This window comes from Thamnophis sirtalis, unplaced genomic scaffold (genome assembly GCF_051295495.1).
Source record: "Thamnophis sirtalis isolate CommonGarterSnake01/CBP01778 unplaced genomic scaffold, rThaSir2_p1.2 scaffold_1, whole genome shotgun sequence".
NCBI classification, from domain to species: domain Eukaryota; kingdom Metazoa; phylum Chordata; class Lepidosauria; order Squamata; family Natricidae; genus Thamnophis; species Thamnophis sirtalis.
In genome coordinates, this window is record NW_028261381.1 from 160443131 (window position 1) to 160586069 (window position 142939).

The 142939-nt window shown below is 41.9% G+C and overlaps 6 protein-coding genes and 2 long non-coding RNA genes across 13 annotated transcripts in view; 4 read left to right on the forward strand and 4 right to left on the reverse strand.

Annotated features, from left to right (window-relative positions):
- Nucleotides 1–841: 841 nt before the first annotated feature.
- LOC148049796 (uncharacterized) lies at nucleotides 842–12960 on the forward strand. Its single transcript, XR_015698475.1, has 2 exons — nucleotides 842–1149; nucleotides 12369–12960. It is a non-coding gene; the product is annotated as an uncharacterized LOC148049796 (long non-coding RNA).
- On the reverse strand, nucleotides 12734–33149 carry CYB561 (cytochrome b561). Of its 5 annotated transcripts, none has more exons than XM_087729252.1 (6): nucleotides 32798–33149; nucleotides 24581–24818; nucleotides 22625–22723; nucleotides 21450–21553; nucleotides 16678–16835; nucleotides 12734–14605 (listed from the first exon to the last, which is right to left on the reverse strand). In XM_087729252.1, exons 2-6 carry the CDS (start codon nucleotides 24786–24788, stop codon nucleotides 14410–14412), a joined length of 765 nt encoding a protein of 254 aa, XP_087585378.1. In that variant the 5' UTR covers nucleotides 24789–24818; nucleotides 32798–33149; the 3' UTR covers nucleotides 12734–14409. The 5 variants fall into 5 exon arrangements, with proteins under 5 accessions (XP_087585378.1, XP_087585389.1, XP_087585372.1 ...); XM_087729263.1 differs by having other exon boundaries at nucleotides 32793–33124; XM_087729246.1 differs by lacking the exon at nucleotides 32798–33149 and adding an exon at nucleotides 31981–32123.
- Nucleotides 33150–42109: 8960 nt separating this feature from the next.
- ZNF511 (zinc finger protein 511) lies at nucleotides 42110–47892 on the reverse strand. Its single transcript, XM_087729283.1, has 6 exons — nucleotides 47786–47892; nucleotides 47467–47540; nucleotides 46014–46215; nucleotides 44945–45069; nucleotides 43670–43861; nucleotides 42110–42429 (listed from the first exon to the last, which is right to left on the reverse strand). The coding sequence occupies exons 1-6, from the start codon at nucleotides 47870–47872 to the stop codon at nucleotides 42360–42362; spliced, it is 750 nt and encodes a 249-aa protein (XP_087585409.1). The 5' UTR covers nucleotides 47873–47892; the 3' UTR covers nucleotides 42110–42359.
- A 70-nt stretch (nucleotides 47893–47962) lies between these two features.
- TUBGCP2 (tubulin gamma complex component 2) lies at nucleotides 47963–68682 on the forward strand. The gene is made up of 17 exons (XM_087729276.1): nucleotides 47963–48243; nucleotides 50070–50198; nucleotides 51304–51492; nucleotides 52601–52760; nucleotides 53078–53285; nucleotides 53416–53615; nucleotides 54691–54880; nucleotides 55164–55309; nucleotides 55815–55995; nucleotides 56136–56316; nucleotides 56933–57105; nucleotides 57723–57851; nucleotides 59109–59229; nucleotides 60159–60302; nucleotides 61484–61612; nucleotides 67544–67707; nucleotides 68033–68682. Exons 1-17 carry the CDS (start codon nucleotides 48091–48093, stop codon nucleotides 68142–68144), a joined length of 2709 nt encoding a protein of 902 aa, XP_087585402.1. The 5' UTR covers nucleotides 47963–48090; the 3' UTR covers nucleotides 68145–68682.
- A 3031-nt stretch (nucleotides 68683–71713) lies between these two features.
- On the reverse strand, nucleotides 71714–83613 carry LOC106551055 (erlin-1). Its single transcript, XM_087729305.1, has 11 exons — nucleotides 83367–83613; nucleotides 81361–81442; nucleotides 80091–80137; nucleotides 79599–79660; nucleotides 76920–77045; nucleotides 74943–75016; nucleotides 74513–74571; nucleotides 74141–74232; nucleotides 73499–73588; nucleotides 72931–73010; nucleotides 71714–72728 (listed from the first exon to the last, which is right to left on the reverse strand). Exons 1-11 carry the CDS (start codon nucleotides 83513–83515, stop codon nucleotides 72546–72548), a joined length of 1044 nt encoding a protein of 347 aa, XP_087585431.1. The 5' UTR covers nucleotides 83516–83613; the 3' UTR covers nucleotides 71714–72545.
- A 75-nt stretch (nucleotides 83614–83688) lies between these two features.
- Nucleotides 83689–98891, forward strand: CWF19L1 (CWF19 like cell cycle control factor 1). 2 transcript variants are annotated; one of them, XM_087729292.1, is made up of 14 exons: nucleotides 83689–83740; nucleotides 84347–84431; nucleotides 85660–85738; nucleotides 86682–86783; nucleotides 88067–88281; nucleotides 89136–89254; nucleotides 90198–90282; nucleotides 91118–91258; nucleotides 91838–91949; nucleotides 92481–92560; nucleotides 94475–94684; nucleotides 95198–95317; nucleotides 96103–96200; nucleotides 96714–98891. In XM_087729292.1, exons 1-14 carry the CDS (start codon nucleotides 83715–83717, stop codon nucleotides 96856–96858), a joined length of 1617 nt encoding a protein of 538 aa, XP_087585418.1. In that variant the 5' UTR covers nucleotides 83689–83714; the 3' UTR covers nucleotides 96859–98891. The 2 variants fall into 2 exon arrangements, with proteins under 2 accessions (XP_087585418.1, XP_087585422.1); XM_087729296.1 differs by lacking the exon at nucleotides 94475–94684.
- A 12975-nt stretch (nucleotides 98892–111866) lies between these two features.
- Nucleotides 111867–134233, forward strand: LOC106554665 (cytochrome P450 2H1). Its single transcript, XM_087729314.1, has 9 exons — nucleotides 111867–112111; nucleotides 114373–114535; nucleotides 122581–122727; nucleotides 123648–123808; nucleotides 126254–126430; nucleotides 129694–129835; nucleotides 130755–130942; nucleotides 133411–133552; nucleotides 133859–134233. Exons 1-9 carry the CDS (start codon nucleotides 111935–111937, stop codon nucleotides 134038–134040), a joined length of 1479 nt encoding a protein of 492 aa, XP_087585440.1. The 5' UTR covers nucleotides 111867–111934; the 3' UTR covers nucleotides 134041–134233.
- Nucleotides 134234–142813: 8580 nt separating this feature from the next.
- The window catches only part of LOC148049797 (uncharacterized), a 1817-nt gene continuing 1691 nt past the window's right edge, over nucleotides 142814–142939 (reverse strand). Inside the window, exon 2 of the long non-coding RNA XR_015698482.1 lies at nucleotides 142814–142939. This exon is cut by the window's right edge and continues 117 nt beyond it. This is a non-coding gene — a long non-coding RNA (uncharacterized LOC148049797).

The window sequence follows — 142939 nt, forward strand, 5'->3', positions numbered from 1 at the left end:
GGAGCAAATCCTAGATGTACATCCACATTGCAGAGATTGAATTCTGTGTCTCTGATCTGAACCAAAGAGAACCACAACCTAGGATTAAGAAGAAATTTCCTGACAGTGAGAACCATTAGTGAAACGGATTGCCTTCGGAAGTTGTGGGTGCTCCATCACTGGAGGTTTTTAAGGAAAGGCTGGACAGCTATTTATCTGGTGTGATATAGGTTCTCCTGCTTGGGCAATGTTGGAAGAAATGTCCTTCCGGGTTCAGTTCCAAGTGGGGGAAAAGATACTGGATTCATGGAAGTTGCTTGGAAAGAAGGTTTATTGATGGTGGACAGGACCACATGATTTGAGGACCTGGGGGGAAAGGGAAGAGATGCCGAGAGTGCCCTGGTTTTATGCCCTCTCTCGACTTTTGAATTTGACCTTGTATTCTGATTGGTTGTCAGACTCCCATGGGGCCATGCAAGGGCAACTCTGTAGGCTGTCCTCAGTCCCAAGCTTGGTTGACTCTTGCTGGGTGATGACCTAATGAAAGGGCTTTGGGATTCCTATTATGGCTCTGCCTGAAAGAGGCAGATCTTTGTTATGTAGAATACACTGGCTCAGGCCTTAATGGCCCATTGACAAAGGTGGGAAGACTGAGTTTGTGCCTCGTTTTTAGGGGAAATATTCTGCCCTTTTAATATTTCCTAAAATATTTAATTTTTCTAGGAGAGGGGTGGGTGCTAACTTCCTAGAGCAGGGGGTTGGATTAGAAGACCTTCAAGATCCCTTCCAACTCTGTTATTCTGTTCTGTGCTATGCTGTGCCTGTGTTCTACTTTCTGCATTCTGTATTCTGATTTAACGCTGTTGTACCTAAGACCCTTTGGCAGTCTAACAAGTATTTGCAACCAGATAAGCCCCCAGAGGCGTCCCCTGAATCAAAATGCATACAGAATTGACAAAAGCCAAGTATTTTTATTTTTATTTTTAATAAGGAAAACCGGAAGAGACATTTGGCTAAGTTTCTTATAAACATCAACTCCCTTCCTCCCTTGAGGTTAATTAGAAAGAGAAGAACTTACTAAAAGCTTTTCCTTTAGAGCAGAGGTCTCAAACTTGTGGCTCGTTGTATGCATGACAACCGTATAATTTTCTACAACCTGAAAGAAGTACTGTAAGTGCTGATCTTCAAAAATACATTTATATTGCTCACCAAGCCTGATAGTGGTGTTCTGGTTAATGAAAAATGTTGTTAGCGAAGTGAGCAAAGTGAAATGGCTATGGGATCATAGAATGATAGAATCATAGAGCTGGGAGGAACCTGAGAATTTTTCCAGTCCAACCTACTGCCCAAAGCAGGAGTCCTTATACCACCCTAGATAACAATTGTCCAATCTTTACTTGAAAACCTCCATCAATGGACCACCCACAACTCCAGGAGGAAAGTTGTTCCATTGATTAATTGTTCTCACTGTCGGAAAATTCCCCTTTATTTCCAGGTTGGATCTCCCGCTGACGATATTCCATTAATTGGTTGCCATGTTGTAGAAAAGATGTGGAGACTCTAGAAAGAGTGCAGAGAAGAACAGCAAAGATGATTAGGGGACTGGAGGCTAAAACATATGGAGAATGGTTGCAGGAACTGGGTATGTCTAGCTTAATGAAAAGAAGGACTAAGGGTGACATGATAGCAGCCTTTCAATATCTAAGGGGTTGCCACAAAGAAGAGGGGGTCTTCTTCTCCAAAGCACCAGAAGGCTAGACAAGAAACAATGGGTGGAAACTAATCAATAAGAGAAGCAACCTAGAACTAAGAAGAAATTTCCTGACAGTTAGAACAATTAATCAGTGGAACGACTGGAGAGAAGAGTCTAGACAGAGTGCAGAGAAGAGCAGCAAAGATGATTAGGGGACTGAAGGCTAAAATATATGAAGAAGGGTTGCAGGAAATGGATATGTCTTGTGTAATGAAAAGAAGGACTAAAGGGGAGTTAAAGTACAAGCGAAGGGACGATGCTAAAGTTAGTTATTTTAGTGTATGATTGCTAAATGTTTATACCCTGTATTTGCTCTGTGAGGTTGTGGGAGGGAGGGGGGAGGGGATGTGGGATTGGGGGGGAGGGAGGGAAGGGGAAAGGCATATAATTGTAAAACTTATTAAAACTTTTAATTTAAAAAAAGGACGACTAAGGGTGACATGATAGCAGTCTTCCGATATCTAAGGGGCTGCCACAAAGAGGACAGGAGTCAACCTATTCTCCAAAGCACCTGAGGGTAGAACAACAAGCAATGGATGAAACTAATCAAGGAGAGAAGCAACCTAAAACTAAGGAGAAATTTCCTAACAGATAGAACAATTAATTAGTGGAATGACTTGCCTCCAGAAGTTGTGGATGCTCCAACACTGGAAGTTTTTAACAGATTGGATAACCATTTGTCTAGAACAGTGTTTTTCAACCTTTTTTGTGCAAAGGCACACTTTTTTCATGAAAAAAATCACGAGGCACACCACCATTAGAAAATGTTAAAAAAATTAACTCTGTGCCTATATCGACTATATATAAAGTAATTCTAGGCCCTAGAAGACAGAAAGGAGGACCCAAGCAGTGGGGGGGGAGGGGAGGGTCCCCTGCCCGGTCAGCTTGGAAGGATCTTTCCCTGCCCAGTGAAGGTTGAAGGGGCTGCAGGAAGGGCCAAAGTGACATCCACGAAGCTGATCACTCCAATCAGGGAAGGGGAGCGGCACCTTTGTCCCATCCTGAGAAAGCCCCTGGCAACCCGGGCTGCCTCTGGGTTCCCCTCCTCCAGGGAAGGGAGCATTGGTGACGGGCAGGCGGCTGCCCGGGGCAGTCTTGGAGAGCGAAGGTGAGGACCTCCTTTGTCCAAACGGGGATCTCTCTTCCGCTACCCACACCGCCAGTGGTCAGCCTCTACCCCCCCCCCCAGCCCGCTTCCCTCCCTTTCTTCGGGTCGGTAGTTGGCCGGCGTGGAGGAGAGAGCCAGCGGGGCGAGGAGACAGGAATCGCCTCCCCCGATGCGCCACGGAGTCCTGCCGACGAAAAGGTCGGCTGGCACGGGTCATCCTGCCGCTCATCCAGCCGAGAGCTGCCGGCGTCTGCTCCCTCTACCCGCCGAAGCCTAGTTGCTCGCCCTGCCCGGTAGGTGCCCGGCGCCTCCCGCTTGGCTTCGGAGCGGAGTCCTGGCGGGAAAGAGGGACTGGAGGGCGGGGGCAGGAACCGCTGCTTTCTGCGGGAGACGGCACCAACGACCCAACTCGCCGAGCACTGTAACTGGCCGGAGATGGGTGAGCAGGCGGGCGGTGGCAGCTTCATTTGTCCGCTGCCGGCCCGTAGCAAGCTTGTCTCCTGCCGCTTGTCTCCTGCGGGGGTGGCGCGACGTGGGGGCGTTTCTGCTCGGCCTCCTCCTGCGACTCCGCGGGCGAGGAAGAGGTCGGTGGCTGCTCCCTGGGGAGGCGCTTTCGGGGCCAGCCAGTCAGACCCACCGCTATGGGCGCACGCATGGGACGTCAGTGACGTCCCTGCGTGCGCTACCTCCCGGCGGTCCCCACGTTTTTAAAGTAAACGCAGAGCCGCAGGGACTTAATAGAGGCATCCCTGTGTCCCGAAAGCAACTTTCGGGATACAGAGATGTCCCGAGGCAAAAACACCCGGCGGGTGTTTTTCCCACGGCACACCTTACACTATGTCACGGCACACTAGTGTGCCGCGGCACAGTGGTTGAAAAACACTGGTCTAGAATGCTATAGGGTTTCCTGCCTGAGTAGGGGATTGGACTAGAGGACATCCAGGGTCCCTTCCAACTCTGTTATTCTATTATTCTGTAAATTGCTTCTTGTCCTGTCCTCAGGTGCCATGGAGAACAAATCAGCCCCTTTCTTCCCCATGGCAGCCCTTCAACTATTGGAAGACTGCTATCATGTCTCCCCCTCAGCCTTTTCTTTGCCAGGCTAAACATACCTAGTTCCTAGTTCCCTTGGCCTCACCATAGGATTTAGCCTGCAGACCCGTTACCATCTTTGTTGCTCTTCTCTTCCCTCTTTCTAGGGCCTCAGCACTATTGTGATGACGATGATGACGATGTTGTTGTTGTTAATCTTTGGTGAGATTCACAGCCTTTGGGGCTGGTTGGTAGCTCAACAGCTCGAGTCCTAACCAAGGACCTAGGAACTGTTAAGGTAACGTCGGAGGATATAAGCTGTTCCAAGTAGGGTGGTTTTTTTGTAGAGTAAGAATGTTCAAGTCCGATAAATTTAGAATTTCCAAATAGCGAGGTAGCCCTTTAGGTATTGCTCCAAGGGCTCCAATTACAATCGGGACAACACACGATTTCTTTTTCCACAGTCGCTCAACTTCAATTTGCAAGTCCCGGTACTTTGTGATTTTTTCTTACTGTTTATCTTCAATTCGTGCATCTCCAGGTATTGCAATGTCAATGAAGCATACTTTTTTTTCTTTTCAACTATTGTTATGTCAGGTGTGTTGTGGGCCAAGTGCCTGTCAGTCTGAATTCTGAAGTCCCACAAGATCTTGACTTTCTCATTTTCTAAAACCTTCTGAACCTGATGTTCCCAGTGGTTTTTGCTGTACTCAGATCCAAACTTTTGGCACAATTTCCAGTGAATGATCTTAGCAACACAGTCATGGCGTTGTAGGCATCACCCACAGATCAAGTGGCTGACTGTCTCGCCTTTCTCATTACAGGGGTGACATTTGCTGTTGGTGGTAACATGTTGAATTTTTGCCTTCATGCGATTTGTGGCTAAGGCTTGTTCTTGAGCTGCCAAAATAAAGCCTTCTGTTTCTTTTTTCAGTGCTCCTGATCATAACCAGTTCCAAGTTAGCTTTTGGTCAGCTTTGCCTTCAATACTTTTCAAGTATTGGAGCATATGCATAGCTTTGTTTTTCCAATTTTCAGCTCGCTTCTCAATTACTTCTTTCTTATATTCAGCTTTTGACTTAGTTCTCTTTAAAAGGCCTCCTTTATTTACTTCCTTAATCATTGGTTCTTCACTTTTCTGGATGTAATCATTCAAGCTGTGTTTTTCTTCTTCCGCAGTCCGTTTTACTTATAGGAGTCCTCGACCACCCTCTGCTCTTGGTAGATATAATCGGTCAATATCACTTTTAGGGTGCAAAGCATGATTCATTGTTATAAGCTTCCTTGTTTTTCTGTCCAAATTGTCCAACTCCATCTGAGTCCAGCCAATTATTCTTGCAGAGTATCGAATCACAGGTATAGCCCAGGTATTTATGGCTTTTATGATGTTTCCTCCATTCAATTTGGACTTTAACATCTTGTGAATTCATTGAATGTACTTGGCTGAAGTTAATTCCTTGACTTTATTATGCATTAAGTCAGAGGCCTCTAAAATCCCCAAGTACTTGTAGCCTTCTTCTGGTTTTACTGCCTTTATCATTTCTTCATTCTTAAGTTCTATTCCATCATTCTATGACCTTGCCTGCTTTGGTTGCCATTGTTGCACATTTGTCAATTCCAAACTGCATACCAATGTCTTGGCTAAATTCTTTTGTGCTTTCAATTAGTAAATTCAATTCAGCTTTTGTTTTACCAAACAGCTTCAAGTCATCCATGTACATCAAGTGCACTCCAGTTCTTCACTTTTCTTGACTGTCTTTGCATCATTTCTTTTGTTATTTTCACATCTTCCATTTTATGTACTTTAATAGAATCCTCAATCTGTTTGATCCATTTTGCATTTCTGTTGTGCTTGTTGTTTTCCCACAAATTCTTCCAGAATTATTATTGTACAATTGTATCACAGCGGCCAGTTGTTTCACCGGATTTGGCATTGATTACTAGTCGGGCCCCACTCAGGCCTAGTACGTCATAACGTATTTTCATAATATGCATGCAGAACCAAGCAGTGCGGCTTTTTGCATTTGACTGATGGTGATTTTGTCAATTTTTAACAGTTTTAAATGTAATTCCAGTGTTTTTGGAATAGTACCCAGTGTGCCAATTACCACTGCTGGTTTATTGTTGTTGTTGTTGTTGTTTTGTATCACAACTCTGTTCACAATTCTGTTTTGCAGGAAAGATTTATTGCTGTGGTTTTAATACAAAAACATGTTTTTGTTTAATGGCAAACAGATCCTTATCCTCATCACTAGAGACTTTTTTTAGGGGTTGATGAAAAAGCTTCAGTCTTGCAGCCCTAAGGGTAACAAACTAGTCCTAATTCGGCATGTGTGTTGATTTGACTTTGTGATTCATCTTAAAAGTCTTCCTTGGGAAAAATGAATAGGAAAACAGAGTCCTTTGTTTGCTGAAAGAAAGATTTTCCAGGGCTCAAGAAAGTCAATCATGCATACTTCACAGATCAGTTAATCAGTTCTTCTTTGAATCTTGATCTTATTATGGATGTACTCAAAGTTTTGCCCAATTCTTTTCACTGTTCTTTTTTCACGAAACTCCATTTTGGATGAGTTTGTCTATTGTTCCTTTGTTTATCCTTTCTCTCTGAATATAATTCTTCTTCTCTAAACCACCAAATCATCTGTGAATTTTAATACTATGGTGTGTTTTCTAAAATATAAAAGTATTTTAAACAAGGTTGTCACCTCAGGCAAAGTAGTAAATGTACCTGAACTCAAATTAAGGTGCATCATGCCCATAATATATGAGGCATAAAATCTCCTAAATACCTCTACCCATCCATAGGACTAAACATACAATGAAACAGAAGGAGAGTACTATGCTGTCCTTCCTTGATACCTAAAATATGCTGCCTATGGAAACTGCCTCCCTAGGCTTAATTGTAGGCCTGCCCATAGTTTAAACCAGGGGTGTAAAACTGGCGACCTGCAGGCCAGATGTGTCAGGCACAAGCCAGGGCCACATCAGCTCTGCAAAAGGGGGAAACATCACAATACGTCACGTGACGGCAATGTGACACCACAAGTTTGACACATGTGATCTAAACCAATGTTTCTCAACCAGCAATGTATGGACTTCAACTCCCAGAATTCCCCAACCAGCCTGACTGAATTTTCCAGATGTTATATTAAGGATTGGTTTGCTGTTTTAACTCATTAGAACTATTTTAAACCTGTACAATCATTTTTATTTTTTTCCTGTCTTGAGGGACAAGCTAAAATCCAGTGATATAATAAATGGCTTCATTTACATAGAATTATTATGGAGGAGAAACTTTCATCAACTTGAATAACCTAAATTGAATTAATAAATATGCATGAGTAAACTGTAAGATGAGGAATCAATACAATACAATACAATACAATACAATACAATACAATACAATACCAGAGTTGGAAGGGACCTTGGAGGTCTTCTAGTCCAACCCCCTGCCTAGGCAGGAAACCCTATACCATTTCGGACAGATGGCTATCCAACATCTTCTTAAAGACTTCCAGTGTTGGGGCATTCATAACTTCTGGAGGCAAGCTTTTCCACTGATTAATTGTTCTGTCAGGAAATTTCTCCTCAGTTCTAAGTTGCTTCTCTCCTTGATTAGTTTCCAACCATTGCTTCTTGTTCTACTCTCAGGTGCCTTGGAAAATAGTTTGACTCCCTCTTCTTTGTGGCAACCCCTGAGATATTGGAACACTGCTATCATGTCTCCCCTAGTCCTCCTTTCTATTAAACTAGACATACCCAATTCCTGCAACCATTCTTCATATGTTTTAGCCTCCAGTCCCCTAATCATCTTTCTTGCTCTTCTCTGCACTCTTTCTAGAGTCTCCACATCTTTTCTACATCAAGGTGACCAAAACTGAATGCAGTATTCCAAGTGTGGCCTTACCAAGGCATTATAAAGTGGTATTAACACTTCACGTGATCTTGATTCTATCCCTCTGTTTATGTAGCCTAGAACTGTGTTGGCTTTTTGGCAGCTGCTGCACACTGCTGGCTCATATTTAAATCATTTAAATATTTAAATAGGACTCCAAGATCCCTTTCACAGTTACTACTGTTGAGCAAGGTACCACCTATACTGTACCTGTGCATTTTGTTTTTATTGCCTAAATGTATACTCTTTTCACCATTGAATTTCATTTTATTAGATAGTGCCCAAGGTTCAAGTTTGTCAAGATCTTTCTGTATCTTTAGCCTATCTTCTGAAGTGTTGGCTATTCCTGCCAGTTTGGTATTATCTGCAAATTTGATGATTTCCCCATTTATTCCCTCATCCAAATTATTGATGAAGATGTTGAAGAGTACTGGGCCTAAAACAGAGCCTTGGGGTACTCCACTGCATACTTCCCTCCATGTAGATGTAGTTCCATTGAGGACTACACGTTGAGTGCGGTTGGACAGCCAGTTACAAATTCACCTGGTGGTGATGCTGTCTAACCCACATTCTTCTACTTTATCCAGTAGCAGGTTATGGTCTACCCTATCAAAGGCCTTACTGAAGTCCAAGTAAACTATATCGACGGTATTCCTCTGGTCCACTAATTTTCACTGCATTTTGTTCTGACGCAGGCTTCCTTAAAAAGCAAGAACTGGCAAAACCCATTTTATTTACACAACTATGAATTCCTTTCATCACAGTCAGCAAGGCTCAGCAAACAGTCCTTCACAGAGATGTTTATCAACACGAACCTTATCCCATTTGGAGAGCTGCCAAATAACCCACTTCCAAATGCAGGACAAGGCAAAACTTGGCACAGAGTCTCTTATAGTCACAAACAGAACTTTCCACTCTTGAAACGACCGAATGAACAAATTGTTTCCTGCAAAAGCCCACTCCCCAAGGTGTGGTTTTACTCCTGTCAACCCTGCTTCTTAGATGTTCTTGTCTTCTGGCAGCTCTGTGCATGCACGCACTGGGAACAGGCTCCAGCTGTTCCTCTGCCTCATTGCTGTCTAGCTCCCTCTCTGCCTCTGACGTAGAGCCCTCGTCTGAGCTTTCCTCGGCTCCCAGGACTGGCCCATGTTCCTCCCCAACCTCCTCACTGTCTGACTCTGCTGCCAGCTCTGCTGGCCACCGGCGGGCCACAACACATTTTGCACCGCTTAAAGCTTCCGTATATTCTTCAAGGGTAGCCCTGCACAGTATATTACAGTAGTCCAAACAGGAGGTGACTAGGGCATGAGTGACCATGAGCAGAGCCCCCAACACAGGCTAGGAAAGGGCGTAACTGGTTCACAATGCAAAGCTGTGCTAAGGTTCCCCTAGCCACTGCTGCCACCGCCTCTTTGAGCAAGAGTCATAAGCCACAGGGCAACCCCATCCAGCATCAAAAATGGCATAGTCCTAAAACCCACAGGCTCTCAATACAAGCTTGCTGGAGCTGTGGGGACTTAATTACTCTCGTGTGTGTGTGTGTGTGTGTGTGTGTGTGTGTGTGTGTGTGTGTGAGCGTTTGCTTGCACCTTTCCTTTGCCGCTTGTTTATTGCTTTAGTACTTCCTAGTAAAGTTTGCAAACTTCTGCATGTTTCTGATTGGTGGCCTGAGGCCGGACACCAACTTCCTGAATGGCCTTTCAGAAAGAGAGCTGCCAAGGCATTGCTCCTGAGAGCATCCAATAGAGTTGCATGTCACAGCAAGCAGGGAACCCCGGTCATCAACATGCAGCAGGGCTGCAGGAGAGATCCAACACCCCCATCACCCACAAAGATATTCAGTCTTACTATTTTTTCTTCCCTTTTTTTGTAAACTTTTCCCCCTCTTTTTTTGTTTTGTTGTTGCTGTGGTTAGGGTTGTGTTTTTGTTTTATTTCGTTTTGTTTGTTTTACTGTTTTAGATTTTATTTACTATGATAAAGCAATACATTTAATAATAATACTTTTAAAAAAGAATATGAAGTCCTCTGTTGCTGCTGGTGGGAAAAGGGCTAGCCTGGCCTGCCAATCAGGCAACACAGTTCAGCCAACAAGCCTTCTCCAAATAAAAGAATCTAGGGGAAGAGAAACATCTGTGTGCAAAAACAAATGCACCACATCGGCACAGAACAGAATAACAGAATTGAAAAAGTCCCTTGAGGTCTTCGAGCCCAACCTCCTGCTCGAGCAGAGGACGCTATACCATTTCAGACAAATCGTTGTCCAGTGTCTTCTTAAAAGCCTCCTGCAATGGAACACCCACAACTTTTGGAGACACTAATTAATTGTTCTCACAGCCAGGAAGTTTCTCCTTGTGGCAGGCCTGAAGATCCAATGCCCAAGATGGCTTCCAGGCCATCTTCATTACCGGTAGTTTCCATCCATTGCTTCTTGTTCTGCTTTCAGATGCTTTTGAGAACAGGTTGACTCACTTTGTGGCCGCCCCTTAGGTATTGGAAGACTGTTATCATGTCACCCCACTAATCCTTCTCTTTGTTAGACTAGACATACCCAGATCCTGCTATGTTTTAACCTCCAGTCCCCTAATCGTCTTTGTTGCGCTTCTCTGCTCTCTTTTTTGTATCATGGTGACCAAAACTGTATTTCAAGTGTTACCAAGGCATTATAAAACGGCACTAATATTGCACATGATCTTGATTCTATCCTTCTATTGATACAGCCTAGAACTGTGTTGGGTTTTTTGGCAGCTGCTGCACATGGCTGGCTCATATTTATGTGGTTGTCCACTAGGACTCCAAGATCCATCTCACAGTTACTGCTATTGGGCCACATAGCACCTATTTTATAACTGTGCATTTGTTTTTTCTTGCCTAAATATAGAACCTTACTTTTCTCACAACTGAATTTCATTCTGCTGGATAGCACCAAGCGGCCATCTCTATACCTTCTACCAGGTCCAGGGTTCAGCAAATGTGGCAGGCATAGCAAACATAGCCAATTCGCTCTATCCTCCTGGAACACAGCCCAAATGAGTCCAAATCCAGGTGCAGAAATCCAAAATCATTCCAGTCTCCATCCAGGTAGCTGCTGACTCCAGAGATTCCCCTAACAATCCACAAAATCCATTTTAAAAAAACAGCACACTACAAGGACAGAATTTCTAGGATTCCAACTCTCTGTGCCATTTTGCTTCTTTCCTGCACTTTAACACTTCCAAGTTGTAGGAAGTAGCAGCCACCCCACTCCTAGGAAAATGAGATATTTTAGGAAATATTAAAAGGGCAGAATATTTCCCCTAAAAGGGAGGCAGAAACTCAGCTCCCTCCCCCATCTTTGTTAATGGGCTATTAATGGGCCAGTCTACATAAGAAAAGGTGTATTTCCTTTAGGCAGAGCCCAGGGCTGGGTTTCAACCGGTTCGCACCGGTCCCTGCGATCCGGTTGGTCGCCGAACCCGGAAGTAAGTAACTTCCGGGAACGGCAAAGCCCCACCCCGCGCCCGCGCGCGCCCGCACACCCGCGCCCGCTCCTTACCCGGTTTTTTTGAATTTCGCGCTTTCCACGCATGCGCAGAACGCCTGCGCGATCCTCCAGGAGCAGCTGGAGCATCGCGCAGACGCTAATACGCATGCGCGCACCGCGTGCGTGCGCGAGGACGCCGCCGGCCTCGTTCCAACCGATCCGGTTGGAACGGGGCGAGAAACCCACCCCTGGCAGAGCCATAATAGGAATCCCAAAACCCTTTCATTCCATCATCACCCAGCAAGGTTCAACCATGCCTGGGACTCAGCTGTGATGGCAAACCTATGGCACACGTGCCAGAGGTGGCACGCAAAGCCCTCTCTGCTGGCATGCACGCCGCCGCCCCAAATCAGATCTCCATGGTATTTCTTAGGTGAGCTTCTGTTTCCCTGCAAACGACAGAACAGAAGCTCACAAAAGAAAAAGATCTTACCTCTTGCTGCGCTGCCAGTGTTGGGATGCCCTGCCTCCCACCAGCGAGCTGGTCTTCAGGTCTCTGCTGCGCACATCTGTGCATGCGCATGTTGGTGCATATCCATGCATGTGCATATTCAGGTGGATGCACACACCTTTAAGTTTGGGCATGTGCACGTGCAGTTTAGGCACTCGGTTCACCATCACTGGCCTACAGAGTTGTCCCTGCATGGCCCCATGAGAGTCTGACAACCAATCAGAATACAAGCTCAAATTCAAAAGCCCAGAGAGGGTATAAAACTCAGGCACTCTCAGCATCTCTTCCTTTTTTTTTTCCGTTCACCCAACGTCTTCAAGGCATGTGATCATGTCCACCATTAAAACCATCTTTCCAAACAGCCTCCATGTTTCCAGTGCCTTTTTCTCCACTCAGAACTGAACCCAGAAGGACATTTCCTCCAACCAAGTGTAAAAAGAAGATATATTTTTTCTTGAGGAAGGGGACCTTTGCAGCATTGCTGTTTTGCTCTATCCTCTATTTGAAGTTGTGACCCTAATTTGCATTTAGATGTAGTTAGCTGCTCAGGAAGGAAATGCTTTGTGTATCTTAAGATGAGCCCTGTATCCTGACCAGAATTCTGCTCTTTCTCTCCTCCTTCTATTAGGTAGAAATTACTGAAGAGTCTCTGGAAAGATTTCAAGGATGAACTTCTGAGCAGCTTTTGCTGCCTCCTTGTGGTGCTTTTTGATTTTGTATCTCTACAATACCTCTGGCCACCCTTGGGAGCTGTTGTCAGAAAAAGAGGCTTTTTCTAACTCACAACATTCAGCTATGGTCTTTAGTGAGGCCAGCCACACACCCGTGAGAAGGGCTGTGGCGTTTCAGGAGACAGTAAAGAGATTGTTGGGAAATGTCACATTTTTAGTATGACTTGTGGACCAGGTTTGGGTGTGGTTGGAGAATTTTGAAAACACAAAAGAAGACTAAACCACTTGGTTGAGTCATGTGAAATACAAACAAGAGTCAGGGTTTTTGTTCTTTTTTGCTGCAAATATTTATTGGAATCCAGCTTACGTGTCAAACACAAGCAAAACAATTCCAGAATAAGAGAAAGTTGTTTCGAGGCAATACATTGTTAAGTAAAAGTCGTTGCTTAAAGAAGTAGATCACTCTCCCCTTTGACTCTGTTAAACATTTGGAATCTGCCTTGTTAAGAAAAATCAATGAGTACTTGATAAAATGCGTAATTCCCAAGTAACACTTGGCATTTGTGAAGTGCCTTCATCCTTGTTAGCTAAGTATTCTTCTAGCTACATTATGAAAAATATTTGAGGTAAATATCTTTTTTCTTTTTACCATGGATGGACTGAATATCTCCATAATTGCCCAGAAAGAAAGTGGAGGCCTCCAATATTTCTTGAACAATCCTTCTGGTTTTTCAAAACTTTTCATCATTTAGAAAAGGCAGAGAAGAAAGACAGCTACACTGAAAAAGCTTTTCTCTCTGCTATCTTTAAAATCTCTTTCCCAAAATTCTCAGCCAATATTGGAAAAGTTAATTTATGATTATAAACTCAGTTTTACGGGAATTAATTGAATTGGCATTCCTTTCCTAAAAGAATCCCAAATCTACTACCTTTATATATATATCAAATGAAAGGCTTTTTGTCCACGCACATTGCAGAGAGATTATTTAACAGTAAGTGCAGAAGTCAACAAAGTCAAATCTGATAGTTCTCAAGGCAATGATGACAGAAAGAACAGGCATTTCAATTAAATATCTGCTGGCAGAAGAAAAATGGATGTTGAATTGCAAAAGAGACACTTCTGTTTTCTATCCTATCCCCTACTGAGTTTAATTTCTTCATGGAAACATGTGGAAAAACTATATGGATACTTATGACACTGAATGATCAATCTTCATTTGAAATTGTATTTGCTATTGATCTGTCAATGTTATAATTTCAGAAGCTGTTATCTTCCTAACATCTGATCCAATTGAGGTTGCCAACAATCCTCTAACAGCAACTAACACATGAGCCGGTGGCTCCTGGTCCATAAGCACCTTCTGAATTTCTTGCACTTTTCAGAAGCCCTCAAAATTACTACTGAAATTTAGCAGCAAATTGCCAAAGAAAAGAGAGGTGCTATTTTGTCCTATTAAATGCTGGTCAAAGACTGTAATAAAGATATTTGATTTCTGATGATTATCAGCAGGAAGGAAAACAAAATGTGTGCAAGATGATTGATAGGTTTATCATATTCCCCCAAATTAAATATACATACAAACCAGGATACATAAAATGAAGTCACCAAAATCCCAGTCTCACCTCCTTTTTACTGTGGCTTGGATACCTCAAAAGTGCAATCTCTGTCCTCCCAAAATTGCCCGTTCTTGATTTAATCCTATGGCCTAATAATACCCGGAATTCTTGTCGTGCTTTTATTCAACAGGGCACATGACAAATAATCTCCACTTGCACAAATGACTGACACAGTTCAGGGGCCACAAATCCTTTTCACTGTGCTACATTTATAGTAGCCTTTGAAGAAAACAGTGTGAACATATGAAACATGGTGCAATGGGAGTCATGAAACAAAAGGACTGCTTACATATGTGTAACAGTGGCAATTGCATGATGCTACGCGACAGGTCAGATACCACATAGAAACACAGCTCCTCAATGCAGATGGCACAGCAAGCCTCAGTGTGTACTTGTTGGACTTCCTTCTTCAGTGAGGTTTTTGAAATCCATGGACAATGCCAGCTCCTCAGCCAACGGGGGTCTCCGCCATTCTTCCCGGGTTAAGATGTAACCCACAACTGCCCCAAAAGCTATTATTAGGAGGCCCAAGGTGTTGGCAAGGATTCCTTCAGAGACAAAGAGGTTGTAGGTATCCCTGCAAAAGCAGAGGGACAATATTAAGGTTTTTCCATACTTCCACTCATTTTCCTCAATAAATCAATGAACAAGAGTTATTTTCCTTGACTCATTTGTTCAGTTGGGTTCTTTTTATCTAGTTGTACAACTTGTATGGAGAACAGATTAAATTCTGGGTCATATTTATGCAGAAATATTGAAAAGTCAAAAAGGTACACAATTTTTGAAGCAAGAATTTATATGTTGGGGTTGTTCACTTCACAGCTCACCCAGCCATTCTTTCATCCATTCATTCATTTTACAATGCTTATAAAACAGCTCCAAACATAATCAATTCTGACTCTTAAGGGTAGAAACTCTGTGTAAGGAAGAAGAATCAGGGAAGAAATGGAGCGAGGTGAAGGAAATGTTAGGACCAAAAAAATCACCATTTTGATTTCAATAATCATCATCTCTGTATCTCTGATACAAGTATTTGATCAAATGTAGTGCCATAAATCAAGAAAACATCATCAAAAGAGACCGGCAATAGCATTTCCCACCAGATGTGCTCCAGGTGTACTGGACTGCATAATAATTCCCAGGCAACATGGCACTTGGCTAGTTGGAAATAGTAGTTCCAACCGTATTGTAGTTCAAGAGACCTGAAGAATCCAAGATAATCAGGAAGTAAAAGTTAAGCAAGTAGACTAAAACAATAGCACGCATTTAGCAATTCTCAGGCCTCGGTACTATCACAGAAAAAGATGTTTGGAAGTTCAACAATTGTATAGAAAGAGATAACCCACTTAGAAAAAAAAAGCATAGTTTACATCAGGATGAAGGACAAACACCATGTAAAATATTTGCAAAAAAATACTGAGAACAGATCACAAATATTCTCACCCAGGTAGAGTCTTAAAGGTAAAGGTAAAGGTTCCCCTCACACATGTGCGATAGTTGTTCCCGATTCTAGGGAGAGGGGCTCATCTCCATTTCAAAGCCGAAGAGACAGCTCTGTCCAAAGACGTCTCCGTGTTCATGTGGCCGGCATGACAAGACGCCGAAGGCTCACAGAACGCTGTTACCTTCCCAACAAAGATGGCTTCTACATTTCTACTTGCATTTTTATATGCTTTTGAACTGCTAGGTTGGCAGAAGCTGGGACAAGTAATGGGAGCTAACTCCGTTACGTAGCTCTAGGGATTTGAATGGCCAAACTGCTGACCTTTCTGATCAACAAGCTCAGCGTCTTAGCCACTGAGCCACCGTGCCCCTAGGTATAGTCTACTCGTTCACATAACATTATGAGATGGTTAATAGATCTGTTAACTTGCTGAGTTTTTGGCTCCAACTTCATTAGCTAAATGTGCAAAAACTCAGTTAATGATTTCAGACAGGGAAGAATATTTGGGGGAAATATCATTAAGAATTTGGGAAAAGCTGAGCTTCTAAATGCTCCATTTTCAGTGCTGCACGCAAGTGCTTTAGGCACATGCGCACACAAAGCGCACACTCACTGAACCGGTTGTTAAACCGGCAGCATCCCACCATTGAGTATTATATATGTTCATTACCTTTTGAGTTATTTATGAGCCGAGGTGGCGCAGTGGTTAGAGTGCAGCACTGCAGGCTACTTCAGCTGACTGCAGTTCTGCAGTTCGGCTGTTCAAATCTCACTGGCTCAAGGTTGACTCAGCCTTCCATCCTTCCGAGGTGGGTAAAATGAGGACCTGGATTGTTATTGGGGGCAATATGCTGACTCTGTAAACCGCTTAGAGAGGGCTGAAAGCCCTATGAAGCGGTATATAAGTCTAACTGCTATTGCTAACTGCTATTATATGGACTTCTTTTAGCAACTTGTTGCTCATTACATATCTTGTAAAAACTCGAAACCCTCCATCTGTTCCTTTGATCAACTTCCCTATGGTTATCACCAATGCTTCTGCCAAAATTTATCTCATTACTTCTGTCAAATTTTCTCCCTTTTCTTCTTCTACTGCTATTGCTATTTATAAAAATAATAAAGGAAAGATAAAAATAATATTAATTTAAAAAACTGATCCAAACGTAAACACTGTGTAGGCATACATTAACAAAAGCATAACTTGCTTTATTTTGAAGAGTAGCTGTTCCAGAATACCCAACAGAGCAGTTGCAATGGAAAGGATGAGGAGGAAGGCTCCCAAAAAAACATGCTGTGGTTTATATCTACTGCGGACTGAGAACGATGCTCCAGGGAAGAGGAAGATGTAAAATCCAAACAGCCACTGAGGAAGGAAACAAAGCAGAATTCAAATATTACAAATGCTGCACATATAGCAGTTCAACTCTTCCACTGAACTTAGGCTTACTTTCTCTAGATCTTGACTAAAGTATCAAAAATATCACCAATCACAAAATAAAACCTTAATGATGGCAAGCCCTGTTAATTTCAATTTAGAGGTCCATATTACCCTACAATTTGAAAAATCTCTTTCTGTAAAAACTTAAAAGTAACCATGGATTGGATCAGATCTTAACTAAGGCTAGTCCTTGACTTATGACCACAATTGAGCCCAAAATTTCTCTTGTTTTAAGCGAGACAGTTACTAAGTGAATTTTGCCCCATTTTACCACCTTTCTTGCCACAGTTGTTACGAGAATCACTGCAGTTGTTAAGATAGTAACAACTGGTTGGTAAGTGAATCTGGTTGGTAAATGAATCCCATTGATTTTGCTCATAAAAAGGTCATAAAAGTAGATCACATGATTCCAGGACACTGCAACTATCATAAATATGAGCAGTTGCCAAGCATCCAAATGTTGATCACGTGGCAATGGGGATACTGCTACAGTTGTAAGTGTGAAAAATGATCATGTCACTTTTTTCAGTGCCATTGTGACTTTGGATGGTCACTAGACAAAAGGTTGTAAGTCTACCTGTAGTCCATCCTGCCATTTTTTCCCATGTTCTGGGGAAGGTCACAAATAAGACACAAGGGCAATAGCTTCTCCTACATTCTTCTGTTTTGTTAATGACCAGTTTATTAACCAATTTCATTGTATTTAAGTACAATGACAATAAAGATTATACTTATTGACCCTTCAATGGAATTAGTAGAAACCATCCAATACTGTATTATGTTTGTATCAGTCTAACCTTCTTTAGAAATCATTGAAGTCACCACTCTAACTTATTAGAGCTTCAAAACAACGTTGTTATGGAATAATATACAGCCTTGTAATCAAGCTTTTAGAACTCAAACGGAAATGCATTTAAAAAGCAGATTTAATTAGGAAAAAAAGCTAGCTATAAAATATAAGCACCCAACTGTTAACACTATTTAAGACCAAGTCAAGAAGGGGAAGATGTCCTTTGAAATGATGTGAAAGAAAAATATGTTCAGTCAACATAGAACATAGAATAAGAACCTAGATAAAAATTGCCAAATTATATTGCTCCTAATCCATCTGATCCGTGTCATGCTTCACTGTTTGTGTTTCCTAGCAGTACCAGATCCGAAAGAAAATTTAAAGTTTAAAGATGGCAAAGAAGAAATGAAATATACAATTTGTCTAGTCTGCTGGAGAATTTATTTCCAAGTGGAATTAAATAGAGGGGACAATTGGTATAAGAGCACATGGCCCAGACAGCAGGGACTAAGTCTCTTTGTTAAGGTGACAACACTGGTATCTTTCTTCCAGCAAGGCAGTGTGTTAAAAATTGCTAGTATATAGGCCCCAAAATATTTTGCAGGAAGACGATTGCAGAGCTGTTTAGCCAGGGCAAAAGGTTTACTTGGGTTTTCCATCAAAGGAAACTCCTAACATGATCTCTCTGCAAATCAATATCATTTACTGATTGGCAATTTCTTTCGCTTTGGGGGAAAACAAAGAATGCAGGGCTATTAGAAGTAGGTCAATATATTCTCTCTTTTCTTTCCTCCAAGTTCTTCTTGGAAGCTGAATCAAAAAATTTAAATGATGTCAGAGAGAACAGGACCTCAGAGATGAATATGTGGAGCAAATTCTGTATCTTGCACTACTATAAACGACATTATAACTCAAGTCTGCATACATGGAATGAGAATTTTTTTTGCTTCAACACACAATATTTTACTTTCATTTACTCTTAACACTTGGCATTGAATGGCCTATTCTTAAATTTTGGAGAGGGTGTTTCCAAGCTTACTTTACTATCTTTTTACCATCCTGAATAATTTAGTAACATGTTCACACTTGGTCACTATACTGCTCACTACATTTAGATCAGGGGTGTCAAACTCAAGGCTCCAGGGCTGGGGCCGGCCATGGGGTGCTTAAACCTGGCTCACAAGGCCAGCCTAGAAATAGCAAAGGACCAACCCACAGTGCCTCTGGCAGCCAAAACGAGGTGGGGGAACACACAACCCCCCTTGCCCCATTTTTGGGTCTTGATAGCCTCCTGCAACACTTTGCTGGCCAAAATAGGGTGCGGGGTGCACATCCCCCCATGCCCCATTTTGGCCAGCAAGTGTTGCAGGAGGCCGTCCAGCAGGGATGGGTTTCTCGCCCCGTTCCAACCGGTTCGGTTGGAACGAGGCCGGTGGCATCCTCGTGCACGTGTGCGGTGCACGCATGCGTACTAGTGTCTGCGCGACACTCCAGCTGCTCCTGGAGGATCGCGCAGGCGCTGTATGCGTCCTGCGCATGCGTGGAAGCGCAGAACTCGTCAAAACCGGGTAAGGACCGCGGGCGGGCGGGCGCGCCCTTCGCCATTCCCAGAAGTTACTTACTTCCGGGTTCGCCGACCAACCGGTTTGCAGGGACCGCCGCGAACCAGTTGAAACCCACCCCTGCCGTCCAGCCCAAAAAATGGGAAGGGGCATGGGCTATGCAGACCCCCTTTCGCCAGCAGGGTGCTACCGGAGGCGACTTTCCTGTCTTCTTCCCCCCCCCCACACCCCGGCCAGCCAGTGGAGAACTACAATGCTGATCTGGTCCTCAAAGAAATTCAGTTTGACACCCCTGATTTAGATTAAAAAGCACTGCTTCCACATGAGACTCCTATAGGAGCTCATTTGTGACAAGTGGTCAAGCTACTGCCACCCACTTAGGCAAAGCTGTTCCTAGTGGTCATACATCTTTTCTGAAGGAAAAAATATAAAATGCAGTTGAAGTTGATGTAAACTAGAAGTATGGCTCAGGTCACACACACCTTTTGTAGTGAATAAAGAATAAACACGTGATAAGGATCTTTCTAAATTTGATGAATGGGCAATAAAATAACAATGATCCTTAAGTGCAAAACCATAGAAAACTGAGAGAAAATACACGTAAAGACTTTGACAGATTGCATTAAGAAAAAAATATAACTCATTATAGTGCCGGAATGGCGAACCCGTGGCCCGCATGTCACAGATGGCACACGGAGCCATTTGTCAGGGCACGCAAGTTCAGCCTTTTTTAAAGCCATTTTTCGCCCTCCCCAGGCTCCAGAGGCTTTATAGGAGCCTGGAGAGGGCAAAAAGAACCTCCCCCCTCCCCGGAGGCCCACAGGAGGCTTCAGGAGCTTCCCTGAAGCCTCCGGAGTGCAAAAAAAACGGCCCTATGGGCAAACAGGAAGTTCGGGAATGGACTTCCGGTTTGCTCATAGGCTCGGTTTAAGCCCTCCGGAGGCTTCAGGGACCTTCGGGAGGCTTCCCTAAAGCCTCCGGAGGACTAAAAAGGACCCTACGAACAAACCGGAAGTCACTTTCAGTTTGCTCGTAGGGTGAGTTTAAACCCTCTCTACGAGCAAACCGGAAGTGACTTCCAGTTTGCTCGTAGGGTCGTTTTTTGCCCTTTGGAGGCTTCAAGGAAGCCTCCTGAAGGTCCCTGAAGCCTCCAGAAGGCATCCGGGGGGTGGGGGAGGCTGTTTTCGCCCTCTCCAGGCTCCTATAAAGCCTCTGGAGCCTGGGGAGGGCGAATAAAAGCATGGAAAATGGGGGGAGCACCTCTCATGAGTGCATGCGCACTGGGGGAGCGCATTGCATTATGTGTGCAGCACGCCCATGCATGACCACCCCTGCGCTCCCCCTCCCTTATGGCACAGGAGCAAAAAAAGGTTCACCATCGCTGTTATAGTGCAAGGTATGAAATTTGCTCTTACCATTCTTTCCTGAGGCTCTAGGCTTACTAAAGCTATTTGATAGCATGGAAGTCCCTTCGGGCAAAATATATTGACTTAAATATTTATACCTGAAGGTACACCAAGAGAAGTTCATTTCAAAGCCCTCTATTTGATGCTTCACCTCCTCAATACAACTTCCTTCTATGGTCCAGATTTCAAATAAAAATCTAAAAGAGGAGAGGACCCTCAGACCAGCTAGTCTACTTCTCTGCCTTCAAGCTTTTCATTAAGCAGATAGTCCCTAGGGCAGAAGGATGTTCTAAAAGGCATTTAGGTAACTCCAAGCATCCTTGCTCCACAAGCTCACCATTGTCAGCCTCTGCTTTGCTGCTGCTTTGGCTGCCATTGAAATGGGGAGGGGGGGCATGGTATTTGGGAAGGGAATCATTATGTGCTGGAGGAAGATTCTAGACGCTAGCCTGACCATCTCATTGCGCATGCGGAGGAAGGGAGTTTCCCGCCAAGGTTAACTGTCCAGCATTCCATCCTGGTGATGTTTTTTGAAGATATCCCCCACCTGATAGTTGGGTGAATTATAATTGGACTATGGACTGGGGTGCCAAGGGGAGGGGATTGAACTATACATGATATTCTTTGCTTTCGCGCCTAATTAACCAGATTCAGCTTTGCTTCGCTACTGTTCGTTTGTAATTAGTAAAAGTACACTTAGTTTCAAGCAAATGGAGTTGAGTGGTTTCTTTCCTGATTATTAAATAGCATCTGACAACCATGTGCAATTAGCCCACCTCACCTGTGCTAAGTAGAAGCCAAATGCAATGATGCCACACCAGCTGTGCAGGCTGTACATATCTGGAAAACCTTGATTCTTGTGGTGCTGGAAAACAGCAATCAGACCTAAAGGGAAAGAGGGCAGGCAAATTCCTTAGAAAACTCCCATTCTCTTGTAACGTACCACTATCTGCTCCATAATGTTGATACTACTCTAGGAATAGTTGAGAAATAGAAGAATAGCAGGCCCACCCTTCTCTGTGGCAACAAAAATGGCCCTTGGCTTTCCAAATCTTTCCAAGCCAGAAAATGTGTTCCAAAATCCCTTTCGTCTTTTGGTGACAATGGAGGACATCTTTCCCCAACTTACAGTAACTGGGGGCCAGGGATAGGAGAGGGATTTTCATTACAGCCTTTAAATAAAGACTAAAGGATGGGTTTGAGTTACACAGGAGGACCTCTTCCAACCAAGTGTGAAGAGAAAAATTCTAATAGAAACAGCAATTTGATTGTTGCCTAAAAGATCTAGGCATTTCTTCATTGGATATGTACAACTGGCTAGATAATCATCTATCCCAAAGGCTGTTATTTGGATTTCTGCACTGAGCAGAAGGCTGAACTCAGTAATGATCAACTTGAAGGAATTTTTAGCAGGGACCCTTTGTAGTGACATGGTTATCTGTCCCCTGTTAGCAGACTTTCCATCAAGTCAAATTCAACTCCTAGCAAATATGCATATATCTGTCCCTCTGTTTCCCTTGGTAATAATATTAAATAAATTCCCATTAGCTTTTTTAAAATTCCCAGGCAAAAGTGGCAAAAGAGACCTCTTTCTTTCCCCTTTTTTAACAATATAAGAATGGAGGACACACTACATACTAAAATATCAGTGCAAGCTGCAAACAAGCCACCAGTTGCATTGTTGTGAGAGGAAAATGGCAGGCAGGCACAGTCACACTTTGCTCCACCCCACCCCAACCATTCCAGTATAAATACACTTTAGATAGGTAAAGAAATGCTGCCCAATGGTTTATTCTTCAGGAGAGGCAGAAAATGTTGCATCTATGGCTTACTAAAGAATAACACTGAGATAGAAGCTCTCGAGTAATCTGTGAGCCTAAGATCAATAGGAACATCAGTGATGACCAGCTTAGAAAGTGTGACAGAAGGCTCCCAGCCAGGTTCATTGTGCCTTACCAACCAACGCAATGATAAGTGCAAAGAAATGGATCAGCCCGTGGAGGATCTTCGTGGATTTCTTGCTCTCATTCCTGAAGACACGGTAAACCAGAAGGGCTGGTGGATAAGAAGAGGAAATAGGAATGAGGTGGGTATCTGATCAGTTTCCCTCGCTTCCTCACTTTCTTGCCCGAATTGATTGCAGCCTTTGGGCTATTAAGCAAAAGCATTTCAACTGATCCAAGGACTTTCAGATGGCTATAATTTGATCTGCTTCGGGGGTTTTATTATTTGTTTTATGTCTTTATGCATATCAGTTTCATGGGCACAAATTAGAAGCGTGAGATTTGAATATTTTAAATAAATATATGCAGCCAAGAGGGAACTTAAGGCAGCGGTAGCTACGCAGCTCCCATTCTACAGGCTACCTGACTGATTTGAGAAAAGATGGATCATGGTTGTCAATGGCAACAGGAAGGAGGGGTGTAAACGCAGCAGGAGATCACCAGAGGAAGCATACCGGGGACTCCAAAGACTGAACACAGGTGCATTATTTTTCTGCGCATGCAGATTGAGGGTCTCTGTGCTCCAACTGCTAACGCTCTTTCTCTTGCCTTCCATTGCGAAGGCAATGCCTTCCTCTTGCTCCCTCTCCACAGATTAAACAATCGACACTGGAGTGCACGAAGAGCAGAAAAAAGTCTGCTTATCCCACGAGCATCAACAATGACCAAAATGTTCCTGGCAGTTTCCCAGTGTTTTTGTCCCTTGCTTGCTCCTGAATCATTAGAAGCTCTATGTCAAGTAGGCAAGTGAAAGGATTCTTAGCAATGCTATAAATGGAACACAATGCACCTGATGCTCTACCGCCTGTCCAAATATGGGCAAGCGTAATTTTCTTTTCAAAATGGCAAATGATTTGCAAGGAACTTCCCCCCCCCCACACCATCTGATCGGGGTTCTGGGTTCAGCTCCTTTTAGGATGTGCTCTATAGTAACTGATTCTCTAAAACGTACACACACACACACACACACACACACACACACACACACACACACACCAAAGGTGGGTTGCTCCCGATTTGGCCCGGTTCAGCCGAACCAGTAATGGAATTCAGGCCTGGGTCACAGAACTGGCAGTGACCCAGGCCTGCCACACCCCCGAACCAGTTCCCTGCATGTGCAGTTCACTGTAAATTGTGCTGTGCATGCACAAAGAACAATATTCTTTGATTCACAGAACAATTTACATTGAACAGCTCATGCGCACGCAACACGTCTGGTGCGTATACTCGCTTTGCTCACACGTGTGTGTATTGCATGTGGGTTGAGAACCGGTAGTAAAACTGGCAGCAAACCACATACACACACATACACACATTCACACAGAAACAAGTAGGTAAAATTTTGAAATACTGTATATACCAAGCTGTCAAAAGTTATAACTGGCTGCTAAGCCAAATCATAACTTGGGGGGGTCCCCAACTGGAAGGAGGGGAGATGCAGCTGGAAGGAGGGGAAACCTCCTGAACCTCTCTGAGCCCTTCTCATTTGTGGGAGAAGCCAAAAGGTCTCAGCCAGTTTACCCCCATTCCAAATTAGGACTCCAGCCACACCTAATTGTGTCTCTTCCCTCGGATGAGTATTTTGAGTATTTTTTTGAGTATTTATTAATACTTATAGGCCGCCCTTTTCCCTGAGGGGACTCAGGGCGGCTTACATAAAATGAAGGGAGGGGGGATACAGACAATAGACACAAACAATACATAAAAGTAAAATAGTAAGCAACATTCATTCATCATTTGGGTGGGGGCAATTATCTTTGTCCCCAGGCCTGACGGGCTAGCCAGGTCTTAAGGGCTGTGCGGAAGGTCTGGACGGTGGTTGACATGGGGATGACAAGCCTCATCCCCATGCCTTGCATGCGATAGCTTCTTGTCAAAGCAGACCCCTCATTTCTTTCAAAATTCTTACCATCTCCTTGAAGAAACACCATGCCGATGACCATGCACAGTGGGTGGACGTTAAACAGTAGTTGAGAGCTGTCCCAGGCAACGCCACCTCGATACTGTCCGATCCAGGCCGCCATCACCGTGATGACAGCAAGACCCAAGATCTGTGAGGCGGCCACGACATAGGTCAGTCCGATAGGGCTTGCAGGCCTGGCAGGAGTCTCATCCATCTTTGGGCGTTTTCCCAAATGACTCTTGAGCTGCCAAATTTGGAAAGAGAGAGGGAAGAAAATCAACACCCAAATATATTTTTTTTCTCCATCTTGTCCCATTACGGATTTTTCTTCCCTTTCCTGGATTAGGAGGCCAAATGGGGGAAAGAACACTGAGCAGCTGTTACCCCTATATCACTGAGACCTTTGGCAAGGGTGAATAAGATCCCTTCCTTCTTCACATCACCTTTTACCTTTATCTTTTATTGTCTGTACTGTAATTTGTTTGTTTGAGCCAACCAGAGTTACTGAGAGTTAGGTGGTATAAACACAGGTAGTTCTCGACTAACAATCGTAATTGAGCCCTAAATTTCTGTTGTTGAGTGAAACATAAGTGAATTTCGCCCCATTTTACGACTTTTCTTGCCACAGTGGTTAAGTGAATCATTGCAAGGGTTAAGTTAGTAACACAGTTGTTAAACAAACCACTCGAATAGCTTCAAGCTGAAGGCAAACAGTAGACAGGAGTACTTTAGCCCTCTGCAGTCTCTCTCAGGGTCAGCTGTTTGCTGGATAGTAATCAGATAAGGAGTTAGAAGAAATACATGAAAAGGGTAACAAAACAATAGCTTGGCATGCATTTAGTCCTCCAACATCAGGCTGAAAGCTGCTCTTTATAAAATTTATAAAACAATATTTTCCTAGGACACATATTTCAGACACTATAATGTTAATGTTATGTTCTTCGGGTTTTCTTAAAAGTAGCTTCTGTTAAAAGTCCTTAGTTCACCATTAAAATTTTAGTTATCTAGTTAACATCTTAGTTAAGAATCTGGCTTCCCCATTTGACTGTCGGAAGATCGCAAAATGTGATCGTGTTACCCCGTGACACTGCAACCATCATAGATATGAGTCAGTTGCCAAAAGCATCTGAATTTTGACCACATGCTCATGGGATGCCGCAGTGGTCATAAGTGTGAAAAAAAATAAGCCACTTGTTTCAGTGCCGTTCTAACTTCAAATGGCCATTAAATGAATTGTTGTAAGTCAAGGACTACCCATACAAGTTTAATAAAGTAGTATGGTTGGTAACACAGTCAGCCAGATTTTTAGGCTACATTTGGCATTTCTGTCCACCTACCAAGGCGTTCCCAAGAATCTGGGACAGGCAGATGTTATTGAATATTATTAAAGGTTATCGCAAGATGTAAACTGTTCAAAGTAAAGCCGCTTTTATCAATTGACTGATGTTGTCAATGCTTGTGGTGTTAAAGTGGTGCACCAGATAATACAGTTGTTGTTATGTTTTGTATTTCAAAACGGAGGCCAGGGAGGGAGGCCACGCGCGGCCCTCCCAAACTCAATTTTCGCTAACAGAAGCACCGTGAACCGGTCCTTCACTGTTTCCCAAGTGGGCCTGTGGTCCATATCTAAGCACCCCGCAGGCTGAATGCGGGCCGCAGGACTTGAGTTTGATACCTCTAGTCTAGAGGTTTAAGATGGAAGTGCATGGAATACAGTATTGTGGTTTGTTTGTTTTTTTCAGGAAAACTGATAGCCAGAAACAGCGGCCCACTTATTGAAGGTGGGGAGAAAAATATATTTGGAAAGAAACAGTGCATGAAAGAAGGGCTGATACTAAAAGATCTTTATCAGTAAACCACACAATTTCTAGTCAGAGACAGAGGTTTTATTGAATTAAAATACCTAACTAGATTAAGATAATTGGCTTAGTCTTGTTTCTGTTTCTGGCAAATGCCAGCTCCGTGCTGTGCAACATAACCTTCAGGGTGAAAGTGAAAAAAGATGTAAAGATTCAAACCTGGAAAAACAGTGACATTACTAAATCCAATTCATTAGTACCCAAATTGAGGGGACTGGCCTTCTTCACCACGATCTCACAAAATGTGCAATGGTGAAAGTGCTGGATCAGGAGCAGGAAGATTCGGGTTTAAGTCTACCATCAGCCAGGAAATATCATTGGTTGGTTCTAAGCTAGTCACTTGTAGCTCAACCAACATCACAGAACTGCTATTGCATGGAAAAGAAGAAGAAGAAGAAATGATGCATTCTGCTTTGAACTCTTGAATAAAAGGTGGGCTGTTAATCTCATAAAAGCATGAGTAAGATTAGGCAACAATTTTTTTACCCTGGGGGGGTAGATCTGCAAGTATAAGATGTCCAGGCATTATTATGAAACATAATACATTTACTAAAACCTAAAATGCTAAAAATGCTTGTGGCTATCTCCTTTTCTGTCTGTGGAGGTTGCTCTCATATTCAGTCTCCGTCCTTCCTTCCTTCCTTCCTCACTCACTCACTCCAAGCCCTTCCATCATTTTGTACATCTGAAGGGGGGAGAAAAGAAATGGGGAATAAGATTGTAAGATGCCCTATATACTGTATTTTTCACATAAGTTTCCCCCCCCCCAAAAAAAATGGGTGGAAATGTCTATGCATCTTATAGAGTGAATACTGTGATGGTGGGAGGGGGTTGGTCACTGCTGAGCAGCTGATTGTTGGTTGGATCAGCCTCTTAGAATACCGCGTATTGTAGATGATGGGGATTGCCGCTGCCACCTATCGCAGCTGCCTATCACTGCCACTGTTCGCTGCCGCCAGGGAACAATGAAGCAGCTGATTGGCAGTTGGATCAGTCTCTCAGAATACCACCAATCAGCTGTTCTAGGCAGTAGGGATCACCACTGCCGTTCGCCACAAATGGCGGCAGCAGCAATTGGTGATGGCGGCAAGCGGCGGTGATCAGTGACAAGCAGCGATGGCAAGTAGCAAGCGGCAGCGGTGATAGGCAGTTGCAATAGGTGGCAGCGGCAATCCCCATCATCTAAAACAGGTGGTATTCCAGGAGGCCGATCCAACCGACAATCAGCTGCTCAGCAGTGGAGGCTCCAGCATTCCCCAGTGGTGGCAACAGCTCAGCTCAGTTGACCGATGGTGGGTGCAGAGCCCTGACGAGCCACATGCTGGGGCTGCTGAAGCTGTTTGCTGTTTGCTGCAAGGATGCTAGCCAGATGAATACCGGATGGCTGCTGGGAGGCAGAAGCAGATTTTTTTTTCTTGTTTTCCTCCTCTAAAGCTAATATACATCTTATGGACCAGTGCATCTTATAGTGCGAAAAACACGATACGTATGTGAGCTGCAGTCACTACCAATGATATGAGATGCCCTTGTAAAGTTAACAAAACATTCACAGCAAGCTGAATTGGCCCACAGTGATGACAAAAAAGAAGAATCAGTCAGGAACCATGTGACCCAATAAACCAAATTGTTTCTATTCAGTGAGCCTGTCTCCAAAACAGTGTGGCTAGGAAGCTGACCTAGTGGGAAGGGATAAATAATTAGAAAGTCATCCAGATGGGTTTATCAAAAACAATCCAACATCATGCTGCAATTTACACTGGATCTGTTCTAATTTTGTCTTCTCTTTGAAATATAATAGCCCAGAGGTATACAAATTTAGGTTCTACTTTTGATCAGGGCTGCCCAGCAAGTTGCCAATGCTTGCTAAGAGCCCAATAAATGTTGATTTATCATCTGCATATTAATACATTTATGTTGTATCTTTAAAGAGATTTGATTGCTTTGAGCCAGCCAGATTTTGGCCACAATAGGGCTCTTCTACCTGCCAAACTTTTATGTCTAACCAAACTCAGCCTTCATCATGCCTACTCATTTCTTTATTGATTTAATTGTCTGTAAATTAAGACATCCAATGTATAACTTTACATGACTGATATGTAAAGATGGGTCACTTATTCCCTTCTCCGCTGGTACTCCCTTCCCTCATTATAGTAGTAAAGCATAAACAACAGAAAAGCAGGTTGAGCAAAGGAGTAGCTACATTGGGAAGGGAATAATGTCAGGGACAGGCAGAGTAGAAAAAAAATCCTGTTTAAATTTTATGGAAAACAGTTACATTCAACAGGCAAAGGACAGAGAAAGGAAAACTATTGTTTTTCCTTACACACATCTATCAACAAGAATTGAAAGAATAAAAAGCCTTCCGGAAAATGACATTTTTGTGCAATTTGCCTTGTCATGCTTCCCATCTACAGATCTGGCATTAATATGGTGACGCCGTAAGAGACAAAGCTGATTTATCAGCCCCTTTTTCATTGGAGAAGGCAATGAGATTTCCCCCCACTCCCCACTTTAAATACATGTATAAAGTCTGTTTCCAGTTTTTGGTGGCATTATTTGAAAGACACCAGGAATGGCTTAAAAATGGGTAATAATATATTATTCAAGAGGTGGCTACACTAGTCCAAACATACAACGAATACATAACCTTCCTCCTTACTTGATATAGAGAACCTGGATTTCCCACTCGCCTTTCCCTTTCCTATTTAATCTGCTCAACCCAGAGGAGAAACCAACCTAGAATTAAGAAGAAATTTCCTGACAATGTAGAACAGTCAGTGGAACGACTTGCCTCCAGAAGTTGTAGGTGCTGCAACACTGGAGGTTTTTCAGAAGAGATTAGACAAGGATTTGCTGTAAAAGGTACAGGGTCTCCTGCTTGAGAAGGGGTTTGGCTAGAAGATCTCCAAAGTCTCTTCCAACTCCTGTTATATATGTGAATATGGGGAGTGACCAGGACGGTAAAAGATACAAACCATGTGGTACTTTGGCTGCCCAATAAATTCCTCTCTGATGATTGCAAAACACATTTTTCACTTAGAATTGCGTTATGAAATCATATGGACAAAAGGAATTGATTCCTTCCTTCCTTTCTTCCTCTTTGCAGCTCTCTTCTTTCTTCTTTATCTTTCCTGACTTTTGTTTTTATTTGTATGTTATCTTATAACAAACTTTAATTTAAAAGAATACAAAATAAAATGAATTATACGGACAAATATAGAAAGTCCAGGGGAGATCACATATCCATAGCAGCGGTGCAGACGGGAAATTTAACCAAGAAATGGGAAAGATATATATGCAGACACAGAAAGAGTTCAACAGAAAACAGAAGGTAATATGAATCATTATCCCAATGGTATCCCATACTGGGTAGAAAACCACAATACGTTGCAAAGGTATGTCACTTACTCATTGAGTTAAAGGGATCTACTAAAAGTGGAGTGGAATATAGCCAGTAATCTTCTTGGATAATAAAAGAACAGGATGATATCTTGTTTTAAAAACCAAGAGAATCATCCCTAAAGACTAATATTACAAGTTGCAACATGATCAATAGCAACAAAATCAAAACCAAGCAGAGCAGGATGTACTGGGTTGTAGACGAAGAGTTAATAATATATTATTATTCCAAAACATTGCAGACTAAGTCCACCTCAATAAGCTTCTCTGGCTCTTGTCTATTTTTAAAATATATCACATTTATTTTTCTAAAACTGCAATTCCCTACTATATCATTTAGATACAGAAGAATCAACAGGTTTCTTCCTGTGCATTACTTCTCTATCCATTAGCAGTATAGAGGGGGGGAAATGCAGTAGACGGAAAAAAAATTCTTTTATTCAGGACCTTTTCCAGAGATGAGACAATAGAGATAACTGCTCCAAATTGACAAAGGTAGAAGACCCACTGAAATTTGCTATTTTAAAGAATCGATAGGATGAATACTTTTAAAAATATAATCTCAAGAGTTATTTCAAGCACCAACCTTCAGCCTCATCCTTATTAACACGTATGCCAGCAAGATTCAAATGGGCAACTGGTTTCCTTCATATTAAGCACAAAGAGTTGTTGCAACCCTGTAATAATTTTGGAAGCCTTAGAACAAAGGTAAGCAAGCAGAAATAGTAGCAGGAAGCTTTCTGGTAAATCCATGTTTTTTTTTATCTGGTTATATTGCCATTGGCCATCATTTTCATTGCCATGGCAATGCTTTTGCAGTCACAGGAGGTTTTTAAGGTTCCTATTTTGCTCATTAAGAATAGAAAGAACCTCGGTCCCTATTTGCCATTGATTTCACATCTTGCAAAAGAATGGAGAATTGCAATGGCAAGAGGTGCACTGAGAAGGAAATTAGGACTAGGGTCAGATTAATTTCCTAGGTTTCCCAAAGTCATTAAAAAGATTGATTTCTTATTGCTTCCACTCTACATGCCATCTTAGATTTTTTCAACCTGATCTTTATCGTCAAATGGGGGGGAAAATAAACATTGCAATATGCCAGGAAGAAAAATAAGCAAAAAAAAAGTCTCTATTCCATTTGCCCCACCTTCATTTTCAAAAGCAATATGTTTAAACATTAAGAAGACTTTAGGAGGTGAAGTGTCAACAATGCGCACTAGACTTTCTTGTTCACAAGCCAGAAATAAAACAAACAAAACTGAGATACTTGGTACCAGTTGTTTCAAATTTTGAATCTTTAATCACTTCCTTTAAACTCAGGCGAGACATCCATTCTCATTCATTCCCCTTTTGCAAATTCCTTTAACTTTTATACCAGAAATTACGTACGCTGCTGGACTACTATTGTCTTTCCTCACCAAAGAAACTATTCAATTGAGTCCCATAGATAGGATGCAGATTATAAAACACTTACTTTTTTACGCGATCTCAGTTCCAATTCCAGGTGGGGGGTGGGAAACACCTCCTCAGTGCCTAGCTGAAGATATCTTTTACCCAAGCAAATCAGAATTGAACTCTGTAGACAACCTTCCTCTTCCTTCACTGTGCTGATGACTCATACTAATCGCCCCTCCTGTCACTCCAGTTTCAGAAAGAGCACCTGGAGCAAAATTGATCATTAAACTCTACCACAGACAGACAGCAACTTGTAACCTTTTCTGGAGTGGGCAACCCAGAAGTGTACAGGTTTCTGTTCCTTGCTCATCCATTTCCTTTCTTCTGGTCTCCAAGCAGAATCTTATATTTGTCCTTTCTCCCAGCCAGCAATTTATGCTGAACTCAGTCAAGCATTTCAAATGGTTTTGTAGGAGAGAACCGTGACCAGGTAAGTTAAGGCTTCCATTCTTAAAACGTGGCAGCCTCAGTTAGCTGATCACAGCCACGAAAGTTTAGAATTCCACCTTTAGCTAACAGTGCACTTAATTTTTATCCACCCTTAGGAGGAAGGAAATGAGTAAAGGACAAAGGAACATACTTTTTTCCAAAATAACAAAGAAATCGAGTAAAAGGCCAAGCACAATCAGGGAGGGGAAAGCCCACAGGATAATTTAAGTTTCACTTACTGCTATTTGAACAGAGTTTCCTTACCTGGTTTTTAAAAAGTTGCTCTGCAACTTTATATATGCCAGCAACACAGCTGTCTTGTGATCAGATACCTCAGCTGTAATGTGCGTGATTTTCCTGTGCCTCCTTTCAGAAAAAAGGGTTTGCTTGTTTTTCAGAAGTTGTATAACTTATTTATGTTATTATTAAGCTTGTTAGTAGCGGTGTCTATGGTTAAGTTTTCCTAAGCAAGCGGGTGAGAAAGGCATCTCAAACAAGTACATAAAAATCAATGGTGTATTGTTTTTGTTTTGTTTTTTACTTTAAGTCCCGGCTCAACTTAGCATGACAGATTCATAATTGGCAAGCCTTAATTGTACACAAAAGATTTTTCTTCACTTTCAGGAAAATCTCTGTGAACTGCTGGCTTATACCCTTTCCACTCTTGGACTGGGCTAGACTCAAACATGTCAATCATCACGGATCACCCTGCTAACTACCAATCAGAGCTGAAATAAAGGAAACAACCACCTTGTTTCTCGTTTCTCAGCACAGATGGAGAACAAGAAAGCCAGCGAAGCGACCACATTGAGAAAAGAAAGGCATAATTGTGAAGTCCTTCTTTTATTCAGGATGGTTCTATCTCCCCCTTTTCAAGCTGGCATGCACAAGAGGGGTTTTTTTTTCCTTCTGCCTCCCTGGTTAGATTGTCACAACAACCCCGCAGGGTAGAACAAACAAGGAGGGCGTGGTTTTTAAATGACCAGGAAGACTGGAAAGACCCCAAGAGGTTTGCGGGTTGAGGGAAGGAGGCTCTCTCCCATCCAGTTATACCTGCCGAGCACGTGAGGACTCACCTCACCTGGAAGTGGCTTCAGCTCCCGCAGACCGCCAGCCAGCTGCACCTGTCGGCCCGCTGAGCACCCCCCCACCTCCGATTCCCAATAGTCTTCTCCAAAGCCGACCGATCCACCTTGCGTTTCCTGCGGATGGAGAGGAGGACAAAAGAGCCACGTTGCCACAGAAACCCCAGTAAATCGCGCTGTGCTGGGCGAGAGAGCCAGCAGGAGAGAGAGGGAGAGAGAGAGAGGCGAGGCGAGGCGGACGCAATTGGGAGGTTCCGGCCTGAAACAAGTGGCTCGCGGGACGCTCGCGCGTTTGGGCTCCTTAAGATCGCCCCGGGTGGCTTGACCGCCCCAACTCCCCAATCCTTTTGCTGTTGTTGTCGTTGTTATTGTTGTTGTTGTTGTGTAGCTTTCTAAGGGGCTTGGCTTGTTCTTTAGTATCAGAGCGACTAAGAATCAGCTGCCCCTTGGAAGATCGTGGGAACAAGATGGTGCTCTTCAGACGCAACATTTGTTGATGCATTTATACCGCGCCTTGTCTAAGGTGGTGGTGGTTGTTGTGCAATCGCTAACTCGGGTCCGACTCTTCGCGACTCCATGGGCCATACTAACTCCAGCCACACTCCTATCTTCCACAGTCTCCCTGAGTCTACCTAAACAGCAGCCCCCACCCCCCACCCCCCGACAATATCTAACCAGTCATATCTCTGGAGATTCTCAGTCATCCAGGTCACCTTGTCCCAAAGGATGATTTTTTCAAAAGGTGACTTCATTTGTTTGTTTGATTTGGTTTTCTGGCGTTTTTTTCCTTGCTCAAAGGCTTTCTGCTTCTTATCCAAGAAACATCTTCAAGAAAAAACGAAGTCCAGTCAGTCCAGTTTTGAAAAAAAGCACCTTTGGGAATATCTAGCCATCCCTTCTCCTTTTGCCTTCAATATTTCCCAATTTTAGGATCTTTTCCATGCACCTTTTGCATTTGGTGGTCAAAGTATTTGAGCTTCAGCTTCAGTATCTTCTTTCAAAGGATAGTCAAAGTTGATATTTTTTTTTAGCATTGATTTTTCTAAGGTATCTCCAGGAAAACACTTCCATTGCATTTGGTGGGTTGGGCTGAGAGAGACCAGATCCCAAATCATCGGGAGAGGTCTTTGGTGGCGTGACATCCCCCCCCCCCGACTTGAATTGAGGTGTTTCCAGGCCAGATGCTTAAAACCAAACCTCTCTTTTGCACATAGCTGTGTTTTAGAAAGGCCACCCTTTGGGACATCCAGATGTTGTGATGTCTAAAAGACATCTGATGGTTGGCATATTCTACTTTCCATGGGTGTTTCCATGGATGGTTCGCAAATTACACTTTCATAATACTCTGAAGAAATATTTCCTACTCCATAAAATTCTCATTGTATTCATGTTTGTTTCTGAAGTTGCCTCAAGCTGTTTTCCATGACATGCATAGCTACATTTAGTCTGAAAACTGTAGCGATTTATTCAATTTTCTCCGGTTTATACAACACATGGAATCAACCAACCAACAGAAGCAAACTTCAAACAACAGACTATAGTAGTTAATGGCCACTTTGTGTTGATGGAAGCCACATGGTTCGTCACGACACACATCATTTGCTACTCCTCTCCCCCTTGCAGAAGACTGTCAATATAGCCTCTGTATGGAAAGGTGCCTCTCTAGGACAGTACATTTTGACTTCTGCTACTTCCCGGGAGGTATAGCTAACATTCTGCATCTCTTTCCCTGCCCTTTAAAGCCATGTTGCTGTGCTTGAATGTTTTGTTCATCATCAACAGTCATTCACCAGACCTTAAGCACATGGCCAAAAACATGTTCACACAATATATTAAACCCTAAAGGTGGGTTATCACAATGCAGGTGTTGTGTTCATGTGGCACGAGATGCCTCACTAGTCCTTGGCTACATCAGATACATTTTTTAATGTAGAAAAAGCAAGCCCATGTCTGTGTGTGTGTGTGTGTGCCTGTGTGCATAAACTCCAAGGATTGAAGACTTGTATGTCAGCTGAAGCGGACAGCCAAACAGAAAATACAAGCCATTAAAAAGACTGTTGACTGAAGAGCAATAACTTCTATCGGAGATGCATTAGGCTACTTTGTCAGTGTGTGAAGATAACAGCCTGTCTTTTTGGTACCTTCGGGGTACTTAGAAATTGCATTATTTATGGGCAAAGCACTGTTTCTTCTACAAAGCAATAGGGAATAGGGGGGGAAAAGCCCTGCTGCTCTTTTTTGCCTTGTTTCTCTTTCCTCCAAACCTGTTAATTCGCTCTAGGCATGTTTTTTTCTTCTTCTTGGTTCACTTGTAAGCCTTCTTACAAGTGATTTCATTGTGTACAAATGCTTGTAACTCCCAGATACTCCATTGTATCTTGAAGATGGGCACCCCCTCAGCCATTTCACCCTAAGGCAGAAGAAAAAGCTGTTTGCATTGATTCACCTATAGGGAAATTTATCCTCCTCAACTTAGGAGAGAAAAAAATGAGAGAAATATAATTTGTGATGTTACCAAAAGTACATCTTTTACTCTGTTATATTTTAGCTTATTTCTCAAAGTTATTGGTGGCTTTACGTGGAGGAATAAAACACAGAATGTTTTCTTAAAATGGCTTCTTATTTAAAGATTCTAGGGTCCTGATGCTCATCTAGAAACAATTGTCTTGATGTTAAGTAATATGTACAGCAGCACACATCAAGTCACATTGATCTGTAGGAGTTTTTTTATCATTAAGTGCTGTACCTTATGATTCTTGACGAATGTATCTTGTCTTTTTATCTACATTGAGAGTATATGCACTAAAGACAAATTCCTTGTGTGTCCAATCACACTTGGCCAATGAATAATTCTATTTTTTTTATCCATGAACACCTCAGGATATGATGCTGAACCTATTTAGATGGGATCCACTTTAGTTAGAACACCACCACTACAGGATAAAGGGTTTCTTCAATAGGAAATGCTTTTTTCTTGGTTCCATGCGTTTCACAATCTGCTCAGGCCTTATCTAGTCACTATATGTTCTTGTAGCTTCCTGACTGGAGTGCTAGAATATGAGACTCCCCATGACGCATTTTAATTAGCTCAGTTGACGGTTCTGGTGCTTTTGAAGAGAAGGCAGCACTTGAAAGTAAGAAGGCCACAACTCTTTGAAAGCTATTTGATGGTGTACTCAGATGTCACCAGAACTGTGAATCAATGACAGACAATTTAAACCTATTTTGGGGTCTGGAAGTGAATTAAAATTGGGCATGAGCCGCGGTGGCGCAGTGGTTAGAGTTCAGTACTGCAGGCTACTCCAGCTCAGCTGACTGCTAGATGCATTCAGCAGTTCAAATCTCACCGGCTCGAGGTTGACACAGCCTTCCATCCTTCCGAGGTGGGTAAAATGAGGACCCAGATTGTTGGGAGCAATAGGCTGACTCTGTAAACCGCTTAGAGAGGGCTGTAGAAAGCACTACGAAGCGGTATGTAAGTCTAAGTGCTATTGCGTAAGGACCCCGCGAAAGCTTCTCATAAGCCTTAAAAACAAGTTGCCCAAATTCAGCAGCACAATCTCATAGTGCTGCATCACCTACAGCCCATGGACTGCCTATTCCTACTTATGATGGAAGAACTCAAAAAGTTCAAGCAACATCTCTTCAGTAACAGCTGCCAGTTTGCTTCTCTATAGTTATTACATAAAACAAAAGCTACGCACACCATATTGGGAAACGTGCTTCCACCATAGTGCTGCATGGTTTAGAAGGCCCTATCCAAACAGGGTTCCTGCATGCCAGTTATTAAGACAGGATCTTAATAAATTCACACTTTCCAATCTATCCTTTTCAGATGCGTAGTTCCATATTTATCATTCCATTGCCAAGCAAAATGTCATTTGCAGAAATACTTTTAATGTTCATATTTATCTTTATCACTTTTACATGTTTGTTTTTCCATATAAGAAGTTAAAATAAATATCCCAGGTTCCTTTCCTTACCATCCCATACACCTACTTTGTATTGTCACCACCCAATTTTTTATTTTATTTTCACCCTCCCTCCCTTCTTTCTTCCTTCCTCTTCTTCTTTCCTTTTCCTATTTCCCTTACCTCTCCCCTACCCCTCTTCCTCTTCCCCTCATACCCTCCCTCCTTCTTTCTATCCCTTCCCTCCTTTCCTCTTTCTTCCTTCTCTCCCCTTTCCTCTCCTCTCCTCTCCTCTTTTCTTCCTTTTCTTTTCTGTTGTCGTGCTTGTCTCTTTTCAGCTCTGAACTGGTGTATTTTCAGGATGGTATTCCCGCAAACCCTCTTATAATTTTATACTTATCCTTCCCCATTCCCTTTTCTTCATTATCATACCCTATTTTTTTCCTCAATATCTTATTCTTGAACATATATATTAATACTTTCCTTTCTATAACAATAGAACAATAACTATGTGAATGTATACCTATAACTATATATGAGAATAAAAATAAAAAACTTTTTATAAAAAAAATACATTTAAACAAATTTAATCAAGTATTTATTTATTTTATTTCATATATAGCAAATCAAGCATGTTTTTAGACCATATTAAACATTCTACTTTTCTTGCATTTTAGAATAGTGGGAATTTGGAATTATCTCTAGGCACCTAAAATTGTTTCTGCCTGCCTCCGAGATGAAACAAATGATCATAAATGATCGTTGCTTTTCTCTATTTCTACCTAAGACAAAATATTAAGGGATACAAACCTTTTAAAATCATAATATACCTGGACTTTGAGTATGTCAACAAGTGTGAAGATAACATAATCTAGTAAACACATCTTTTGATATTCAGATGTCTTCAGACAAAATCCGTCCCCATAGAAGGCTTGAATAAATTTAGTGGTAGAGATAAGGGAACTTCTCCCTTCTGAATGGTCAATACTAAATTATCAAAAACAATAGAGTGAGCAGTTCTCCTAACACAAAGATTTAAATAACAAACCCTCTGCAATAATCTGTAGTACAATTGGTGATGGAATTTGCCCCTAATTTTGAAGTTTCAAATGGGGCCCATTTTGACAGACGACCAGAATTCAAGGTGGCAAAATTGAATGGTTACAAAGAGTTCAAAATCTCATCATTCCAATAAATTGGCAAGTACAGTTCAGTATTGCAGAATGTAATGTTTAAAAATCCTTGATTTCTGATATGATTTGAACTGGGTGAATGAGCCAATGAAAACATTTACTCAGAACTGTGACCTTTTTGTAATAAATATTCTAATCTGTGTACTTAGAATAGAACAGCATACTTGGAAGGGACCTTGGAGGTCTTCTAGTTCAGGCAGGAAACCCTACACCACTTCAGACACATGGTTATCCAACATCTTAAAACGTCCAGTGTTGGAGCATTCACAACTTCTGGAGGCAAGTTGTTCCACTGTCAGGAAATTTCTCCTCAGTTCCAAGTTGCTTCTCTACTTGATTAGTTTCCACCCATTGCTTCTTGTTCTACCCTCAGGTGCCCTGGAGAATAGTTTGACTCCCTCTTCTTTGTGGCAATCCCTGAGATATTGAAACACTGCTATCATGTCTACCCTAGTCCTTCTTTTCATAAGACTAAATATACCCAATTCCAACAACTGTTCTTTATATGTTTTAGCCTCCACTCCCCCTGATCATCTTTGTTGCTCTTCTCTGCACTCTTTCTGGAGTCTCCACATCTTTTTTACATCGTGGCAACCAAAACTGAATGCAGCAGGCAAGGGGAAGAAGAGACAATGAGGCCAGGCAACAGGAAAGAAATATTTTTATGGTTTTTTTTATTCTTTGTTGACTGGTTTCTTCTTTGTTATTCTAATCTCTTTCTGTAAATTTTCTTTTTTTGTAACAAGCATAAACCATAGAACCCACTTCATCCTTACCATTACTGTCCTGCTGATATGCCAACTGTTTTTCAAAATCAAACACAATGGCAGTCATCAAGGCCAATTCTTGCGGTTCAAGGCAAGTAAGTAGCAATATAAATCAAAATTACAAAAACTTACAATGAAAAATACAAAATTTTACACCTCAGATGCCCTCTGGAACAGCTCCATTTTCAGCTGCTTCCATGAGTCAACCAGAGTTGGAGCCAAATTCCATGGAAGAACATTCAACCCAGGGATAGGAAATATGGTTGAGGCACTATTCTTGGTGGAGGTTTTAAAGGTCTGGATAGGGAGAAACAGACTCAATCCCACGAAGACAGAGTGGAAGAAGGTTTGGAAGCTGAGATGTGTTTAATTCAAGATGAGCTGCAGTCCCCCAGATCAAACTAGCTTGTAACCTGGAGGTGTTCTTAAGAGTCTACTTTGCATAATTCTGTCCAGCTGTCACAACTAGATTAGATCAAAAGACCCACTCACAGTTGCTCATGCCCAGATAATTTTTATTTGATTATTGCAACTCATACAATATGCAGCTGCCTTTGAAAACTACATCGGGGAGGGAAGGGGGGAGGCTCAACCAACTAAGGAGGCCTCCTAGTTTGCTAGAATGAGAGTTGCATTGGTTGCCAGTTGCCGTTCAAAGGTTCCACTTTTAACCTACTACTGGACTCATATGGTCTGGATTACTGCAAAATTGTCTTCTCCCTTTACTTCTGTCAGTAAAGCGAATCACTGCAGTTAAGTGAATCGTAGGGTCATTAAATGAATCAGGCTTGCTCCATTGACTTTGCTTGTTGGAAGTCAGTTGGGAAGATTGCAAATGGCGGTCACACAATCCCAGAATGCTACAACTATCCCAAATACACTCCGGTTGCCAAGTATCCAAATTCTGATCATGTGACCATGGAGATGCTGCAGCAGTTTTAAATATGACCAACTGTAAGACACTTTTTTTCCAGTGTCACTGTAAAAAGAACAGTTGTTAAATGGATGGTTGCAAGTTGAGGACTACCTGAAGTTTGACCCCAGGCAATACCAAGACATTAAAAAAAACTTTCCCCTAATTCACTATCATAAAAGAAGGAGAGGAGAAAACTCAGTCAGACTTTAAAGACTCCGTTAGTATATCCTGTTATTATAGGTCCAGTCAGATTTCTGGAGTCTGTTCTGTCATTTCTGTTCTAACCTATCTCAAAGAACTGAGTTTGTCAGGCCTGGAAGCCATCTTTTGCAAAGGGCCTTCAGGCCTGCTCCATTTGATGCTGTGGGAAAATGGGAGAGAGGATTATATGGAGTATGAAAGATATATAGTCGTAATAGCATTCCTTTCTGAGAGAGTCAAGGACATCTTGTCCTGCACCTGGAAGGGTATGACTAGGAGGCACCTCCGGTTGGGACGGTGCCTGATTGGGCCATGTGACAGACATGTGGGGGCTGGGCAGGGGCTTGGACTTTCATTTGGGTGGGGAAAACCTGGAAGCTTTCAGATTCGGGTTTTCCCAGATATGCCAATATGACATCTCTAATAAAAAGGAACTTTGAGGAACTCAGTCTTCTTTCGTTAGGGGTCTTACTTGGAACCCTGACACAATTATCTTTAAGGTGATAATAGTTAGAAAAGTTTATTGTTATTGGTTTTCGGATTAAACCAAGTAATTTGGATTAACATTTTCATTCTATTCTATTGTGTTTCATTCCATTCATCGTATTTTTTATCTATAAGACATTCAGAGCTTTTTGGAATTGAGTAACATATATACAGGTAGTCCTCGAGTTACAACTACAATTGAGCCCCAAATTTCTGTTGTTAAGCGAAACATTTGTTAATTTTGCCCCATTTCACGACCTTCCCTGTCACAGTTGTTAAGTTAATTTGGCTTCTCCATTGACTTTGCTAGTCAGACGGTCACAGTGATTATGTTAGCTTGGGATAGATAAATATGAGTCAGTTGCCAAGCGTCTGAATTTTGATCACATAGTCACGAGAATGTTGCAACGATTTTAACTTTGAAAAATGGTCATACCATATTTTTCAGAGTATAAGACGCACCAGAATATAAGATGCACCAAGGATTTGAAGGGGCAATTTTTTTAAAAAAAGGTTTTGCACTCTGCAAACCACTCAAAAACAGCCCGTTTTTCACAAAAAAGGGGCCTGATTCCCCCCCCCCCCCAAAAGGGCGTGAATAGCTCTTAGAAGGCTTGTAGAGTGCTCCTGGGGGGTGGGGGGACCAAAACCGAGCAAGAAACAGCCTGTTTTTTGCAAAACGGCCTTGTTTTTTTGTCAAAAATAGGGCATGGATAGCCTTTAGGAAGCTTATAGAGTGCTCCTGGGGGCGGGGGGAGGGCAAAATTGAGCAAAAAAACACCCTGTTTTTTGCTCATTTCTTCCCTCCCCAGCCCCCAGGAGCTCACTGAAAGCCTCCTACAAGCTACGCATGGCCATTTTCGCAAAGGGGGTGGCGTTTTATGAGGCAAAAAATGCTGTATTCAGTGTATAAGACGCACCCAGATTTTCAGCCACTTGAAGAGTCTTATACGCCAAAAAATACGGTAAGTCATGTTTTTAGAGCCACTGAAAGGTCACTAAATGAACTGTTGTAAGTTGAAGACTACCTATATTGCAGACACAGGCAGGCAAAACAACTTTTTGTATTTGTCAGCCATTGCTGCTTTGAAGGATTTCTGAAGTATATTGGCATCAGTAGCCAGATGGAGGACCGTGGGCCAGTTATCTCTCTCAGCCCAATACACCTCACAGGGCTGTTGTTGGGGGTAGGTGGGTGAGGAAGAACACAGGTTGGATACGTTTGCCCTCTTGAGTTGTTTATGAACATCATAAAGACAGTATATAAATAAATAAATAAAATAAAGAATAAATTTTAAAAACCACCTTATAGCAGCATAGCGAGAAGTCATTCTCACAAACAGTGCAAAATAACTACTTAGAAGCATTTCAAAGTAAGCTTATACCCATTCAGGCACAACAGAGTTAAATCTGAACCCAACAACTCCCAATGCACCTGTATCTCCTGAATTGTCTGATATTATCTGATATTTAGCAACACGGCAGCCTACTTTACAATGTTGGTGTAAAGATCAGGATAGTTGTGCAGCACAGGTGCTGCTTTATTACTATAAGAGTTCCACACCCTATAATTTGAAATGTTCTAGAAACAGACCTGGGCTATTTCTAACACATAGGGGAGATAGTGTTCTAGTGGTTATTCTTCCCCCTGTTCCTGCCAACCTAGCTGTTCAAAAGCATGCACATGTAAGTAGATAAATAGGTATCACTTTGGTGGGAAGGTAACAAAGTTCCATGCACCAAAGTGAAGCATGACTGCGGAATCATCTTTGGACAATGCTTGCTCCCTCAGCTAGGAAATGGAGATGGGCACACACACCCCAAAGTCGGATACGACCGGACAGGGGAAACCTTTACCTTTATTTCTGACACTTTAAATGGAGTTGGACTACAACAACCAGGTCAGAAGTAGCATTTTGCAGCTCCTACTAAAATACCTCCATTTGGGAAGGCCAGGAACCAGTTCCAATATTTAACTAGCTTGGCCTCTGTTCATTTCCCTGACTTCCTAGTAAATGAAGCCGGAGCTTTGCTCTAGTTTTAAGGCACTTTTCTGCTGATGAAATTCCTCCTGGCTGTCATATTCAGCTTTTCTTTTTTCTGCCTTTGAAGACACGGGTAGCCCCTTGCCCAAAACAAATAGTGGGTGGAATTCTGAAAGACAAAATGCGACAACAGTGCAACCTGGCTTAGTTATAGTAATACAATAAACAACTGAATACAGGCTAACAAGTCCTCCTAAAGCAGAATTCTCCAACTTTTCCAGCTTTGCGGAGTAGCAGGGGCAGGGAGAGAGGGGGTGGTATAGCTCCATTTGTGCAAGTGGTGGGCACATGCATCTGCCATTTGCACAAATGAAGCATGTGCATGCCTGGTCACCTACTGCTTGCACGTATATGTGCCCACCAGTTCCGCGGCCTGGTCCCAAAAGGTTCAAGACCCGGTAGCAGTCCTGTCCTAATGTTTCCTATATTTCCAAATAATTCCATAGTCTGCTATAGTTGAAAGACAATATTAGTTGTGCAGATCTAAAGAGGAAAAATAATGCTTCAGATCCTGCATGAGTCTTGCCAGTTTTTCCCCCCCTTTAGTCAGCAATTAGCTAAAAGACAGAATTAACATATTTTTCAGAGTATAAGACACACCTTTTTCCCTCAAAAAAAAAAGGCTGAAAATCTGGGTGCGTCTTATACACTGAATACAGCATCTTTGCCTCCCGAAGCCTGCCCTCTTCACCAAAATGACTATGCAGAGCCTGTAGAAGGCTTTCAGAGAGCTCCTGGGGGCTGGGAGGGCAGAAATGAGTGAAAAACGGGCTATTTTTTGCTCAATTGTGCCCCCCCCCCGAGCACCCAGGAGTATTCTATAAGCCTCCTAAAGGCTATTCATACCTTTTTTTGAAAAAAAAACAGTTTTCTTGAAAAACAGGCCATTTTTAGTAGGTTTGCAGAGTACAAAAACTTTTTTTTTTTAATTTGCCTCTTCAAAGCCTTGGTGCATTTTGTACTCCAGTGCATCATATTCTCCCAAAAAATACGGTAATTCTTTAACTATTTCTGACCTGAGCATATTTAACATCTCTTAAACATTTCTGACATTGTGAAGTTTTCAAATTATTAAATTTTACCAATTAAATCCAGATTTGCTGGTTATCAGATTTTTGCTAATTTCCAATGATGAGATTAGATGAGATTGGACAGCAACTCCAGAAATCTGATATTAGTTTGCTGAAAAATATTCATTAGGGGGAAAAAAAATTCCCAATAAATACTACCTTGTCTCCAGTGACCAAAAATATTCTAATTCTTGAAGAGATAGATGTTTCCGTGCAGTCAGGTGGATGTTCATACCAAAAGATGGTTCCAAGCCATCTGAAAAAAGCAAAGCCACCAACCTTGATTTATAGAGCCATTTTCCACCTGCTGGAGAGTCGACAGTAGACTCCGTCTCAGACTGAAAGTCACTTTCCATTATATGCTCATCTGGACCTATTTCCATGGCCTCAACATGTAATTGTTCTGAATCTTCCACAGCCATATCCATGGGCACATTGCTTTCTTTTGATGAAGGCCTCGCTTTCTCTTTCCTATTGCAGAAATTTAGCTCAGAGTCAAAACAGATGGCAAGAACATTGTAGAAAAGCTTTAACATCCATGCCAGTCTTTTTTTTTCCTTTTAAGCAGTCATATAGAAAACATTATTGGTAGTGATTTAGCTTGGTCTTTGAGCAGGGAAACCTAGCTTCAGATCTGTATTCTACCACAAAACTCACTTATTTTATTCTCTCTCACATTCTGGTGAGAAAGAAGTGCCCCGACAATGGGCTCCAGCACAAATCCGAAAGCTTGGAAGACAAAACCCCTGGTCCCAGTGATCGACCCAGACTTTAAAAAGAGCCGAGGTGGCGCAGTGGTTAAATGCAGCACTGCAGGCTACTTCAGCTGACTGCAGTTCGGCTGTTCAAATCTCACCGGCTCAGGGTTGACTCAGCCTTCCATCCTTCCGAGGTGGGTAAAATGAGGACCCGGATTGTTGGGGGCAATATGCTGACTCTGTAAACCGCTTAGAGAGGGCTGAAAGCCCTATGAAGCGGTATATAAATCTAACTGCTATTGCTATTTAAACTTTAATAGAATTTGTATGCCGCCCACTCCTTAGGGACTCTGGGCGGCTCACAAGTAAAAGCATTTAAAACATTTAAAATTACAGAATTAAAATCAACACAACATCCATTCCATCAAATGGGGCTGGAAATTAATCAACAGCCCCAGGCCTGCCAGAACAGCCAGGTCTTGGTCGCTTTATGGAAGGCCGGGAGAGTGGTGAGGGTCCGGATTTCAGACTGGTTCCTGCAACATTATCCTGGGGCACAAATATTTGCATTCATTCTTCATTTACTTTTATTACATTTATATGACACTCCATCTCACTATTGAGCGACTCATTCACCAACTATGGGTCAGCCACTCTCCTTTAGATTAATTTAACTAATCAAGTCGATACAGAATTATCTTTTTCTCTTCCAAGAAAAAGAATACAGATTGAACAGTAATCATAACAAGGAACTGATCTTCTGGATTTTAGATTATCTGTCATTCATAGATCAGATCAAAACATTTCTAATGAGCTGTGAGGAACATACATTCCATGTAACCATTTACACATTTACCTTTGCGCTTTCAGGGATTTATCAAAGCGAAAATTAGATGGATACTGATGAACTGTGATTAAGTGATCCTTGCGGTCTTTGCTGCTCTTGAATTTCTCTGGACAGCTTTCCACCAAGCACTGGTACTGCAAAGAAGCAGAAAAGCCAATAAGATGGTTGATCAGTATTCTGTACTCTTTTCTTCGAAGTTATTAGTGTACTGTTAGGGACTGTACTGGCAGAACATAAGTTTGATCTTCCCAACTCAAGTAACAAGTTTAGGGATGGTCGTAGTGTCATCAGCTGACAGAGCTAACAATACCATATTTTTCAGTGTATAAGACGCACCGTTTTCTCTCAAAAAAGGTGAAAATCTGTGTGTATCTTATACACTGAATACAGCATTTTTGCCTCCTGAAACCCCGCCCCCTTCACCAAAATGGCTGTGCATAGCCTTTAGGAGGCTTGTAGAGTGCTCCTGGGGGCTGGGGAGGGCAGAAATGAGTGAAAAACGGGCTGGTTTTTTGCTCAATTTTAACCCCCCCTCCAACCCCAAGAGCACTCTGCAAGACTCCTAAAGGCTATGCATGCCATTTTTTTTGACAAAAAAGGGCCTGTTTTTGCAAAATAAATGGCCATTTTTGCTCGTTTGGGGGGGACACCCCCCAGGAGCACTCTACAAGCCTCCTAAAGGCTATTCGTGCCTTTTTTTAAAAAAAACAGCCCTTTTTCACGAAAAACGGGCTGTTTTTGGGAGGTTTGCAGAGTGCCAAAACTTTTTTTTAATTTGCCTCTTCAAAATCTTGGTGCGCCTTATACTCCAAAAAATACGGTAGTTCATGAACCCATGAAGTGAACTAACCATGAGGCAGTTTTACTGTTTTCAATACCCAAGAGAAAAGTGAACTACAAGCACTGCTTATGCTCTTGGATTTTTTTATAACTAAAAATGGTGGTTATGCTGGTTACCAAGAATGGTAACATTCTTGATTACAAAATTATTGCAGCTGTTAATATAACAGCTTTATGATTTATGTTTGTACTGAACCTACTGAACAGCAGGCAATCTATAGGTCTCATGGCCATTTACCATATTCTGCTTCTCTGCCATTATCTGGAAAAGGGAATCATGCCACTCCAAAATGTGAACATCTAACAAATGCGTTGAAGGGAAGGCTCGTTTGCAAGAAGAACACACATTCCTGTGCAGCATGTTGTAATGATGTTCATAGCTCTCCAAGGTGTTGAAAACCTGGCAGCATCCATCAATTTGGCAAGAAAATTCAGAGGTTCTGAAAGAAAACACAGAAAACAAGTCTTTACCAGATTGCAACATTCTAGAAAGATTGTGTTTAGGTTTAGGTTTGTTAGATTTATATGCCACCCTTCTCCCAAAGACTCAGGGCGGCATACAACATTAAAAGAAACACATAATACAAAAGTTTTTAAAAAATTAAATAGAATATCCCAAACAAACCCAATTAGAATTGACAATAACATTTTTTTTAAAAAATTTGAATTAAAATTAACAATGATCAATAATTTATTTTGTTTTGTTCAGGCCAGGCTGGCTTGCTGGAAAAGCCAACTTTCTAGGGCGCGTCGGAAGAACCGGAGGTCGGGGATTATACGAAGCTCCGGGGGCAGCTCATTCCAGAGGGAAGGCGCTCCCACCGAGAAGGCTCTCCCCCTGGGGGTCGCTAGTCGACACTGAGGAGGCCAACTCTGTGGGATCACACTGGATGGTGAGAGGCTACTGGTGGCAGTAGGTGGTCTCGCAGGTACCCTGGGCCTAAGCCATGTTTATTTATTTAGTGCATTTTTATTTACAATCTTTACAATGGTTGAAAGTTGTTTGGGAGTTGCTTTGTTATTAAAGGAACAACGTAAATAGAGTAGAATCATCCCCATCGTCATGGGAGGTGGTAGGCATTTAGTGTAACTCTCCCTTATGGATGAGCTTGTTTCTGCTGAAGATTTTATAACGCAGGAGCAAGAGGGAGGGAGGGAGGAAGGAAGGAAGATAAAAGGATCACAAAGTTGTTGAAGAAGATTCTCAGTCAACCAGGTCATGGTTGTCCCAAAGGTGCTTTTTTTTTCCAAGAGGCTCTGAGCTGAAGAAGCTTCTTGGATGAGAAGCGAAACACCTTCAAAGAAAAACAAGTCCAGTTGCTTCTTCAAAAAAAAGCACCTTTGGGACAATCATAAAGTTGGAAGAGACTTCGGAAGTCATCTAGTCCAACCCTGTACTCAAGCAGGAGACTAAGTCAGGGGTGTCCAACCTTGAAACTCCAAGACTTATGACAGCTGTGCTGGCTGGGGAATTCTGGGAATTGACGTTCACAAGTCCCAAAAGTTCCCAAGGTTGGACACCCCTGCATTACAACATCCCAGACAAATGGCTGATCAGTCTCTTCTTAAAAAGATTTAAAACATCCTGCCTTTGGAAATAGAAGCCTTTATTCAGGGAGAGGGACAAAGACCCAGATCCCACCCCCAGCTTGGACACTGGCACTTCTACAGATACCTCTCCCAATCTTCACCTGGGCCTTTCCGTGTCCTTCGTGACGTTTTCCAGGAGACCTTGGAGGTACATATGCCGGTGGACGTCGCCATCCTGGAAGAGAACAGGATTTACAGCAGAGGTCTTCAAACTAGGCAACTTTAAGACTTTTGGACTTCAACTCCCAGAATTCTCCAGCCAGCATAGCCGGCTGGAGAATTCTGGGAGTTGAAGTCCAAAAGTCTTAAAGTTGCCAAGCTTGGGACCCCTGATTTACAACCATCGAAGGCGGCGGCGGCGGCACGCTTCGATGGCAGGCCGACCCCCAGCTCGGGAGGCAGAGCAAGGAGTCTCCCTACCTCGAAGAAGGGATGGTCCGCCGGGTAACGGATCACGGCGGGGCGGAAACGGAAAGGACCTCCCTCCCCACCACCGCCGCTGGCCATTCTTTCCCCCCGCCGCTTCTCTCCCCTTCTTGAAACTTAGCGCGCGCGCGCTTCTTCTTCCGGGTCGTGCGGAGGACGGTTGCTGGGAGACGGGAGGGGTGGGGCCTAGTAAAGGTGGAGCCTTTTTTGGCGCCTTGCTAACGGCATGGCCCTGCCTTGCAGGGTTGTTGTGGCTCAGCTGCCCCGGTGAAGCCCCGAAGGCCGCTTCCTCGTTCATTATGAGCGAGTTTCGGATTCATCACGACGTGAACGAGCTCCTGAGCCTGCTGCGAGTGCGGGGCGGCGGGGAAGGGGCGGAGGTCTACATCGACCTGCTCCAGAAGAACCGCGCCCCTTATCTCACCACCACCGCCTCAGCCCTCGGAGCCAAGGTGGACCGGCCGGGGGAGACGGGGGGTGTCAATCGGGGCTGGGGGAAGACGGGGACCAGCGGAGTCTTTTCCTGCCTGGGAATATCTAATTTGATAGCAAAAGGCCTTTTAAAAAAATAATAATAGCACTTACACTTATATACCGCTTCACAGTGCTTTTACAGCCCTAAGCGGTTTACAATCAGCCTATTGCCCCCAACAATCTAGGTCTTCATTTTATCCACCTCGTAAGGATGAAAGGCTGAATCAACCTATTTTTGTACACGAGGGAATGAGATATCTTGAAGTAAACGCCGCACAATGATCACTGATGGAGAAGGAGAGAGAAATGGGAAGTAGAGAACGATGGTAGAGGGAAGAAAGGAAGTAGGGAGGAGGAGAGAGGGAGAGGAGGTTGAATAACCATCTATATAATATATAGTATCGTGTATGGAAAGCAGAAGAGCAAATGATAGTTGCTGTGGGTTGATTGTAAGAGGAATTGATATAATACTGGATAATACAAAATAGTGTTGGTTAAGATGTAATGGTATACTTGTGATTACTTGTATGAAAATAAAAAAATTTAAAAAATCACACAAAAAATGATCACTAAGGGCTGCAAAGGTCCACCCGGCTATTCCTCCACAATAATAATAATATTTAAGGATCCAACTGGATTTTGCAATCCATTTTAAAAGGGTTGACTGGCCCAGCATTTAACCTTAAACTGTCTACCGTTGACCTCACCCCATTCCTAAGAGGTCCGTAAAGGAGGCATGCATAAGCGCACCATTGTGCCTACTGTCCCTGTCCTACTATCCCCATATCCCCATTTCCCGTTCATGTCCATGTCTATGCTTATACCTGTTATCTCGTACATGTTTTAATAAATGAATGAATGAATGAATGAATGAATGAATGAATGAATGAATGAATGAATGAATGAATGAATGATTAATAAATAAATACAGCCATAAAGCCCTTCTGGGTCCCACTGACTCATAAGGGGTTCCTCTCCCACTCTACTTCCATGATGGTGGAGCTAAGGGTGGGGTGGAGAAATATACTGCAGGTTTATTTGTTTAGTCGTTATGGGTGGATGGGTGGAGAACAGCGAGCAAGAGGGAGTAGAGATGGAGTCTGCCATCAATCTAGCAGCCACCTCCAGGTTTATCAGGTTTATTCATTCATACCTGGCTGGTTTCCAAAATATGAAGTTGTCTTCATATTTGCTGGCCTTCCTGGCCACATTTTATCCCAGAGTGAACCAGGTAAATCCAAATTTGTAGAGTTATGTGGCGTCATTCAGCCCATAAAGTTCCATCCCCTGCTCAGGCTAGGAATCAAAATAATTTACAGAGATGATGATAGCAAGGATGTTTTCACCAAGATAGAAGAAACATGGGGAGATGTGGTAAGTGATGTTGGTTTCTTTATCATGGGTCTTTAACTTTTTGACTATCTCATTTCTTTTCTTTGCATAAAGTTGCTTACCCCAAAGAGGAATAGCCTGGTGGATATGAATATATAATAAAAGTCAGAGAGGGAAAATCTATAGCAGCTTTTCCCCCTGCAACCACAGGACCATAGTTCAGCTGTCCAGCCATTCTGTTTCATGCCAGAGGAAAGGCTTTGTTAAGTAGAAAAGCACTCTAGAAGTTTACAGATATATATTTGTGTAGTTTTTTTCCTCTTGTAATACAGAAGAACAATACTATTATTGGGTTTTTTTTTATTTTGGTTGTTTTTATACACCACCCAAAGTCACATTGCTCAAATTGGGCGGCTATATAAATTAATTAAAATTTTAAAAGTAAATAATAACAATAACATGTATTTCCTAGGTTAAAATTGCAGAGTTTTCACGGACTCCGGAAGATTTCTTAAACAAATATGATGAACTAAAATCAAAGAATACAAGACATCTTGACTCACTTGTGTATTTGCTGTCCAAGCTTACAGAAGACAAAGAGGTAAAAGCTTACTACTTTAGAAACCCATATAAAAACAATTTCAATTCTTAGTTACTGATAGTTGTGTTGGTAAGAATAGGAGACCAAGCATTAAAGGAATCAAGACCAACCATAGTTATGCAGTGGGATCAAGAAAGGAGTACAAAACAAGGAAATAGGGAAATCTCTTGCATTCTCAAGCTTACAGTGTTGAGTTGAGGACTACAGCAAAGCAAAATAAAAGTCTGGGTTAAGCAACATTAATTTTCCAAGCCCATGTACAGAATAACTTCTAAATGTAATATAGAGGTCTTTTCAATTGGAAACGATCACAGAATGCAGGGAATGAAAGGGATATTGGAAATTATCTATCTGGGTCCAAGATTCCCCAAAATGGTTAGAATCAACCCTCAAGGGTCACTAGAACTATCCATTATGGTTGTTACTATTATTTGTAGTTCTATTAGTTAAAGTGGTATTTATTAAATTATTTTCATACAATAAACTTTTGGGGTGTGCATGAAGAATCTGAAACTTCATGCGGGAGTCAGTGAGCTAAAGAGATAGGAAACCTCTGATCTAGTGGGACCCCAGTAAGCTCTCCAATCGTATAGCATAGCTGAGTGACAGTGAACAAGTCTTTATTTACACATTTCTAGAGGAGAGTCTACTATCTCGAGATAGTTTGTCCCTTTATTGAACAGTTCTTACCATTAGGGATTTTTTTCTGATGTCCAACGAAAATTTGCTTTGCTATCACTGAAACCCATTTAAATGATATAGGGGATCTTCTGCACAAAGGGAATAAATGCCATTCTAAACATTAAAGTAAACATCTTACTCAAGGATGCCTCAGAAGCTGAGTGAAGTTATTAATCGGCACTCACCATAAAGCTAGAATCAAGAACATCTGGATAAGAGAACATCTGGATAAGAGAACAAATTCATGTTGCCATACATACCCAAATTCCATAATAGGTTTCAGGGAATTGTCAGAAATGCAAGTAGATGCCTAGATATGTTGGTAGCTGGAAGTATAGTAAGTTCAGGAAATAATCAGGAAATTGTACATGTGAAAGACTGAAGCCTTCATTATTTCTGAATTCTGTTTTTCGGCCATTTTTAGACATTACAATACTTGCAACAGAATGCAAAGGAAAGGGCAGAACTTGCAGCAAGTGCAGCAGCCAGTAACAGTGGTAGCAGCAGCCTCACTTTCTCTGTCCCCTCAACATCTTCCAAAATGACTGTTCAAGAACTGGAGGAGTTACGGAAACAGCTGGGCACTGTGACAACTGGTTCCAGCTCACAGCAGGTCTCTGATGTTCTTCCTTTATTTATTTGCTGTATATAAGCCATCTAATCCAAAAGGCCTTGCATATTCTTTTATGATTCCACATTTATTGAGTAGAGAGGGAAAATTATTTTTCTAGTAAGCAGTTGTGATTTACCTCTTACTAGAAAACCTTTAGAAAGATTAAAACCATTGGAGGGGTAAAACTTTTCTCTCTTTTTTTTAAATACTTTCATTATTTTGGAGAGAAAAACAGAAACTTAAAAGTTTCTTCCCAGATTTAATTTTTTTTACTTTTGCTAATAGATGCTTCTCTCTAAGAAAGTTGTGGAATGTTATTTGAAAGTCAACTTGTTATTGCCAAAAACATCTAGTGGAATAGTTTTGATGTTGGAAGGTGATGTAGAAGATCACAAATAAAATAATCGCTAAAACCTATGTTTGTAAGAGAAACATAATGAATAAGTAAATTGTGAATGAAGAACATATTCCCTGTCAAGAAACAAAAGTTGGGGTTATTCAATATACATTTATCAAAAATTATAAGGAATCACAGGGAAAATATACTGTAGTAAATTATTGGGTAGATAATGCAATATGTTCTGCATAGGCTATCCCTTGGTCGTTTTAATTACTCAAAATAACACTGAAATGTTGTTTCTTACAAGTTGCTTACTTCTGAACCCAGTTCAATATCTTGATGTTGATTTTTAAAGCCCTGAATTGCTACATGCCAGACTTGAATGGCTTGAGGAATGATTCTTCCCATATAAACTAGCCTGGCACTTTAGTCATTTTTTGATGTCCTGTACTGTGGTTGTGGATGCTTAGAATGGACTAAGCAAAGTTAAATGTACAACTTTTGAACTCATTGTGGAATGTGAAGGTAATACAGACTGGATGAAATTAACTGGTTGGGTGAGGTAGAGGGTTAAGAAATGTTTTGTCTGCTCAAATAAAGATAGATAACACTTTTTTTTTGGCCATGCAGTAAATCAATTGCTAAAAATATTTTATTCTGCTGTGACAGAACCAATTTGTCTCATCTTTTTGTGGCAAAAAGTCTTCTGTATATTAGTTTGGCAGGAATTTTACTCACAGAATGTCATGTCTCATTTTTCTTTGGCAGCCTCTTGAACTTGTACGAAAGGCACTCCGAGAAAAGCAGAACAAGAAAAATTCTGGCCAGCCTATACCATCATTCCCTTCCTGGGTGTATGAGAGACCAGCTCTTATTGGAGACTTCCTCTCTGGCTCTACTTTAAGTACAGATACAACTGTGCCAATAGGTGAGTAAAAGTAGTTGATTGTAAGAGACCATCTAATCATGAAGCTCCACACCAATCTATTGTTTGGCTGGAGCCTTTCATTAACACTTAAACATTCACTCTGTATGTTAGTTTCTGCTTGTTACCGCAAAAAAACGGTGATATAAAGTTAGAGATGTTAATTTGTGTATATTATTCTGTTCAACAAATCAGGGAAGATTATTTTGTATCTTACTTGGATGCCTTTAATATAAAAACTGTATCCTCCAGAAGCCTGAAAGTTGTTTGTTTGTTTTTCCCTTCTCCAAAATATTATATATATATTATTTCCTCATCAGGTACATTACCATTGGCAGCCCAAGAGTCTGCAGTTGTAGAAGACCTGCTGTATGTTTTGATAGGTGTGGATGGCAGATACATCACAGCACAACCACTTATTGGTAGAGATACTCGTACTTTTGTAGTGGATCCCAATCTAGATATGTCTGTTAAGGAATTGGTCACTAGAATCCTCCCTGTCGCTGCAAGTTACTCCATAATAACCAGGTACTAGCAATTTCCTTAAAACTTCACTAAGGGGGACCGATGAAGGTGTCCATTTCTTACATGCTTCTTGCAACTACTCTAGAAAGTCAGGCTCTTGTTTCAAATTGACAAAAGGCTTGGATTATTGCAGGTTTGTAGAAGAGAAATCTTCCTTTGAATATGGGCAGGTAAATCATGCATTGGCAGCGGCAATGAGGACCCTCATTAAAGAGTACATGATCCTGATAACCCAACTGGAACATCTCCAGCGCCAAGGACTCCTCTCACTGCAGAAGCTTTGGTTTTATATTCAGCCCACAATGAGGACCATGGAAATCTTGGCTTCTCTTGGTGAGGAATTCTTCTTTCTTTGATATATTGGGATGGTGGGAAATATTTTCTGTTAAACCATCTTTCAACATTTATCAATGTAAGTAGGGTGGGTAGTTTTTTAGTGAATCAAGTGGAATCTTTTCTGCCTGCATTTCTCTTCTTCAATTGTTTATGTACTGTAAATCCTAATTCAATTACTATTTTTACTAAATAGGTTCCTGGTGCTCTAAAACAATACCAGTAGAAAGCATACGTAGGTGTCCTAAAGGCCTGAAACTTCAGAACTGGAAGGAATCATGCTTTGACTCCATACTTCAGCCAGGGGGTTAAAACTGCTTGTTTATGAGATTGTGAATTTGTACTCTGTTGTAAGCTGGCTTGGGGCTATCATTCTTATTGTAATTTTAATTATTATAATTTAAATCACCCTGAAAACTATTGAACTGAAAAGAAGAGGCTTTTAAAACTTACAGATGAGTACATATATAAAGAATTCAGTATCACCATGAAGCATGCTCAATTTGAACTGATCACTTATAGCTCAACAACCACTTTTACAGATAATTCTTGACTTACAACCATTATTAAGCCGTGGGAGTATGTGGCCATCATAACTGTAGAAACAGGTCATAAGTAGTCTGGGGAAATCTGCCATAACTTTAAATAGTCATTGGACAATTAGTCATAAATCAAAGACAACCTATACATGTACTTTGATGGTGTCAGTTTGACTGTCATTTATTCTGCTGGTAAAATTATTCCCACTCACATTCAAAGATATTTAACATTACATTGAGGCATTTGAGAGCTGTATTTAATGTTTTTCAGCATGCAGCTAACTAAACTCAGTCTTTTTGAAAGTTAAGTATAATCCTTATTGTCATTGTACTTAAAGACAACGAAATTGGTTGTTCATGAAAGTATCATGTTTAGTGGATTAGTATGTTATTGTTGAATATTTGTTCTAGTGGACTTCGTGCAAAAAATTCTATGTGCTCAGAAAGCAGATTCTTTCAGCAGATGAAAGATATTTCATGGTAACTGCATTCCTTTCATTGTGAAGTTTTTAAAATTGCATCTCTTCTTTTTTCAGCTACTTCGATAGACAAGGGCGAATGCATGGGAGGTTCAACCCTCAGCCTACTCCATGACAAAACATTCAATTACACAGGGGACAGCCAAGCTCAGGAGCTGTGCCTCTATTTAACCAAAGCTGCCAGTGTTCCATACTTTGAGATATTGGAGAAGTGGATCTACAGAGGAATTATCAACGATCCTTATAGGTACCCTGAGGAATCGTGCTCTTTTTTTTTCCTGGGTATCATTTGTGCTATTGTTGGGAGACGAGGTAAAATTCCTTGCGCTGATTGAACTGGTGTGTAGTTGCGCTGATTGAACTGGTGTGTACTGCTGCCAGAGTAACCAGAGTATATATAACACATGAAAAAAAACAAAATCCTTTTCCACCTTTGTATTCTGATTTCCTCTTTCACTCTTCTATCCCCCCCCCCTTCCCTGCCACTGCTCTTCATCACTCCCAGACATTCATTTCTTTTAATTTTATAGTGAATTCATGGTGGAGGAACATGAACTCCAAAAGGAAAAGATCCAGGAGGACTATAATGATAAGTACTGGGATCAAAGATACACCATTGTCCAGCAACAGATTCCTTCCTTCCTGCAAAAGGTTGCTGATAAAATACTCAGCACAGGTAAGCATTTAGCTTTCAGTGAACAGGAAAGAGAGCAGAGGCTCCTGAAAAACAAGCACCTAAAAATGCGAAACTTGTGCCTCCTTTGGTAATTCGGAGTGAAAGGTTCTTATTTTTAATCATGGAAAAGCAATGGTTGTTCACGGAGCCTGAGAAAGCCATATGGATGGAATCTTGCTGGCCTTGTCAAATCCCTGCAGTTTTCTTGGCAGGTTTTTGACAGTGGCTTATGATTGCCTGCTTTTTAGGGCTAAGAGAGAGAGACCCAAGGTCATTCACTTGATTTCATGCCTAAGGCTGGACTAAAACTCCCAGTTTCTGATTTGATCATTTAACCACTATACCAAACTCTCTCCCTTAGAAATAATTACATGTTTTTAAATGTATCTGTGGTACACCATGTGTGTATTCACTTCTTTTCACAAGGCAGAGCAAATTAAGTTTTGCTTGATGTAAAGTTTCTATTCAATCTATACCCATCTGAGTTATTCCTTTCTTCCTTCAGGGAAGTACTTAAATGTGGTCCGGGAATGTGGCCATGATGTTACTTGCCCAGTGGCAAAGGAGGTTGTTTATACCTTGAAGGAGCGTGAATATGTGGAACAGATAGAGAAGGCCTATAATTATGCCAGCAAAGTCTTGCTTGATTTCTTGATGGATGAAAAAGAGCTTGTGGCCCGCTTAAGGTTTGCTCCATTTGTTATATTCAGAAAGTGCTGTTTTTACCTTCCTTTGCCTAAGAGAATCATTCAGGGAGGGTGGAAACATGCTGGCTTTTGTTAACTTTTCTCCTTGTAGAAAATATGTCCCCTTTTTTGTTGAGCAGGTCCATCAAACACTACTTTCTCATGGACCAAGGTGACTTTTATGTCCATTTCATGGATTTGACAGAAGAGGAATTGAAAAAACCAGTAGATGATATCATTCCGACCAGATTGGAAGCTCTTCTGGAATTAGCATTACGTATGAGCACAGCTAACACTGACCCATTTAAAGATGATTTAAAGGTAAGCGACTCTTTGCAACCTGAAATGAAAACAAGATGTTATAAAGACAGAAAATAAAGACAGATTTCACATCCACAGATAAAAACTGGGAGGTCTAGATAGTTAACTGTCTCTGCCTTTATAAAGCCAGTAATATAAAACTTTCAGGACAAAAAAAAAAATCCTGAAGCAACCATAACAGCAGATACACTATTAACAACTCAAGAGAATACTTAAGTCACAGCATTTGACATATAAGCCAAGAGGAAGTGCAGCTGAAAGCCTTTTTAGAGCAAAGGGTCATGTTGATTATCATTGTTAGTATACATTTATATGCTGTCCAACTCTCATTTGTCAGTTAATAATTCCATAATTATTAAATAATTATATAATTATATATTATATTAAATATATAATTATATATATAATTATAGAAGCATCTAAGCAAAAGACTATATTTTGTGGGTAGAAGAAATGCCTTTTTTGCCTAAGTTGTCTTACATGCATTACCCAACCTAATTACTTAAAAATGCCTTATAGTTAACAAAAAGAGTATTTTTTTTCTCTCCAATATCACATTGTCAGATTCTTACTTCAGCTTTAAGCTAACCTCGTTGCTCTTGTGGTTTCTTTCAAGATTGACTTGATGCCACATGATCTCATAACACAGCTCCTGCGAGTTCTGGCCATTGAGACAAAGCAGGAGAAAGCCATAATCAATGCTGATCCAACGGAGCTTACGCTCAGTGGCCTGGAAGCATTTTCTTTTGATTACATTGTGAAGTGGCCATTGTCTCTCATCATCAACAGGTAAGCCAAGGAGAGGAATTTCTGCCAGGAAGAACCACATCATTTATACATTGCCGTCAGTATATTTTTTGCAGTGATTTGATCACTGATAGTTTAATAATCTGGGGTCCCAATATAGGAAGTGTTTAGGATGGACTAAAAACTGCCCATGCCTGGATGGGCAGTGTGATGGCTAATGGTTAAAATGCTGACTTGTCAGCTGGAAAGCCGACTGCCATGTTCCAGATCTGAGCACCACACAACAAGGTGAGCTCACCTTATTTGCCCCAACTTCTACCAACCTAGCAATTTGAAAGCATACACATGCGAGTAGGTAAATGGATACCACTTTGGTGGGAAGGTAACAGCGATCCATGTTTCGCCACATGCTCTGCGCTATAATGTGATGTCATGCTGGCCACATAACCATGGAAAAATCTTTGAACAGCACTCAACAGCTTTGTAATGGAGATAAGTACCACCCCCTAAAGTAAGCTACGACTAGCAAAATAAATTACCTTATGCCTAGATAAATTTCCTTCTGAGAAAATTTAATGCTTGCTTAGCATTTGCTTGTAATTCAGAAACAGTCAAAGATTTCATTTCTATATGCTGCTATTTTTATGCTTGACTTGTAGAAAAGCCTTAACACGGTATCAGATGCTCTTCAGGCACATGTTCTATTGTAAACACGTGGAGCGGCAGCTGTGCAATGTCTGGATCAGCAGCAAAACAGCTAAGCAGTGTTCCCTACATTCATCAAAATGGTAAATGATCCTTCAGTGTTCAGTGGACTAGAAATAGTTGCTCAACTATTTATGCAAACAGCCTTCCATCTCTGACATTTAGTAATACCCTGCCAAGGAATGTTTCCCAACCTGGAAATTCTTAGCCTCCAGTTTATGGAGATACAGGGAGGAATCAGTGCTTTCTGAATAAATGGTTTTTGCCATTCTAAAAGTGAAGGAAGTAAAAAGAAATTGAAAGGCAGATAGAGATCTCATTTGTGTTAATGGTTTCCAGCTTTCACCCCTCCCCCATTTCACCCTCCAGTGAAATGTTTTGATCAAAAGCTAAACATCAAGTATGTTTGAAAGGTAAGTAAATTTGAAGCTGCAGCTGCTTCAGAGAAAACTGTTTTGCAATTAGTGAAGTTGCTAGTACATCAGTATTAACTTCAGTGATGGGAGTGACTTTTCTGGATTTCTGCCATTTCATTCTCGGCACTAGTTAACAAGGTCATGGACTCAACCCATCTACTTCCAAAGCATAGCAGTAACTACTCTGAGGCTGTGTTTACATGACACATTAAGTCAGAGGTGTTAAACTCACGGCCTGGGGGCCAGATCCGGCCCGTTGGGTGCGTATATCTGGCCCATGGGGCCACCCTGGAAACAGTGAAGGACTGGCCTGTGGTTTCTCCAAGCAAAAACGGACCTTGGAAGGGCTGTGTGCGGCTCTCTCGAGCTCCATTTTCACTGGGAGAGTGTTGCAGGAGGCCGTCGCAGCCAAAACAGAGTTTGGGAGCCTGTTTTCACTGGTAGAGCACTCGGGCCACCTCAGGTGCCCCCAAGACAAGTGCTGTCGAGCTGGCCACGCCCAACCTGGTCTCCAAGGTCAAACACAACCCTAATGCGGCCCTCAATGAAATTGAGTTTGACACCCTTGCATTAAGTCATATGAACAGTTCATGAGAGTATTCACTCTTTGCCCTTATACCAACTTACGTGATTCAGTATCTATAATTGAAGGCTTACCTGAAGCATCATATAACCCTGAAAATGAATTGGCTGTTGTTTAGATTTGTGAATTCTAAAATTGAAACCTACAACAAGCATTGATTCTATATTCTGGTTCCTGAAAATAAAACAACAGCCACTCCAAATTCAGAGGCATGTTACCTCTCGGTGGCAAACTTACACTTCCTACCCTGACAAACTCTCTTTGAGTTTGTTGTCCCCTTATAGCTTCATCAACCCTAATTCATGAACTCTTCCTTGTGCTCACTGCTCCTCTCTTTTTAGGTTTGCGGGTGCGTATACTCTGCGTCAGCGGATGCTCAATTTCGTGCAGAATATCCAGTACTATATGATGTTTGAAGTGATGGAACCCACATGGCATATTTTGGAGAAAAATCTGAAGTTGGTTAGTCTGTATCAAAATATATTAGCTAGAATAACTAAAGAGTTCATTGCACTGCTGAATCCAAACTATAGGAGCCAGTTGATTTGTGTCATCTATTCTGCCTATTTAGCAAAGCTGTAAAGGAGTTATTGGGGGGGGGGGGTTGTCTCCCACCACTAGAGCTCTTCTAAGTCTGCAGAACCTGTTCTATTTTGAGCAGGCTTCCTGGATGAAATTTTTGGTAACCTATGGCAACTGAACAATTGGATAAGCATTCTTTTCAATTGGATAAGCATTATTTGTTAGAACAAATCTTAATACTTCAAACCACAGATGCTCCTGAAATCTACGTAGCTGTCTAGACAGAGCAAAGATTACCAATCCTACTTTGAGCAGTTACCATCCTTTTTTATTAGCTATTGCTAATCTAGCTTTCTTACTGGTTTAAATCTTTGGGAGTATGGATGTTTCCAGACAATATCATTGCTGCTAGGTACACATAACATGTTCTAGTCAGGCCAGTAAAAACAAAGTAACATTCACACAACATGCTCATTTGATTAATTTCAGTGTTGGTTACTTGTCTCCAGATCATTTGGTTTGCATGACATGAACCTTGAAAACCAGTTAACTCCCACATTGAGTGTTGAGTAAATTGAGGGTTTTGAGCAAACTTGCTTTATGTTCCTGAAGAAAACATAGCTCGAACTGATAGCTGGAAGTTGTACGAAACCCAGTATTAGGTAAACATTAGAGAAAAATTCCTCCAAGCCATGAGGACCAGAAGGCTATTTGAAGAAAAATATTTGAATTGAGGTTGGCCATCACTTGTGTGAGATAAGCTAATTGAATTCTGTTCTGCAGAGCATCAAACAAGATTATACTAGGTGACTTCCAACTGTGATTGCTAGAAGAAGGGTTTGTTGATGTTATTATATCTCCTTCAATAGGCCTCCAATATTGATGATGTCTTGAGCCACCATACAAGCTTCTTGGATAATTGCTTGAAGGATTGCATGCTTACCAATCCAGAGTTACTGAAGATTTTTTCCAAGCTGATGTCTGTGTGTGTCATGTTCACCAATTGCATGCAGGTAGGACCCACATAGCTGTAAGTCTTCTAGATTTGTTGAGAAGGGCCACCTGCTGAATTATGTAGGACCTCACAGGCGATATATGTATGCTTCGGAAGATGAACCTGTTGGAAGTATTTTAAAGCACCTGTCTGTAGTACTTAAGTATTCCTTTTCCCAGGGTTACACAGTTGTCTGAAAAAAAGATGCAGCTTTTTATTTAGTCAATTGCTGCAATTGTACCAATTCTTGGCAGCATCTAACAAAGTAAAAAAATCAAATAAAATTATTAGCTTCATGGCTGCTCCTGGCCAAGAAATCTGGGAGGGCAAATGTGTACCACCCAATCACATCACAATACTGCAAATTAAGTTTAGGAAATTGTCCCTTGCTGTGTCTTAAATACAGTCTTTAAAGCAACACTGCTTTAAAGATAGGCAGTATGCAATAGGCACTAAGTTCATGGTCTCACATGCTCTAGAACATGGGTCATTAAGCTACAGCCCACAAGCCACATGTAGTTCACCAAAGCCATTAGGCTGGCCACCAAAGCCACGAGGCTGCCCTACCCATTTGCCCCACCCACCCTTCGCGAGCCCCGCAGGCTGAAACTGAAAGGTAAGGCCAACAATTTTGACCTGCAGGATGCTTCTGGAGGTGGAAGGGTGAAAAACAGGGTGCACAGATCCCCCAGGCGGCCAAAAACCGGGCAAAAATGGCCTGTTTTTCACTCCCCTGCCTCCAGAAGATAGATAAAGAGAGATAGATAGAGAGGGAGAAAGAGAGAGAAAGAGACACACAGAGAGAGACAAGAGATTTCTCAAGCTCCTTGGGGCTGAGAAGAATTGCTGCAAAACTGAGTTTCCTGAAGAGGGCCACTAGACTCCTAAACAACTGAAAAAACAATCTAGTAAAAAGAAAAGGCAACCAAGAGCAACATACAAACAAAAACAAATAAAACACCCCCAGGAGCAAAATTAAAGTTTAATTTGTGTACATTGTTCAGTGGACTGTTAAATTGGCCACGCCCACCTATCACATGACCTGGCCATGCCCATCCAGGCCCCCCAACAGTCTGCATACTGTGAATTGGCCCCGTTTAAAAAGTTGGAGACCCCTGCTCCAGAATATGAAAAATTGTGCAGAATCTTAATATTATATGCAATTTAAATACTCCATCCTTTGCTTTTTTTGCTTGTCAGAGGTTTTCCCACAGCATGAAGCTAGATAATGAAATGGACCGCCTCACTGTAGAGCATGGGACTATGAGAGGCCCACCTACTAAACAGGAAAGAGTAGAGGAATCCACGCGGAAGCAGCTTGCTAATAAGGTACGTTGTGGATCCCAGGTCGTCCCACTTTCTCTCTTACTCTAACACAGCACTTGAAAATGTTAAGCTGTTGCGCTTTTGTGCTGTATCAGAATCATTAAGTTAAGTCACCCAAATGGTTTAGTCAGCTAAACACAATGTGTATGTTTCATTTTGGTTTATGTGAATAACAGTTGGAAGGGACCTTAGAGGTCTTTTGGTCCAACCCCCTGCTGAAGCAGGAAACCCTATGCCATTTCAGATAAATGGTTGTCCAATCTCTTCTTAAAAACCTCCAATGCTGGAGCATCCATAATTTTTGGAGGTAATCCATTCCACTAATTAATAGTTCTAGCTGTGATATTAACCTATTAAGTTAATAGACAATAGTTTATGGCTAAATGTTGTTTGAAAAAATACTATGTGGGAAAGTGCAGAAGCTTATCTCTTAATGCTGTACAATCATACAAATGATTGTACAGCATTACAGCTTTTCTTGGTAGAAAAACAGTTTTTCTCAGTAGAATTTACAAGTTCTCAGAGCGCATTTACTGCATGTCCTTTGATGTTCTTCTGTGCGCTGCTTGGGGAATCCAAGCATGGGTTAACTTTGTCCATTAGCCTTGAGACTGAGTTACGCAAATTGCTGGCCACGCCTCCTCTGACTGGACTGGTTCAGTTTTTTAACTCAGTCCAGCCTAAAGAGATGCAAAATTATTCTTTCTGGGTTACTAGACAAATTCATCATTATTATTATTCAGCTTAGATTCCCTTCACCAGCTTGAGCTCCTTTCACGGATCGGTAAATATCTCTACAAATAGGTTAGTTTTCTCTTCGTTTAAAGTGGCAATTGGATTTTAGTGTTCCCGGAGCCTTCGGGGCCAGGGAACCTCTTTATTGGAGGTGAGGGCGTGCTGTTGTTCGCTGTGGGAAGGTCGGTTCGCCGCCTTCGTTTTGTCTTGCCGCAGCTGGGGATCAGTGCGCTGCCCGCTCTAGCCACTGTCCGTCGCTCCCTCCCCCCGAGATTGTCTGGCGATGCGCGGAGCCCAGATGCCCCCATCACCATATGGCTGGGCTCCCTGTATTACCTCGATCTCGAGAGCCTCTGGAAGCTGCGGCTGCGGTCGCTGGCAAGATACGAGGCAGGCGTTCTCCATTCTGGCGGCAGCCTTTGTACCTCACCGATTTGAATCTCCCGCCCCCGCTGTTGGTTGCAGGGGGCATTTTGGAGCCCTTTTCGCTCCGACAAACAGTCTGGCTGGGCGTGGCTTCATTTTCCCGCCCACAGTGACCTAAAATCACCAGATTCATTGCTCTACGGAGGTTGGTTCGCCACCATTCTACTGGAGCACGAGTTTGATCTCTCACGGCCTCCGGCTTCGATTGCGATCGGCATTTGGTATTTCAGTGAACGTGAGCTTGAGCCCTTTCAACCTAGCTTACATGGCAGATCGTTCTATTACCGGGGGCAGCGCTGGGCCTTCCACCTCTCCTCAGTTGTCACTGGGGCCTCATCTAGAGTGGGTAGGACCACCACCAGGGCCACCAGCCACAGATGATGCGCCACCTCAGCAGCTACTGCCAGGGCTGCTAAGCGCACCAGTAAGACCAAGAATGGGTCTAGGGATCCCTCAGCCCCCAGGCCACCTCCCATCCTGCTGCCTGAAGGGCCTTCTACCTCCGGCCTAACTGGAATTCAAAATTGGTCCCCAGATCTCCCTCTCCCTCAGGATCTCACAACTGCAGGACCTGACTCAGGCCTTCAGGGCTCGTCTGATCCTTCTGAGCCCAGCCCAGCCCAGGCCCAGCCCCCTCCTGTTCAGGGGCCTCAGCCACCTTTACTCCCACAGCTGCTGGCAACAGACCGGAGGATACTTCAGAATTTGACTTCTCCCCTGGGCTCAGGGACATGATTGCTACTGCCATATCTAGGGGAGTGGATGCAGAATTACAGCATAGGACTCAACACTCTAGGAATTTGATTTCTGCCAGAGATTTAGTCACCTCTCAGGCTGATCCCCCTTCTTCCTTGCCTTCCATCTACAGCAAGTGGTCTGTTTTAGGGAAGGAAGGTGAGTTTTTGGATTTAGAGTTATCAGATGATGAAGGTCTGATTCAGGATAAAGTCTTTGACTTTGATTTTAATAAGATTTGTATGCCGCCCACTCCCTAAGGACTCTGGGAGGCTCACAACAAAGTAAAAAACATTTAAAATATATAAAAGATACAATGTTAAAATTAATGCAACATCCATTCCATCAGGTGGGGCTGGAAATTAATCAACATCCCCAGGCCTGCTGGAACAGCCAGGTCTTGGTCGCTTTACAGAAGGCCGGGAGAGTGGTGAGGGTCCGGATCTCTGCAGGTAGCTCGTTCCACAAGGCCGGTGCAACTACAGAGAAGCCTCCCTCGGGGAGCCACCAGCCGGCATTGTCCGGTCGTCGGCACCCGGAGGAGGCCCAACCTGTGTGATCTTATTGGTCGTTGGGAGGTGAATGGAAGGAGGCGGTCTCTCAGGTAGCCAGATCCTTAGGGCTTTAAAAGTAACAACTAGCACCTTGAAGCAGGTCCGGAGACCAATGGGAAGCCAGTGCAGCTCGCGGAGGATAGGTGTAACATGGGTGTATCTAGGTACACCCATTATCGCTCGCGCGGCTGCATTCTGGACCAGCTGAAGTCTTCGGACACTCTTCAGGGGCAGCCCCATGTAGAGTGCGTTACAGTAATCCAGTCTTGAGGTGACGAGGGCGTGAGTGACCATTCAAAGTGCCTCCCGGTCCAGATAGGGCTGTAACTGGTGCACCAGGCGAACCTGGGCAAAGGCCCCCCTGGTCACAGCCGACAAATGATGTTCTAATGTCAGCTGTGGATCCAGGAGTACACCCAAATTGCGAGCCCTCTCCGAGGGGCGAATAACTTCGCCCCCCAGGCTAAGAGGTGGTATGTCGGGACCATCCTTGGGACGCAACATCAATAGCCACTCGGTCTTGTCTGGATTGAGTGCAAGCTTGTTCGCTCCCATCCAGACCCTAACAGCCTCCAGGCACTGGCACATCACTTCAACTGCTTCACTGAGTTGGCACAGGGCAGACAGATACAATTAAGTATCGTCCGCATATTGATGATGTTTAATCCCGTGCCGACGTATGATCTCACCCAGCGGCTTCATGTAGATATTGAACAGGAGGGGGGATAGGACCGAGCCCTGTGGCACCCCATATATGAGGGGCCTAGGGGTCGATCTCTGTCCCCCAACCAACACCGACTGCAACCTGTTCGAGAGGTAGGAGAAGAACCACCTCAGAACGGTGCCTCCCACTCCCACCTCCCGTAACCATCGCAGAAGGATACCATGGTATCTTGCATAGATGTTGTTCCTTGGGCGAGGTTCCACATACGATCACTGCAGTGGCATCTCCTCCCATTCCAAAAAGCTCACACCAGTCACTCTCAGGCCAGGGTTCGCTTACCGACCAGGGTGTCCCTGTCCCCGTTGGTGGATGTCATCCTGCATCCTCCATGGATGCCTCTTCAAGGAACCGGAGCGGATTGTAGTTACAACGGATGCGAGCCAATTTGGGTGGGGGGCCCATGCGCTGGATTGAGTGGCTCAAGGTCGTTGGACTGTTCAGGAGCTGAGCAACAGCATCAATTGGCTGGAGCTACGGGCTATCCTCCTAGCCCTCCGAGAGTTTCGAGACCTGGTTACATCCAACCATGTACTGATACTCACTGACAACGTGGCCTCCAAGGCGCATGTCAACTGCCAAGGGGGCACGAGGTCCAAATCCCTGATGATGGAAGCAGAACATCTGCACCACTGGGCGGAGAACCATCTGTTGTCAATCCAAGAGGAACACACATCGGGCACTGCGAACGTCCAAGCAGACTTGTTGAGCAGGGCCACAGTAGATCAGGCGGAGTGGCGCTTGCACCCAGCCCTGTTCCGAAAACTGTCCCGCTGCTTCAGTCACCCGCAGGTGGACCTGTTCGCTCAACCCGACAAAACACACCTGTCACGATTTTACACCAGGTACCAGGGGCGGAAGGCACCGATGCCCTCCGCAGCCCTTGGCCGGAGGGCCTCCTTTATGCCTTTCCGCCTCTGCCAATTGTACCGCTGGTCATGCAGAAGATTCTGGTGGAACGGGCGGAGGTGCTGCTGGTCGCACCAATGTGGCCACAGCGCCCCTGGTATGCAGACTTTGTCCATCTGTCCATCTCACACCCATGGAGAATTCCGAATGACTGGATATCCCTCTCGCAAGGAGCCCTCGTCCACCCAAATCCACAGCTGTTACAGTTAGCCGTGTGGCACATGAGTGGGCAGTCCTGAGTCAGCAGCATTTCTCTGATAAGGTCATCTCCACGATCCAGGCGGCTCGCCGCCCATCAACAACCCACATCTACGAGGCTACCTGCCGCGCCTTCTGCAGATGGTGTCGAGCAACAGGTGCGGACCCAACCAGGGCAACCAAACCGCAGGTTTTGGACTTCCTACAGATGGGCATGGGCAAAGGGCTAACACCTAACACCCTCTGCCATCAACTTGCGGCTCTGTCTACCACGGGGCCACCCCCTGTCTCAACACCCGGTGGTGCGGGCCTTCCTGAAGGGAGCAGTGAAACTTAGTCCGCCTATCATTCATCGCTACCCCACCTGGGACCTCTCCCTATTACTCAGTGCCCTTATGGGGGCTCCATTCGAGCCTGTTTGGACCACCTCCCTCAGGTTACTGACTCTTAAGACTATCTTTTTACTAGCCATCACATCAGCCAGGTGTGTGTCCAAGTTGGCGCTCTCCGTCCAGGATGACTTCTGTTTTCCATCCAAGCAGGGTCGTACTATGTTTGGACCCAACCTTTCTTCCAAAAGTCAACTCATGGTTCCACAGGTCACAAGAGATCACACTCCCAGATTTCTGTCCACAGCCATCTCATCCCCGAGAACGGCGTTGGCATCATCTCGATGTTCGTCGTTCACTTTGCTGCTATGTGCGACGCACAGCGTCATTCAGAAGGACGGAGGCCCTGTTTGTGTCTTTCCAACCTGCCACCATGGGCCAAAAGACATCATCACATACCATCGGCCGCTGGTTGAAGGCGTGTATTGCCCTAGCCTACGTCAGTCCCGATTGGTTCCCAGTCACATGTTTTTTTTTTTTGTTTTGTTTTTTTGATGTTTTATTAAACACTTATAGGCCGCCCTTTTCCCTGAGGGGACTCAGGGCGGCTTACAATAATGAGGGAGGGGAGTGCAAGACAAGACGTCACTCCCCATTCTACCAGGAGTGCGGCCATGACAGCGGCCTGGGCAACGCAGGCCTCGGTGGAGGACATCTGCAGGGTAGTGACCTGGTCATTGCCGTCACCTTTTATTCGTCACTACAAGGTGAACGGCACGTGCTGCAAAAGGTAGCTTCTTTGGCTATGGCACCAGACCAGCCTCGCTCCCGCCCCTGAAGTCTATTGCTTTGGCATGTCCCATGCTTGGATTCCCTAAGCAGCGCGCAGGAGACCGACCGTTGACTTACCTGAACGGTCCTTCTATGTGCATTGCAAGGGGAATCCAAACCCGCCCTCGATTTTGGCTGTTCTGGGCCTGGACTTCCTTTTTTCCTATGACATTCTGACTTATCTTGACATCTAGACTTATTTGCTTCTCTCAAGCCGGCTGATCCTTCGTGCAAAACTGAACCAGTCCAGTCAGATGAGGCATGGCCAGCAATTTGCATAACTCAGTCTCAAGGCTAATGAACAAAGTTAATCCATGCTTGGATTCCCCTCGCAGCGCACATAGAAGAACCGTTCAGGTAAGACAACGGCCGTTCTAAGAAATTAATTTGCTATGAAATGTACATGGAACAATGTAGGATTGCAGGAGCCTTCCCCTTTCACTTTCAGTCTTTGGGTTAGAAATTATGCTTCATTTCCTGCATTTTGCTTTTTCAGTTTTTAGCAGAGCAGGCAGATTCTTTGCATGTAAGTTCTGGCTTTGAGGCAACAATAAACAAGTTTGACAGCAATTTCTCTGCACATCTGCTGGACCTCCTGGACAAACTGAGCATTTACAGTACCAATGACTGTGAACACAGCATGATCAATATCATCTACAGGTAAGCAGAGATTTTTCCCCCAGAAAAAAATTCTGTTCCTCAGCAATCTCTATTGAGTGTATAAAACTCTAGAGAGTGCTAGAGTTATATCAGTGGCTATGCTGGTGGTGTGCATATACTCACTTCAGGATCAGACTCTGTATGGCTTTCCGTTTCTGTTGTTGGGGAAGAGCTTTTGCTCTTCACATCCTATTTGCAACCTCTCATAATCTGATGTGGCAGTGGGGAAGTAGAAGCTGGGCTAGTTGGACTTTTGGTCTAGCACAGCTCTCATTTCAGTTCTTCCCATGGTCCACCCATGTAAACCCTACCCTTTCTTTTCTAGACTGGACTTCAACGGCTTCTACACAGAACGACTGGAGCACATGTCTGCAGAAAGGAGTCAGAAGACTGTTTTGCAAGCGGCTCCTCCCAAAGTTGCTGCCTCCACTCAGTGACAGGCCTGGTTTTTATGAAAGTCATTTTCCCAAAGAAAAGTGGCAAGAGTTAAGGACTGTGTCGGGAATGACATGGTTTCATCAACACTTATGTCAAACAAAAGTTGAGGAACAGCAGTGGAAGTATAAAATACAAACTCTAGCAACAATAGTGTATATAAAGGATTGTGACTCTGAATGCTTCTATATTTTTAATCCAAGCATTTAAATTCTAAATTTTCTGTATTATAGGTGAAAACTAGTGTTTCTAAGTGGCATCTTTGATCTTTAAAATGGTACTTTTATATGTACTTGTTTTAAGTCCTGGCAAACTAATTGTGTCAGTGACTGCTCAATTAAATCAAGAAATAAGATAATGCCACCTATTTTGATCACATATTAACAATTTGGAGTAGAATCAGTAATATTACATGAACTTTCATGAACATTGTTCACTGCTGCTAGCCAACTCATGTTAGTATTTGCACTTTTGCAGAGAACTTAACTATCCCCCGTTGTGTACACTCTGTTCAGATAAAGCTTCATCAAATGTAATGTATTTCATCTGGAGTCTGGTTTGTATACACCTATGTGCACATGCATGGGAAAATCAATGAACAAAAGTCTGATAAAATGGGGGAATTCTGTGCATTGGAAATAGTAGCAGAGTTAGCAGGAATTAGGCACATTGGGAACTATTGGTGGAGATAGCCACTAATGCCACTAAAAGTGGCACTTTCACATTCGAAATGCCCCTTTGAAACGAAATCATTTGGAACTCCTGAATTTCACATTGACAGATACCAAAGGAATCTTGGGGGGGGGGGGAATCAAGTTGTAAAAGTTGAATTTGAAAAAAGACTTCCAAAGATAAAGGAACACAAAAGAAAGCAAACTGGATGTCAGAACAGATATCGAAACCAAGAAAGCCAAAGCCAAGAAAGATTCAGGGGGGAAGATCTCCAAAATGAATGTAATTTCAAAGAGCTTTTGGAAGACACAATTAAGTAATATTGCAACAATATCTGTAAAAGCACTAGACCCAGAGAGTTCCAAAAGATCTCTCAACTTAGAATGTTGCAACCTTGAACTGATTGATATACTGTGGAGAGGTAGTAACCAATTCCAAGAAAATGAAACAAAGATGGAATAAATTACTGAAACTTTGTACCGTAGAAATGTCATTATTGAAGACTTCTTCGGACACTTTCCATACTTTTAGGAAGCTCTCCATACTTTCAATAAAGTCTAGTATTAGAAGATAAATCAGATCAGTCAAGGCTATAAGAACCGATAGACTACATAAACATGGCAAACAAAAGAATTGTAAAAATTCTAACCAAACTATCCCAGAAAATCTGGGGAATAACAGCATGGCCAATTGTAAGAGTTCAGTACACATACCAATACCAAATGAAAAATAAAAATAACTTAACAGAATAGGCAAACTATCATGAAATATTCGTATATAAACAGGGTGGATAAAATTGATTTTTTAAAAGAAATCAAAAAATGGATTTTTAATTTAAATTGGATTTTTTTAATCAAGTTTATTTTAATGCTTTTGGAGTAAAAATCCAAAGATAGTTTTCTATTTAAGATACATTAATGTAGTTTATTCAGCACGAAATGGAGCTTAGTTATGTAGCCTGAGGCTGTATATTCTGCAATATTAAGACTGTCGGTGAGCTGCTGCAGGATAGAGATGACAGTTGCTCTTTAAAAATGATGATTTAAATCAAGTTGATTTAAACCAAGCCTTTTTACTAGTGATTTAAATCGACTTGATTTAAATCAAATCCACCCTGTATATAAGCAAAATAATGCTTAGGATCATCCAATCCAGATTAAAACATTACATGGAAAGGAAAATTCCGGTCAAACTGGTTTAGAAAAAAAAAGTTAAAAGATATAATTGCTGGTGCATGTTGAATAATTAAGAAAACCAAAGAACATCAAAAAGAGAGTCAATATCAGCTTCATGGTTTATGGAAAGGCTTTCAATAGTGTTCAGTGTTCTGATGAAAATAGAAATCCCAGAATATCTTAGACAAAACATATATACAAACTATCCAGAAATGACCATTTGGAGGGAACTTTTGAAAAATGACTCCAGGGCAGGAAAGGATTGAGAGTGGCTGTTTGCTCTATCCAACCTAAATCTAGAACTGTGATGACGAACCTATGGCACAGGTGGCACGCAGAGCCATATCAGAGAGCACATGAAGCATTGCCCTGTCAGCTCCAGTTCTATGTGTGGACTGACCAGCTGGTTTTCGGCCTTCCAGAGGGCAGGGGAAGCCATTTTTGCCCTCCCCAGGCTTCAGGAAAGCCTCCTGGAGCCTGGGGAGGGCAAAAACTGGCCCAAGTGGCCTACCGGATGTCCGGAGGCTTCATGAGGCCTGCCCGCATACATGAGAGGAGCTTGGGGGAGGGGGTTCATGCATGGGGGGAGGGCATTGCATTATGGATGTGGGGATGTGTGTGCACCCGAGCAGAAAAATGTTCACCATCACTGGTCTAGAATATGAATCAAGACACTGAAGCTTGGATGGAAAAATGATGTGCATAATTTTAAAACTGAAAGAGCTTGCATTATGCTGATACTAATCTGATAAATGAAAACGCCTGGGATCTGTAAGCTCAAAGTCAAGCAACAAAATAAAAAAAAGTTGGATTAAGATCAATTATAAAGATGACCTAACTAATGGCAGCAAGGAAAGTAATGAGCCACAGAATTAACAAGATAATGAAGTGGTGGATAGCTTCTGCCTTTTTGGATCTATTACTGTGGCAACATTAAAGGAAACAGCAGCAAAGGAACATTCCACAGACTAGCACTTGGCAACAATGAAAGGCCGAGAGAAGATACGCAGAGGCTGTGATGTGTTTGATCCTATACAGATCACAATTGAGCATGCAGTGGTCTTCCCTATAACATTTACAGAAACAAAAGTTGGGGTTTTAAGAAGCAGCACAGAAAAAGTATTGACACTTTTGAACTTTGGTGATGGACAAGAGCCTAACAATGCCATGAATAGTCAAGAAACCAGATAGATGAGCCTACCGAACAAATCGATCTGACGTTTTTACCCAAGGCACAAATATGGTACAAGGTTGAAATTATTTGTTGGGCTCAGCCCTGTCTTGCAGTCTATAATTCTGGGAATAATGGAAGCAAAAATAAAACAACTAGCAGCAAGGTGTATGGCTTCAATTATAGTCATGTAATTGGATGAACTGATGGAAGTGCTGAAGAGAGAAAAATTTGGGGATGGATCATCCTCAAGAATGTCGAACTGAGTATTCATTAAAAGTCAGCACTAACTTGATGTCACATAATCATCATAGATTTTAATAAAGTTGTCTTTATTTTAAGGGATTTCTATTTTAGTTTTCTTTTTAAACAATTAAGATTGGAAGACGGAAGACAGAAAATTGTAATGTTATCGAGTTGCTGTTTCATCCTACATCTCCCAATAAACACTAGCCCATTTTAGCAAAGTGAGTTGTTTTCTGAGGTTTTTTAGCAACAACTTGTCCGTGATAACATAGGATAAACACTTGAATCCACCATACACATTCTTAGAAAAGGTTATGAAAATATCTTTATTTTCCATATTCCAAATACCAAATAGCTTTATTTTCCATATTCCAAATACCAACATTTTGCATGCTGTCTATATATATATACATATATATATATATATATAAACATACAAGCCTTTTAAAAAAAAAGTCTGAAATGATACTTTCCAGTCATGAGATGCATCTTCTTCAGACACATTTGTAAATTCCAAAGCAAACTTTTCACAGCAAGAACACAATTGAGTTGAAGCCAGAGCCTAAGAAGTAGTCTCAACAGGTTTTATCTTACCCACAAGTGGGACCAAAAATAATTGGGGTACATAACTCCCCTGGAGTCATATGTTTATCTTGTTGAGTCCTGGGACTAAGCTATGCATCAGCTCTTGGTTAATAGCATCAACTTCCACATTCCAGTCGTAAAACGTATGATTGAGGTTATTAAGATCTAGTACAGTGGAGCCCCTATGTTACAATTGCTTTCAATGTAGGAACAAATACTTCCCCATAAGAGTGAAATAGCCAGGTTCAATTATTTTAATTGCCAATTCTTTCCTAATGATAAACGTTAGCACTTGGATTACTTTCATTCTTGAAATCCCCAGGAGCCAGCTTCTGATGTGGAACAGTCAAAAAAGCCTTTGGATTCTCTTCCTAGCAGGCTCTGGAGAATGACACAAACTCAGTGTAGAACCATTTATATTGCAAAAACAAAAACAAAAAAAAACCACTAATTCCTTTCTTCTGTTTATCAATAAGGCAGTTTGAAAACAATAACTGCCCTGATTTTGAGCAGTCGATTAATGTTCAGATCAAGGAGGCGAGATGGCGTGAGCATCAAGTAGCAGATTCTTGAGTCCTGAGGTGGTGGCCTCCTTTAGCAGTCCTTGCGATCATATGTTCAAACGCCCAGGAACCTAGAAACAAGTGAGAGGGCAGACTACTGCCAAAGTAGAGCTTGCTGTTAGTAGCGATTGCTTGGTATTTCATCAGCTCCAGGTAGGCTGGTGTGAGTTTCAGCTGTCAAGGAGAAGAAGAAAAATAAATAGACCGGGGAAGGTATTCACATTACAAGAATTAAGTGCAAAGGCAGCAGGCCACTAGTGAGGAATGCTTTTACAGCCATACTTATTTTCTCCCCCAAGAAGTAGGCTTTGCTTACTTGTGTCTCGTTCCCCCTAAACTTTGGGCAAATTGCTGGTTGCAAGCAAGGGAAACTCACCTTATTTGAATCAGCTGCTTTTTGCGCAGTGTAGTATCCTGCATCAGCCTTTGCTTTCTGTCTTGCTAAATAAGCAGCATCTGTGAAGGCAGCAGCAAAACGTCTTTTATAGCCAGTTTTAAGTCAGCAAGTCACTGTCTCTTCCTTCAAGTTAACAAAATAAACCTTTCCAAACCTCCGCAGCATAGCCCACTGTGAAATACATGACATCTAAGCATGTTTCTTTTTGGCCTCCGAGAACCAATTCAGAATAAAAGACCAAAAAAAATCAGGGAAGATTTTTGATAAAGGGTATGTGGAATGTTATGACAGGAGGAGATTTCATTAAGCCCTGCTCCAGTTCCAAAATCCGGCAAGGGGGAAGAGAAAGATCAGGGAGAGAATAGAAGAACTAATATTTCCACAAAGGAAACAGTAAACAACATTAATCATTCCTATAATCCTTCTAAGCAGCTTGACCCAACCCTTGGAAATCGAAATAACCATCCTCCCATCCTAGTTCCCAGCCACTGTGGATCATTGTCTGGACTAGATTTGCAAGAGATAGTAGGGTGGACCACATAGCTACCTTCAATCTCAGAAATTTGTTTCTCTGTCAATGTCTCCATGACCTTCTGTTGGAACTGTATCTTTGCCACTTGAGCAATTTTATCTGCTTCTGCAATTGAAAAGCATTCGCAGTTGAGCACTAGAACTGTACAGGCTGTGACAACAGTCAAGTGTGCCAATGACCCAGGTTTGTTCAACTTTCCTGAAGCTCAGAAGAAACTTTGTGGTCTGGCACGCGCACAGTTAAATCCCTACAAGTCCAGGAGAGTAACATATGGCACATCCTTGTTCTTTCCTTCTCTTAAAGACTAAAGATTATAGCAAAAGTGCACAAGCAAATGCATGAAATTAACCAATGGCTAAAGTAGATCAATCTCAACATTTTTTCATTTAGAGTATTGTGGCACACAAGGTAGGGATGGAAGGCTATCGGCACACATTGAAGGCTCCTCAAAATTATGCCACAATTCTGGTCATTTAATTATTATTTTCAATACCTAACTGCCACACAGAAGATCCATGGTTCAACTATTATGCTTGCCAGTTTCAACACTCAGATCTTCTTCGACCAAAAGAGAATACTTAGCCCAGAGGCAGTCAAAAGGGGGGGGGGGGTTGTTGGTGTTGGAGAGAGAGAGAGACTGTTGACAAAGCTCATTACCTATAAGTGCCTTCCTCCTTTCCGTTTCAGCCTCCTTTTCCACCACTTTCTGCTTCTGCGTAGCTATCAAGAGTTTAGTCTTCTCTGCTTCCCTGCCAAGCAAAAATGAATTGGTTTCTTGAACTGCCTACCTGGAAGGTCATCTCTGTAAAATTATCTCTATCCTCAGAACAAGGATAGAACTTTACAAAAGCCTCCGCTTAACTCATGAGAAATTCAAATGAAGACTCGAAAGCCAGAGATGGAAACTCCTATGCTATTACATCCACATCCTGCTTTATAAGTACCCCAGAGGCATCTAGCTGAACCTCATGAGAAGCAGAATGTTGGACGTGCCTCTGATCTGATCCAGGAAGGTGTTCTTTTACTCACACGAGTTCAAAATTTCTTCTGATTGCTTCAGGGATTTTGGGCTTTGTCACTCGCACTGCCTGTGCAGAAACAATAAAACATCTTGATTAAACAATATCCACGTAGCATTTCCCCAGCACAAATTCTAGACCAGTGTTTCTCAAACTCGGCAGCTTTAAGATGGGTGAACGTCAACTCTCAGGATTTCCCAGTCAGCCATGTGATTTATGACCATTCACTTAGCGGCCGTTCAAAGTTTCAACAGCACTTACAACAAGTTCTTGCACTTACAACATCCTGATTTGAGCACTTGGCAATCATCACAAATTTACAATGGTTGCCGCATCTCATGGTCACACGATCACCATTTGCGACCTTCCCAGCCAGTGTTCTGTTTCAATCTCTTTCCAACAACCACGCAGATATTCAACAGGCAAGTGATAGTTAGTACCTGGATGATAAGGCCTGGTGCCATAGTATTCAGATCCTGTTGCAGTGCCAGCTTCAGGTCATCATCGATCTGATCTGGTACAAGAAAACACGAACTAATGAAGTAAATTAACCAAACAGAGACACTTATGCCAGAGCTCAAAAAAATAGATGGCAATGCCATCTATTCAACTACAGAAGGGACTGGGATTAAATACCGTATTTTTTGGAGTATAAGGCACACCTTTTTCTCCCCTAAAAGAGGGTGAAAATTTGGGTGTATCTTATACACTGAATGTAGCCCCACCCACCGACCCCCACCATTTGGCCTCTGCCTCCCAGATATTTACCTCCTTGCAGCAAACGGGGAAAATGGGGCTTGCGGAGGCTACAATAGGTTACAGCAATCCCTGCAGCCTGAAACAACTGATGATCGGGAAGCTGCTTAAACTGAAAGTGAAACTTGCTGTTTGCTCCAGGAGGCAAATTGCTGGGATGCAGAAGCAGATTTTTTTTTCTTCTGCTAATCAGGTTGTTTGCAGTTTGCTGCAAGAAGGTAAGTCAATAACTATAAATGCCTATAGAATGTTCAAACTTTTAGACTTATTTTTTAAAAATTGCTTTATTATTTTTCTAGACAGCTTAACAAAATGAAGAAGCTTTTTAAAATAAATGCTTGATATAAAGAGGCCCAGTGCTATTGTATCTTCTTTTAAATAGCAGACAATAACTATATTTCCAGAAAGCACATCAATTTTAACAAAATCTGTACAAGAATAGTCTGAAATATAACACTAGAAACAGTGTATATTGTCTGTAGTGTTTGCTCTTTGTTGCAAGAGACAAATTGCTGGGAGGCAGAAGCAGATTTTTCCCCCCTTGTTTTCCTCCCCAAAAGCTAGGTGCGTCTTATACTTTGGAGCATCTTATACTCTGAACAATACGGTAGCTACTACTATTTTAGCCAAGATACATGAAAGAAGAATGTAGGGCATATCTAGGTGGTTCCATTCCAGGCTAACCACTGCAGGTATTTTATTTATTAAATTTATATGCTGCCCATCTCTCCATCAAACAACTCTAAGTGGCTTGGATCAAGCTAAAAATGGGAATACAAAACATTAAAACAATAAATATTACCCAAAATATCTAAGGAAAGAGCATTATACAGCAGGCTGGAGATAAAATCTTCTCTTATAGTGTAATAATAAAACTGTAAATAACAAAACCTTCCAAAACATGTTTTACATAGGCTTAATGACAACTTGCTGGAATTGGTCTCCCCCTGTTGCACACACACCCAGGTTGCACCGGCCACTGAGGCACTGGTGCACATCCTCGCAAGCCCTCCTTGACCTATGGCATGTATCTCACACACACCCTCATGCCCTTCCCAACCCTCCCCATCCATCTCTCATTCTCTCTCCTATCCAGCAACAGTACCTGTCTACCGGCCTGGAACTTATAACTTCCTTCCAGTTTCCCCACCAGTTGTGGGAAGCTGACAGGAAGTTGCCTTGCTTAATAATCATTGGGATTCAGTTAATGATGACAATCAAGATTGACTAAACCATTTTTTCTTATGACCTATTATTGTTGTTGTAAGTCACCTAGAGTAGCACCACGGCAAGGTAAGTGGCAAATAAATTTAATTAACTAATAAACTTAACAACTGCATTGCTTAGCAATGGAAATTCCAGTCCTAACTGCTATCATAGGTCAAGGATTACCTACATGTGGAAAAGCCCATCCTCCATTGTGAAAATACATAAAATAGACAAATGCATTCCAAAAGCCATCCTCCAACAGAACTATGTGCCGATGCAAAACCTCTTTACCATGGATAACAAGGTCTGACCTGTATTTACCAATCACAAAATATGTGAAACTACAGGGAATGAAACCACCAATAATAATGAGGATTGCTGGGAAGCAATGGGTCCCAAAGGTCAAAGGCTCTCTGTGGGAAAGAGTGGAGCCAAAACGTGGTTAGACTTACCAAAGAGCTCAATGTACACCTCCTGCAGGGTATGGATGCTGCAAAACTGGTTGAGTTCATGGTGGATCTTATTGAAGATGAGCGCCTTGTCATAATCGGCAGTATAATTCCTCACAATGTCATAAACTAAAAAAGGGAATACCAGTTTGCTTGTCAGTGATGTGTCCCGTCCCGTCCCCCCCCAATCACAAAGTGATTCTATGCCACTGATACAACACAATTATAACACCAAGTCAAAATAACAACTAAAACAAGAAAAGGCAACTGGTGAAGGAACATATGGCACGCATCAAGGAGGGTAGCATATGATCCAACAATTACCACCAAGGAGTAGCTCATCCTACTCTACCTTGGGACTTGTCGAGAGAGGCGGGTTTTACAGAAGGGCAATGAGGTGAGGAGCATATCATCTCAAGGGGGGGGGGGATGCACTGTACATCACCTACATTCCACAAAATGAGGAAGCCAAGACCTGGAGTGAACCAAGTCGTTCAGAATCCAAACTACCCAAATGGTTCCTTGGCTCACCACATCTTGAGCCACAAAAGACTCCTCACAATGACCGTTGAGATATTCTTCCTAACTCTCAAACCTCACAAGTGTTTGGGCTCCCTTAAAAAAGGTTGATGGGTAGGATTCTGCAGAAAAATACCCGTGCCTTTATTTTTGCAGTATAGACCTAAGCTTGTACATGCTTTTGGTAGGACTCATTCTTCATTCTGCCACCTTGGCACTCTAAATGTCTGTTCTGATGCTTTACCTCCTCAAAAAACCAAGGAACAGTATAAAATCACTCATGCCATTCTGTGCAAGACACTGATGTATCTTCATTTCAGAAAGCAATCAAGATCCAACTACTTTCCTTGAAAATGAGACCTCCCCAGATAATAAGCCCAATCGGGCTTTTGAGCGCATGCGCTAAAATAAGTCCTCCCTGAAAATATTGCACCACAGCAGCAGCCATGAGGTGACCATGCTCGCCGCCTTCTGCATCTTACAAATAATAAGACCTCCCCAAAAATAAGGCCAAGTGCTTATTTCGGGGGTCAAAAGAAAATAAGACTCTGTCTTATTTTGGGGGGAACATGGTAAAGACTCAAGGAATTCCTCAAATGCCCTCTAGAAAACAGACATCATCAGGCACTGGGGGCAGTGTAATTTGATAATCCCATCTGTAGAAAGGAGGGGGGGGGCAACACCAGATAGCTGCACCAGAGAGTGGTTTAGCTATGACAAGAAACAAATGCAAACCCACTTCAGATCACATCACCTCTGCTCCAAGACAAAAAACAGATCCAATATGTAACATTGTAAGTCAGGTCCTCAATCATCTGGGACAGGCTACAAACACCCAAGACACTTTAATGTTGAAATTCTCCAGAACTATCAGTCTAGGGCAGTGTTTTTCAACCTTTTTTGTGCAAAGGCACACTTTTTTCATGAAAAAAATCACGAGGCACACCACCATTAGAAAATGTTAAAAAAAATTAACTCTGTGCCTATATTGACTATATATAAAGTGTTTTTCCCACGGCACACCTTACACTATGTCACGGCACACTAGTGTGCCACGGCACAGTGGTTGAAAAACACTGGTCTAGGGAACATTTAAGCCATGGTGGTACAGTGGTTAAAGTTCAGTACTGCAGGCTACTTCAGCTGACTGCTAGATACATTCAGCAGTTCAAATCTCACCAGCTCAAGGTTGACTCAGCCTTCCATCCTTCTGAGGTGGTAAAATGAGGACCCAGACTGTTGGGGGCAATAGGCTATCTCTGTAAACCGCTCAGAGAGGGCTGTAAAAGCACTGTGAAGCGGCATATAAGTCTAAGTGCTATTGCTATTTAATCACCATCCTGGCATTAAGCAATTCAGGAAAAGAACCTGCTAGGCAGCAAGAGATTCTGGTGTCCAGGAGCAATCTCACCTGCTCCCTTATACTGCACCCAACTTTACATTTCCAAGAAAGGAACAACACTGTGTCCAATCAGATTTGGTAATTGCCATTACAATGACTCTCTCATGGATGCGGAAGGATGTATTAGAGGCCAACCTGACATTAAGTAGAAATAACCAAAGCCCAGAGACACTTAAGGATCTGATGACCTGAAATTTGGGCTCAAAACTAGGATGCAGATGTGGGGAAAGGAGGCTCAGTGTAAGAAGCAAAACCTCTCCTTCTTAGAAATGGTCCATTCCCTCTCCCAACACACCTCCCTCTGCACAATGCCCATCAAAATGCTCCTGCAATTCCCACAAACACACAATACATGCAAGTTTCTACAGTAAGATGCCTCAATCCAATCTGGTGTCCTCTGGATTTGTTTATAATTTTTATTTGTAAGTCCATCCCAAAACAAAACAGATTCTAAACATTTGTTCAGAAAATATTGATTTAGTTGATTTTATAACTTCTAGCACTTCCCATGTTAGCAATCCAGAAATCTTTATGAACTCAACTGTCATATCAAACATAACAAGCCAACTATAGTTGAATGCATCCTCCTTTTAGGAGCAATAAACTGCATAGCTTCCGTTCCTATTTCTCTCATGTACTTGCCTACCTTCTATCTTCCCACCTCTGATCTTGCTTTGAAGCTCCCCTCCCAAACTTGAGGCACCCCAAGAGTTGTCTTTCCTCTAAGCGTTTGTTTTCTGTTAAAGGAAAAAGGGAAATACCTGCATATGGTGCCAGCATATTCATCACCTCAATTCGGTCAATATAGATCATGACACCACCACTGCAAGAAGATAAGGAGAAAGCTCTTCCTTCATTGCACATACATACTTGCATGGTTAAAAACTATCCAGTGTGTGCTTTTCTGACAATACACTCACTGGTAATAATACTAAGTCCACAAAATCAGGATTATAAACTATAGTCCTCCAGGATTATAAAATATGGTCCTCCAACTTTTGCAGAGTTTTTTTTATCTTTGTGAGATTGGTCTTCAGAAGGAAGGCTGAAATATCTAGTCACACACCTTAGAACTGTTCAGTAAGAAGGCTGCATTATAAAAATTACTCCCTTTTTTTCAATTTTTACCAAAGAGAAGATTTAACACCTTCTACTCTTCCACCTTGTGGCTCAACCATTTCTACTACACATCTTAGTGGTGTATTTCTCAGCAAGGCCAGAAACACAATACAAAGTGCAACACAACAACATACCTTGTCCCACATGGTACGTTTTTCACTTCATCTGTCTGCAATGTTGTCTGGGGGGGGGGGGGACGGGGACAAAAACAACATTGATCATCTAAGACTTTGCAGAATGTAAGATTAACTAATCTATCAATTATTATTGACATTTTGGAAACAAACAAAATTTCAGGAACATTCTGCTCTTTTTCTGAGAAACAACTTCAAAAACTTCAGTCCCACAGAGTTACAAGTGCTCCAACCGCCATCTCCAATATCTAAGCAGGAATTGCAGTTCATTTTTGGCATGAGATTGAGATCAAGAAACTGAGATGATGGAGGTCTCATTAAAAATTCCCTTAAGATTCCCCCCACCCCTAGAATAAAAGACAGAATAGGACAAGAAGAATTTAAAGTTAAAAAATTAATGACTTCTGACTTTCTTTTCACCAGATAATTACAACTTTCCTATAGGTAATCATCCACAATGGAGCCTACCCATTACTGCCATATGTTGTGACGGTTGTAAAACAGTCATCATGTGACTAACCCAGTTTTAGGATCTTTTTCTGGTAATCCTAAATTAAGCAAATGTGGCCGTCATAAAGCAAACCCAGTGGTTGTAAAACTATTGCCACAGTCCTTACATGAACCAATCGTTCACTAAGGTTATGATTTTGCTGAAAAAAACACTGTGGTTTTTTTTTTAGCAAAATCATTGCAAAACACGGTCATGTGACAGGACATTGCATAAGCCTGTAAATGAAGCTGTGTTGACAAACTCCCGTCAAAACTTTGAATCAGGGTCATGAGTCCCTTTCTTTGAGCCAGCTGTAACTTCAAATAATCACCAAGTAGCTGATCATAAATCAAGATATCACTCCTCCCTCTTAGACGTTATACACAATTCCTTCAATCTATCATTTAATCCAGGAAAACCGGGGAATTGCTAACAAGGAACTTGATAAATTGTTATTTTTTTCTCCCTTCTTTTCTCCAATTCTTTTTTATCTTCAAGCAACTAGCAAGATCAAGCATGCAAGTGAGAGCTGTAAGCTTATTTATAAGTATTTATCTGTACTGCAGCATTAGCCATTACCTACTTCTAGTAACATATTAACCTGTGGTCAATTTTTAGTAGTAGCAGGATACAACCGCAAGTATCAAAACATGAATTATATTCTGCCCTGATGCTAACTGAATGAAAGACATAAAGCAGTTTTCCCTCCCTCTGTTGTTTTCCCTCCCTCTCCTGTTTTCCCTCCCTCTCCTGTTTCCCAACCAAGGCAGTTACACAAACCTGTACTGATCTGTACGTTGTGAGAATTGGGATCATGATGTGATAGCCTGGTCTGCTCAGGGTAGGGAGCAGTGCACCTCCCCTATAATAAAGTACATACAAAGAGAAAAAAATAAGCATGAACTGAGAGAACAACTTTCTTATAAAACAAAAGTCACAGCAAGCATTTATTTCATCTGTCCAACTCATTTTCGTAATACCGTACCCCAGTGGTTTGGAACAGAATAACAGAGTCGGAAGGAACTTTGGAAGTCTTTCAGTCCAACCCACTGCTCAAACAGGAGACCCTATACCATTTCAGACAAGTGGCTGTCCAGTTTCTTTTTAAAAGCCTCCGGTGATGGAGCACCCACAACTTCTGGAGGCAAGCTATTCCACTGGTTTATTGGCAGATAGCTGAAGATTACAGGTAAAGGGGCAAATTTGCAGGGACACAATATGTACAAGGTGCCTTGTGCATTTAGCCAACTTAGTCTGGCTCTACGCCTCTTCAGGAGTAGAGCACAAACAAGAGATGAGAGAGCCAATGTAGTTTCACACCTTTTCAGGAACAAAACAGGACAAGCCACCCTTTATTTGTGAGGTATTGTGTTTTTCACTTTTCACGCTGGGTGGAGCCCTGTTTGTTCTAAGACAGTGTTTCCCAACCGTAGCCATTTTAAGGTGTGCGAACTTCAACTCCTAGAACACTTCCTATTTTGGGAGTTGAAGTCAACACATCTTAAAACAGTTAAGATTAGGAAATACTTATCTAGGACAGCTTTTTTTCCCCCCATCTGGGACCATGGCCAGGTATTTGAGATCACAACACTGCATTTGGGTGCATGCATCATGCTATAAGTTACCATGAGTTTTGTCAACTGTGGATCAACGAGGCTGTGAACCCAACCAGTTGAAGTTGCTTAAAAAGTGCAATTAAGCAAACCAGGACCACCCACCACTACATACCCAACTCACTGAACCCCCACGAGGAAGTTGGTATCAAAAGTTGTAGTCCTATCACCACCCGGAGAACTAAAGTCAGGCAGGGGGTCCTTTTGCTTGCTCAAAAGAAAGGCTCAAATCATGGCAGATGGTCGAGTACAGGTAGTCTTCAACATACAAGACTTCATTTAGTGACTGTTTGAAGTTACGGCACTGAACTCATGACCCTTTTTCACACATAACCATGGCAGCATTCTTGTGGTCATGTGATTTACATTTGGCTGCTTGACGACTGATTCATAATTATGATGGTTGCAGTGCCCCGTGGTTATGTGATCTCCTTTTGCAGGCTTCCAACAAGCAAAGACGATGGAGAAGCCAGGTTCACTGAACAACTATGTTACTAATTAAAAAGCTTCAGTGATTCACTTAACAAATGCTTTGGTATTACACTTGGCCTTATTTTTGGGGAGGGCTTATTATTTCTGAGGTGCAGGAGGTGGCGAGCATGGTCACCTCATGGCTGCTGCTGTGTCACAATATTTTCGAGGAGGGCTTATTTTCGAGGGGGGTTATTTTAGCACATGTGCTCAAAAGCCGGATTGGCCTTATTATCCAAGGAGGTCTTATTTTGGGGAAAACAGGTTATTTGTATTTATTAGTTTGTCAAACATGTACAAAATAGCAGATATAAATATAAACATGGATATGAACAAAATAAATGAATACAAATAAATGGGAACAGTAGGACAGTTAGACACACTGGTGCCCGTATGCACACCCCCTTTATGGACCTCTTAAGAGTGGGGTGAGGTCCACGGTGGACAGTTGAAGCTGTGAAGGTTAGAGGATGAGAGGAAAGTCGTAAAAAGGGGGGCACAACTCACTTAACACATTTCTCATTCAGCAACATAAATGTTGGGCTCAATTGTGGTCGTAAGTTGAGGACTGCGTCTACTGTCAGAGTAAGGCTGACACCACGCTCTTGAGTAGGGTTTCTATCATGTGCCCAGGGAAGGAAGGACGGAGGCTTCTCGGGATAGAGGTTAGAACCACACGAGGGATCCCGTCGCCGGACTCACCTGTAGTAGACAGCCAGGTGTCCCTCCTCCACCTTGTGGACCGAGATCCACAGCAGCAGCGACAGCAACAGGCCAGCCGTCACGGCTACTGACACCGCCGGTCCGCGTCTCCGGCTCCTGGTCGGAACCTCACCGCCGCTTCCAGGCATCCTCCCGCCGCTCACACCTCGCAAGCCGCCCCGCTGCCGCCGCCACCACCACCACCACAACGTCGCCGCCGCCTCTCCTGCCGCTGCATGTAACAAAACGGAACGGACTCTGCCCCCTCCCGCTTCCTTCGCGTTTCCGGCGGAGCCCTTTGCCTGTTACACGGCGCCGAGAAGGCGGCCGGAAGTGCTTGCCGTTGTGATGGCGCCGGAGAAGCCTTTGCGCCTGTGAGGAAAAGGGCGAGGGGAAGAGGGATGGCCAAAGAAAGTCCCTTTACTTTATTAAAATGGGGGTGTGAGGATCTCGCCAGGATAAAAATCAAGCTCCAGGTCTTAAAGGGAGTGTAAAAAAAGACCCCAAAGGACTGAGCTTTACCTCCTTTCTCTGGAATCCACGCGTCGCTTGGAAGGGGGGATAGTTTAAAAGCAGCGTTTCTTGATCTAGGGAATCAAAAGATCCCAGGTTGGGTCTCCGTTTGGTGCCCGAAAACCGACTTTAAACACATTTTTTACACTGCTTCAAAAACCAGGCAAGCTAAGTGGGGAATGATGTGACTCTGGAGCATCATAGCCACCCCTGGAATATCTCTTCATTTGAAATCATTAAAGATTGAGAAGCCCACGCTTTCCTTCCAAGGGCTCTGGCTACCTGCGGAATGGATATGTTTCCTGAGTTCTCTGGCCCACCTGACTGCATTTTTTTTTTCAAAACAATCACTTTAAAATCCTTTTGTCAGTAATTTTGGGGATTATTTTATCCCCCTGCTGCCCTGCCATAGTTTGTTGATTCAGTGGCTTTTTCTCTGCTTGAGACATGCTGGTTTCTTTCCTTAGGTTGGCCTGTGGAGATGTGGAAGGAAAATTTGGAGTTTTATATTCCAGGGTTCAAGCTGTTCAGAAGAAAAGTGGAGCATTTGATGTAAGTAGGATAGGATAACATCCCCAAGCACTGAAACTTCAGAATGAAACATACTTCGATCTTACATAATCCTTCCAGTCTGTCTCAGTACCTGCCAAATGTGGTATCAATTCATTGTTTATGTCAGCACTGGATTACCTTCTTTTTTCCAGACAATCACCACTTTGTTTATTCCACCTTCTAAAGAAACTGAGAAACTGCATAGAGGAGGTGGAACTTGTACTAGCAATGGCAATTCCACTAATGGAATTATAAGGAAGGATACAGTTCCAAACCTCACATTTCAATATAGCTTGCTACAATATATCAAATAGATAGTTTTTTGATACTGCACCGGGCTATTTATATCACTAAAACAGATTAAACTTTTTAATCCACTCAATAGCCCAAATTCTCTAGGTGAATTACAACTGATTTAAAGCATCATTATGATAAAACAATAATAATGCACCACTTAAAAAAAAAAACCAGCAGAATGCATTATGGAGAAAATACACAAATAATATTAAAGCTACCCTTGTTGAGCTAAATGTCTATGGAGATTCTCAGTCATCCTGGTCATGTTGTACCAAAGGTGCTTTTTCAAGAAGCAACTGGACTTTCTGGTTTTTCTGTTGAAGACATTTCGCTTCTCCTCCAAGAAGCTTCTCACTGAAGAAGCTTCTTGGATGTGAAGCGAAACGTTTTCAAAAGAAAAACTAGAAGTCTAGTTGCCTCTTGAAAAAGCACCTATGGGACTATCCTTGTTGAATTCATCACCTTTGCTTCTGCTTTGAAAGAATATTTCATTATGTCACCCTAAAATTGTGTTCATTTTTATATTTCTAATTATTTCATCCCAAAAATTTGACAGCATTTTGTCCATATAGATTTTTCAAGTCATTACCTTAACTGAACTCTTGATCTTAAAAATTGCTTATTATGCCTCTTTAGCTGAAATTGCTAAGAAGTAGGATTTTTATATCTTTCCTGAAGGGGAAAATATTGAAATAAGTAAATGTGCACTGTAGCTCTTTTCATTTTTAAAATTCAACTGTATAGTACTGATAAACAACTACTATACTTAAATGCCCTTGCTGAAATAGCTAGGAAGGCCATTGTGGTATCACAGATTGAACAGGCAAATGTATAGCTCAGGGAGCGCTTTATAGATGAGGTGTTTTCATCTCGATGAATGCTTTGGTTATTCCAATCAGTGTTATAAAAATTGTATGAAATGTTCTTTCAGTTCCTTGTATGTGTGGGAAACTTTTTTGGCTCTGCTCAAGATTCAGAATGGAAAGATTATCAAACAGGAGCAAAAAAAGGTAAGGAAAGTACTGTTCACTCGGACTTGTTGCCCTTTGCAACTGACAGCCCTGTAGTAGAATCTTTTTCATAAATCTGTCACTGCAGCTTAGACCTCATTTTTACTTACTATGTCTGGGCTATACCACTTGAGGAAATTGGATTGCTGCTCTTCTATAACAAATGAAATTTCTTCCCATAGGAAGTTTGACAAGGAAAAATATTGATATTTGTATACATACCAAAGCCAATTCAGAAAAATTCTCTTAACATTTCTATAAAGTACTTTGTCCCACCTTTTTGAACCAAAATATTTCTTGATTCCCTACTCCCACTGATACTTTGATCACAAATCAAATGTGCATATTGCTGGTTTCCATATCAAAACAAACATCTTATTACTCTAATGTAACAGCTATCACATAACATTCTACATGTATAACTACAGTTTTTGTTATTAATCTACTTATTCAGAAGCTCATAGAACATATACAACCTCAAAAGTATAAATCTTTCAATTTAATTCAGGCAAAATTGTGACTGTCAGATACACAGAAAAATAGAACAGCAGATTGCTGCACCTGCTAGAAATGAAACATCAGTTGACTTCTGTGTCCCAGGAAAAATAGATAAAATCCTTTTAAAATAGAAGCTATATAAGTTTGTACTGAACAGAATTATACTGTAGTTATATATTTCCGTTGTGCTCCTGTTCAAAAATACAGAGAGGATGCTTTTAAGTAGCAGATAACGGGGGAAATCCTCACTATCATTTGCATGAAGCACAAAGATTCTTCCTCAGAATATACTGGAATAGCAAGGAATTTCTTAAATTTAAAATAAATGTAATGTATAAAATAAAACTTTGACTTAAAACATTTTGCTCATACTACATAGAATGCATTTCTGTTGTGTGTTTTTTTCTTTAATTGTACTCTTGTGGGGGGGGGGGTTCTTCTTTAGCTCCTATACAGACATACGTGTTGGGTGCCAATAATGATGAAACAGTGCGTTGTTTTCCTGATGTCAGCGGATGTGAACTAGCTGAGAACATCACTTATCTAGGTAATCTGAAAGCTTTATTTTTATGAGTTAATTTTGGGGTACAAATAGCTGAAGTTGGAATTTCTGCCTTCTCCAAGATTCTCATATAAGCTTCTTGTGGTAATGTAGTAGGCATTTGCTAGGCATAGCTGAGCACTGGCTCATATAATTCCTGAGATCAAAGGGCTTCTTAAACCCCTAGGAGGCAAGAAAGGCATGATTGCTGCTGGGATTGTGACTATCTTTGGCTAACTCCCTTTTTGTTTCAATAGTGTACTTTTTTTAAACATCGGAATGTGAATTTTCTGAAGTATCCAAAATTGTTTCTCTATTCCCCCAAACAGGGTTGATATATCTATTCATTGTAGTTCTTTCTAGCTTTTATTTGCAGTTTGGAAAATTGCTGGTATCTGTCCATGCATTGGAAACTACAGGAAAGAAGACATTTTGTTTTATTTATTTATTCATTCATTTTTTACACTGGCCAGTGAAAAACACAATATACAAATTAATATTAATATTGTTAATACTAAAAAAAAGTTTAAAATTATAAAAGGCACAAAAAGAATAAAAAGATTAGGTAAAGAGGAGCTGTTAATTACCTAGGATCCATCTCAATATTTGCCAATTCCCCAGGGTCCCCAAGCCTGCTGGAGGTACCTCCAGGAATGAGGCCAGCCTTACTTCAAGGGAAGAGACATTCTATAAAATAAGAGTCACAGCAAAAAAAAGGCCAAAAACACAACAGGCCCTGTGCTGGATCTGGTGGAACAGACAGATGTAATCTGAGAGAGAGAGTGCTTCAACTGCTTCAGCTCCATGTCATGTAGGGCTTTAAAGGTCAAAACCAGTACCTTTAATTCAATGTGGAAACAGATTGGTAACCAATGCAGCTCACAAAACAGAGGTGTAATGTTTGACTAGTTCAAACATTCAGCAGGGAGAAGGAAGTAAGGTTCAGGTTCATCTAATCTTGCAACTCCATTCTTAAGAAGAAAAAATGTGATAGGTCTTCAATCATTTCTTTGACTTTTTATGTATGCCAAACTCACTGAATTTACATATTATGCTAAACCACAACACAAGAGAGTTGAAAATTGTGTGAATCACTGACATATTTGCATGTGTCTTCTAATCAAAGACTAGTCAAGGGGGAAGTTCATATCTTTCAGCACAAAACAGAAATACTACTTTATCAATTAAAATACATAGTTTGGGATTAGGTATTCCTTATATTTGAGTGTACAGTAGTGTGTGTTTCCTACAAATTCTCTGGCCTAAATCATGTTCCATTATATGCATAGGACGCAAAGGTGTCTTCAGTGGAGCTTCAGGACTTCAGATTGCTTATCTCAGTGGAATTGAATCCACAGAAGATCCAGCTCCTGCACATTGTTTTAGTACTAAGGATGTGATTGATCTCAAGACTTCCTTGCAATCAACCTCAAAATTCAAAGGTGTGGACATCTTGCTCACCTCTTGTTGGCCCAAGGGGGTAGAGGCCTTTGGCAACAGCTCCGTAAGTAGTACATTGGAAATGAAAAGGAATTTTACGATAGGATTTATGTCTTCCCCAAAGACTCATAGTCTGCAGGTGGAATGTACCAGAGTGGCAGTGAATATAACTCTGATTTTTAACATGAACTTAGTAGAAAAAGCTGACTGTAAAGAATGACATAATAAAATGTATTAATAATAATAATAATCCATGGTAAAATAAAAGAATACTAAATGCAAATCGGGCACAAGAATATAGAAAAACTATTACTATTCTCACAGGATTTTTTAAAGAGAGGCTTTCCTTTTTGATAAGTCCTGTACCAGCTCTGATGTTGTTTAGAAGAACGGGGAAGACCTGACTCTTCACCCAAGCTTTGGCAAGGAAGAGTGAGATCCCTCAATATATCGTGTTTGCATTTTTATTATTACATTTTTACTCCATCTATCTATTTCTCCCTCCCCCCCTCTTCCTTGAGTGGGTGTGGGTAAAAATAAAAAGGCCACCAGCATATTCTCTTGCCACCTCTTTTCCTCACAACAACCCTATGAACTAGGTTGGATTAAGAGAGAGTAACTGATCAAAAGTCACCCAACCGGCTTTCTTGCCTAAGGGAACATGGAATTTACAGCCTCCCAAATTCTAGGATAGCATCTTAATCACTACATCAAACTGGCTTTATCTTTTTAAGTATTATTGATCTGAAGGTAATCTCTTTGATTGTTGTGAGCCACCCAGAGTCAGGTAGCAAACCAGTTTAATAAATCGTTGTTATTTGATTTGGACTATGGAAGCATTGTTGATATATTTTCTATATATAAATCCACTGTAAATAAACATTATTTGTGTGTGTGTGTGTGACGTTGTTTTTACAGGGAGATGTGAACTCTATGAAACATGGTTCAGGATTAGTATCTTTACTGGCTGCAAGTTTAAAGCCCAGATACCATTTTGCTGGTCTCCAGAAAGTCAATTATGAAAGGCTTCCTTATAGGTACGTGAATCCTTGACTAATCACTGCTATATAGTATAAACTCATTTCTAAAACTGCAGCAAAGTTGTCTCAGTATTTAATGAAGTAATTTGCATAAATATAAGGCCATGAAAAGAGATAAACTAGATCAAAGCAAAGCCCACCACATATTCTGTTCCCACAGTGACTACAAGGAGTCCTTGACTTACAATTGCAATTGGGACCAGAATTTCCCTTGCTACACAAGGTAGTTGTTAAGTGAGTTAACACCTGATTTTATGACTGTCACAATTTTTAAGCAAATTATGCAAGTGAATTGTTAAGTGAATTATGCAGTCAATAAATGAATCTGGCTTCCCCCATTGGCTTTGCTTGTCAGAATCCAGCTGGCAAGTTCGCAAATGCCAATCACGTGACCCCAAGTTGCTACAACTGTCATAAATGCATGTCATTTGCCAAGTGCCTGAATGTTGATCACATGGTTGTGAAAATGCTGCAACAGTTGTAAGTGCAAGGATCTCTCATAAGTAGTTTTTTCAATGCCATTGTAGCTTCACATGGTTGCTAAATGAATGGTTGTAAGTTGAAGAGTACCTGTCATTACAGAAAACCCACAAGCAAGATCAGGACATGCCAACACCTTTCAATAATAACCCCAAGAATTTGTCATGTGAAAGCATGCTGCCTCTGATATTGGAGATAATATATAGTGATTAAATAGTAACTTTTTATAGTCTTGCCCTCCATTCTTAAGAGAGAAGTAATTTCATAAGCAACTTTTTATGGAATTAGTTAAACTACATGGACAATTTTATGTGGAATTCACATAAACATACAGACTGAAGTTTCCAACAGTGAACTGATTTTTTTTAAAGTGTTGTTGCATCTCTTTTCTTCAATGCAATTTAATATCTTCCAGGTCAGGGGATTCTTTCTAAAATCTGTGCAAAATTCTTCTTTATAGAAACCATGCTGTTCTTCAAGAAACTGCACAACATGTCAGCAGATTCATTGCCCTGGCCAATGTTGGCAACACTGATAAAAGAAAGGTGAACAGAGACTTTTTTGCCTTTTCATACCTGAACTGAACAGAGAATAACCAGATTGTATCCAAGTTGATTATACTCTATTTCTTGTCTTAAGGTAGTTTAATTTTGGTCAAGAAATTTTGCTACAATAATACTTCCATTAAAAGAAGCCCAAAAGTTGCTTTGAATTTGGTGTTTTGCATTGAAGGATGAGATTCCTCTTTAATTGTTAATTTCCTTTTTTTTAAACTGCCTTATTGGTCTTCGTGTATTTTCTCTCACATCACAAAGCCCACCAGTTTATGCCGGAGTACCCAATATACTGGTGCTTCTGAGCATATTGGGATTATAGCCAGTCTCACAAAAAAATTGTATGCTTGGCATGGCCAGTAGGCACATTCCCTACCAATCTCCCTTGGCACAAGCAGCCTCTCTTTTAGGTCCCCTAAAATCTTTCATAGTTTCCCTTGGGATCTATCAATTGCCTTTGCTACTTTGCTTCTTCTTTTGCTTTTGCTGTGATATGGTTTGCCAATTGCAGTGGCTTGACTCATGAAATCAGCTAAGCCAAAACCAAATTGACCTTATGGCAGTGTGTGAATAAGTGCTGCTATTTCAGTTGGTACAATCTAGGGTGTCCCTTCCCTTTTGACATTCATTCATTCATTCATTCATTCATTCATTCATGTGTGTCTACATCTCTTGTAACTTTGTTATAACACACATTTTTCATTGTTTGGCTGAGAAAATACATACTTTGATATTCTTAGAAAGAGCTTAAACATTAAACAGTATTCTGCAGGTTTTCTGCTGTGGCTCTATTTTTTATTTTTATTTTTTTTGTGATTTCTTTCAGTATCTCTACGCGTTCAGCATTCTTCCAATGAATTTAGTGGATCCTGCAGAACTCATCAAGCAGCCCCAAGATACCACCGAGAACCCATACCGAAAGCCTGGGGATGGAGAAAATTTTGCATATCAGTTACCAGATGCAAAGGTAGAGGGATTCAGTATTCATATTTTCCAATCCCTTAGGCTTGCTGAACTTGTAACACTGTTTTGGATAGCCTGGGATAGCTACACACTGCCTCTGATGAATGGGTTCCAGTTCTGGTATAATCCTCTTAAAACTTTTTAATGAGTCAGGCCTCTTCTGCTGGACATTTTTAGGACTATGTGACATTTGGAGTAGATCTATGGCTGCGGATGCATCAGCAGAAACCAGACACACTTCTCCGTTTTCTTTCTTCCACGTAGCACTAATTTTCCATCATTGTTTGATTAGTTAGTTGATCCTAGGCAATTTTCCAAATTTCCTAAAAATTCGGGGTTTATTACATTCCTTAGAAATAAAAAAAGCTACGCTCATTCTTTTATTTCACACTCATACATGTATTTGTATGCGCGCGTGCACATACATTTGTTTATTTTGTATTGGGGACTCTGCATGTTCCAGTTGCTTTTCAAAAAGAGCTTTAATCCAGATGTGTAACTTGTCAAGCAAAATACACATGAAAACAAATCTTTTCTAGATGTGCCCTCTGCCCTAACAAATTATTTTCCCTTGCTTCCAAAGGAGGAGCCTGCTAGCCAATTTTTTTTCGATTTAAGCAACAAGTCTAAAGGAAAGAAACGATCTATGAAAGGTGAAGAGAGACGTCCACCTAAGCGGTCGCCTTTCAAACCCCGTGAGTGCCAGGCTCATTTATCTTTTAAATATTGAGCAAGAAAGCACACAGGGCTTCAAATAGGCCTAAACCAAGGTTGGCTACATAGCTTTCATTTTTATAAATTAGTGTAGGGATCACATTTGTATTGTTCTAAGAGTAGAATATTTTGGTGTTGTTTTGAAACTGTTCAGGGGCACCAGCAGATTTAATTACATTCATACAAAACAACTAAGGTGCTTGGGAAAGTCCAAAAGGGCTCGCCTCACTGTATTGATAAAATCTTTGAATTTATCAATCTTATCATTGATCCGAACAAATTGAAACTAACTCTTGGCTGTATGTTGAGAGATATTATCTAGCAGAATGTGCATTAAAGCATTTTCCTTAATGGTGACAGAGTAGAGAGAGAAGAGAAAGAGGCCCATTTGACACATCTTAGCCTTCAAGGACCTCTAAAGATCTGTTAAAATATTTAGTAGAAGTCATTGGTGATGTCCTATTTTAAGTTACTGCTGAGTTTCTAATACCTATTTCCTCTTGATTTTAAAGCATTGCCGACAGCCGCCTGCTGGTTTTGCCTTGCCAGCCCAGATGTTGAGAAGCATTTAGTGGTGACCATTGGCACTCATGTAAGTATCTATTTTCCAGTGTCTATGCTTTAAAGATGAGAGGGCTGAATTATATATAATACAAGGTACTCAAAATGTACAGTAGATTTGGACTTTTTTGGTGATGTACAGGTGAAACTCGAAAAATTAGAATATCATGCAAAAGTTCATTTATTTCAGTAATGCAACTTAAAAGGTGAAACTAATATATGAGATAAGACTCATTACATGCAAAGCAAGATAGTTCAAGCCGTGATTTGTCATAATTGTGATCATTATGGCATGCAGCTCATGAAAACCCCAAATCCACCATCTCAGAATATTAGAATATTACATACAATCAATAAAACAAGGATTGTACATAGGACAGTATTGGACCTCTGAAAAGTAAGCATGCATATGTACTCAGTACTTGGTTTGGGCCCCTCTTGCAGCAATTACTGCCTCAATGCGGCGTGGTATGGAAGCTGTCAGCCTGTGGCACTGCTGAGGTGTTATGGAAGACCAGGATGCTTCAATAGCGGCCTTCAGCTCTTCTGCATTGTTCGGTCTCATGTCTCTCATCTTTCTCTTGGCAATGCCGCATAGATTCTCGATGGGGTTCAGGTCAGGCGAGTTTGCTGGCCAATCAAGCACAGTAATCCCACAGTCATTGAACCAGGTTTTGGTGCTTTTGGTAATGTGGGGATCTGGAAAATGAAGTCAGCCTCCCCATAAAGCTCATCTGCGAAAGGAAGCATGAAGTGCTCCAAAATCTCCTGATAGACAGCTGTGTTGACCCTGATCTTAAGTAGAGTGGTCAAAAGTCCTCTTTTCTGAAGAGAGCAACTTTTGCATCTCATTTGGAAACCAAGGACCCAGAGTATGGAGGAAGAATGGAGAGGCCAATCAAGCACAGTAATCCCATGGTCATTGAACCAGGTTTTAGTGCTTTTGGCAAAAGTTGCTCTCATCAGAAAAGAGGACTTTGGAACACTGAGCAATAGGACTTTGGAACACTGTGCTTCATTAAGACCAGGGTCAATGCAGCCGTCTACCAGGAGATTTTGGAGCACTTCATGCTTCCTTCCACAAACGAGCTTTATGGGGAGGCTGACTTCATTTTCCAGATCCCCACACTGCCAAAAGCACCAAAACCTAGTTCAATGACTGTGGGATTACTGTGCTTGATTGGCCAGCAAACTCGTCTGACCTGAACCCCATAGAGAATCTATGGGGCATTGCCAAGAGAAAGATGAGAGACGAAGAGCTGAAGGCCGCTATTGAAGCATCCTGGTCTTCCATAACACCTCAGCAGTGCCACAGGCTGATAGCTTCCATGCCACGCCACATTGAGGCAGTAATTGCTACAAAAGGGGCCCAAACCAAGTACTGAGTACATATGCATACTTATACTTTTCAGAGGTCCGATATTGTTCTATGTACAATCCTTGTTTTGATTGCATGTAATATTCTAATTTTCTGAGATGGTGGATTTGGGGTTTTCATGAGCTGTACGCCATAATCATCACAGTTATGACAAATCACGGCTTGAACTATCTTGCTTTGCATGTAATGAGTAATGTAATGTTTTTCATTCCTAAAAGTTATTCATAATACATTTTTCTGTCACCGTTAAACAGATGTTGACAATCTCTCTTTTTCCACAATTCTTTGATTATTGTTTGGCACCATTCTGCACAATCCTCATTGCATTTAATGATAATCTGTTTTCTCTCTGGTTCTTTTGTCAATAAAGTGGCATAAAAACTTCTAATGACTTTTTAAAAGAATTTTCTCTGACTGTAACTTGTTTCTTTGTGAGTGGAATGTTTCGGACAATATAACATTTCAGAATGTCAATCCTGTTCCTATCGGTTTAACATTAATAGCATGAAGGGATTGGCTACGGAGTGCTAATGATTCTCACCACTGTTTCTTGGGTTCTTTTTATAGTGCTATCTTGCCCTTGCCAAAGGGGGCTTGTCACCTGATCATGTCCTTATTTTGCCCATTGGACACTATCAGTCAATGGTCGAGCTTGGTTCAGAAGCAGTGGAAGAATTTGAACAGTACAAGTCTGTGCTGAAAAAATTCTTCAAAGCCAAAGGGAAAAGGTGTGTGATTTATGAAAGAAATTATAGGAGCCAACACCTCCAGCTCCAGGTGAGGCACTTCTATCTTTGCAGAATTTTTAAATTTTAATTTTAGTGAAAATTTCTGAATACTTGGGGTATGATTTGATGCTTTTAACAGCACTGAGAATCATAGAATATCTTTCCTTTCTTCAGTATAAACCTTACCTGAACATTCTCTTCATAGACAGTGTTCTGCTTATACCATCATGTTTTTCTAGTAATATATTGTGGTAGTTTCTATTTGGCTGACCAGAAACAGTATCTGAACAGCATCTGGCTACCACAGAGAGTATAAGTGAGGCAAGAGAACTGAGGACTGCAGAAGGAAAACAAGTCCTCAGTACTTCATCTCCCACAGCCGATTTTCTCTTTTCACATTCATAAGTTTAAGACTGCAAGAGAGGCATTTGCCTTTCATCATGATGATAACCTTTGCTGAGGGTCCTCTTTGGACCCAATGATGGAGCTCTTAATTTGCCTTGAATATTGCTTTTTTTAACTCCTTTTTTCATTCCTAAGTGCTGTGAAAATATTCTTCTAGGTTGTTCCTGTACCCCAGGCCTGTTGTGTTACTGAAGACATTAAGGAAGCCTTCATAAGTCAAGCAGAGGAACGTCACATTGAGTTGTTAGAGATACCAGAACATTCAGCTCTCAAACAAGTAAGAGTCAAGCTATTGTTTTCTTTGTTTATCTCAGAGAGTTGTTGCAAGGGAATCTGGGAATGCAAGAGTTGGATCTCAGCCTAGCATGTTCTTTTATATTCCCATTTCCTTTATTACTAAGCAGATGGCAGGATACTGAGTCAGAAGTTCCAGTGTTTATTTTTATTACATGTTACATACTATCAGAGAGTGTTTCCTGTATCAGCTTCCTCAGTCTGAGCACTTTCTAGCAGCAGGGTCCTCAGCTCCAACAGCTATTGCCACTGGCTGGTAATTCCTGCAGTTAAATTATATCTAAAGAATTACATCTAAAGAAAGCAAAATTAAAGATATCCCTTTCACAACACCCCTGTCACGTGTCCTTCTGTAATTTAACAAACCTTTTTCTCTCATAAAGAGCATCTCTGCCAATATATTACATCTAAATGTAACCAGAATAACAAATAAATTACCAGCATCACTTTAGTCCCTAAATACTTTAGCCCATGTTTGTTGTCACTTGTTAAAAGCTGTCTGCTTAAAAAGACCTATGAGTTTACAAAAAGTATTAAAGCCTTAATCCAGTGATGTCACATCCTGAATGATGTGAATGAAAAATTGCTTACTGAGCAAATATCTGGCTGCACCGCAACTTTGCTACTCGTTTTCATTTTCCTGGTAACCTGGTAAACATGTTTCAAAGATCATATGTGCTCATTTGTTTCATTGTTTTAATCATCCAGATTCCTCTTTGGAAGGGATGAACAAAATATTGCTACATGGAAATGCTTCTTGTCTTTCAGATAATTCAGCCAGGGACACCGTATTTCTATGTTGAGCTTGATAATGGAGAGAAACTCTTCCATCGTATTAGCAAAAACTTTCCCTTGCAGTTTGGAAGGTTAGTTTATTCTACTTATTTAATCTCTCCTTTTTTAAAGTGTGATTTAAGTGGCTACCCAAATCACTGATCGGCTCTGGGCAGCTTACATTTGGATAGAAACATAAAAAACACAGAGAATAAAAGCAAAGCACAATAAACATCCAGAAGCAGAAAAAAGAATAATAGAAAGATTACAGAATAACCAAGACCAACTATTACATAGACCATTCAGAAGCCTTTTGTTCTGGACTTTGACTTTGCCTATCAAATGGAATGAAAGAGTGTTGTAAAGACAAGCTGTAGCTTTATAGTTGCTAACCCCTGTTTTTGTTCTCAGTTGGGATTGTGTCACCGTTTTTATTTTTATTGTATCTGTTCTTCCTTGTTAGGTTTTATTTACCCCTATACATTATCCTCAAGTGGAGATCCATCAAGCGGCCTTTAGAATATATGGCTAAGCAGTCTTCAGTATTGGGAACTTGGAGCACGATGATAGAGTAACACTAGTTTGCATTCTGCTGTTTTCCACAGGGAGGTGCTGGCCAGTGAGGGGATCCTTGGCATGCCTGAGCGGGCAGATTGGAGAAGCTGCCAGACAGGACGGGATGAAGAAATTGCTGCAGTCCAAGACTTCCGTCAAGCCTTTGAGCCTTTTGATTTTGCCGAGTCGGATTGAGTATCTGAAAGGAAGTGGGAAAGCTCTCTTGAAGAACAGCTTTTCTTTGAAGCTTTCTGTCAAGCCACAGGAATTTTGCAGGGGTTGGAGTTCACTTTTCCTGCTGGCTAGGACATGGCTAGGCCTTTTATTTGTCAGGAATCAGTGTTGTACTGAAGATTATTTATTTATGAAGTCTTGCTTGTCTACAGGTTGGGCCTCATTTTGTCTGCACTTATTGGCCTGTGGCTTCCAGAAGGCCTTCAGAAGAGGCGCTCCTAAAAAGTTTTCTTTTGCAGTTGACCCCTCTGTTCCAGCCAGTGAGTTTAAGAACTACGAATCCTCCTAGATTGGGGAAGTAGTTTAAATCCTCTGATATTGGAGGTAGATTTGCAGTTCGCATCACACAGTACCCTAAGTTCTTGTGCTCTGGCAGTAAATCACTGCTATCTAGGTCATGCACTAAAAGAAAAGAATACAATCTTTGAAAGCAGTGGAAGCCTCAATCCTCTGCTGTATAAATAGAGGAGGTGGTGAGAAGCTAGTGCTGGTTGCAAGCTGATTGTACAAAAGGAAAAACATGCCCAGGCCAGGTGCATGTTAACTCTGTTTTAGGAAAATACGGGAAGTCAGATGTGCAATGCAGATAAGCAATCACTGCTTTCTGTTCAGCTCTAAGTTTCGCTGTAAGGTGGTTGGGTTTTTAAATAACTATATACAGTATATTGAGAGAGAGAGAGACTACTGGCTTAATGAACAGTCTTGGAGAATGGTTAAAATATAGTTTGCTCAAATGAATATTTTTAATTAGAATGTGTGGGTTTTTTATATGTGAACAGCAGATAAAATATCTTCCTATCAACTGTTGGCTAGCGTTATTAGCTGGGAATAAAGTCATCTATATGAGCTCAGTTAAAATTTTAAACGTCTTTTGAGAAAGCGATTATATGATTTCTGAGGAAATTATAAGATTGTATACCGTATTACAGTAATAGAGTCATATGGAGTCTGTTTCTTATGGCTTATGTTGAATTTCTCAATTTGACATATTGGGCTTTTAATTTACTTACATCTTTCTTAATTTTCATTTTTTAAATAATGTCCTTGGACACCCTATTCAGCCTGGGCCTTAGGAATCCAAATTAAAGTTTCTTTAATAAATGGCGATGTGGACAAACACTTCTCTGTAATTAATTGGTTTCACTGTTGGACTGTTCCTACTGTTAGAGCATTTTGCTAACATTCAGGCAAAATGGACCTATAGGCATTGGGGGTGATATGGTCACATTTCAATTGAGATAGAAGTTAAAATGATTACTTACTGGTCGTCTCTGTTTTAATACATGGCTACAAGAGGTGAGCTTTGCACAAGAGTTTTGAATTATAGTGCTGGAAGAAACATACAGGCAGTCCTCAACTTATAATAGTTCATTTAGTGACCATTTGAAGTTACAACAGCATTAGGTGACAAGATGGAGTACAAAATGGGATGTTACCGGATTGTACCTCTAATAATTGTGTAATGCAACAAAAAAACAGGACAGTTTGGAGAACTTCTATCCATAGGGACACCAAAGGTCAGCTACAATTTACTGGGATATAATATACAACATCCTTCCAGGAACTTGAAGAATGTTACCATATTTCTCCTTTGCTTGCCTTTTCCTGAGACTATTTAATTCCTATTTAACTCATAGTTTTGAGTTCCCAGTCATTCTTGTTGTCCTTCTTTGTATCTTCCAGTTTATTTGAATCTTTACAGTGTGGTGTCTAAACCTGGGCACAGTATTTAAGGTGGGGTCCGATAAGTGTAGAATAAGAGAGAATTACTTTCTGTTCTTTATTTGCAGCAGGGAAAAAACAACTGTACAGTTTGTTGCAATAATAGTCAAATGTGGCATTGTTATAAAAACCTTATATCCAACCTCATGTAGATACCTGCATCACACAGGGTGCGATAGCAGGGCGTCAACAGATCCCACAAATCAGGAAATTGTCTGCTCATTGTTGATGTTATCATACCAAAGGAATAAATTCTGTACATGTTGCATCTTTTCAGTATTCAAATGAATTATTATGTTCCATTCAATCCCTCCTGGATTAGTTTTGTGGACAAATGTTTATCCTTGGCAATTTTCTGTTAGAATAGTATGAAGGTTCTGACAATAGCAGCCAGTTTAGCAGCAACTCGAGTGTTTGCAGTGGATTTATATATCATCCAGAAATATTATGCAGTATTTTGCATAGAAATATTTCAATGTGGAGGCAAGGGGAAACTTTCAGTTCTTTGCAACATTTGCCACTGGAATCATACCAATACACACCCACTTGATGTTGGTGCACAAAAATCTTATAAGGTGAAAGGACAAGTAGTCACATATACTGTTCTCCAGCGCGCTGCTTGGAGAGTCCAAGCATGGGTTAACACAGTCTATCTGCTCTAGGACTGAGTGGGTTTTTTCTCTCTTGGCCACCCCTCCGATTGCCTCCATAGTTTCAGTTTTAAAACACAGTCCGCCCATTTGGACTGTTTTGGGGGGGCATTCCAGTTCTAGAGCAGATATCTGGACTCCCCAAGCTCAATTTCTCTCCAAAAAAGTTTTCCTTTTCTCTACGAGATCTTCGCATCTTCTACTTACTTGCATTTGCTGAGGGGGCGCCGGCTCTTTTCGCCGCCCACTGGTCGTATGCAGGGCAGGAGACTGAGTAGCTTGCCCGGTGGTGGCTGCTGAGCAAAGGGACGGGCGGGAGGCCTCCCGTACCATGTGGGTCCCCCACTGCTGTGTTCTGAAGCTGCGTGGGTGGTTGAGTGCCCCAGCGGCTGCGGCAGTGCGCCATAGACCGGCAGGGACGGCAGCAGCCATTTTGGTAGTTTGCGCGCTTTTGCCTAAACTGCTCGCGCAGCAGCCACCATTTTCTCCCAAGCCTCGTGCACAGCAGGTCGTTTGGAGCATGCCGTTGGATCGTGAAGTAATCGCCTCAGCCCCTCTGCGGATCGCCACCAGGAAGCTCAGGCCTTGTCCTGGGTGCCGGCCAGGCCTGTCTTCTTCCTGTGTCTGGATCTCCCGGGAGGCGGTGGTAGGGAGATTCTCAGCCCTCAGGCGGCCCTTCCTCCACCGAGAGTCCACAGGCACGCTTTCACTGGCAGGTGAAGAGTCTGGTGCCTATCCGCTGCGATATATACCTTGAGTCAAGCATGGCAGACGATGGAGTGGAGGCGCAGGAGGTGCCGGCAGGGCCCTCTGCCAAGCACAGCAGGATTGAGAGCAGTAAGGGAGGGAAAGGCGCCACCAACAAAGTCTCCCCGGGGGCCTCTGGGACCACTAGTAAGACCAGGGAGGGCCCATGGAAACAAGACGCTGTGGAGGCCAAGGCCCCACAGCAGCAGGCATCCCCGGTTCAGGTGGGGCAAGGGCCAGGCTCGCCCACCTCCCAGGGGGGTGAACAGGATTTCCCTTCTTGGGACAGTAGATCCCCATCTCCTATGGGGGAGGGATCCAGGGCTTCGTCCCCAGACGCTTCATGGGGGTATCCAGACTCTCCAAGTTTGTTCCTCAGGGAAGAACTGGAGCCCTTCCAGGGCCTACTTCTGCCTGTGGAAGAAAGTAGCGCTGGGAGTCATAGGAGCAGGCATGTTTGGTCTGACTTTCGTGCCAGGGGGGACAGGGGACCTGCCCTATCAGTCGAAATGAGAGAGGTCATTTCTATCGCTATCTCCCAGGGCATAGCCGAGGGCATGAAGCACAGGGAGGCCAGTAAGTCTGGCTCATCCAAAGCTAAGTGGGCCCCAGACCATAGTCCCATCCAAGCACCGGTCTCTCCGGGCACCTCGGTGGCCACGGAAGAGTCGGTTTCAGAGGAGGAAGGGGAGGCTGAAGGCTTTGTGTTATCGGAAGATGAGGGTCTTCCCCCTGACAAGCCAGCATTTACTGGCCTATTCAAGCCGACCTTGTTTAAATCTATTTTGCATAAGGCAGCCATTGAATTGGGCTCCGCTCCCAAGGATGCGGCAGCTTCGTCCTCCTCTTCCGGGGACCCCAAGGACGGTCTATTTAAGGAAACGACTCCTACTCAGGAGGTCATTCCCATTCCAGACTTGTTTATGGACGTTGTTCAGCGTCAGTGGGCTCAACCCAGTACGTTGACCAATCCTAGTGGGAGAGATAAAACCCTTTATTCTGTTGAGGGTAAGATGGAGGATGTGTTGAAGTTGCCCGAGGTGGATGCCCCAGTGGTTTCCTAGACTTCTACTTCGAACCTGCCGGCCGATTTTCTAGAAGGACTCAAGGTGGAGGATAAAAGATCTGAGAAGGCGTGCTACAAGACACACCAGGCGGCCGCCTGGGCTATCAGGACATCCACCTCGGCTTCCTTCTTCATCAGGGCATCCCTTCTCTGGTTGACACAGAGAGCCAAGCCTCCCACCAGGGGATCCTGGTGGAAGCATGACCTCAGCAAAATTATCACCGCGGTTGAGTATTCGGCGGATGCCTCGTTGAATGCCATTAAATTTGCATCTAGGGTGTTGGCGTCCAACGTTACTTCGCGATGGCTGCTGTAGCTTCGCTACTGACAAGCCAACATGAAGGCTAAGTGGAAGCTCGCTTCGGCTCCGTTTAAGGGGGGGCAGCTCTTTGGGGATGCCCTGGACAAGTTTGTCATCGAAACGAAGGACAAACGGAAGGTCCTTCTGGCCACTTTGAAAAAGAACGCCTGTGGAGGGCGGGGCCGAAGCCGTGACGAGACGATGTGCAATCTCAAAGCTCTGAGATTGCAGTTGACACTTTTATTGCTGGGCGGTCCCAACAGACCTAAATCATCCTGAAGAGATGGTGAATAAATCTTGCTGATCTCGTGGATATTGCAAAATCTCCAAGAGGGCAGGTGGTAATAAAAATTCCAGTCTGTCAAGACTGACAAAGTCAGGGCAGCTTCAGAACAGAATGACCTGGAAAGAGAAAGTTTTCAGCTGGTGATAAACTTTTATTGTTTTTTAAAAAATGGATTGCCTATAAAACCTAAAAACAAACTAATCAAAAATAGAAGAACTTAGCGGCGAATTTGATTTTTGTAATGGTTCTGGACAGTGATTATCTTACTTTTTAAATGTTATTTACATGGATTGAATCTAAGCAAAACTTTTTCAAATGGGTGGATTAAGCTTCCTTCTTCTAACATTTCCCTGGTGACTATCTGCAAACTAAAGATTTATTGTATTGACTATGACATTGCAATCTTTTATTGCTTAGCTGTTTGGTTTAAGATCTGATAAGATTTTACAGCTGTCCTTTTGAAGTTTGTTTTCGCTTACAGAGAGCTTGTGAGTGTGTGTGTCAATCTTGCTGACCTTTTAAGGAAAATTTAACTGCGTATGGACATGGCGTCCACAGGGCCTTTGAATCTTCGAGGAGTATTCTTAGCGCTGCAGAGATTGCTGGATTCAGAGGAAAGAATTGAGAGAAAATTGGATTATTTGGTGCATTTAACAACAAAATATGATGAAAAAACTGAGGATGTTTTTCAAATACAAAATAAGAAGATTGAAACTCAAAAAAATGAAATGGAAGACGAATATAAAGAGACTGAGCCTGTTGATATTCGCAGTAATTGGTTTATTTCTGAGGGAGGAAGGAATGGAATACTGGAAGAGGAATTAAATGAAGAGAAAATCTATTTCAAAGGACAGGACATAGAAGAAGAAAAAGAAATCATTAAAGAATTTATGGACTATGAAATACTATTTGCAAAATATATATTTTTTCTGTTAAAATGTTTTTATTTTCCATTTTTCATTTTCATACAGTCACATATATACTGTGCATAACCAGGATCATACAACATTAAACAATAATCACAGCAGTTCCTCTTGTCAACAATACCCCAGAAATATAAATAAAATAAAACTCAAACTCAAACTCAAATAGAAACCCAATATACCTCTTCCGCTCTCCATACACCTCTTTCTTCCGCTCCCCTCCAACTTACTATCTTCCCTCCATCATTCCCCTCTACCCTACTTCCCCTCCCCCTCTACCACTCCTCTCTCCCAGTCAACTCCCTCCCTTCCTTCTCACCCTCCCTCCCATCCTCTCTCCTGCCCTCTCTACCCCTCTTCCTTCTACCCCACTCCACCTCCCCTTGGTGTATTTCTACTATATGTCAATGTATTCAGCTTGTCCTATTTTTACGGAGAAATTAAAGAGAAACAGTATACATGTGAAATTGCATTATGTTGAAATCTAACTCATAGTATATGTCCCCCCTCCCCTCCCCCCTAACACCCCACCTCCCTCCCCCTCCCCGACTTCCCAGAGCCCATACATGGTATAGATTTTTAACAAACACAGTCTAAAATATATTGAGACAAAAGAAATTTTAAAAAAGAGGTTAATAAGGGGTTATCTCTACATTGATCTTAGCTTCTTCCTGTTACACTAACTTTGAACAGTTTAACTCATTCCTGATCCTAAGCATAGACTACTTGCAAAATATTTGATATCACTGCTGATAATTAAAGATAAGCTGAACAAGGAAACAGAAAGAGGACGTCAAGATTACATGAGAGATATTACAAGCAAGGAGCTGCTAAGAGCAGTCCATACAGATTTGATCAAGAGGATGTTTGGAGGGCTGGATCCACAAATGGCAGAAGACATAAGATTGTTTTGCTATTGGAGAGATACAGGTTGATAGATGGAAGAGTATAATTTAAAACTAGCTAAACTTAGTTAAATTTAGTGACAATAGGTATAGTTAAATAAAAATGGATAATGATAGTAATGTATACAATGTTGAGCTGTTACGATAAGTAATAATTGGATATGAATATTGAATGTTACCCATGAAGGGAAGGCTAGAAATATTTTGGACTATATATAAAGGTTATTAACAACAATAACAATAAAAAAGAACAAAATTAGACACAGCTAAGTTTTAAATATTAGGGGGGAAATGTTATGATATAGGATATAGTCAAATAAAGAAAGGATAATGATAATAAATTATATACGTGCTATGAGTACAATATGAGGGAATTGGATGTAAATGGTAAACGGATTTGGAAAGGAGGATTAGAAAATTTTGGTATTAAATATTATGGATGTTTAGCTAGAATAGGATATGAGGATTTAATGTTAATGGAGGATTTTATAAATAAGTAAATGAAATGCCAGTATGTGGTTATGTATTAAATCTTGGTATATTTTATGATGAAGGAAGTTTAAATAATCATAGTCAAATAAAAGTGGAGGTATGATGATGGTAATATAATAAATATCTGAGTTAAGATATTAGAATTAATATGAATTATATTTGATGACGGTGGAAGAGATGCACGAAAGCCTTTTGTAACCAACTGATACACTTTCTACAGTATGTAAAGAAGGAGGATTTGTATGTTTGTTTTGAAAATAAAAATATATTTTTTTAAAAAAGAAAAAGAACGAGCGTAAGAACTCTGGTTCCTTTCGAAAGCAGTCCTTTCGGAGCCAGGAGGCTAGCTAGCCATCTACCTCTTCCACTTACCATAGACCCTACTCCCAGGGTGGGGACAGGGATCAGGACAGGGGATCCTACGGATCACGTGGTAGACAGCAGCAGCAGTCCTTTCAGAAACCTTACAGAGGAGGGAACTCCTCCCCCGTCAGTTCCACAGGGGTAAATGACCATCACAGGGGTCCTCCCATAGGGGGTCAGCTCCAGTTGTACGCCGACGTGTGGAAGGAGGTCACGACAGATTCCTTGGTCCTCAACACGATCAGGAAGGGCCTAGTATTAGAGTTTCTGTCCTTTCCCCAGAGGTCATTCATTCAGTGCCCGACTCCAAAAAGCCACCTGAAGACAGAGCTCATGCAGGCCGAGTTCCTCCACCTTCTACAGATCAGAGCCGTAGAACCCGTACCCCAGGGGCAGGAGAGGCAGGGATTCTACTCCATCGTCTTCCTAGTACCCAAAAGCTCAGGCGGGTGGAGGGCCATATTAGATCTCAAACGTCTAAATCAACATCTGGCCTATAAGAAATTCAAAATGCAGTCCCTCCAGTCGATCCTGGAGTGTGTGAGGCGTGGAGATCTACTCACATTGATAGATCTGAAAGAGGCTTACCTGCACGTCCCAAACCACGTGGCTCACAGGTGGTTTCTGAGGTTTTTCTATGACGGGAGGCACTACCAGTACAGGACCCTTCCCTTCAGCTTCTTGTCCGCACCCAGGACGTTCACAAAAATCCTGGCTGTGGTGGCAGGCCACCTCAGGAAGCATCCAATCCATCTGGAATGCTATCTGGACAACATCATCATACATTCCAACAGCCAAAGTCAAGCCAGGCAGGACGTTCAGCTGACCATACTCATGTTATAGCAGCACGGCTTCTCTGTGAACCTGGAGAAAAGCCCTCTGGACCCGACCACGCGCATCCAACACCTGGGCACGGTCATAGACTCGGGTGCTTGTCAGGTCTTCCTCTCCCCAGAAAGGCTGTAGAACCTCAGACACAGAGTACAGCAGTGTCGGAGGTCCAGGTCTATCCCGATCATCTCGCTTTCGCAACTCCTCAGAGTCACGATCTCATGCCTGAAGGTGGTTCCCTGGGCAAGGCCCACGTAAACAGGCAGGGCGGGACTCACTCCAGGAGGCTCATGGCGGAGGCGCTGGGCAGGTAGGCAGAACGCCACCTGGCATCCATAAAAGCGGACCACATCTCGGGGACCAGCAATCGGGAGCAGATTGGCTGAGCAGGCAGCAGATTGACCACATCGAATTGCAGCTGCATCCGGACCTGTTCCAGCAGATCGTGAGGAGATTCGGCAAACCGCAAGTAGACCTCTTTCCACAGACTCCAACACTCATCTGCCACAGTTCTTCACCCGATACCATTCACCTTTGGCAGAGGGGACAGATGCACTGAGATACAAGTGGCCTCCATGACTTTTGTACGCATTCCCCCCTCTGCTGCTCATTCCACAGGTTGGGATCAAGTTACTGGCAGAGGAAGCAGAGGTCCTGCTAGTCGTGCCCCACTGGCCCAGGAGGTCCTGGTATGCAGACCTGGTAGGTCTCTCCATCCAGAGACCATGGAAAATTCCTCCAGACCAGATCTCTCTCTGCCAGGGAGTCATCAGCCACCCGGATCCCCAGTGGTTGCAGTTAGCTGTCTGGCACTTGAGGGGGAGCTCCTAAGGAAGCAGAGGCTCTCAGACAAGGTCATCCATACTATTCAGGCATCCAGACGACCGTCCACCACCAGAATATACGATGCCACCTAGCTGCCTTTTCAGCCTGGTGCCAGAGGACAGGTGTGAACGACATCTCGGCATCTGTTCCAGAGTTGCTGGATTTTCTGCAGGAGGGATTAGACAAAGGGTGAAGCTCCAAACACCCTCCACCGTCAGGTTGCAGCCTTGCACACAGTCCTCGGTAAGGGATCCTCCCGCTCCTTGAGCCAACATCCGCAAGTCAAGAGCTTTCTGAAGGGGGCCTCTAATGTCAGCCCCTGTCCGATCCACCGTTACTTGTCTTGGGAGTTACCTCCGGTACTTCGTGCCTTGATGGGGGCACCGTTCGAACCTCTCCATCAAGCAAGTCTTCACCATCTGACTCTGAAAATGGCATTCTTCGTGGCCATCACGTCAGCTCGGAGGGGTCGGAGATGGCGGCCTTGTCTGTCAGGGCAGATCTTTGCATTGTTCATCCTGACAGGGTTATTCTGAGGTTGGATCCCACGTTTGTTCCTAAAGTCAACACCGTCTTTCATAGAACTCAGGAGGTGATCCTTCTGGATTTCTGTCCAAAGCCTAAACACCCCAGAGAGTGTGATTGACAGAAGTTGGGTGTACGGAGTAGTATTTGGATATACAGTTGCAAGAAAAAGTATGTGAACCCCTTGGGATTACATGGAGTTTTACATGAATTTTACTGAACTTCATCTAAGTCACAACAATAGACAAACACAGTCTGCTGAAAATAATACTACACAAACATTAGATGTTGCCATGGTTTAATTGCACATAACATGTAAACATTCACATTAAACATTCACATTAAATGTTTGTGTAGTATTATTTTCAGCAGACTGTGTTTTTCTATTGTTGTGACTTAGATGAAGTTCAGAGCACATTTTATGACCAATTCATGCAAAACTCCACATAATCCCAAGGGGTTCACATACTTTTTCTTGCAACTGTACTTTAAGAGAACCAAGGAATTTCGGTGTTCCGAATCGTTTTTTGTGTCTTTCCACTCTGGGTCGCTGGGTCACAAGGCATCATCTCATACGGTTGGTCGCTGGTTGCGTGCCTGCATCAAGCTTGCTTATGAGCATCAAGGCAAGACCGTGCCGAGCCAGGTGACCGCGCACTCGACAAGGAGCACCGCGACTTCAGCAGCTTGGGCAAGCCAGGTTTCCATTCTCGATATTTGTAGAGCGGCCACGTGGGCGTCTCCCACTACATTTATCAGGAACTATAAAATTGACCCCTTTGCCTCGGCCGAAGCCTCTTTTGGAAGGAGAATTCTACAGAAGGTAGCAGAGGCTCCGGAGACTCTCTGGTCTCTGTTCCACCTGGGACATTATAGCTTGAGTATGTCCCACGCTTGGACTCTCCAAGCAGCGCACTGACCGTTGGCTCATCTGAATGGTCGTTCTCTGGGCGCTGCGAGGAGAGTCCAATCCCACCCGGATCCTGGCATTTGAGACTACTGACTGGACTTGACTGTGAAACGGGCTTCCTGCACGGTTGCTTATTTGTTTTAAAACTGAAACAAGGGAGGCAAAGGGAGGCGGGGCCAAGAGAGGGAAAACTCACTCAGTCTTAGGGCAGTTAGACTGTGTTAACCTACGCTTGGACTCTCCTTGCAGTGCCCAGAGAACGACCGTTCAGGTAAGCCAACGGTCTTTCTGAATCCCATTCTAATCAAACCATTATGTGCCAAGGGTTTTTTTTAAAAAATTGAGCAATATTTCCCATCCCCATCTGGCTTTGAAGCCAAGACGTGACAACCCACCACCATTTCACCGTATATTATAAATTGAGTAATGGGTATTTTTCCTCTGCCCTGTAAAAAACAGATGTGGAGAGAGAAAGTGGTGGTCAACTGCTAATTGGGGTTGGTTTTCTCCTCTTTTCTACTGGTATCTTGATCAGCCGGAGGGAGGACTCTGCAGTCCGAGCACTTTTGTGCAGCAGGATGAAAATATTTCTGATGGTTTGGAGGGTGAAGGATAATTTGGCAGCCTAAGGTTAGTTGTGAAATCTAGGAATCCTGGAAGGATACCGTCCTCTTGTTTTCTCTTAGGAAGGTCTTGAAGTCAGTTCACAACATGCCTATTAATCTAATCTGAGTTGTCGCAACTTGCAACTGTAAAACTGATTTTTCAGAGTGAGTTGCATTTTTTGCAGTAAAAAAGTCTATGCTTCCTGAAACTTAAAGCTTAAATCACAGGAGTCTGAGGTACAGTAAAGGTAATTTCCAGAGCAACTGTGAAGGAAAGGAGAAATTCTTTACCAGGAAAAAAAAAAGGATGTCCCAGCAGACTTGAACAAACTGGAGTATTTTTTTTTTCCTATCTGTTTTTCCTCTCTTTGCCGTTGGTGTACCAACTTTACAGTTGATCCACATTTCTAAGAAGCAGGATAGATGTTCAGTGGCTGCCTCATTTAGTAACCATTTGCAATTATGACAAGGGTGAAAAAAATAATCTTGTGACTAATTCTTGCTCTTACAACCTTGGCAGGTTTGTAAAGCAAAGGAGAGCTGAAATAAGATCATAAGCAATAGTTCCTGACTGACAGCCAGTCATTTGATAACAATTCACAGTCAAAGTAGCCACAGAACATTTGCTTTGCAGCTTATAAAGTACTTACAGGCATTATAAAGCAACTCTGGATCTCCTTCCAGATACATGACTACATTTTTGGTGTTTAGCAGCCTGTTCATATTTCCAGTGGATTGCCAAGGACCCTCCGATAACATGATCATCATTTGCAAACTTCTCTGCCAGATTCCGGAGAAGCTGTCAAGAAATGTTGCAAAAGATTTGAGGTTTGTTCTCTGGATATGCTGAGAGATTTTCCCCTCTGCTCCATGTAGGGAGGAGAAATCCTGCACACTGGATGAACAAATGCTCAGATCTGGCAAAAATGTTACCAAAGCCAAAGAGGAGCAAGACACTAGCAAAAGAGGTGGGTTATAAAGGAGAAGATGCTAAGAGGTTTAAGCCCTCACATTCTGAAACACCGAAGAGCTCAGGGCCTTTCAGAACGCTGACTTTGCTAGTGTTTTTCTCTCCAGAGGAGAAAAAGTTAACAAGGACCATTGTTGTCATGTAATTTGGAAAAAGAGCCTTCCAAACCATTACAAGAATGGAGCCAGCGTATAGGATGGGAGCAAGATGATGGAAAGATAAATGAACTTAGGCATGGTGGGCCAGGGAGAGGATCAATGGGCCTGGCCACCCAGTGCCTCCCAATGGGTAGCAGGTTTTGGTATGCAAGTGGGCACCAGGCCTCTTACGGTCTCCCCCATTCCCTGAGGCAGCCCTGCACAGCCACTTAACAACTGCAACTGACGAAGCTCAGATTGTGATCGTTAGATGAGGCTGTCATGTGGGTGCATTGTTTTACAACCACAATGACAGGCATAATTCCAAACTTGGTTGTGGTCATAAGCCAAGGACTACCTCTAGTCATACTTTCACTGCTAGAGACTGATTCAGTGAACAGCTGGGCTGCCAGTTCCAATTGTGATCACTAAAATGAGGATCACATATGTAATGATATACTGGATCCAATATGAACAGGCAAGGTGTGATTCTTTAAAGTAGGGGTAGTCAACCGTTTTCTACTTACCGCCCACTAATGGATCTTTCTTGATGGAAAAATTTCCTTACCGCCCACCAGTTTTTGCGCAAGTGCGGAACATGAGCCTATTTCTTTTTTTCAGACATGGGTTCTAAATTTGTTTCACAATTTAACAACTACTTTTACTCTTACATTTTGATCTACACTGCACACAGTGCTTTTTTCCCTCCTCTTTTCTCTTTTATTACAAACACCAAAAACAATGCTGTATTAGGTGCCAATAGCAATAGCAGTAGATTTATATACCGCTTCATAGGGCTTTCAGCCCTCTCTAAGCAGTTTACAGAGAGTCAGCATATTACCCCCAACAATCTGGGTCCTCATTTTACCCACCTCGGAAGGATGGAAGGCTGAGTCAACCCTGAGCCGGTGAGATTTGAACCGCTGACCTGCTAATCTAGCAGTAGCCTGCAGTGCTGCATTTAACCACTGCGCCACCTTGCCGATTTTTATTATGTGTCACCATCAAAACAAAATTCCTTTTCCTGCCTTCTTCTTCTTTACCTTTCTTATAGTATTTCACTATATCAAGGATCTCTTTTTCCCTTTTTTATTTTCTCCTTCTTCCTTTACTTATTTCTTTCTTTTATTTTATAAGATAACAACACTTAATTTATGAGCCAGGCTAAACACTGCTTACTCTCCTCCTTTATTTTATCCCCTTTTTTCTATTTTTCTACCCTTTTTTTGTTAATTTTTTTATCTTTTCCTTTTTATCTCCTTTTTTTACCTTCCTTAGGGCAATGTACAAAAGTAAGGCTGAGCTAGGTAGCCCACTTATTATTATTAGCCAACAACAATTCTCTCCTGCCTATAACTTTTCTTTCTCCTATTTTGCAACTGCTCTGCTCCGGTTTATTTTATAAGATAATAAAACTTATCTGCCTGTCCCTGCTGTCAGTTTCCACTCCTCCCCTTCCTCTTCCCACGTATTTGCTTGTTTGCGTGCACACCCACATTGGTTTATTGATGTGTGCTTGTCCACTCACTCAAAAGGAGGTTTTAACCTCCGAAGTCCCTACCGCCCACCTGGAATCCCAAAACGCCCACTAGTGGGCTGTAGGGACCAGGTTGACAACCCATGCTTTAAAGAATTCCCCCAAGTGGTGCTTTCATGCTCTCAATATATCCCTTCTACTTCATTAATTTACTTTAATGACAGTTCTTGGAGGTTCTGCTCACACTTTAAAAAAAACGTGTGTTTTTCCAGCGCACCCCAATTCTATTCTTCTCTGTTTCTTGAAGAAGGTGTTGCTCATTTGTAGCACTTGGACTCCATAGTATGAAATAAACATTAATCATTAGGTCATATGACCCATTTAGAAGATAGCTCTTTCCAGGACTCCTAACTTTGAACAGGGGATAAAAAAGACCTTAAACTAAGTTCTTTGAATCTAAAGGTAAAGGTTCCCCTCGCACATATATGCAAGTTGTTCCCAACTCTAGGGGGTGGTGCTCATCTCCATTTCAAAGCTGAAGACCCTGTGCTGCCCAAAGACGTCTCCGCGGTCAGGTGGCCGGCATGACTCAACGCCAAAGGCGCACGGAACGCTGTTCCCTTCCTACCAAAGTGGTCCCTATGTTTCTACTTGCATTTTTACATGCTTTCAAATTGATAGGTTGGCAGAATCTGGGACGAGTAATGGGAGCTCACTCTGTTATGCAGCGCTAGGGATTCGAACCACCAAATTGCCAACCTTTCTGATCAACAAGCTCAGCATCTTAGCCACTGAGTCACCGCGTAGGAAATAACAGCTCTTGGGAGTGTTTGAAAGCAAAATGAGGGATGGGGCAGAACAGGGTTACATAAAGGCGAATCTGTAAACCACTCCTTGTAATGGAAGCAAGGTTTTGGAGATGTTATGCTTCCAGAAAGTCCTGTTGCCTTTTTGGGGGGAAAAAACACCTTTGGGATAACCCTGGCCTGAATGACTGAGAACCTCCATAGACATTTATGCTTCCATATGTTCAGTGCCCTCGTTTTTACAAATACAGTGTTTTATAAGTTGCATGCATTTGTCTGGAGCTGTAGGGCACATACTCAAAGCTTTCTTCACAAAGACAGGAAATTTCCAGAGGAATCTGAGCTGGCAAAAGATTTAAGATCTGTCTGTGTAGCAGAGTCTGTTTTACTTGGATGTGTTTGGCTAACGGCAGTCCCTCCTTCATTCCATAGAGGGTTTTCTACAGTTCAGTCAGATTTCAGTCAGTTCTAAGACTTTTGACTCCTGCTTTGCGTGATGGAGCCTTTCGGATTCACAAGTATTCTCCTGCTCGGTGGGACCTGCCTTCTTTTCATGGCAATCCGGAGAAAGACTGCTGAAAGGAGAAGGATGCCTCCGGGCCCTTTCCCTCTGCCATTGATTGGGAACTTTCTGCAGCTGGATACCAAGAATTTCCCCAGATCCTTGGAGAAGGTAAACAATGGAGATCATGACTGACTGATTGATTGATTAATTGATTGATTGATTGATTGATTTGCTGTACAGGTAGTCTTTGGCTTACATCTAATTGAACCCAACATTGCTGTTGTTAAGAGAGATATTTATTAAATGAGCTTTGCCCCATTTTACGACCTTTCCTGCCACAGTTGGTAGGTGAATCACTGTAGTTGATAAGTTGGTAAAACGGTTGTTAAGTGAATCTGGCTTCCCCATTGGTTTTGCCTGTCAAAAGTTTGCCATAGGTGATTACATGACCCCGGAACACAGCAACAGTCATAAGTACGAACCAGTTGCCAAGCAATTTTGATCACATCAGCACAGAGCTGCTATGAAGGCTGTTGAGTGTGAAAAATGGTCATAAGTCACTTTATTCGGTGCCACTGTGACTGGTCACTAAATGAACTGTTGTAAGTCGAGGACTAGCTGTACAAAACTAGATACTGGCATCAAATATGCAATATTAGAGTGCTACTTAAAAGAGGGAATATTGGCTAAATCCTCTTGGGTTGGAATGTAAGTGTGGTCACTTCCAGTGCTTCCAGTTCAAGAAGGAAGGCATTATAATGGCAGCAAGGAACTAGAAAAGTAATAGCTAACCTTTTTGGTGCTGAGAGCCCAAAGCACAACCCCAAAATACAATGCGAGCACCCTGTGCATGAGCCTCTCCCCCCTCGCCCATTTTTGCCTTCCAGGTTGGTGCAGGAAGTTTTTCAGGCCCAAAACAGGGTGCAGGGGAGAGGGTGCACGGACATGCATGCAAACTCCCAAAATGCAATGTGAGCACCCCTGCACATGGACCCCACCCACCCATGCATGTGTGGCACGGGTCCGAAAATCAGTGAGAGGCATAGATGCATGCGCAGTGGAGCTGGGCTGGGGCAATGTCTGGCCTGCCCACAGAGAGGGCTCTGCGTGCCACAGGTTCACCGTGATGGAACTAAAAGAAACTGGGTATAAGATTATCATGTCAGGTTCATAAGCATTTCTATCTCCTATTAACTGGGAGAAAATCCTGCTCAACTCAGACCGGGCAGCAACACACCAAGAAACTCAGACTGAGTATCTTTTCCTTCTTGACAAATTGGGAGTATTGTTTCAGAGAAAGGGAGACGCTGTGCTGCTGTTGTGGCCTCATGGAGTTGAGGGAAACCCAGAGAAGCAGGGCAAGAGGGGAGGAATGAGAAGGAAGTCGATATAGAAGAAGGGATGAGAGGAAAATGGCTCTGGAAGGAATTCCCAGATATGGTCCTGACAGAGGCCATCTTCACTGTTCAGTCTCACAAGCACATAACAGTTGGAAAGGGATGAGGCAAAGAACACTGGCTTTGGAGTTTGCCTTTGGAAGTTATGAGAGTTTCATCACTGGAGGCTTTCAAGTAGAGACTGGACTGCCATTTGTCAGAAATGGTGTAGGGTCTCCTGATTGGGCAGGGGGGGTTGGACTAAATGACCTACAAGGTCCCTTCCAACTCTGTTATTCCATTAATCTGTAAATCCGCATAAAACTGTGTCCATTGCCTACATGTAGCATGTAACAAATGTGGCTGGCACTTAGAAATGTGACTGGAGAAGAAAAGTTGCCATTTTAGAAAGCTCTCACTTAAATGATTGCATCAAATTCATCGTCCCTTCCTACAGTTTTGAATAGGGTGACCAGACATCCCGCTTTTGGTGGGACAGCCACGCCTTTTCATAAATCCATCTCCAGTTGAGTAGAAATTAGGACGATGTTAGTTCAAAATGCATCATAGTCCTACCAATTTTTCCATGGGGGACAAATCATGGTACGATTGATGATCCTTTGGATCTTGAACACAGAGCATATCCTACCCCTATAGAGTAAAAAAGGATTTTAAAATATCAATAAATTCTTGTGTCTGGCAATGACTCTGATGGGGCCCTCGTCTTTTGAATCACACAGTACTTAGAACTTTTTAAATCCTACAGAATAAAGAGCAGAATGTGATTTCTGCTGGTGGCCAGAGAAGAAGTTACTATTATCTAGTATCAGTCTATAGCGGAGCACTAAAATGAGAAGTCTTACTTTATCCATGTGACTGAAGAATGTATTAGCAGCCTTGTTTGAATAGCTATGAAACAAGAGAAAGCTACTTGAGAAAGTTCTAGAACAGTTGTATGTGCATAATAGCTCCCAGTTCTTCAGAGCACCCTTAGTTTTAACTATTGCCAAATGAAACTAAGTCACATCATAGCTTATGGTTTCTCCTCTACAGCTAAGTCAGAAATATGGACCGATATTCACTATCTACTTGGGCTCTAAACCAGCTGTGGTGCTTTATGGACATGACGTAGTGATGGAGGCCTTGATTGCACAAGGAGATGACTTTAATGACAGAGGAGCATCTCCCCTCCTTATGAAAACCAACACTGGAACAGGTTTGTTTGAAGGGATTAACCACAAAAGAGGCCAAATCTACACAGGCATGATCAACTCTCCAGACAGAACAAAAGTAGATTTCAGAAAACAAGCATTCTTTTTCAGCCACACATTGCATCCAACCTCAACAACATGGGTAGGGAATCCTTATGCCCTCAGCAGAGATGGGTTGCTCCCAGTTTGGCCTGGTTCAGCCGAGCCGGTAGTGGTATTTTGGCCTGCGTCGCAGAACCGGCAACAATCCAGGCTGGCCACGCCCCAAAACCGGTTCCTCGGTCGCCGCTGCCATTGTTTGGATGTTGTTGCATGTGTGAAGAACAATTTACATTGAACTGCGCGCACGCCCACAGTGCACATCTGTTTCGCATGCAAAGTGAACAGATAGTAAAACTAGGAGCAACCCACTCTGGCCCTCAGATATTGTTGAACTTTGAATCCAAACTATTGGCAATGCTTTCTGGAATCACTAAGATTTATGGTTTACCATAATGTTTCTCAACCTTGGCTACTTGAAGATGTCTGGACTCCAACTCCCGGAATTCCCCAGCCAGCGAATTCCCGTTGAAGTCCAGACATCTTCAAGTTGCCAAGGTTGAGAAACACTGGTTTAGCAAGTATCAAATTACTACAAATTCCCCATCACTTAAGAAAAGATTGGACAACCATTTGTCTGAAATGACATAGTTTCCTGCCTGAGCAGGGGGTTGGACTAGAAGACCTCCAAAGTCCTTTCCAAGTCTGTTATTCTGGTACTTCTTTAGAGATCACTCTCACTGGGTATTTAAAAAACCCAGCATTTTCCACTGAACTCTTCCAAGTCCTCCATGAATGAATAGGGAGATAGTGATTGATCTTTAGAGTCATAGCATACTTTCTTTCTGAGATGGCTTAAATAGAAGTGTTCTAGATTTTCCCCCCAACTCTGTGAGGCAGATTAGGCTGAAAGAGAATGATTGGTCCACAAACACTTACTGAATTGGTCTAATAGGAACATGAACCTAAACCTAACATTTTAACCAATACATTACACTGTGTCTCTGTCCTAAAATGTACAAATGATAAGAGTAAAGGGAAACTAAATTTCAGGTGGAACTACATATTCCACAAAATTGTGCTCTCTTTTTATCAGTTAAACCAGAAGTGGTATTCAGCAGGTTCTGACCAGTTTTGGAGAACTGGTAGCAGAAATTTTGAGTAGTTTGGAGAACCAGTAAATACCACACCTGTATGGCCCGACCCCCATCTATTCTCTGCCTCCCAAGTCCCAGCTGATCGGGAGGGAATGGGGATTTTGCAATAACCTTCCCCTGGAGTGGGGAGGGAATGGAGATTTTACAGTATCCTTCCCTTGCCACGCCCACCAAGCCACACTACCCCCACCAAGCCACGCCCACAAAACCAGTAGTAAAAAAAATTGAATCCCACCACTTAAACCATTGTCTAAACTAGCAACTTGTTTGTTGAGAGGCAAATCAAGTCTTACATTCCAACCATTTGCCCACCGAAAACCTCATTTATTGCTTGGTCCTCTTTATCTACAAGGTTTATTAGGAGATTTAGGAGCAAAGAAAAGGAGAAAGATATACTAACCATACACATTAAATTGATAGTGGAAAGCAAGGGACAAAGCCATATGGGCTGATCAGCACTTCCAGACTAAATGCATGTGTAAACATTAATTATGAGACAGGATGCGGAGTTCGGGTCAAAGAATAGTAAGCCAAAGGGATAGTCATTTACGTATTTTTCAGAGTATAAGATGCACCTTTTTCCCTCAAAAAAGAGGCTGAAAATCTGGATGCGTCTTATACACTGAATACAGCATTTTTTTGCCTCCTGAAACCCCGCCCCTTCACCAAAATGGCCATGCAGAGCATCTAGGAAGCTTTCAGAAAGCTTCTAGGGGCTGGGGAGGGCAGAAATAAGCAAAAAATGGGCATTTTTTTGCTCAATTTTGCCCCCCCCCCAGCCCTCAGGAGCACTCTATAAGTGTCCTAATGGCTTTTTTTTTTTTTTTTTACAAAAACAGGCCCATTTTTGTGAAAAACCAACCATTTTTGGGAGATTTGCAGAGTGCAAAAACTTTTTTTTTATTTTGCCTCTTCAAAACCTTTGTGCGTCTTATACTCCGAAAAATACGATAATTTCTTTTGATGAGACAGTCAAACTTTTTTAGAAGGCAAAGGAGGTACTTGCTGTGGGTTCCTTGCATGGAGATGGTCACTGAAATCTAATTCTCTTTTTGATATGTTCAGGTAGATGTTTTATTAAAGGTAAAAAGGTTTCCCCCTATCCAGTCATGTCCAACTTTAGGGGGCAATGGCCTCACTGTTTCCTAACTAAGGAAGGCAGCGTTGTCCAAAGATGCTTCAATGGTCATGTGACCAACATAACTAAATTCCGAAGTTCACAGAACATTGATACCTTCCCACTAAAGTGGTACCTATTTATTGTGATGGCGCAGTGGTTGGAATGCAGAACTGCAGGCTACTTCTGCTGACTGCCAGCTGCCAGCAGTTTGAATCTTGCCAGCTCAAGGTTGACTCAGCCTTCCATCCTTCTGAGGTGGGTAAAATGAGGACCCAGATTATTGGGGGCAATATACTGACTCTGTAAACCGCTTAGAGAGGGCTGTAAAAGCACTGTGAAGCGGTATATAAGTCTAAGTGCTATTGCTACTCACATCTATATGCTTTCAAATTGTTAGATGGGCAGGAGTTGAGGCAAATGATGGGAGCTCACCCTACAATGCAGCAGTTGGGTTTTGAACTGCCTACCTCCGAAGCCCATCATATTAACCGCTAAGCCCCCATTTCCCCTTTATTCAAGGCAGCAAAGCTATTCAGCTACAGCAGTGTTTTTCAAGCCCAGAATTAAAGTTAGCGGATTTGTAAAACCCTGAATTAAAATACATCAGCAAACATCATTTTAAGTCTTCCCCCTGCCCTCATCATTACTTGGATATTGATTTCAATGTATACCAGTAAAAAGAAATGGTGAAAAGTTACATTAAAGGTAAAGGTTTCCCTCACACATACGTGCTAGTCGTTCTCGACTCTAGAGGGCGGTGCTCATCTCCGTTTCAAAGCTGAAGAGCCAGCGCTGTCCGAAGACGTCTCTGTGGTCATGTGGCTGGCATGACTAAACACTGAAGGTGCACGGAATGCTGTTACCTTCCCTCCAAAGGTGATTCCTATTTTTCCTATTTCCTATTTACATGCTTTCGAACTGCTAGGTTGGCAGAAACTGGAACAGGGAACGGGAGCTCACTCTGTTAGGCAGCCCTAGGGATTCAAACTGCCAAACTGCTGACCTTTCTGATCGACAAGCTCAGCGTCTTCGCAATTTTGCAATTTAATGGGTTTATATGCCGCCCAATCCCGGGAGACTCCGGGCGGCTTACAAATACGAAATGAAATAAAATAACACATAGGGGAAAGAATACAAACAATTTAAAAAAAAACACAACATACATTTGGTTTAACTGGGGGTTGGACCTGATTTAAAAATCAGCAACCCCAGGCCCGTCGGAAAAGCCAGGTTTCGGTGGCTTTTTGGAAGGCCACGAGGGTGGGAAGGGTCTCTGCTGGTAGCTCGTTCCACAGAGCCAGAGCAGCTACAGAAAAGGCTCTCCCCCAAGTGGTCGCCAGTTGGCATTGTCTGGTCAACAGCACCCGGAGGAGGCCTAGCCTGTGGGTTCTTATCGGACGTTGGGAGGTGTGTAGCAGGAGACGGTCTCTCAGATATCCAGGTCCAATGCCATGTAGGGCTTAGCCACTGAGCCACCACATCCCTACCTTACAGGTTACATTAAATCGGACAAACATTTACATTAAATAGTTACATTAAATGGGACAAAATGAGAAAAATGTGCGGAGGGGGAGAAATCTTCCAACAAATCTTCTGACCCAGGTTTCTCAAACTCTTTAAAAGACCCTGAAGGAAGTGGTGGCTGTAGTTTAGCCTCAGTTGAAAACAGCTGAATGCTTTCCCTTCAGTCTTACCTTTAACTGCTTATCTGCACTGAATTTCTTTCTAAAGACTTTAAGAAATGCACAATGACCAGGAAGGGATTTCAAAACAAAAAGGGATTAAAATGTACATGAAAGAGCTGAAGACGAACAACCAGCAGCCCTTCTCCAGTGGAAATGAGGCCAAGTTGCAAAGAGGACTTTAATTCTGTTAAGCATTTAGTTTAAATTTTTAAACAGGGCCCTGAAGTTGTAATGGGAAAAAATCCTTTATTTCAGTTTTTTTTTTTAAATAGTAAGTAGAAGTAGTCCTCAACATACAACAGTTCATTTAGTGACCATTCAAAGTTACAACGGCATTAAAAAAAGTGATTTAGAACCATTTTTACCCATATGACTGTGACAGTATCCCCTCGGTCACATGAACAAAATTCAGACGCTTGGCAACTGACTCATGTTTATGACGGTTGCAGTGTACAGGGATCATGTGATCACTTTTTGCAACCTTCTGACAAGCCAAGTCAATGGGAAAGCCAGATTCACTTAACAACCAAGTTACTAACTTAACAACTATGGGAAGAAAGGTCATAAAACGTAGCAAAATTCACTTTATAACTGTCTCACTTAGAAGTGTTAGGCTCAATTGTGATCATAAGTCGAGAACTACCTCTATATCTGAAAGAATTCATCACTTGTGCAAGATTTACCAAGGAAAATACTAGAGGCTGGTCAGGTTTCTGATTAAAGAACTAAGTTAGTGCCTCTAGCATAACATAAATTGAAGAAGATAACATGGATGTTAACATTCCTGACTGATGCTAGAGATTGTAACAGGCAAAACAACTTCCACATAAAAGGTCTGAGTGAAAAAGCTAAGAACATTAACACAATAGATCATACAATAATATAATACAATAGCAGAGTTGGAAGGGACCTTGGATATAGCTGCGCCTCTTCCTATGCAAATATGATGCATTTGGTTGCATTTTCTCAGATGGTTTCACAAAAATAGGATAAACATTGAATTGTTGCTGATGTCACTTAACATATGAGCTTAATGTCATCATTGCTGATGTCACTTAACAATTGGTCAAGGATTGAAACACAGCCATCACGTGGATTTCTACTCTGTCATTTTAAAGAAACAATTGTTCACCGGAATAAATTTATACACTTACAATACAATAGCAGAGTTGAAAGGGACCTTGGAGGTCTTCTAGTCCAACCCTCTGCATAGGCAGGAAATGGTTATCCAACATCTTCTTAAAATCTTCCAGTGTTGGGGCATTCACAACTTCTGGAGGCAAGCTTTTCCACTGATTAATTGTTCTAACTGTCAGGAAATTCCTCCTCAGTTCTAAGTTGCTTCTCTCCTTGATTAGTTTCCACCCATTGCTTCTTGTTCTACCCTCAGGTGCTTTGGAGACTAATTTTTACTCCCTCTTCTTTGTGGCAGCCCCTGAGATATTGGAACACTGCTATCATGTCTCCCCTAGTTCTTCTTTCTATTAAAATAGACATACCCAGTTCCTGCAACTGTTCTTCATATGTTTTAGTCTTCAGTCCCCTAATCATCTTTGTTGCTTTTCTCTGCACTCTTTCTAGAGTCTCCGCATCTTTTCTACATCGTGGCGACCAGAACTGAATCATGTAGTAACAAAACACAGTGATCTCCCCCCCCTTATCTAAATAGGAGGTACAGTACTGTAGTACATACATATAGTGTTTCACACACTCTTACACGCACTCAAAAGCGAAAATATCAAGACATTATGATTAAGCTTCCGGATAAATCTACCAGAAGTGATTTACAAGAAAATGTAAAAATGTACTTTGGTGGCACCAAGCCCTAATAGAAATTTCACATGTATCGTCTCAATATTCAGTGAGATGCTGGCAAGGCTGTAAACCGAAGGGAACATTCTTCCACTTTTACTGGGAATGTGATAAAGTATCAGGCTTTCAGAGGAGCGTGTTTAAAGAAAGGTCTTAAATTACAACAATGACAAAAAGTCAATTCTGCCTCAAGCTAGATTTGCTATATATATTTGATGGCCAGAATCAGAAACTGCAGAGAAATAATAATTGTGGGTTTTTTTTAGCAGCACATTAATCATAGTTGAACAATGGAAGCCAGTTTGGTGTAATGGTAAAGGCATCAGGGTAGAAATTGGTAGACCATAAGGTCTAATCCTGCCTCAGATACAAAGATAGTTGGGTGACCTTTGGCCAATCACACACTCTCAGTCATAGGAAGCAGGCAATGGCAAACCACTTTTGAAAGCCTGACAAGAAAACTACAGGGAATTATCCTGACAGTCACTAACTCAAAGGTGCCAATCCCCACCTCCACCAAAATAGAAATATTTGGATATTTCCTTGGATAGATGGCTTGAAAAGATATAGTCTGTAGCAGGGGTATCAAACTCAATTTCATTGAGCGCCACATTAGTTTGACCTTGGAAGTCCAGGGTGGGTGTGGCCAGGGTGGGTGTGGCCAGCTTGACATAACTTGTGTCAGTGCCTGCGGCGGCCCAAGTGCTCTGCCAGCACAAAAGGATCCTCAGCACTGTTTCCAGCTGTGACGCCCGCCTGCAACCCTCTGTCAGTCAAAATAGAGTTTGGGAGTGCCACACATGGCCCTTGTGACCTCTGTTTTTGGCTGCGCCAGCCTCCTGCAACACTTTGCCAGTAAAAATGGAGCTCCAAAGCACCTCACGCCGCCCTTTTGAGCTCCAATTTTGCTGGCAGAGGCACCGCAGACCAGTCCTTTACTGTTTCCAGGGCAGCCCCATGTGCTGAATCTGGCCCCTGGGCCTTGAGTTTGACACTCCTGGTCTATAGCTTTACTTGAAAAAGCTTCTGATAAAATCCATTATATGACAAACCACAGTACTGAACCATTGTTTTAGAACAAGGGTGTCCAACTCTGACAATTTTAAGACTTGTGGATTTCAGCTCCCAGAATTCTCCAGCAAGCATGAAGGATGAACTTCTGGGACTGGACTTCTGTGAATTAAAGTCCATCAGTCTTAAAGTTGTCAAAGCTGGATACTCCTGTTTAGACTTTGTTTGACTTTTAGTTTGCTTGTGTAGGAAGTTATCACCCAGCCCTCTCCCAGAAAAATGAAATATCCTAGGAAATATTGAAAGGGCAGAATATTTATCTGGATGTGAAAAGAAAGAAACATATTTTAAAAGACAGAATAGCTTCCTGCAGCTTCCTGCCCATCCCCCTTTGTCAATGAGCCATTAAAGCCTGAGTTAGTCCACTTTACATAATAGAGAGTTTTCCCCTTCAGCGCCAGAGTTATGGGATTAAGGCATGATAATATTGGCACTTTACCCAACTCACCACATGGCATCTGAGAACTCAACCAAACCTGGATTTAAAACGCAGCCTGCATGGGCCCATGGGAGTCTGACAACCAATCAGAATACAAGCTCAAGATCAAAGGCCAGGGGGCATAAAACCAGGGACTCAGCTTCTCTTCCTTCCTTGCTTCCCCTTCTCTTCTCTTCTCCACCAACATTGAAGCATGTGATCACCTTTTCTGTGCAGGACTCAAGCCATGTGGTCCTGTCCACCATTAAAATCATCCTTCCAAGCAGCCTCCATGTCTCCAGTGTCTTTTTCCCCACTTGGAGCCGAACCCAGAAGGACATTTCTTCCAACACTTGTTTGAAAACCAAGCATAGTTCAAAAGAAAGACCATTGGTTGGTAGTTACTGTATTTGCTAACCTGAAGAAGCTTCCAGATTCAACACACAGTTTGAAAAGGCTCAAGTAGCAAAGGATAGGCAAGACTGTCTGGTTGCTGGGTGATCAGAAGCACACTGTTAGATCAGAGGGTCAGAAAGTTTAATTATTTCCATGGTATATCATTGCACATTGCATGGCCTCATATTTCTCCATCACAAACAATTGTGCAAAGTAGCACAAGATTTTTTTCATTAGCATTGTGAAAAATACACCTGTTGTGCAATATGTTTTAAGAAATCCGGTGACCGCCTTTTCAACCATAGTAAGCAATCTCCTCTTCCATTCCTTTTCATTTCTTTGCTCTCATCAGGAATTGGCCTCAGCAGTGGAGAAATATGGAAACAACTCCGTCCTTTTGGAGAGACCACCCTGGATATGTTGGGCATGGGCCAGAGTATTGAGAAGAAAATCCAGGAAGAGGCTGGTTTCTTAGTGAACAGACTGAAAAGCACAAATGGTAAGAATTCAGTTCCTTGCTGAAGGTGATCTTGTCTAGCAAACCTGTTGAACTAGACCAGGGGTATCAAACTCAAGGCCTGCAGCTTGGATCCATACCGGGGGTTGTGTTGTTTAGATCTGGCCACGGGGCCGCCCTGGAGACAGTGAAGGACTGGCCTGCAGTACCTCTGCCAGCAAAAACAAAGCTCGGCAGGATTTTGGGCAGCCCTCCGAGCTCCATTTTCACTGGCAGAGGATTGCAGGAGGCCATCGCAGCTGGAAACTGAGCTTCTGAGGGCCGCCCCTAACACAAGTGACATTGAGCTGGCCACGCCCCCCTACCCTCCCCCCCGAGATCAAACACAACCCTGGTGCGGCCCTCAATTAAATTGAGTTTGACACCCCTGAACTAGACTCGAGAAGCAAAAGTCAGAAAAGTAAGGGAAAGGCTCGGAACACTTGGTGTATCCCCAAAACGGGCAAAATCCAGCAGGTTCTGACAGGTTCTGGAGAACCAGTAATGGAAATTTTGAGTAGTTCAGAGAACCGGCAAATGCCACCTCTGACTGGCATGAGGATTTTGCAGTATCCTTCCCCTGCCATGCCTACCAAACCACGCCCACCAAGCCATACCATTCCAACCAAGCCATGCCCACAATACCAGTAGTAAAAAAAAATTGAATTTCACCACTGCCCATTAGGTATAAGCAAAAAGTACATTCACCCAGCTATGTACTTTCTTTTTAGATTAGAGCAGGAGTTTCCAACATTGGCAACTTTAAGACTTGTGGATTTCAACTCCCAGAATTCCCCAGCCAGCCATGAGAGTTAAAGTCATCAGGTCTTTAAAATTGCCAAGGTTGGATACCCCTGGATTAGAGTTTAGTAATCTAGGATGTTCGGCTCCTGTTTGGAAATAATGTATTTGTCCATTGGCAGGAAGGACATTTGATCCCACCGATTTCCTCAGGCAGACAACCACCAACATCCTGTGTTCAATTGCCTTTGGGAACCGCTTTAATTATGAGGACAAGGATTTCCTGAGATTCCTTCACTTGTTGGATGAAAATGGCGAACTTCAATCTACCACAATGGCAAAGGCAAGTATAGGAGAGGATCACACGACGGAATTTCCAATCCAGTTGTGAGGTGGGCTAGGATAACTCTGCAAACATTAGGAATGTGGAGGGAAAGAGGATCAACCCGTTTGGTATTTCTCTCCCCACTGCAAAAGAATTAATGCTGAAATGGCTGGCTGTGGAGTTGAACTCCACACCTCTTTTTTTTTTAATTAAAAGTTTTTTTTATTTTTAGTTTTCAAAACAGACACAACACAAACAATCCTCTTTCTTTACATACTGTAGAAAGTATATCAGTTGGTTACAAAAAGTGTTCGTGCATTTCTTTCACAGTCGCCCATGATTCATATTAATTCTAGTATTTTAAATCAAATATATTTGTACATATTACCATCATCCTACCCCCATTCTCATTTGACTATAATTGTTTAAACGTCCTTCATCATAAAACATACCAAAACTCAAGACATAACCACATACTGGCATCTCATTTGCTATTTCTAATATCCCAATAACACTATTCCTTATGGCCTATTCTAGCTAAACATCAATAACATTTAGTAACAATGGTTTCTAATCTTCCTTTCCAAATTACTGTTTACAATTTACATCCAATTTCCCCATGTTGTACCCATACCTATATATACATTGTTATCATTATCTCTCCTTTATTTCACTATATCCATTATCATAATGTAGTTCTTTTTTATTAAACTTTATATGTGACCAAACCATTTCTCATCTTCCTTTCATAGGTACCATTCAATATTCATATCCAATTACTACTTGTTATACAAATACATATATATACATTATTATCATTTTCAATTGTTTATTTAACCATATCTATTGTCACTAAATTTCACTAAGTCCAATTAGTTTTAGATTAAACACTTTCATCTATCAGCCTGTATCTTTCCAGTACCGAAACAGTCTCATGTCTTCTGCCATTTGTGGCATCAGTCCTCTAATCGTCTCCTTAATCAAGTTTGTATGGACTCTTCTTTGCAACTCCTTGTTTATTGATTCTCTCATGTAATTTTGATGCCCTTCTTCTTTTTCCTTAATCAGCTTGTCTTTAATTGTCAGTGTTGTTATCGATGGTATTACTAATAAAATTTCTCCCTTTAAATCCATAAGTTCTTTTATTTTTTCTGCTTCTGTGTCTAGCCATCTAGGGTAGGGTTCCTATCCATCTGGTTCCCCTTTCCATACTCCACTTTTTCCATTTCCAGACAGAAACCATTCACCATAGATGTCAGCAGATTTGATTTCTTTGTAGTCATTTTTCTCTTTATTGCTTGGGACTCTACCCTCTATTTTTCCCATTTGATAAGCATTTCAATCCTTTTCATCATATTTTTCTGTTAGGTGCTCTAATTTTTCAAACATTTTCTCAAATGTATTTGATAATTTCTGTATTGCAAATATTATTGCTTGCAAGCTGACAGATTCTCTCTGTTGTTGGAAATAAGCCATTGTTTCCAGCTGTAAAAACACTGCTGCTCTGACTTGGAAGATTTTTACAAGGTTATACCTAGGTTCACCATGAGATCTCTGGTTAAGGATATACTTCAAAGGAACATTTGTATAAACAAATAGTGCTTTACTTCTTATCACTTTCTATAAACAAACTGTGAGACTTTAAAGTTCCAGTCCAGAATAATCAGTAGTGAAAGTAAAAGTATTTTGTTTTCAATACTCAAGTTTCCAGTCTTCAAGTAGCAGTTATCTCTCCCTTTGTTGTTACAATTGTTGCAATTCTCTTTGTTCTTTTTGTATCTTTTAATATTCCAAGTTTTTTAAAAAATCAATTTCTTACATGAAATAGAGAAGAAAGTGTAAAAGACACATGTAGTGATGAATAAAGAGAAATTTAGTCCATAGGTTGTGAAAGTAATAGTAAAAATTTTAGAAGAAGAAAACTTGATCCATTCATTTCAAACAGTTTGCATAAATTAAATCCATGAAAATAACGTTTAAAAATTAAGATAACTGACCAAAACCATCCAAAGCTTAATTCTGCCACTTATTTCTTTTATTCTTAGATTTAAATTAGCTTAATTTTTTTATAGGCAGGCTCTTTTAAAATGGGTAACAATTCCTCACCAGCTGTAAACACTTTCTCTTCCGTTTCCTTCCATTTTGGAGCTGTCCCTACTTCATCAGCCTAGGGTCTGAGCTTTTAATGCCAGCTGAAAGACCTTCTCCTGCATCAATTAGGAACTTTGTCCCTGTGATCAGCAGAACGTAGTCTTCCTGCTCACCGTCTCTACAGGACGGTTTAGGTCCGATTGGACCACCCAACAAAAAAAAGAATTGGTGGCGATCTCAGAGCATCAAGATCGGGTGACCATTTCATAGTGACATAGGCTCCTCCTCCAACTCTACACCTCTTAAAGCTGCTGAGATTGACAAACACCAGTCTAGAACATCGTCATGACTTTTTTCACCTTGTCTTCACAGCTGTACAATATTTTTCCAACAATCTTGGATTATCTTCCTGGATCTCATCAGAAGATATTTAAAAATACAGAGGAGTTAAAACAATTTATATCAAGGCAGGTGGATATGCACCAGGAGACTCTGCAGCCTAAGCAACCAAGAGATTTTATTGATGCCTTTCTTATCAAAATGGAGCAGGTAATGGAGCTCAAACAATCTCTGAGGCAACCCCACAGGTCAACCTTATTTAATGGCTAAGGTAAACCGCCATGATAGCAGGACGACTGAAGGAGACAAGACTCCATAAGCACCAGTGGTGGGTTTCAAAAATTGTTAGAACCTACTCTGTGGGTGTGGCCTCCTTTGTGGGAGTGGCTTGCTGCCCATGTGACTGGATGGGAGTGGCTTGCCGCCCATGTGACCGGATATGAAGATGCCGACGACACTTGTCAGAACCCCCTTAAATTACCTCACACACAGCACTGGCATGCATAAGAATATGATGTAAGCTTGTTTTTTAAAAGGCATCTTTGGTTTGCGTTAAAACAACTTCAACACACGCAATGTTCTGATTGCACCACAAACGCAGTAGTCATCCTTACCTCTCACAGAGGCACTGAGTTTTATAAATATGAGCATGATAGTGTAGAATAATCATATCCAAGGACCAGTGGTGGGTTTCAAAAATTTTTGGAACCTATTCTGTAGGTGTGGCCTGCTTTCCGGGCCCACTGGTGGAACCTCTTCTAACCGGTTCGGTAGATTTGATGAATCGGTTCTACCGAATAGGTGCGAACTGGTAGGAACCCACCTCTGATAAGCACCGATCTTTGTTCTTGAATTTATATTTTCTAGAAATATTGGGGCATGGGTTCGGCCCAGTCTACCCAATGCAAAGAGGAAAGATCAGGCCAGTGTGGCTTCAGCCCAATCTATCCAGTGCGAAGCAGAAACATGCCAGCAGTTTGGGGAGTGGTGTTAAGCTGGCCACACTCACCTAGTTGGCCACACCCACCCACGTCAACCACAACCCTGATGCGGCCGTCAATGTTTGACACTGATGTTTTAGACCTTAGATGATGGAGGTAGCGAGTGAATAATGTGTATTTTATTGTATGATGGCCACAGATGACAGCATCTGATCTTTACATTAAGATAAGTAGGATAATGTAGGCTAACAAGGATTGGATATGAATAGAATTAGATGGGAGAGCATTAGTTTCCACCCATGAAGAATACCCAGAGCTGTTAATTAGACTAAGGAAAAATTTAAAATCCCAGAAAAAAAACTAGCGACAAATAATATCTATAATGCAGAAGAGAATTCTCTGTGTATTAATTTATGTTGAGGCAAAATAGAGAGGAGAGCAGCATGGTAGGAAATCTCTTTCTTTTTCATCTTGTTCCTACCACTACTTCTGGACTGAAAAGGAGGGGGAAGTTTGAGCATGGTAGACAATTCTAGTAGTCTTGGGATGCAGGGATCTCTTGGCTTTTTATAATTAAAAAAAATGTGTGAGAAATAAACCTAAAGAGTTTAGGAAGGTAGCATCTCCATATGGGTCAGCTTTTCTGTGCTCAATTCTGGGCTGCACTTGCAAACCAGTGGTGGGATTCAAAATTTTTTACTACTGGTTCTGTGGGTGTGGATTGGTGGGCATTGCATGGCTTAGTGGGCATGACAGGGGAAGGTTATTTCAAAATCCCCTTTCCCTCCCCACCCCACTAACCTGCTTTCCAGATCCGTTCTCCTGTTTAGGGCAACAAAAGAAGATCAGCTGGAAGGCTGGGAGGCAGTGGGGACGGGGCCAGCCTATTTGCTGGTTCTCTGAACTACTCAAAATTTCGGTTCCACCACAAAAGCGCGTTCGACTAAAGGGCGCTTGACGAAACCGCATAACTGACGTCATCACAGCACGACAGCAGCGCGGAGAAAAAAGCACGCTGTAAACACTAAGCCTAAAATTAACCCCTAAACCTAACCCCCCTAAACCTAATCCTAATCCTAAACCTAACCCTTAACCTAATTCTAAACCTAACCCCAAACCTTTTTTGGTATTTTTTTTTTTTTTGGTATTTTATTAAAATTTATATGCCGCCCTTTTCCCTGAGGGGACTCAGGGCGGCTTACAACCATTAGGGAGGGGGTACAATACAAAATAAACAATATATAAACAAGATAAGTAGTAAAAACACAACATGCATTCTACATTCAACACTCGGGTGGGGCAATTGAGGGCTTATCCCCAGGCCTGTTGGGAGAGCCAGGTCTTAAGGGCTGCGCGGAAGGCCTGGACGGTGGTGAGGGTGCGTATCTCGACGGGGAGATCGTTCCACAGGGTCGGAGCTGCAACAGAAAACCTAACCCTTAACCTAACACCCTAAACCTAACCCTAAACCTAACCCTTATCTTAACTTGAATCGGCTTGCTTTCAAAGCGCTATTTAAAGCGCCCTTCTTTCTCCGCGCTCGCTGTTGTCGCCCTGTTGATGACGTCAGCGACGCGCTTTAATCGGGCGCGCTTTAATCGAGCGCGGTTTTGTCGTGCCACAAAAATTTCCACTATCAGTTCTCCAGAACCTGTCAGAACTGGCTGAATACCACATCTGTTATAGGTATGGTCTAACGAAGGTAGGTGGAGGAGATTGTATCCTTAGCTTCCAAGTGTCTTTAGAGACTAGACTATTCTTGAATTACTGAGGACTGGTACTGCACAACTATTCTGCATGCGTTTCTTGGATTCTTTTCCAGATCCACTGTGTTATAATTTATTTATTCTGAGTTTGTTCATGTCTAGAATACCATATATCCAAATATTGATTAAAACATTCCAATCCTGTGAAATATAACAATATCCTTGGAGAGAGAGAGATAAGATGTGCACACAGCAGAGGTGGCATTCAGCAGGCTCTGACCAGTTCTAGAGAACCGGTAGCGGAAATTTTAAGTTGTTTGGAGAACTGGTAAATACCACATCTGACTGGCCCCGCCGCCATCTATTTTCTGTCTTCCGAATCCCAGCTGATTGGGAGGGAATGGGGATTTTGCAATAATTTCCCCTGGAGTGGGGAGAGGATGGAGATTTTACAGTATCCTTCTCTTGCCACGCCCATAAAGCCACGCCATGTCCACAGAACTGGTAGTAAAAAAAAAAATTTGAATCCCACCTCTGGCACACAGGCACATAGAGATGAGACTCACATTATATTAAGCCAATGTTTGCTTAATCATAGTTTACTGAATAAATCACAATTAATTCATAGACCACACTAAGCCTTAAATTATTACTTACAAATCTCAATGGGTTCATAACCATTCTAAGCAAAAAAAAAAAAAAAAGACATTATATATGAAGATGTGTGAATTCAGCCTTTGTGTGATGGAAACCTATAAACTCATAAAGTAACTTTGTTAAAGTCAGCAAAGCCTTTCTAAATATTCTATCCCAACACTTTGTACAGGAGAAACAGAACTGTCATTCTGCCTTTGATCTTCCCGGTTTGGTGAGGAGCACCTTAGACCTTTTCGTTGGAGGATCACAATCAACCAGCCTTACCCTAAAATATGGACTTCTGGTTCTAATGAAGTATCCAAAAGTACACGGTAAGATAATAATATTGGACTTGCCTATTTAAGCTTCATAGAGAAGCGTGCTGTCCACGGTGAAAACAAATGTAAGCTCAGAAGGCTTACTTTTGTAAGTTTGCACTAAGGGGTGTTTTTTTTAATTTTTGCTTTTTAAAATAAATATAGAAATAATAAAAATGCAAAGTTAAAAAAGAAATCAATGGTAAAAAAAAGGAAGACAAAGAAAAAGAGAGCAAAACCCTGAGGGTATAAACAGAATTATTATTGTTCCTTCATTCGCCATTCAATTTTGAATAGTTCTGCAGCAAATGCAGGCAACATTTTGTCAGAATTTAAAAGAGCCGAGGTGGCGCAGTGGTTAAATGCAGCACTGCAGGCTATTGCTAGATCAGCAGTTCAGCGGTTCAAATCTCACCGGCTCAGGGTTGACTCAGCCTTCCATCCTTCCGAGGTGGGTGAAATGAGGACCCAGACTGTGGGGGCAATATGCTGACTCTGTAAACCGCTTAGAGAGGGCTGAAAGCCCTATGAAGCGGTATATAAGTCTACTGCTATTTAAACTTTGTAATCAATGATTAGTGATAGAAAATATTATACATTTTATATAATAGGAATCAAATAAGATTCCTATCAATGTATGTATTTCTGGCATACATTGTCTTACTTTTAACTGGATACATTGATGAAATGGGACTTGGAGATCAAAATCCTATTAAACAGGATTCAATACATACAGTACATTGATAAAAATGGTTTGAAAGCCAAGAAATACCATGGCATTTTATCTGTTAGATAAAGATTCCACTGTTCGATTCCACTGCATCAGAATATTCTTAGGTGTTCTTAAGACGGAGAACTATGCAGATGTCTTTGCTCAGCTATGGAGGCAACTCTGCAGGGATGTTTGTGCTACAATCCACATTTTTCTATCCAGAGAAAATTCTTCAAGAAATTGATTCTGTGATTGGCCCATCCCAAACACCCTGCATGTCAGATCTTGATAAGATGCCCTACACGGATGCTGTAATCCATGAAATTCATCGGTGCATAGCTCTGGTGCCACTGAATGTGCCACATGCTGTGAACAAGGATATTTTCTTCAGGCAATATTTCATTCCCAAGGTGAGTCTAGCTGCCACATATAATCTGCAACTAGAGCTTTATACACATTTGCCATGTTCTCATTCCTTCTTAATTAGCAGGCACATTATAATTGTTAATTTGGCATAAAAATCCAATGTATGAGAATACACCCATTTGACTTAAATCGCAATTGCAGTAAATATATTTCAAATTTAGCTTTTGACTCGGCTTTACCTTTTTTAAGGAATAAAAAATACTTTGGGCATGTCATTTAAAAGTCAGATTCATTGCTCAAAACAAATTCATGAATATATGTGTCCCGGGATCATGTTGTAGGATCCAATCTGGGTCAATCACCAAGACCAGAGATTTCATCCTCCAAGCTTTCAGACTTGTGTTGCAGCCCATCTTCAGGGAACTTCTCTCTAGTAGAATGTGTGCTGTTCTGTGTGTGGTATTTATAGTGCCTCAGAGCCGAGGTGGCGCAGTGGTTAGGGTGCAGTACTGCAGGCCACTTCAGCTGACTGTTATCTGCAGTTCAGCGGTTCTAATCTCACCGGCTCAAGGTTGACTCAGCCTTCCATCCTTCTGAGGTGGGTGAAATGAGGACCCAGACTGTGGGGGCGATATGCTGACTCTGTAAACCGCTTAGAGAGGGCTGAAAGCCCTATGAAGCGGTATATAAGTCTAACTGCTATCTAACTGCTATCTTATAAGTGGCTTTTTATATTTTGATTGGAGTGTGTTGATAGCTGGATTTTAAGTCATTAGCTGTCCTTTGCTTGGGCTGCCCAGTCCTCGCCTTCCAAGTACTTGGTAGACTGGTGGTAAATCAGCACTCCTGTTCACTGAGGAGGGGGCCGTTTCCTAGGTTTCAATCACAAATTGTGTCACTCTGCCATAGGACATCCTTTCAGACTGGTAGATGCATGCCCAAAGGAATTCTGGGAGTTGCAGTCCCAAGCAAATATGTGTGATTCTAGATTAAAGGTGGCTGATTCTCAGTAAGCATTCCACGCTCTTGTAACAGAAATATTTAACACTATTGATACATCAACTACAGTGGTGGGTTTAAAAAAAAATTGGAACCTCTTCTGTACGTGTGGCCTGCTTTCCAGGTCCACTGGTGGAACCTCTTCTAACCAGTTCGGTAGATTTGACGAACCGGTTCTACCGAATAGGTGCGAACTGGTAGGAACCCACCTCTGATCAACTATTCATATCAGTGTAATACATTACTATGGCTGAGTCTAGTCTCAATGCAACATTAGGAATGGCTGGTGTGTGCCCCAGTGTTTATATTCACATACGCCTTGCTAAAGGATTCAGAATAAGCTTTTCAGGGCTGTAATTTCACAAAGGTTGCTAGTAGCTACTAGGAAGAGAGCTTTCTTTCTATGCGATACCTAAATCATGGATCTCAAGCCTCTCATATTACATACCTGGAATTATCCTACTCATTCTTAGGCATCAGAACAATTCTACCCAGGCCAATTTTAATTATCTCAGAATAATAACATTCCATCCTGGAATACACTATGCTGGTTGAACTAAAACTCCCACAATTCTCTATTGGTTCTGCTCGTTAAGAATTCTGGTGGTTATAGCCAGGATCATTCCAGAAAGATCCTGACTATAGAATGCCTGGTAAGTTTTTCACTACCTGACTCTGTTGTTACATCTTCAGATCCCCATAACTTTAACCTTAAACTGCCTACTATTGACCGCACCCCATTCCTAAGAAATCTGTAAGAGGGGTGCATAAGCACACCAGCGTGCCTACTGTTCCTGTCCTGCTGTCCCCATTTATTTGTACCCATTTCATTCATATGCTATATAAATTACGGATATAATAATTTTACCTCTCAAAAACAAATATATAAATACCATACATAGACCTGATTTTTATATGTATACAAATGTGTATATGTATATGATTTGTATATTACATTGCAATGGTGTGTATATGTGTCACATACATAAGGAAGTATATGATTAAGTGATTTTTTTAAAATGTGAGAATTGCTTAGGTTAAGTAACAGGGATATATAAGCTTTATTTCACTGCATCTCTCTGCTATTCAACTTTCTTTCTTTCCTTCCTTCCTTCCTTCCTTCTTTCTTTCTTTCTTTTTCTTTCTTCATATCTGGGCAGTTCAAAGAACAAATATAGAAAACCCTATACAAATAATAACAACATACTAAAAATGCTCTATTACTACATTACTCTAATATACAATCAATATGTACTTCATACATACTGTGTATTCTTACACCTACTATCTTGTAAATGATTGACAAATCAAATAAATAAATAACATAAAAATATAATAGAATACATATCAAAGCATCAGTGTTGTATATTATTTGTTTTAGAGGAGTATCAAACACCAAATCAATTATTCTAGCACAAAAATGGACTTATCTTGGTGTATGTGCATTTCTGCCAGAATGTTTTTCTCTTGGGAAAGAATATCTTCAACATTGAACTTGTCATTGTCTAACTAGGGAACTACTGTATTTCCGGCTCTGAAATCCTCTTTGTATGACAGTAGAGAATTCCCTAACCCACAACAATTTGATGTTGGGCACTTCTTGGACAAGAAGGGAGCTCTGAGAAAGAGCGAATTCTTCATCCCTTTTTCCACAGGTAAAGATATCCTAATTTTAGAGCTGAGATCAACGGAGAAAATCATGTTATTGCTTATGCTTTTTCTAGATCAATTGTATATTTTATTCACATTTTTTTGAAAACAGAAATAGAAAAGTAGCCAAACACATTTCCAAATGAATGTAGAAAGGATTACCTTAAATGTCAAAAATACCTTAGCTATTAAATGCCTGGGGATTTCCCTTGTCTTAAATTTGTTATATCTGATATCTCCATTGTTGGACATTTTACTGTTTTAAACAAGCTGCCACAAATCAATGATTGTTTCCTCATTTTTGCTTGCAGGCAAGCGGGAATGTCTAGGCAAGAAATTGATAGACATCATAATATTTGTCACCCTGACAACTATTTTGCAGCATTTTACTCTGAAGCCATTGGGAGGTCCTGATGACCTTGATACCACACCAACATCTGGATTTCTGACAGTTGCCCCCAAATCCTACCAGCTCAGTGTTGCCCCTCGTTAAACAGAAACACTCAACCAACCTCATGGCTCCAAATACTGCAACTGTTTTCACGCCAGACCTTGAAGTTCCTGATCCTGTACCTGACACATAGTGCTTGAACGAAAAGTGATTTCTTTGAATGTTACTGTATTTTTGTGATTTTTTTAGTTGCCTTTTAAAATGTATGATTATTCAAAAAGGTGAAGTATAAACATTTAAATAAATTTTATAAAAATGAAAAGCAGATTTTGAGCAAGTGATGGTTCTAAGAGATCTGTGAGTAAAGGAGAGGTCCCAGAATTGGATCCAATAATTTAAGTTTTTATGTTCTTACAAAATGAAGAGGCAGAAAAATATTTGTTCTCTCTACATGTTCTTTCTTTTTCTTTCTTTCTTTTTCTTTCTCTTCCTTTACCTTCCTTCCTTTCTGTTTCTCTCTTCCTTTCTTTCCTTTCTTTCTCTTCCTTCCTTCCTTCCGTCTTTCTATTGATGAAAGAAATGTCCTTCTGGGTTCAGCTCCAAGTGGGGAAAAAGACACTGGAGACATGGAGGCTGCTTGGAAAGATGGTTTATTGTTGGACAGGGCCGCATGGCTTGAGCCCCGAACAGAAAAGATGATCACATGCTTCAATGTTGGTGGAGAAGAAGAGAAGGGCTGAGGGAGGGGCTTGCTAGGCTTTTTATAACCTGTTCAGTCCCACCTCTCTCTTTCCTGTTCCTGTGTAAGAAATGTATTCTGATTGGTTGTCAGACTCCCATGGGGCCATGCAGGGGCTACTCTCTAGGCTGTGTTTTGAATCCAGGTATGGATGAGTTCTCAGATGCCATATGGTCAGTTGAGTAAAGTTCCAACATTCCTCCCCCCCCTGCAGCTGCAGTGGAGAAGTCTTTATTGTGTAAAAGGGACTAGCCTGGCCTTCTCAATGGCCCATTGACAAAGTGGGGATGGGTAAGGTGACCAGATTTTCAGATTGGTAAAGAGGGACATCATTGGGGGGGGGGCTTGATTAAAATTTTTATATTTTGTCAAAAGGTCACCCCAGGACACTGAAACCATCATAAATACGAATCTGTTGCCAAACAAAATTTTGATCACGTGACCATGAGGATGCTACAACGGTCGCTAAGTGTGAAAAATGGTCGCAATGGTCGCTAAGTGTGAAAATGGTCATCAGTCACTTTTTTCAATGTCATTGTAACTTTGGTCACTAAATGTTTTCCCCCTCCTCGAGGCACCTCACTTCTTCCTTCATTCCTCTTGCTTATCTACCTTCACCTTATCTGTCTTCTGCTCTTTCCCTCTCTTCCTTCCTTTCTCCTTCCATCCTCTCTTCTTTCCTCTCTCACTCCCTTCCTCCTTTTCTTTTCCTTCCTCCTTCCATTCTTTCAGCTTTCTTTCTTTTGCCTATCTACCTTCTCTGTCTTTCTGCTCTTTCAATTTCTCTCTTCCTCTTCCTTCTGTTCCTTCCTCCTTCCATCCTTTCACCTTCCCTCCTTCCCATTTCTTCCTTCTTCCTTCCTTCTGCCTATCTACCTTCACCTTCTCTGTCTTTCTGCTCTTTCCCTGTTTTCCCCTTTCCTCCCTCCCTCCCTTCTTTCCTTTCTAGTTCCATCTTTTCTTCTTTCCTCTCTCCCTCCCTTTTTCTTCCTTCCTTCCTCCTTCCTCTTGCCTATCAACTTCATCCTCTTTGTCTTCCTGCTCTTTCCCTCTCTTCCCCTTTTCTTCCTACCTCCTTCCCTCTTTTCTCCTTCCCTCCTTCTTTTATTTCCTTTCTTCTTCCATCCTCCTTCTCCTTCCTCCTTCTATTCTTTCTCCTTTCCATCTTTTCTCTTTCCATCTTCTCCCCCCCCTCCCTTCTTCTTTTCCTTCCCCCCTCCCTCCTTCCTTCCTCTCCTTCCCACTCTCTCCTTGGGAGGGGTTGGGGGTGGGGGGGCAGCAGAGACCAAATAAAGTCAGAAAATCTTATTAAAACTTTCCTATTTGTTGGATCGCATTGCTGCGAACTTATAAACCAAATCAGGGGAACATGTTGCAACCGAGGGTGCTGCAAGGAAAGGGGGGAGGCAGCCCTGCCCTTTCCCCAGTTTTGCAAGGAATGAGAAATGGTGCTTTAATCTGAAGCAACTCCGGGAAGGTCCTTTGGTGGTGGCAGGCGTCCTAGAACCTGCCTGCTAGCAAAGGACCTTCCCAGAGTTGCTTTTCTGAGCAATGGGGAGACAGAAGGGACAAAATACCGGCCGTCTGGGACGGGTATACAGGGCTGGGGGTGGGGTAGGCTTACTTCTGGGTCCGGTCACAAAAATCGGGACTTTTTAAGAATGCCCCAGGACACGGGACAAATTGTGCGAAAGCGTGACTGTCCTGCAAAAATTGGGACGTCTGGTCACCTTAGGGATGGGCAGGAAGCTACAGGCAACTATTCTGTCTCTTAAAACATGTTTCTTTCTTTTCACATCCAGAGAAATATTCTGCCTTTTCAATATTTCCTAGGATATTTCATTTTTCTGGGAGAGGGCTGGATGATAACTTCCCACACTGTCTTCTCTATATTTATTTATTTATTATTTGAATTTATATACCCACCCACTTGATATCTAAATATATATATATATAGGAACATAAGCAGGGTGCTTATGTTGGTATTTCAATACAAATTTTGCTTTGTTCCACAGATCAACATTTTAAATTAAAAAAACTATTATAGTCCATTTACAATCACACATATTCATGACAATCCACACACTCAGCTTTCCTTTCTCTCACACACAGAACAAATGTTGCAGCACCTAATTGATTTTAGTTGATCTTGGGGTCGAACTAGGCAAGGTTGACCCTAACTTAAAAAAGTGCTCATCAGGGAATCCAAACAATAATTCTGAAAATGGGGGGGGGGGGAAACTAGAAACAGCAAATGGCAAGTCATTTTATATGGCTGCCAAGAAAAATCACAGACGTGTCCGACTCAGATTCGAGGGATTGTTAGCCTCGATAGAGAAAGAACTTGCAAGGAAATTCAGATGACTGAGGAAACGGTCAGGTCTCAGATATGTCTAAGGCACAGATGACAGTAGGATTACTGTCCTTAGCGATGGCTACTCTCATGTCAAATCAATCAACATGCCTTCAAGTATTTCAAAATTTATTCAACAACTTTATTGCAACTGGAGAAGATGATATGATAATATGCTTCACACGTGTTGTAATAGTCATCAAAAGACTTCATCAGCTACACTCCTGTCTTCAAAATGGTTCCACAATACCGGTAGTCCTCAACTTACAATCACAATTGAGTCCTCTGTTGTTAAGCAAGACAGTTAAGAAAGTTTTTATGAACTTTCTTGCCATAGTTGTTAAGTGAATCTCTGCAGTTGTTAAGTTATTAGCACAATGCTTAAGTAAATCCGGCTTCCCCATTCACTTTGCTTGTCAGAGGTCGCAAAAGGTGATCATAGAAACCTGGGGCTCTGCAACCATCAGAAATATGAACCAGTTGCCGAGCATCCAAATTTTGATCACATGACCATGAGGATGCTGCACCAAAATACCATTGTATTTTGTATTTGTATTTATTAGTTTGTCAAACATCTCATATGATTCACTTTTTCAGTGGCATTGTAACTTCGAATGATTACTAAATGAATGGTTGTAAATCAACCACCTATACTATTTTCCAAAGGAACCACAGATTTATGTGAAACCACAGTGAAACCACAGATTTCACAGAATTCATGAACTACTGTTATTGGGCGTGTTGGAACAAAAACTCCATTAATCTATTGCCTTGCATAACAAAAATGCAGAGAAATCATCTTGCATCCTGATTTTTGTCATTTAAAGCCCGCCAAGTGGGCACTATCTAATAAAATGAAATTCAATGGTGAAAAGAGTAAGGTCCTACATTTAGGCAACAAAACCAAAATGCACAGGTACAGTATAGGTGGTACCTTGCTCAACAGTAGTAACTGTGAAAGGGATCTTGGAGTCCTAGTGGACAACCCTTTAAATATGAGCCAGCAGTGTGCAGCAGCTGCCAAAAAAGCCAACACAGTTCTAGGCTGCATAAACAGAGGGATAGAATCAAGATCACGTGAAGTGTTAATACCACTTTATAATCCCTTGGTAATGCCACACTTGGAATACTGCATTCAGTTTTGGTCACTTCGATGCAGACACTCTAGAAAGAGTGCAGAGAAGAGCAACAAAGATGATTAGGGGATTGGAGACTAAAACATATGAAGAACGGTTGCAGGAACTGGTTATGTCTAGTTTAATGAAAAGAAGGACTAGTGGAGACATGATAGCAGTGTTCCAATATCTCAGGGGTTGCCACATAGAAGAGAGAGTCAAACTATTCTCCAAGGCACCTGAGAGTAGAACAAGAAGCAATGGGTGGAAACTAATCAAGAAGAGAAGCAACTTAGAACTAAGGAGAAATTTCCTGACAGTTAGAATAATTAATCAGTGGAACAGCTTGCCTCCAGAAGTTGTGAATGCCACAACACTGGAAGTCTTTAAGATGTTGGATAGCCATTTGTCTGAAATGGTATAAGGTTTCCTGCCTAGGCAGGGGGTTGGACTAGAAGACCTCCAAGATCCCCTTCCAGCTCTGCTATTGTATTGTAAGTGTATACATTTATTCCGGTGAACAATTGTTTCTTTAAAATGACAGAGTAGAAATCCATATGATGGCTGTGTTTTAATCCTTGACCAATTGGAGGCTCATATGGCAAGTGACATCAGCAAAAATTCAATGTTTATCCTATTTTTGTGAAACCATCTGAGAAAATGCACCAAATGAATCATATTTGTATAGGAGGAGGAGGAGGAGCTATAACTGCAAAGTATAATTTTTGTTAGAGAAAATGATAAAAAGTAAATAGGTTTCTATGGCTTTTACTCCATCAGCGGTTGCCGACTTAGGGACAGAGCTCATCTCCCTTTCAAAGCAATTGAACCACTGCTGTCCAAAGACATTTCTGCAGTCATGTGGCCAGCATGATATCACAGGGCACTGTTACTGTTAGGAACGGTTGGGTTGGCAATATATAAATCATGTAACAATGCTGTGCCTGTTTCTTTAAATCATGCTGTAAATATGATTGGTTGCTGTTTCCTCAATCAGCCATAAGATGGAGCCAGAATCACTGTTAGATGCTGATCTGATCTGAGTGTTTGGAAGCTGGCTGTTAGAAGTGCCATATAGTGATCAACGTGAGCTATTGTAAGTTTTGCAACTACTAGCAAACTTTGTGTACCGGACTGTTTGTATGATTATGGACTCTGTTATTTGGATTATCCCTTAGCTGAAAGATGTTGATGACTGACTGTCTTAACCGTGTATGACTTGGACTATTTGATGGACTCTGATACCTCCATCTCCACAAAAGTAAAAGCCTACTTAAACTGCAGTGTCTCTGTATGCTGGTTTGTGTGTTTTTCAACACAACTCTCAACGCTTTCAGCACAACGCTTCTCTGAACACACTCGGTCTCCTAACGGGGAGCTTACCTAACAGTTACTGTCCCACAGAAGTGCTACCTATTTATCTACTAGCATTTGCATGCTTTCAAACCCCTAGGTTGGCAGGAGCTGGGGCGAGTTCATTCCATCAGGTGGTGCTTAGATTTCAAACCTGACTTGGAGTTGGAGTTGGAGTTGCGTTTATTTATAGGCCGCCCTTTTCCCTGAGGGGACTCAGGGCGGCTAACAACATGGGAGGGGAAGACGTACAATAACATAAAATACAAATAACATAAAATACAAAGACTTGCAAGCTTTCCACTGAAAAGCCTAGCATCTTAACCGCTGAGCCACCAACCTGCCCTTTTTGGACCCATCACAAACTCTGTTTCTAAGATTTTGATCTCAATTCATCTTGCTATTTTATGGATCTCCATTGGACTAAAGCACGAGTGTCACACTCACCGCATCACGTTGCCGTCACATGATGTATTGCAATGTTTTTTCTCTTCACGGACCTGGCCTGCGTGTGAGACATCTGCACCATAGGCCACCAGTTTGACACCCTTGGACTAAAGCATCACATAACAGCTCCTGGGGCTTCAGTCAACTTCACTTTTGTACGATAATATAATTATTTCTGTAGACAATAACTGCTGTCTGCCATATGTTTATATCAAAATACTATTGTAAGGTCCAAAAACTGCACTTGAGTCACTAGAATGCCAAAATGAGAGTTGGAAAATAACAGCTTTTATTGGTACAAAGAAGAGCTGGGTAGACTTATTCCATATGCATATAGACAACAAACATGCAAGGAGAAAAGCCACACATAAGTGAGTTTAGCACTAATATCTTATATCCAAATTTAGCCAACCAGAGATAAAAGTTTGTCACCCAACATGAGCAATGACTTGCCCATGCCCACCTTATCCATGGAACATTCTTTGTCCATGCTTTGTTATCTTACAGAGCATCCCTTGTAGACGTGTGTGTTTGTGCTCTTAGGCAGCCGTCTTCTTTGGCCCCGTTTATCTATGGAGCAGGATGTTTCTGGGTAACTGTTTTTGTTCCATCTCCAAGGATGTGTCTAGCTTTGAAGCAAATAACAGAAGCGAGAAACCAAATAGCACATCCAGGAAAATATATTCTGTATTTTCAATATTTCCTAGGATATTTCATTTTTCTGAGACAGGGCTGGGTGATAACTTTCTACACAGCTTTCAAAATTCATATACTTTTCCAAAGATTTGCATAAATCATTGTTAACTGCTATTGTCCAAGAAGTATAAAATTAAAAGTATTGGGAGACTATTCAACAGAACATACATATTATACTATTCAAAATCTTCCACTGATCTACATAGGAGAGCATTGCATACAGATAGTCAAAAGCTGTTTCAAGAATATTCGAAAACTTGTTCTCTACTTACATAATAAAACCCCTTTCTCCCTTTGTTTGAACTTTTACACCAATATAAAAGCAAAGAAAATATATGCAGGAATATTTGGTCACATTTTCCCGAATCTTTTGAATGGCAAGCCAGTATGTTTACGTTTTCCATTTATATAATCAGGACATATTAACCCTTCTTTCTATTCCTTTTTAATTTTAATTTTCTTTTATTTTGCTTGAAAGTCACCTTTTCAATTTAAATCAATCTATTTCATTTTAAAAGATCCAGACCTCATTGATAACGAGCTTTCTGTTACTCCCCTGATGGTATTTTTCCCCCAATACCAATTCTAATTCCAAGAATAAAGTAGAACAAAATAATCTGTAGTTTGGGTTGTGTCTAGATTAAGGAGAGCACTCAATGAACTCCATTTGGGAGAACAAAAGCATAAACCTCCTCTCCATTGTGCTATCTATGTAATGCAGTAATTGCATCTCCGCACGAAAACTCTCCTCAAGTTTTCTACAGGAAAAATTAAGAAACAGAGAGAAACTTCTCTCCCCCTCAAACTTATTCCACTAATCTCCTCAGGCAGATTGTGGACACCTATCACTCCATGTCCCAACTAAATTGTGGAGGTGACTTAGGACCCCCTCCGCATGATAGGCAATCCTCGCACCCTATCCGTACCCTCCACCTTTTACCGCTGCCCAATGGCAAACTGGAAGGCGGGACTTCCGGCGCCGGTTGCTAAGACAAGCACGTTTCTTTCCTTAACAACGGCGAGGAGGCTGGTTTTTGGGGGCTCGGGGTCGAGGTGACGCAGGTGAGACGTACCACCGAGTGCTCCTTTGGGGCTCCCGGCGTGGACGGAGCCGCTTCTCGCTTCCTCCTCGGACCGGCCGGCGTTCACCGGCCCCACACCTTTCCTTCGGCGGGTCTGGTCCTCCCGAGAGTGCCGCCTGCCGCTGCTTTTAGCCGGGTCTTAGAGGACTCCTTTCTCCGGAGCGGCTGGGTGGGACTGTCCCACATCCCAGCCCGTGTATGACCCGCGGGCGGAGGCGAGCATCTGAGCAGGGCTCGGGAAGATGAAGCGGCTCGCCTGGGCTCTAAAAGAAGGCAGCCGAATCATTGTTCCAGCCGGCTCTGCGGTTCTTCCTCGGCGCTCCTTTCGGAGGTGCGTGGGAGGCAATTCGGATTTTCACTCAAGGTATACAGGCATGTCTTCGGTTAGGGCTGGATCTGAAGCGAGATGGCCCTCTATTATAGAGAGGGTCGGCTCTCCCGCCGGCTTTGAATCGCCTGGGGAAGCAGGGTCGATAACCTTTGAGCATGTGCAGAGTGTGCGTTTGCCCCACGAAATGAGTAGCTGGAGCCCAGCCCTTGCATAGATAGAAAGCTTTCTGGGTCTGGAAATGTACTTTTTAATGCATAAAATAGCAGGCTTTTTCACTTGATTATAGGTAGGAACTATAAGGAATAAGGAACTATCAGGAATAAGGGACTATAAAGGATAAAGAATTATAAGGGATAAGGAACTATAAGGGATAAAAAACTCTAAGGAATAAGGAACTCTAAGGAATAAGGAACTATTCTCCTTAGCAATGAAGGGGACAACAGAATCTTATTTTTTATCTTAATATTTGACAAGTCATTCTAAATTGAAGGGATCCAAAATCAAGTGACCCAAATGGGTCTTTTGATTGTGCCTCAATAGGACATTAAATTGATTCTGATTCCACGTGATAGTCAAATCAAAAGTTACTACTGTGAGATGTATTTGCACTATAACTAGATTCACAGATGAGCCAACACCTCTAACTTCTGGCTATGGGTTTCAAAATAATGGAATGTTTGGAAGTTATTAACACACAGTATAGTTTTTGCTATAATTGGTATTTGGTGAAACTGTGTTTCAGTAATTTTACAGTGGAACCACAATGGGATAATTTATTTGGAGGCAATGCAGTCTTAATGCCTCAAGATTATTGAAATAGTTGGTTTACAGAATAATTCAAAAGCAACATAGCAAGAGAAAAATGATACAATGATACAAGACAGT

Coding starts and splice junctions, on each gene's coding strand:
- CYB561 (XM_087729252.1), bottom strand. CDS start 24,788: ATGGATGAGACTCCTGCCAGGCCTGCAAGCCCTATCGGACTGACCTAT. Junction 16,836..21,449: donor TTGGCTTCTACTTAGCACAG/GTGAGGTGGGCT, acceptor TTCCTTCCTCAG/TGGCTGTTTGGATTTTACAT. Junction 14,606..16,677: donor CAGCTACTCTTCAAAATAAA/GCAAGTTATGCT, acceptor CTGCTTTTGCAG/GGATACCTACAACCTCTTTG.
- ZNF511 (XM_087729283.1), bottom strand. CDS start 47,872: ATGGCCAGCGGCGGTGGTGGGGAGGGAGGTCCTTTCCGTTTCCGCCCC. Junction 46,216..47,466: donor AAGGACACGGAAAGGCCCAG/GTGAAGATTGGG, acceptor GTTTTCTTTCAG/AACCTCTGAATTTTCTTGCC. Junction 45,070..46,013: donor TGGCAGAGAAGCAGAATATG/GTAAATGGCCAT, acceptor GCTTCTTTGCAG/TACCAGTGCTTGGTGGAAAG.
- TUBGCP2 (XM_087729276.1), top strand. CDS start 48,091: ATGAGCGAGTTTCGGATTCATCACGACGTGAACGAGCTCCTGAGCCTG. Junction 55,996..56,135: donor GAGCTTGTGGCCCGCTTAAG/GTTTGCTCCATT, acceptor TTTGTTGAGCAG/GTCCATCAAACACTACTTTC. Junction 57,106..57,722: donor TTGTCTCTCATCATCAACAG/GTAAGCCAAGGA, acceptor CTTGACTTGTAG/AAAAGCCTTAACACGGTATC.
- LOC106551055 (XM_087729305.1), bottom strand. CDS start 83,515: ATGCCTGGAAGCGGCGGTGAGGTTCCGACCAGGAGCCGGAGACGCGGA. Junction 80,138..81,360: donor CAACGTACAGATCAGTACAG/GTTTGTGTAACT, acceptor CCCCCCCCCCAG/ACAACATTGCAGACAGATGA. Junction 73,589..74,140: donor AAGGAGGAAGGCACTTATAG/GTAATGAGCTTT, acceptor TTTCAATTGCAG/AAGCAGATAAAATTGCTCAA.
- CWF19L1 (XM_087729292.1), top strand. CDS start 83,715: ATGGCGCCGGAGAAGCCTTTGCGCCT. Junction 86,784..88,066: donor TGAGAACATCACTTATCTAG/GTAATCTGAAAG, acceptor TTATATGCATAG/GACGCAAAGGTGTCTTCAGT. Junction 92,561..94,474: donor TGGTGACCATTGGCACTCAT/GTAAGTATCTAT, acceptor TTCTTTTTATAG/TGCTATCTTGCCCTTGCCAA.
- LOC106554665 (XM_087729314.1), top strand. CDS start 111,935: ATGGAGCCTTTCGGATTCACAAGTATTCTCCTGCTCGGTGGGACCTGC. Junction 112,112..114,372: donor TCCCCAGATCCTTGGAGAAG/GTAAACAATGGA, acceptor TCTCCTCTACAG/CTAAGTCAGAAATATGGACC. Junction 129,836..130,754: donor GAAGTATCCAAAAGTACACG/GTAAGATAATAA, acceptor TTTTCTATCCAG/AGAAAATTCTTCAAGAAATT.